Source organism: Trachurus japonicus, chromosome 18 (assembly GCF_045865225.1).
Source record: "Trachurus japonicus isolate A0001 chromosome 18, Traja_1.0".
Taxonomy (NCBI): domain Eukaryota; kingdom Metazoa; phylum Chordata; class Actinopteri; order Carangiformes; family Carangidae; genus Trachurus; species Trachurus japonicus.
Genome location: NC_140924.1, coordinates 591,190 through 712,993, shown reverse-complemented (window position 1 = coordinate 712,993; position 121,804 = coordinate 591,190). Strand labels below are relative to the sequence as shown.

At 45.1% G+C, this 121,804-nt stretch overlaps 4 protein-coding genes across 6 annotated transcripts in view; 1 reads left to right on the top strand and 3 right to left on the bottom strand.

Moving 5' to 3' along the window:
- Nucleotides 1-14,759, bottom strand: part of tfr2 (transferrin receptor 2) — a 47,979-nt gene extending 33,220 nt beyond the window's left edge. Inside the window, exons 1-9 of one of the 2 annotated variants that reach the window (XM_085759031.1) lie at nucleotides 14,726-14,759; nucleotides 11,874-11,908; nucleotides 11,586-11,787; nucleotides 11,260-11,449; nucleotides 9,694-9,834; nucleotides 9,080-9,188; nucleotides 7,365-7,607; nucleotides 6,871-7,010; nucleotides 5,495-5,670 (exon numbers count right to left, since the gene is read on the bottom strand). In XM_085759031.1, the coding sequence (XP_085615157.1) occupies nucleotides 5,495-5,670; nucleotides 6,871-7,010; nucleotides 7,365-7,607; nucleotides 9,080-9,188; nucleotides 9,694-9,834; nucleotides 11,260-11,449; nucleotides 11,586-11,787; nucleotides 11,874-11,903 (1,231 nt within the window). In that variant the 5' untranslated portion in view covers nucleotides 11,904-11,908; nucleotides 14,726-14,759. The remainder of the gene's footprint in view (nucleotides 1-5,494; nucleotides 5,671-6,870; nucleotides 7,011-7,364; nucleotides 7,608-9,079; nucleotides 9,189-9,693; nucleotides 9,835-11,259; nucleotides 11,450-11,585; nucleotides 11,788-11,873; nucleotides 11,909-14,725) is intronic. The other variant, XM_085759030.1, reaches the window with a different exon arrangement.
- Nucleotides 14,760-22,621: 7,862 nt separating this feature from the next.
- On the bottom strand, nucleotides 22,622-28,170 carry LOC146968230 (uncharacterized). The gene is made up of 4 exons (XM_085760300.1): nucleotides 27,998-28,170; nucleotides 26,588-26,629; nucleotides 24,735-25,127; nucleotides 22,622-22,905 (listed from the first exon to the last, which is right to left on the bottom strand). Exons 1-4 carry the CDS (start codon nucleotides 28,161-28,163, stop codon nucleotides 22,622-22,624), a joined length of 885 nt encoding a protein of 294 aa, XP_085616426.1. The 5' UTR covers nucleotides 28,164-28,170.
- A 23,926-nt stretch (nucleotides 28,171-52,096) lies between these two features.
- Nucleotides 52,097-67,799, bottom strand: hmgb2b (high mobility group box 2b). Of its 2 annotated transcripts, XR_015034186.1 has the most exons (6): nucleotides 67,663-67,799; nucleotides 64,767-64,925; nucleotides 60,607-60,758; nucleotides 55,370-55,544; nucleotides 53,063-53,779; nucleotides 52,097-52,695 (listed from the first exon to the last, which is right to left on the bottom strand). XR_015034186.1 is itself a non-coding variant. In XM_085758949.1 (5 exons), exons 2-5 carry the CDS (start codon nucleotides 64,914-64,916, stop codon nucleotides 53,654-53,656), a joined length of 603 nt encoding a protein of 200 aa, XP_085615075.1. In that variant the 5' UTR covers nucleotides 64,917-64,925; nucleotides 67,663-67,799; the 3' UTR covers nucleotides 52,097-53,653. The 2 variants fall into 2 exon arrangements, 1 of the variants encoding a protein (XP_085615075.1); XM_085758949.1 differs by having other exon boundaries at nucleotides 52,097-53,779.
- Nucleotides 67,800-71,849: 4,050 nt separating this feature from the next.
- ctc1 (CTS telomere maintenance complex component 1) lies at nucleotides 71,850-121,563 on the top strand. The gene is made up of 25 exons (XM_085806437.1): nucleotides 71,850-72,006; nucleotides 73,980-74,082; nucleotides 75,685-75,781; nucleotides 76,646-76,868; nucleotides 77,693-77,985; nucleotides 78,399-78,528; nucleotides 79,649-79,951; nucleotides 80,363-80,485; nucleotides 81,351-81,580; nucleotides 84,090-84,249; nucleotides 85,150-85,352; nucleotides 90,375-90,541; nucleotides 91,377-91,491; nucleotides 92,894-93,230; nucleotides 96,875-96,961; nucleotides 97,955-98,083; nucleotides 99,358-99,404; nucleotides 99,493-99,578; nucleotides 101,751-101,886; nucleotides 104,228-104,287; nucleotides 104,365-104,527; nucleotides 117,303-117,358; nucleotides 118,454-118,610; nucleotides 118,704-118,824; nucleotides 121,430-121,563. The coding sequence occupies exons 1-25, from the start codon at nucleotides 71,956-71,958 to the stop codon at nucleotides 121,522-121,524; spliced, it is 3,672 nt and encodes a 1,223-aa protein (XP_085662563.1). The 5' UTR covers nucleotides 71,850-71,955; the 3' UTR covers nucleotides 121,525-121,563.
- Nucleotides 121,564-121,804: the final 241 nt, after the last annotated feature.

Below are 121,804 nucleotides of genomic sequence, written 5' to 3'. Positions count from 1 at the left end.
CAACAATTTCTTCAGCTCATTCAGCATTGCTTCAGCAACAGCGTTCAGCTGCTTTCAGCATTCACACGCATTTTCTGCAGGAAATGCTATCTTTTTCTAGTTATTATTCTTACTTCTTTCACCCTTTTTCAGCAGTTTTCTGCTCCTTCATACTTTGTGCTATTTCAACAATTCATATATCAAAACGTGCAGCTTTTTCAGGACAATATTGCTATTATTTTTCTCTTTCATACTATTTATACTTTTTAAAATATTTAACTTTTTGTGCAATTTTTCTCTCATAGGAAATACATTGAAACAGTCTTCAAACTCTTCAAATCTTCTGCTTCATTCAGCCTCTAATAGCTTCAGCATACTTTCAGCTACAGACTTCATTCAACTTTTAAACTGTTCACAAACCTTTCAACTATTCAGCTATATCTCAGCTTATTGATATCTTCAACAGTTTCAGATATATGTATAGTTTTAAAATCATTAAAATTTCTGACAAAATTCAGATTTAACATGAAAGTCAATGGGACGGAATGTTCGGACGTTGGCAGTTGGCAGAGTGACAGAGGGTCTAAAAATCCTCTCACATTTTTCTCTCTATCCTGTCAGTACGGCCACAGATTACACTCTACACACATAATTTCGGGCATGCTTGTAGACAAGCTCATCCTTGATCTCTTCATGTGCTCAAAAAACCAGAGAGACGAACACAATTTGAACTGGGAGCCTCCGAGTGCGGCCAGTTCCCTCCCTTCCTCTCATTGACTCCCATTCAAAAGTAGGCGCTGATTTTCTAAACGTCCCAAAGTTTCCAACCTGCGACACAATCAACAATTTTTACTCTAGAAACACCAAAGTGACACGGACGCGTTCAGCAAGGTCTTATGGTTCGGAAAATGTAAACCTTTTGCTCGTACTAAGTACAGATTTGTCGTACATTAGATCTGTTTGAGGGTGTCACAGAGCAGTTAAAGCCTATGGTTAAAGCTGCCACCATGCCTTAAAGCCACCAGCCAACAGTTACATGGTAACCTCAACATGGCAACCTCACCATGGTAACCTCACCATGGCAACGTCACCATGGCAACGCACACACATTCTCTCTGTCTGACTGTCTGTCGGTCATACACACACACACACACACACAAATGGACACACACTAACTACCACACACACACACACATCCAACACACACACACACACACACACACACACAAATGGACACACACACACACACACACACACACACACACAAATGGACACACACTCACCATACACACACATCCAACACACACACAAATGGACACACACTCACCATGCATACACATCCAACACACACACACAAATGGACACACACTAACTACTACTACACACACACACACACACACACACACACACACACACACACACACACACACACACACACACCATACACACACACGCACACACACAAATGGACACACACACACAAATGGACACACACTCACCATACACACACATCCAACACACACACACACACACACACAAATGGACACACACTAACTACCACACACACACAAACACACACACACACACACACACACACACACACACACACACACACACACACACACACACACACACACCCAACAAACATACAACCACTTACCAAACACATACACAATTTACACAATTACACACAAACAGACAAACATGCACACACAACAAACACACACACAAATGGACACACACTAACCATACACAAACAGACACACACGTCCAACACACACATTTCATACAGTTGTCAGGTCAGAACTTTATGTATATCTTCCTCACACACACACACACACACACACGCACGCACACACACACACACACACACACACACACACACACACACACACACACACACACACACACACACACACACACACACACACACACACACACACACACACACACACACCACACACACACACACACACACACACACACACTTTTCCTACAGTTGTCTGACTGTTTTGTATGTACCTCTCTATCTTCCTGTTGTAGTTAATGGACTCGTTGCTGTTAATTTTGTTCTTTAGCTATTTAAACTGAAAATACACATTTCCCCATTTTGGTCATGTTGAACACATTGTTTTACACGTATCCTAAACTACTGAGGCTCTTCTCAACCATTTCACACCATTAAACCCGCTGTTTACATGTTCTACTTCTCAGCTAATGCTCGATCTATATTCTTCAACAATGTTCTTCTGCTGTCAGTTTACAATGTATTTCAGTAGGCATTAACTTTTTTCCAAATTCAGGAATTTTTCAAACTCTTCTTTGACAATTCAAGTAATTTCCAGCCATTTCATACAAAGTCTCACATCTTCTACTTTTAAATATATTCTCAGCCATTGCTTCGGCTATGTTAGTGCTGGTTCATCAGTTGTCCTTCCTGTTAGGTTAGCTGCAGATTTCAACTATTTAACCATTACATTTAAACATGCAGAATTTCAATGTTTTCTTCTCCCTTTAGCATTTCTACTGCTTTTTACCTTTAAAAAGGCATTCATCTCACACTACAAGTTATATGTTTCAGCTTTTTCCCTCCTAGGGATGAATAAAGTATTCCTCTACTCTCTACTCTACTCTACTCTAGCATTAGTCTTTTCAACATTGCTTTAGCAGTTTCGTCAACTAATTTAGCATTGATTCAACAATTTCTTCAGCTCATTCAGCATTGCTTCAGCAACAGCGTTCAGCTGCTTTCAGCATTCACACGCATTTTCTGCAGGAAATGCTATCTTTTTCTAGTTATTTTTCCACTTCCGGCCGACTTTCGGTTCGCATCTAGTCCTGCAACTCGAAGAGTTGCAGGACATATTATATATCAAAACGTGCGGCTTGATCGGGATCGCTGTGCTATTACTTTTCTCAACAGTGTACGAATTTTTCGCGACGTAAGTCGCGATTTACTGCGCAAAATTTTTGCATGTAAGTCAATGGGACGGGCGGAAAAAAAAGACCAATCATTGGAGTTTAACAAATGTCTACTGCTCAGGCATACTTTCACCTAGAGACTCCATTTAAACTTTAAACAGTAGACACAAGTCTTGTGTATTGTCGTATTACTCCACGTTTTGATAGGTCATATAGTTTTTGATCAATCCCTGATCAATGACCATGATCATTTTTGGAGAAATTATGAGATTATAATGGGTGTGTATTGGACAGAATGTTCGTGTCAGAGTGCGTGACATCATCGGTTAGAGTGGGAGAGAGTGAAGAAACATTCTGTATTTTTTCTGGATAAACTGTGACCACGGCCACAATTTACACTCTACAGACATAATTTTTTCAGAATTTGTAAGACAAACTTGTTATCTCTCATGTCATGTGCTCAAAATATCAGAGAGACTTACAGAATTGACAGAATCAGCCTCTGTGTGCGGCCACGTCTGTCTCTGCTCCTCATTGAGTCCAATACAAATATTTTCTGAGAGGAGCAGAACGGCCTGATGTTTTAAAACTGCCAGCGTCGCCAAAATATTTACTGTAGAAACACCAAATCGTACCGAAATTTTCAGTAAGTCCTTAGAGCAACGTTGATCTGTGTTTTGTTCTGATAGGAGTTACCGTTTTGTCATGCTAGGCCTAATTGTGAGACCGGTTTAGAGGCAGAAAATGGCTCTTTTTCTCCACGTTTCTGTCTGTCTCAGCCTGCGGGGGCCCCTATCGCCGTGGTAACCTCTTTGATCCTCAGGCCAGAGCTCGTTAACTTCATAAACAATCCACCTGGCGCTCGTTTAAATGTTTATAAACACAGACACAGCTAAATCAGACTGACACAGGATGCAGCTACTAACTAACTATGTGACAAGTCAGTCACACACACACACACACAGACTCTAGAGCCAGCTTCATGTGATTACAGTCACACACACACACACACACACACACACACACACACACACACACACACACACACACACACACACACACACACACACACACACACAGACTCTAGAGCCAGCTTCATGTGATTACAGTCACACACACACAAACACACACACACCTTCATGTGATTAAAACACAGTTAACGTGCAACAGAATTTAAACTTAAACCATGATTTAATCTGGTTTTAAAGTTAAACCTTGTTGGTGTCACACACACACACACACAAACACACACGCACACACACACACACACACACACACACACACACACACACACACACACACACACACAGGTAACCTAATGTGGTTACAGCTCCTCCATATCAGTGCTTATAGAAAGATGATCATGTGTCTGTCTGATCAGCTCTGTCTTGACCTTAAGATCGTGGGTTTGATTCCCATGTTGACAGAGATGGCACAACCCGCAGTAGCTCCCGTGGCCCATTCAAAATTTCCCGAGAGGAAATTTTCTAGTTTTGTTATTATTAGTGGTGGTGGAAATGCTGGGCGAGCCGACCAGCGTTTCTTTACTTTCGGTTTCGTGGCGAGTCATGAGAATAACGCCGCCGTATGAATCTCCGTTTATGGTGGGAACTACGACGGTATGTGATCGTCTTCCAACCTCTGACTTTAATTCTTGATGAATGAAAACATGAGTCTGTCTTGCACCGGTCAAAGAATTTCACGGTGCGGAGGCTCATAAATGTAGTGAGGAAACACTTCACTTTAACAAAACTCCTTGTTGTCCCTTTAATTGTCTCTTTTTGTAGTTTTATTGTCTGTTGGTTTCTGTTTGGATACGTTCTATTTTGTGTGCTGATTTCCTGTGTTTCCTGTTTGTATGAATTATGTTCCCTATGTCCTTGTTGTTCATTTTAATGGCTTTTAACACCTTGCCAGGAGGACTACAGTCGAAAACTAGCCTTTGGCTAACACTGGCACCTTTATAGTTATGTTTATTAATATGCACTGTCCTCCTTAAATAAATAAAAAATAAAAAAATGTGATGAAGAAATCTGTTTTGTTCAGAGCCATCCTAGAGTGGAATTTGTTGCCACTTTATATTGTGTGAGAAAGGTATAAATTCTTGCTCAAACAGTTTCTTCTAATGTTGCAGCTGCAGTAGTTGAATTGTGCACATGAGGGAGTTGGTATATGCTATGTAATATAGTGCCTTTCTCTTCCCTGCCCTGTGAGATTACTATTTTGGTTTTTGTTTGTTGTGCTATATTGTTTTCACCTTGTATGTATATATTTACTGATTTTTAATTGTATAGTACAAGTGGTGTATTGTGTCTTGTGTTATACGTATGTCTGTGTCTGCTGTGTGATTGTTTTTGTTTCTTGATGGACTTGGAAGAATATAATAGTCAATTTCGACTTAATGTTTGGACTCCAGGAAGAATAGTGCTAATGCTAATGTGCTGGTGCTAATGGAGATCCAATAAAGGAAATGAAATGAACAGGTGACAGGTGGTAACAGGTGTGTAGGTGTGTAGGTGTGTAAGTGTGTAGGTGTGTAGGTGTGTAGGTGTGTAGGTGTGTAGGTGTGTAGGTGTGTAGGTAGGTGTAGCACCTGGCTCGACCCGCCCCTCCAGGGAGGAGAAGACGTTGTTGAGCAGCACCGGAGTCATCACGTTGTGGACGGAGAGTCTGAGCTGCCGGCCGGCGCTGAGCTGAGGCCCCACCACACAGGACACGTAGGGGAGGCGTCCTCTCCAGGGGGGGGGGCAGGGCCGGCCCGACACCTGGCTGAGACAAGAGAGAGGGAGGGGGGGGGGGGGTAACTGTGTGGAGGAACTGGACCAGAACTAGAAGAACAGGCTCTAACCCTCAGCTGAGCAGGTGGGCTGATGGGCGAGGCTTAAAGGGATATTAAGTTTAACCCATGGTTACGCACCGTAACACTGAGTTAGACCCCCCCTCGAGAGATGAAGTCTGCTAACCGCTAGCTTCTCTAGCTGTAGCAACTTTAGCAATGACCGCACCATAACAAACAGCGCAGTATACGGATCCACTATCCACCGATCAAAAAGCCACTTACAGCCACAAATAATGCTCAGAACAGCACCAAACGTCATCAACAGTACAAACAGGGTCCCATCCCATAATACGAGGCATCAAACATCTGTTAGCTTAGCCTGATTTCTATTGAAAACAGACGAAAACAACTCACCCACTCTCCTCCAGTTATACGCTACGCAGCAACTTTCCGTGTTGTGCTGAAACCAGATGTCTGTGCTGAAACCAGATGTCTGTGCTGAAACCAGATGTCTGTGCTGAAACCAGATGTTTGTGCTGAAACCAGATGTTTGTGCTGAAACCAGATGTTTGTGCTGAAACCAGATGTCTGTGCTGAAACCAGATGATTGTGCTGAAACCAGATGTTTGTGCTGAAACCAGATGTCTGTGCTGAAACCAGATGTTTGTGCTGAAACCAGATGTTTGTGCTGAAACCAGATGTTTGTGCTGAAACCAGATGTCTGTGCTGAAACCAGATGTTTGTGCTGAAACCAGATGTTTGTGCTGCCAGTCGGCCTCAGTCGTGTGTTGTCAGTGCCTGGACTCTGTGCTGGACACGGAAAGTTGCTGCATAGTGTATAACTGGAGCAGAGTGGGTGAGTTGTTTTCGTCTCTTTTCAATAGAAACCAGGCTAAGCTAACAGATGTTTGATGCCTCGTATTATGGGATGGGACCCTGTTTGATTGGTGGCTAGTGGATCTGTATACTGCGCTGTTTGTTATGGTGCGGTCATTGCTAAAGTTGCTACAACTGGAGAAGCTAGCGGTTAGCAGACTTCATCTCTCAAGGGGGGGGTCTAACTCGGTGTTACGGTGCGTTGGACCATGGCTTAAACTTATACCGGAATATCCCTTTAGCCTGAGGGGGGGTTGTTACCTGAGTAGCTTGGCGGCTGCAGTGGGGGGGGTTACCTGAGGGGGGGTTGTTACCTGAGTAGCTTGGCGGCGGTGGAGGCGGTGATGGGCAGAGCAGGGATGAGAGGAAGACCAGAGGACTGGATGGGAGGAAACTGGGTGTGGTTGAAGGACGGGAACCCTGGAGTGAAGGGGTCACCTGACCCCAGGTGGACCTGGGGGGGGGGGGGGCAGGGGGGAGGGGTTAGAGAGAGAGGAGTGACTATAGACTGTAAACAGAATGGATGTAGCACCATGACATCACCCATTGGTTTGGGGGGGTCTGTTTTGTGCTCCTACTACAGCATTTGAACGGGAGCGTATCTGTGTTCCCAAGACGGCGCCATCTTGGATTTTAGTGTGATACAGTAACTTGTGGCACAAAGAAATCTGATCAATGAGCATCTGTCCTGTCTGTCTGAGTGACAGCAGGAACGGCCAATCCCACGTTAGCAAGAAACGGCAGAGCCAATCGATGAGCTTGTGGGCGGTCTAAAGGGTTAGTGTGTATCTCAGTGTGTGTGTATTACGTGCTCAGACACAGCGGTGTGTGTGTTCAGCCCCAGGCGGCGGGGGTCCTGGGGCAGGTCTGCGGGGTCGGGGTAGATCAAGGCCCCGCCCCCTCCGCTCCTCTCGGCCAACCAGACCTTCTCGGCGAAGCTGACCCCGCCCCCCACGCGCATCACCACCAGGCGGCCAATCACGGACACGCCCACGCTGCTGAGCCAGCTGAAGTCCTCGGGACGCCCGTAGTTAGCATAGACCACGCCCCCCTGACCAGAGAGAGAGAGAGAGGGGACAGGTGAGACTTTACCTGGTTGCCATGGTGACAGGAGGAGCGATATTTCTTTTCGTAGGATAGGTCCGGGAAAGTCCCGCCTTTCCTGCCTCTGATTGGCTAGAAGAGCTCTCGCCTGATTGGTTGTTTGTTTTGGCTGTGAAACGCAGGCTGTCGGCAATCTAGTGTGATAAACTGCATGATAATTTAATACATCCATGGTGATAAGTGCACAGATCTACGGACTCTCTGGACTCACACTTCTCACTCAGATGTAAACGTGGACTCTCTCTACACTCTGGTCTTTTTACTAAACTTAAAGGACAATTCCAGGCGAATTCAACTCAGGGGTGTATTTTCATATCATTTCAGGTCTAACAGAAGGAATCTGAAGATTTTCAGTTTAATCGCTCCTGTTTTGCGGTAGTTGTGTCTGTCCCCGCATCGCCACGGCAGCAATGAATGGGAGTGGATGTAAGTTCTGCTGTTTAGGCTGTTTCCAGCCCTCAAAGCCACAGACAGCGTCAGATGGAGACTCAAACATGCAGCCAGAAGTTTATTTACTTCAACAAGCCGACATGTTTGTAAAACTAGATCTAATTCAAAGTCTCCCGGAGTCTCGCGCGAGACCCAGTTGCCGTGCTCGGTGTGTTCAGGAGCAGTGGGAAAAGCTACCGTTTGTGTCATAAACACAGGAATATCAACTCTTTACTTGCTTCAAGTAAAAAAAACTTCTCGGCGCATCTTTGAGTAGCCACCTGACGCTGTCTGTGGAAAAAAATGTACACTTCAAGCAAGTAAAGAGTTGATATTCCTGTGTTTATGACACAAGCGGTAGCTCCGACTGCGCCTGAACACACCAGCACTGCAACTTCGGGCTCGCGCGAGACTCCGGGAGACTTTGAATTAGATCTAGTTTTACAAACATGTCGGCTTGTTGAAGTAAATAAACTTCTGGGTGCATGTTTGAGTCTCCATCTGACGCTGTCTGTGGCTTTGAGGGCTGGAAACAGCCTAAGCAGCAGAACTTACATCCACTCCCATTCATTGCTGCTGTGGCGACGCGGGGACAGACACAACTACCGCAAAACAGGAGACATTAAACTGAAAACCTTCAGATTCCTTCTTGTAGACCTAAAATGATATGAAAATACACCCCTGAGTTGAATTCGCCTGGAATTGTCCTTTAACCAACATCTTTCTTCATTGCCTAAACCCAACCAATGGCACAATTACACTTCTCACTCTAACTCAAAATGTAAACTTGGAAAATAAATTTAAAAACTAAATTTTTCGGAATGTGAAACTTCAGTTAGTGATATTTTAGTTTACTGCAGTACTGTTGTGAGATGACGTTGGACGGCCAAATCGAATAACCAATCGGAGGAGAGCTCATCTAGCCAATCAGAGGCGGGGAAGGCGGGACTTTCCCGGACCTTTCCTACGAAAAAAGTCGGCCAGTCTCACCGTGGTCGTTCCCGTGGCGCTGTACGGACAGAAGTCTGACGGAGGGACGAAGATCTGGTCCAGAACCGAACCAGAGGCGTCCAGCAGAGACACGGAGCTACGCACCGACCTGCAACACACACACACACACACACACTGCTGACTCCGCCCCCTCTAACCCTCGTCCAATCACAGAGCAGCGCTGCCCTGGAGGGTAGAGCTGGGACGATATGCTTTTCTCCCGATTTGATTCTTCTACGATTTTTTTGGATGGCGATTCTACGATATTGTCGATTCTCGAAGATTTTTTGTGCATTTTTAACATTTATCTGCACACAAGCACTGTAGAAGCCTATAAATGAACATACTCCATTATAAAGTGAACTTAAACCCTTTTCAAAACCTGGACTCTCTGGATGTAAAAAAGGCGAACAAATGCACATTGCACAATATTTTAAAAAAAATTCGATTTAAAAATCGTCAAAAAAGATATCACGATATTTATGTGAATCGATTTTTTCTCCCACCCCCTACTGGAGGGGGCGGGGCCTGTGTCTGATAAGGGGGAGGGGCCTGTAGCCGTGAAGGGGGCGGGGCCTGTAGCCGTGAAGGGGGCGGGGCCTTAGTGGTCCTACCTGTGGGGGAACTGCAGCGTGGCGAACAGAGACTCGGTCCAGGTGTGGTCCATCTTCAGCTTAGAGAACCGAGCCAGAACCTCCGAGGCCAGAGACGTTCCCTCAGCAGAACCAGGAGGGTGGGACGCCCTGCTCACACGGCTGGAGAACCAGAATATATGAATATATACGGTATATATATATATATATATATATATATATATATATTAGGGCTGTCAAACGATAAATTTTTCTAATCGCGATTAATCGCATTTTTTCCACAGTTAACTCGCGATTAATCTCTATTAAAAATATTATATATGGCGCTTTGGACTTTCAACACTCCAAAGTGTTATAATCTCTAGACAAACAACTTTTAGACCAGACCTAGCAGGCCTAGTACCTAATCATAACACATGATGCATGAAACTCACACAGAATTGAAACGAATCTGCATCCAGTGGAAATTGCCCTTTACTTTGCTACGCCTCTGCCTGGCCATGTGCATTTGTTGACAACAAAGCCGTCAAAAAATCAATGGATGGAGCTGTGGATATATGTTAGACTGTGTATATTTGTGTAGTCATAAACAAAAGAATGCAGATTACGTAGGGAGTTTGTGTCACGGTGCTGCCACCTACTGGACTGGAGGTCCCACACTCCAGTCCTCCAGTCCAGCAGACAGAGGACAAAATGGGCCGCGATTAACAGCAATTAAAAAAATTTAACGCGTTTTTTTATTTTTATTAATTGCATCGCGATTAACGCGTTAACTCTGACAGCCCTAATATATATATATATATATAAATACACTCACACGGCTAGAGAACCAGAACCACAACCAGAAACGGGTCAGGACCAGAATATATACATAAACAGCTCTGTAAAAAATAAAGAGACCACTACTACTTAATAAACCAGCTTCTCTACATGTGGCAGCCATTGGTTCCAGTGTCTATTGAACTCCAACAAAAGCACCTCACTCTACTGAGCCGATCACCTGAACCAAACCAGATTTAATGAGGAAGAAAGATTATAAATAAATAAAAATGGGATTATCCCACCAATTTTGATTTCTAAATTCTTCCTAAATTTAAAAAGTTGTGTTGTGTTGTTTTAAAATGAATATGAACTTGTTTTCTTTGCATTATACGCTACAAGGTCTGAAAACACCAGAACTTTTTTTGTTATTTTGACCTGTTGCCATTTTCTGCAAATAAATAAATGCTCTAAATGACAATATTTTTATTTCCAATTTGGGAGAAATGTTGTCAGTAGGTTATAGAATGAAACCAAAGTGTTCATTTTACTCAAACACATGAAGAGTAAAACCAGAGGCCACAGTTTGAAGTGTCTCTTCATTTTTTCCAGAGCTTGTATGTATAGGTATATATGATTATTATTAGTTTAGTATGTTGTGTTGTGTTGTGTTGTGTTGTGTTGTGTTGTGTTGTGTTGTGTTGTGTTGTGTTGTGGTAGTAACCTGACAGTGTGGTAGACGTCCTCCTCCTGCAGCAGTCTGAGTATTGTGTTGTGTTGTGTTGTGTTGTGTTGTGTTGTGTTGTGTTGTTGTGTAGTGGTAGTAACCTGACGGTGTGGTAGACGTCCTCCTCCTGCAGCAGCGTCTTCATCATGTCTCTCAGCTCCCCCAGGTAAAGCTCCGCCCCCCCCTCTGCAGGTGATGTAGCTCCGCCCCCCTGGCTCTCAGGCTCCGCCCCCTCTCCATCTGGGGAGCAGAGGCCCCGCCCCCCGAACACGGCGTAGGCCAATAGGAACGCTGCAGAGACAGGACACGCCCCCTCTGGTCACATGATCAGAGTGTGTGTGTGTGTCTGTGTGTGTGTGTGTGTGTGTGTGTGTGTGTGTGTGTGTGTGTGTGTGTGTGTGTGTGTGTGTGTGTGTGTGTGTGTTACCGGTGGTGAAGACGACGAGTCCACACACACACAGCAGCGTCCCAGCTCTGCGGTAACCATGGTTTCTCCTCAGCACCAGGGCTGTGATGTCATCGATAAGCCCCGCCCCCGTCTCCTCTGATGTCACAAACGTCATCACCTCCCTCGTAGCTCCGCCCACTTCCTCCTCCTCCTCCTCCTCCTCCTCCTCCTCTGCTGCAGCCTGAGAGAGAGGGGGGGGAGGGGCCGTCACCATGGTAACAGGTCACAGGGGGAGGGGCCACAGGGAGGGGGCGGGGCCAGACTCACCTGTGTCAGCTGAGTCCTGATGGCGTCCATGATGATGAACCTTCAGAGAGACGAGACGAGGACAGAGAATCAGTCGTATTGATCCAGATGTGGAGTTATTACACTGGTTGTTTTCCTCTCCATGGGTCAAAGAGGCAGACACTCTAACTACATTTAAGTAGGTACAAGGTACAGTATGTAATAAATCTAAAGCAACTGGCCGTAAAATCCTCCTAATATGTGACAGAGACTCAGGAATAATGTTCATATAGACTGATTCGGCGACGTCACCGGAAATCGAACGGCCGCCATTACTGCGGTGACAACTCACACAGTCAGGCAGCTGTTGGCTCTGTGCGCGAAGCGGGCATTTGAATGCAAGTGGACCTTTTCTCTTCCCTTTCTCTTCTGCGAACATGTCCAGGAAGGCTGGGAGGACATGTGCCGTCCTCGACTGCTCTAATATCAGCAAAACACAGCCCCTTACTTCAGGAGGAGTGTCCGTGTTTAGACCGTAACGTTACGTACAGCGTGTCAGCAGCAGCAGCAGCAGCAGCAGCCAGCGACGCAGTCACAGCTGACCTGTACAACCTGGCTACCCTCCCTTCTCACCGTTACCTTCACATCGTGTGGACAGTCTGTGAATGTCTCACTGATCCCTTCAATATGATGTGATCATGGTCGTCTAAAAGCCGGTGTAAAATATGTCCGACCCATCCGGAGCTCAGGTCATTTTGACCGTAAATCAGAGACCTGTAATTGACGTTTTTTCTGATCATCGGAGGCCAGCTGATCAATAAAATATTCTTGAATATCTAAAACAAAGCAAAAGTTGTTGTTTTTATAATCTTATTCATGTAGCCTGTCCACATGATTAAATATCCCGCTGCTGGCTTGCTATCGTCAGCACGCATAACGTACCGGTATGTTATATCGTTTATGATACAGTCTCTTATCTCCCTGTGACTCTAATCTTTCCTGCTAATCGCTCAAACAAATGATTAATTACTAAATGAATATTGGTATTCATGTAAGAAACCTTAATCAGTTACTGGGGGGCACTAAACATCACAAATGCAGCCTATTTATGATGCTGTCATAGAGAATCAGTTTACTATGACTGACACATGTCACCGCAGCAATGGCGCCGCCGCAAGATGGCGGCATACACAAAACGTTCTCCGAATTCGTCTATAACATGATGAACTCACCAACAACAATAGCACAGCCAGAGTATTCACATTAAAAATCTGTTTTTGCAGACTGCAAATCATCCCTATACTGACCCTGCTGCTTCCACTGAGCTGCTGCTACGAAAAACCAGATCGCTGTGTTTTGAATTTGACTGCAGTGACCGTTTTTGGCCACATTCTTACATATTGCACCTTTAAGACCTTTTTAGTTATTGTTTATTGTGGAAAGATCAACGTTTCGATCCCTGTGGATCTTTGTCAGGATGCTGACGTCAAGATCCTGACGAAGATCCACAGGGATTGAAACGTTGATCTTTCCACAATAAACAATAGAGGAGCTTGATACAGAGTGCGGACTCCACTTCTTTTTTTTTTTTTATATACAAATAAAATTGCCTTGCTTTGCCTTGCCTCACTAGTTCTGGTTTTCATGTCACACTCATTCATCTGCAGATGGATACGAGAGCAGAGAGGGAGCGTGACAGAGAGGAACAGCAGGTTTCATGTTTCCTGAACCAAACTAATTAGAAACCAAGAGAAACAAACATCTGTAAACATCTGTGTCCAATGTCTCTGATAATCTGACAACAGGTTTCACTCCACAAAGACACTTCACTGACTTTATTTCGAAAGAACTGGACGTTTACTTAGTAAACAGTGACGTGCTAATAGAAACTCTGACTCAGCTTCCTGTATTATTATTATAACGTGACCTAATAAATCTCAAATCACTATTTCCTCTTTATCTTCAGGTAGTTTCAGGTGTAAAAGCAGAACTCAGTCAGATCTGAGTCACTTCTGATGTAAACAGACGGATCAGAAGAATCAGACCGAGTAAAGACCGACTCGGACTCTTCTCAGGCTCTAGAGATGTTTCTACTCACGCTGCCACGTCTACAAATCACTGTAGAGCATGAAACTGATATATTTGACCCTGTGGTAAAGCCACTGTGCTTCACCAGCAAGTCTCTGCCGTTCAGAAAGAACATTAGTTTGGAAACTTTTTCACTAATAACTTCTCGTAGAGAGCAACATTGCCTCTTGTTTATTTATAAAGTATTGATTGGGAAGCTCCCAACCTACTTAACATCTTTGTTAGACTTCAGTCTACCAAGCCCCACCCACTCAGCATCATTTATTAGGTTAGATATTCCACGTGTAAATACTGAGGGAGGAAAGAAAGCTTTTAGCTTCTTTGCCCTGGACAAGTGGAATAAATGACAGGACTCACTCAAACTGAAACAGTTTATTCCAGTGGAGTCCTTCAGAAGTCTCTTAGACTTTGTCTTTTACACTGAGTGTACTTGTCTTCCATGAAGCTGTGACCCTAAATGTACATGCTGTTCTCCTTGTGTCTGCTCAGTGTATCTCTGATTCTGACACTTAATGATCAAAGTGTGTGCGTTGCTTACAATTGTGTTGTTTTAGTTTTTTATCTCTGTAATCAGGGCGTCACTGAGAAAGAGAGCCTGCTCTCAGTTGGCCCCCATGAATAAATAAAGGTTTGAAATGAAATGAAATGAAAAATAACGGTGTGTAAGTTTGTAACCAGGAGGAGGGTCGGGGGCTCTAACAGCTTAACACACACACACACACACACACACACACACACACACACACACACACACACACACACACACACACACACAGCCTCTTGAAGCAGCTGAATCGTGTCGTCGTACCTGTGAAGTCAAAAGCAGCTGGAAGCGTCCGTCCTCGGTCTCCGTCCTGTTGAAACTCTCTCTGGACTTTGAAACCTCTGAACCAACGAACTGTTTTCACTGCAAACACACACACACACACACACACACACACACACACACACACACACACACGTGTCAGCATGGAGACACACACAGACGTCACAATATGTAACTATATATTAACTGTAATATAACTATTTATTATGTATGTATTTAGGAACAGTTAGTGTGTGTTTGTGTTCTACACTATGTGGTACAATATTTTATTCCATTGTTGTTCTTTTTTTTTTTTTGTCATTTACTTTTTATTGGTTTTTGATTTTACATGTAAACGAACAAACAGGCAAACAATCTACATGAAGACCTATAGATCAGGGCTTCTCCACTAGTTTCACTCTGGGCTCCACATCTTCCCATGGTCATTAAGTCACGACCCACTTTCATAGAATTCAAACCAAGATTTATTTTTTTAAGCTTTTAAAAACTCATTTATCTCTTTATTGAGCAAAGTGTATTTCAGAGCACATGAATGAAACTGAGGAGTTACCATGACAACTGCATGTACGGAAGTGAATAAAAAAACATCAAACTGCACAAAATGGAGACCAACAAAACGATATATTTGACTTCTAATGCATCTCTGCATTCAGAGCATGTTCACAAAAGTGAATAAATATCAAACTGCACAAAATAAAGACCCACAAAACAAAACCAGATTCACTGCATCAGGCCACATTAATAAGAAACTGAGATCTTTGCATTCAGAGCAAATGGAGCAAATAATCAGAAAGTGAGGAGGAGCATTACAACTGCATGTGTTCACGTGTCTCCTGCCTTTCAAAATAAGTTATTTTTCAAAATAAAAGACATGTCCAACATCAGATGTGCATTAAAGGGACAACCAGGAGTTTCTATCTGGTTATAAAAAGTCTGATATTAATGTGGATGAATCTACGTTACCACTTGTTAATGGTCCATTTTAGATAAATCTATGGTTTTGTCTCTATGGTTATTTTGTTATTATTAGTGGTGGTGGAAATGCTGGGCGAGCCGACCAGCGTTTCTTTACTTTCGGTTTCGTGGCGAGTCATGAGAATAACGCCGCCGTATGAATCTCCGTTTATGGTGGGAACTACGACGGTATGTGATCGTCTTCCAACCTCTGACTTTAATTCTTGATGAATGAAAACATGAGTCTGTCTTGACCCGGTCAAAGAATTTCACGGTGCGGAGGCTCATAAATGTAGTGTGAAAACACTTCACTTTAACAAAACTCCTCGTTGTCCCTTTAAATATTATTTACTTTTTTGACCAGCTGTCCTCGACCCATCCAGAACGGGTCTAGACCCACTTCTGGGTCCCGACCCACCAGTTGAGAACCACTGGTCTAGTGGACCATAGTGGACCCTAGTGGACCCAACTGGTCCAGGTGTCCAGGTGTTCTGGTCTCTGTGGAAACCAACAGAAGAGGAAGAGGACGTGAAACAGAGAAGTGTCCCACTGAGACTCACATCACTAAAATAAAACTGTGGCTGAAAACGACTCAGAGGTTTCTGTCTGTGAGACTGAGGACAGACAGAGAGGACGGAGAGACACACTGCAAAAACTCTACATCTCACCAAGAATGTTTGTCCTGTTTCTAGTCAAAACAAATCTAATTCTACTTAAAATCAGACTCATCACATAAAAAGCAGCTTGTTTTTAGACACTTTTTACTTCTTTCAAGCTGATTTTCACTTGAAATAAGTAGAAAAATCTGATAGTGGAGCAAGTTTTTCTTTCTTATTACAAACACAAAAAACTTGTTTTCACTGGCAGATTTTTCTACTTACTTCAAGTGAAAATTAGTTTGAAACAAGTGAAAATGATCTAAAAACAAGTTCATTTTTAGGTGATGAGTCTTATTTTAGTTGTGTGACATCATCAGGGGGCGTGTCTTATGCTGCGTTCAAGACAACTCGGAAGTCGGAAAAAAACGAGCTCCGAGTTGTAAAAAATGAATTGAACGGCGTCGAACTCTGAAATTACAGGTCAGAAACTCAGGTATCATATCAGAGCTCCGACTTTCTGACTTGACGTCACGACAACATCAAAACATGGCGGCCCTCGTCTTAAACGGTTAGAATTTAGACATTTGAAGTTATTTCCTTGAGGTTTGAATGCATATTTGTTTGTGTAATATTGCAGTAGCCGATATGAAATATGTTTATAATAAGCTGTGATTGTTGTATGGTGTGAAATTGTGTTTCCTCGTATGTGACGAAATAACCTTTAACTGTTATCAAGGCTGTAACATTATATGTGCACTCATCTGCAGCGTCTCCTCTCCTCCAGAATAAACATCATTTACTGCTGCAGTGATTTTTACTATTCAGCTCTGAGCCACAATACGACAAACTTCCTTCAGGTATCCATGGTTTTATTCTCCAGAGTTCCTGCAGCGTGAACACAATGATGTCGGAAGTCGGAAATTTCCAAGTTGGGAATTCTGACCTCCGAGTTGTTTTGAACGCAGCATTAGGGCCCATTCACATGGAGCGTCTTTTGCGCGAGCGTTTCCATTGTTTTCAATGTAACCACGCGCCTTGCGCGCGCAAAATCCGAAGCGACGCCGACGCGCCTTTTTTTCCGTGCGCGTCCGAGGCGCACCGAGATGAAAATATCTCAACTTTTTCGAATGCCGCACGCGCACCGCGTGTCATGTGATCAGAATCAGCTGCACGGACCTGCTTCACCAGCAGCAACAAGCAGCCGGCTCTCAGTGCTTGCTGCTTTCAGCAGCTCCCTCTCCCCCTCCCACTCCATAGCTGCCGCCTGCCGTAGCAGCAGTGTGATACCAGAACATTTAACCGCATTTTTAACTTTTATTAGACACAAGGTGGTGAGTTCAGGTCTGGCCTGCCTCCCTCCTCTCCACACGGCGCTGAGTCCTCCGTTCACACTGACAGATGGAGCAGTGAAGCTGCTTGAACTCTGATCAGCTCTGTGTTTACTCTGTTCCTGGTTAAATGACAGAAGCGTCACCACTAAATGTAAGAATGTGACAGGCGCTTTTGGTTGCTTAGTAACGGCAGACGCGACCATAGACGCGAGCTCAGAAGCGCTTTGAAATTCTAGTTGTGTGACATCATCATCAGGGGGCGTGTCTTATTCTAGTTATGTGACATCATCATCAGGGGGCGTGTCTTATTCTAGTTATGTGACATCACCAGGGGGCGTGTCTTATTCTAGTTGTGTGACATCATCATCAGGGGGCGTGTCTTAGGCCTAGTCCACATTAACACGGGTATTTTTGAAACCGAACTTTTCTGGACCCCGGTTAAAAAAAAATTCGCGTCCACACCACCGGTGTGATAAAAAATAACTCCGTCCACATGAAACCGCAAATCCGTCTTCATGTGCATTCCAAAGCAGTAGGTGGTGATATCACTCCTAACAGGAAAGCAGCTGTAACTTGTACAGAGAGAGTGGAGGCTCAAACAGCTCAAACTGACCGGCACCGCGAGTCCGCGCTACTAACACACCCCGCCCGGAATCTCTTGTTTATGACAGATACGAAAATACACAAATACACACATCGTAACGATAATCCATCGATCCACTGATTGATTCTGAAAGGCTTCATTTAAAACAAATGTACAGGACGGAAGGAAGCAACACAGTGGGGAAGTGACCGCAATTTACAATTTGATAAAAGCCTATTTTAGCCATATCAGCATGGTGGGGTCCGCCCGCTATTCCGACATGTCTCTATTTAGACATCCCGCTATTAGACGACATCCCTCTATCTAGACATGCCGGTAGTCCGACACTTTTTGATACCGCTATTCCGATTTTTTTTTTTTTTTTTTACAGCTGCGATACCCAGGCGCGTCTCTCTCTCTTTTCTTTTCAGCATGCCTGTCACCGGTTTGATGAGGGAGTGATGTTCTTAATTTCAACAACTCAACTATCAAGTCGCAAACAAAACTAACACACATGATAAACAAACAGAACTATGCTGCAGTTTGTTTGTCAAGTTAACCTGTGACCTTCAGCACCACGGACAGCGCTGCGGATGAGCCGCGGAGCTGCATCTGTGAGCGTCTGGGCTCTGGGCTCAGGGCCTGGGGCCTCATTTATCAAAACTAAGTAAGCAGTGTAAAACTGCTGCTACTAAATGTTTTGCTTAGGCCTACGGAGAAAAGACACCCAAAATATTTACACCTTTTTCAGATCTATCAAACTGTGCATGCACAACTCTACGCAATTTCTCTTTGATAAATCAAACTGGTTACAAGAATGGTGTGCAGTTGTGCACGTGAACACACCTCTGCCCCCGGAATGCCTAGACACAACCATATATGGTCAGCACGTGCATATTAATTAGCCATGTGCTCTCTGTGGAGCAGCAACAAAGTTATTCTCTCTTCAGCTGACTTCAGTGACAGAATAATAACAGTCTCAGTAGCTGCAGATCAGGGGTGCTGCTGCCGGTGTGTTTTTAAACTTGGAGGGTTTGTTTTTTCTTCTCTCTTATAGGCCTATGTATTTGTGTATGAGAAACAGTGTCTCAGATGAAGAAAAAAAATCAGGACAGGTCTGACTATAACGTAGCCTAATCAATCAATGTCGGAAAAGCGGAATGTTTGAAAAATAGTAAAGTGCCCCTACTCCGACAATGAAAAAAAGAATCTCGGACTAGTGGGACGCTTGAAAAATAAAATTAGAAGTCAATGTCGAAATAGCGGCATGTCGGAATAGCAGCATGTAACCACATATGGTGACCACGCGGTTTTGTATTAGTGTCCGAATGTTTAGTGATTATTGATATTCACAGGAGCGTCTGAGTGGTCAGCGCATGGTCAGCGTCGAGAACTTGACGTGCTAGCAACAGTAACTAGGGAGGGCAGGGATTTCTGAAAAATGTCCGGTTTTCCTGTCCACACGTGAAGCTGAAACCGGAGTTTTCGAAAAAGTTCACCCTGGACTCCGGTTACAAAAAACTCCGGTTTCAGGAGCCCAGTTCTGCGGTTACGTGTGGACGAAAGGCCAAACCGTGTAGAGAAACACACGGTTTCAAAAATACCCGGGTTCGTATGGACGGGGCCTTATTCTAGTTGTGTGACATCATCATCAGGGGGCGTGTCTTGTTGGATATCGTTTCTGGTGTCAAACCTTTTACAACGCTCCGTGTCTGTTTTCCAAAAAACTGTGATTTTGCCCCCTGGGTGTGGATCAAACGTCTGGGGGCAGAAACGCGACAAACAGACGACGGAAACACAACGTAAACAGTTTGTCTCATCAGGCCGATCCGTTTATTGAACACAGATACAAACTGAAACACTGGTTACAGCAGAAACAGGAAGTAAGATGACGGTGTGAACACGTCGGCTCACAGCTCCGTGGTGACGTCAGCGATGAGGTCATCGTACTCGTGGTCGGACTGGGCCGTCTCCGTAGAGACGACGACGGCGGTGGGTCTGCGTCCCCCCCTCCCCCTCCTCCTCCTGCGGCGGCAGAGCGTCACCATGACGACGGTGCAGACGCAGTAGAGGCATGCGACCAGCAGGAGGCAGGAGAGTCTGGGCAGCGACACGGGGAGGGGGGGGGGCCGGGGGGAGAGGGGGAGGGGGGGCGGGGTCTGTGGAGACAGAGACAGGAAGTGATGTCATGTGTCTGCAGACCAATCAGACCCCTTGGTTTGTTGCTAATGGATACAGATATGACAGATACCAAATATGGACAACATGGATGTCAGTAGGAACGCGAGTATCGACCTTAATACGTTTACTACGATGGTCTTATACAGTAATATATATAATATTGATCTTTTTGGAAGTTCGCTTGGCCGGGACGTTTTGTTTAAAGGTATAGTACGTAGGAATTCCCCCCATCTAGCGGTGCGGTTGCATATCTGAACGTATTCTTGATGTTGCATTCAGGTGAAACCGGGCAGACGTCAGACAGACAACAGACGCTGCATGTAACAGGATAAACAAGTGGTCCGTGACAACATGTTGTCATGGTGATGTGGTATTGTTTTACCCAGAGTGCGAATTATACAATGACAATTGGGGGGGTCAACATTTTACACAGCGCGCAGTACAGCGCAGACGCGTGCTTGAGTTAACAGAAGTCTTACAGTATCTTGCTTGTTCAATGAAATGTCTACAGTCTGTAGATGATGATAAACCAAATTTTACACAATTTTACAGTTCATGCGGCACATAATGTACCACACAGACAACTTTTGTAGTCACCAACAAAATATTCTAGATCTAAACTGCCGAAATTCAGACCCATGCACACACACCCTAGCAAAGACAATGAAATGGTTTAGTCCACTAGGGGTGTCTGAAATTTTACTACAAGCATCTTCCTGGCATGACTATGGAAATACTGTATATTGTAGTATTTATGATTACTAATAAGAAAGATACATGTTTCAACCCCCCCTATCTGTTATTTGTACCTCTTTTAGGGGGGTTGAAGTCGTAATTAGGGGGGTCAAACCCCCCCAAACCCCCCTGTAATTCGCACTATGGTTTTACTGTCTTTCTCTGGTGGAGTAAAATGACATCCGGTTGGTTTGCCGAGTCGACGGCCGTCTGCCTGACTGCACCTGAATGCAACACCGGTGCCTCCGTCCTTCCTCACACTACACAGTGGTGACGGTTTTAACAGGCCGTTTCCGTGGTTACCTACGGTCACGATGCAACATGGCCGCCTCGGTTCGGTGCGTCGCCCACTTATGTATTTGTAACGACTTGTAACGACTCATTCTAAGGAACCAGAAAGCTTTACTTTGGATGCAGCTGTGATTCACCTTCAGTCAAATACGGATTTATGAAAGACAGGTTTGATTTTTGATCATGAAAAAAAACGTTGGCCCACACCGTCAGACACATTTTCAACAAAAACTTTTATGACATTAAATGAACAATGTGATTCAACTTCGATACTCACGTTCCTACTGCCGTCCATACTGTCCATGTTTGGTATCTGTCAGCATCATTTTATAGGTTATTAAAAACCCTCCTGTTGTCCTCCTGGGTCAAAGAAGGAAGGATGAAGGGAAAGAAGGAAGGAAGGAAGGAAGGAAGGAAGGAAGGAAGGATGAAGGGAAAAAAGGAAGGAAGGAAGGAAGGATGAAGGGAAAAAAGGAAGGAAGGAAGGAAGGATGAAGGGAAAAAAGGAAGGAAGGAAGGAAGGAAGGAAGGATGAAGGGAAAAAGGAAGGAAGGAAGGTAGGCAGGAAGGATGAAGGGAAAAAGGAAGGAAGGAAGGTAGGCAGGAAGGATGAAGGGGAAAAGGAAGGAAGGAAGGATGAAGGGAAAAAGGAAGGAAGGATGAAGGGAAAAAAGGAAGGAAGGATGGAAGGAAGGAAGGATGAAGGGAAAAAGGAAGGAAGGAAGGTAGGCAGAAAGGATGAAGGGAAAAAGGAAGGAAGGAAGGTAGGCAGGAAGGATGAAGGGGAAAAGGAAGGAAGGAAGGATGAAGGGAAAAAGGAAGGAAGGATGAAGGGAAAAAAGGAAGGAAGGCAGGCAGGCAGGAAGGACGAAGGGAAAGAAGAAAGGAAGGATGAAGGGAAAAAGGAAGAAAGGATGGAAGGAAGGTAGGCAGGAAGGACGAAGGGAAAGAAGAAAGGAAGGATGAAGGGAAAGAAGAAAGGAAGGAAGGAAGGAAGGATGAAGGGAAAGAAGAAAGGAAGGAAGGCAGGAAGCACGAAGGAAGGAAGGAAGGAAGGAAGGGAAAGGGAAGGAAAGAAAGATGGAGGGAGGGAACAGATTGGGCCAATTGGATCAAAAGAGGAAGGAAGAGGAAGTCAGCCACTAGGCGGCGTTAAGGGGTCTGAATGTGCAGCAGCCAGATACTACTGACAGGAAGTGATGTCATGGTGATGTCATGGTGATGTCACTGTGCTGACCTGTGACCCTGAGCCAGCTTTGAGCCGACGGTCCGAACACGTCGGTGGAGCAGGAGTAGAAACCTTCGTCGGTCGGCCGGACTCGTCTGATGGAGAGCTCTGGGACCGCCGTCCTGTTCCCCGCGTGGACGCCGTTCCTCAGGAAGTACGCCGCGCGGGCGCCGCCGCCGCCTCTGCTCCGGCAGCGCAGAGTGATGTCACTTCCTGTCGCCACAGGGAGCGCAGGGATCTCCAGGATCAAAGGTCCGTCTGCAAAGCAAACAGGAAAACTAGAGACTTCTTTACATCCAGGACCCGGAATAGAAACTAGACCACCGAGCTGTTGGACAAACACACAGGTAACTGGTCTGAGACTGAACAACGCTACTGTCATTCATTCATTCATTCATTCATTCATTCATTCATTCATTTATTTCAGACCCAAGGGGATACATATCAAAAATAATAAATGGACGTCAATGGACGTTCACATTAGGGTCAATGGCCTGAATTTTTTTTTTTTTTAATTAGAGAAATTTCTGGAAGAAAGTGGTAACATTTCTCAAAAGTTTAAAAACATTTCTAGGAAAAAAAGGTATAAAAGGTCGGGGACCCCTTGAACCCTCTCAAGGACCCCTGACCACACTTTTGGCGCTTTTCCACTATCACGGCTCGGCACGGCCCACTTTTTCTGCTTTTCCACTAGCCCTAGTACCTGGTACCAGGAACTATTTTAGTTCCTCCTCCTGGTTCCAAGCAGCCGAAGCCGAAGCGATACTATAACGTGACGTCAGCGGACTGCTTTCCACTGATTGGACAGAGCGTCGCCACTAGTTGTGTTTCCATCCACCTTTTTTTATTCGCATTTTCAAAAATTGCGAATAAATACTTGAATGGAAACGCCAGAAATTCGAATAAAGGCAGTAAATGCGCATAAAAGTTTATATGCTTGGAGGGGGGGATTTGTCAGCGTATCGATTAAAGGAAATGCGAGTTTTTGTGATGGAAACAGATGATGTGAATTGAGGCAGAGTTTGTGGGTGAAGCTGCTGGACTTCACCCAGCGACGCCCCGGTGTCCCAGCTCTTCTCTCTGCACCCCGCGACACAAACGCTCCGTAACCCATAATGTTTTGTTTATGACGGTTAAGACGACACAAACACACGCCGTAACATCGTTATGTAACTTAGTGATTTTTCACCGGCTTCGTATGTAAACAGATGCACATGGAGGAGAGGAGCATAACCAAAACAGCGGAAAAGCGAGCGGACTTGGACAGTTCCCTACTGTCTTTCTGTGTAAATATCTCATGTTACAACATGAAAACCTGACGCTTATATTCCAGTGCAGCCTATGTACAGTATTTTCTTTTAAAATGTAGCTGGTGCGGATTATACAGGTGCGTCTATAGTCTGGAAAGTACGTAAATTGTCCATGATGTTGAGTGTCAGCTGAGTGTCAACTGTTGTCATGGATACATTCACGCTCTCTTATGACGTAATCTCACGGCGCACTCCTCCTCCTCTCCCAATAATCGCTAAACAATAATGAATGGAAACGGTCATAAATTCGCATTTGCTTTTTGCGCATTTCCACAAAATCCGCTTTTAAATTCGATACGACTTGGATGGAAACCCAGCTACTGGAAGAACGGCGAGCGCTACGTCCCACATGAGAATCAAACAGAATCAAAAATTTCAAAAACACAGCGGCAACAGAGACTGTTGTTATTCCTTCACCTGAGTTAAATGTTGCTGTGTGTAAAACCACTGAGGTCTGTTAACGAGCTGCAGACCAGTGAGTTTGGAGCTGACGAGACGAGAGAAACAAGAGAGACGGACAACGCCCCCGCTGAGGAGGAACTAGAAGAACTCAGCTGTAGTGGAAAAGCACCTTTACCGAGCCGTGCTGAGCCGTGACTGTGTAGTGGAGTTTTCCCTCAGTGGATGTGAGGGTCTAAGGACAGAGGATGTTGTTATGATGGGATGTAAAGCCCTTTGAGACAAACTGGTGGTAAAACGAGCTATACTAATAAAATTGCCTTGCCTTGCCTAGTGGAGCGCCCTTAGAGAAGCACAAGTTCTGAAGAGCTACTGTACCCTTAAGAGACACGGTGATGTCGACCTGGAGGCTCCTCTGTCCTGAACTGGTCTCACACCAGTAAACTCCAGAGTCTGACTGGGAGAGAGATGAGATGGAGCAGGAAGAACTATTAAAGACCCCAAATCCTCCTGAACCACCACACTGCTCCACCTGTCCTCCTCTGGTCCTGTTGAGTCTCAGTCCTCCTGTCTGTCCTCCTGTCTGTCCTCCAGTCTGTCCTCCTGTCTGTCCTCCTGTCTGTCCTCCTGTCTGTCCTCCTGTCTGTCCTCCTGTCTGTCCTCCTGTCTGTCCTCTGGTCCTCTTCACTGTCTGTTGATCATCATCACAGCTCAGAGACACGTTCTCTCCAGAGAAGAACTGCTGGAGGTTTGGACGGACGTCTAGAGACACTGAGGACAGAGAGAGAAAGAGTCAGATAGACACTGAGACACCTCACCAGTCAGACCCAACCAGATTACTAAACAGCTGAAACAAGGCTACATCACTTTTTTTTTTTTCAAAGGAGGTTAAATGGAAAGCAACTGGACTTAGTTATTTGTCTGTCCCAGTCCCAGCCTGGTCAGATGCTACATGAACTGATGAAGCCTCTTGGATGAAGGTGAAACGTCTTCCTAGACAAATAACTAAGTCCAGTTGCTTTCCATTTAACCTCCTTTGAAATACTATGACCTGGACAAATGAGAATATGCACCGGCTACATCACTTATTGGCAAACACAAACAGAAACACAGAGCAGAATGCAGTGCTATCTGGCCCTAAACTGACAGTTACTACACCACAGCAGATGATCTGAGCATGGTGACTGAGTGAACACAGCCTCGGCTCCCTGCAGAGCAGAGGCTACTGTCACTGCAGCCTTAACCAACCAGAAACACAGTTACACTTCCTCACCACATGGGAAAAATATACTGTAAGTATTAGAGAAACATATTTCCCAACATTTGAATCAATAAAAGGTTTTTTTAAACTATCAGATGAGGACAAACTGTCCATCCTGTTGGGGGAAGAACCAACGACTAATAAACTAATAGCAGTCTATGTTTCTGCTGCCACAGACTGAGGGACAGGGAGAGACACTCGTCAGCTGACACACACATTTGTTGTTTGGTTCTTTGTATTTAGACTAGGGCTGTCAAACGATTAATTTTTCTAATCGCGATTAATCGCATTTTTTCCATAGTTAACTCGCGATTAATCTCTATTAAAAATATTATATATGGCGCTTTGGACTTTCAACACTCCAAAGTGTTATAATCTCTAGACAAACAACTTTTAGACCAGACCTAGCAGGCCTAGTACCTAATCATAACACATGATGCATGAAACTCACACAGAATTGAAACGAATTGCATCCAGTGGAAATTGCCCTTTACTTTGCTACGCCTCTGCCTGGCCATGTGCATTTGTTGACAACAAAGCCGTCAAAAAACCAATGGTTTTGGAGCTGTGGACTGTGTATATTTGTGTAGCAACCAACTTGAAGGTGCCTTACCGCCACCTACTGGACTGGAGGTCCCACACTCCAGTCCTCCAGTCCAGCAGACAGAGGACAAAATGGGACGCGATTAACCGCGATTAAATTTTTTAATCGCGGTTAATTTTTTTAATTAATCTCATTGCGATTAACACGTTAACTCTGACAGCCCTAATTTATACATTGTCTATACATTTATTTCTACAGTAATCACAACACTATACTGTAGATGTTGTTTTCCTTAATTGTTATGATCATTATTTTTAATTCCAAACGCTTTGGCAATATGGTATGTACAATGTATGTCATGCCAATAAAGCTATTTGAATTGAATTGACAGATACACAGAGAGACAGCACCAGTTTTCTCTCTCACCTTCAGAACCAGTCGGTCCAGACAGCAGCAGCACACACACACCTGGAACAGGAGCTCAGAGGTCAAAATGTACTCCGGTACAAGTAAAAGTAACTCAGTCAACATGTTACTCCAGTAAGAGTAAAAAAGTACTTGCTTTTAAAGGTACTTAAGTATCCAAAAGTACATGTTTCATCCTCCCTTCCTTGACCCAGGAAGACAGCAGGAGGGTTAAATGAAACAGAAATAAAATGATAGGCTGTGTGTGTGTGTGTGGGCCAACGTGTTCATAAAATATAAAATGTCACGTTGGCCCACACTGTCAGACACATTTTCAACAAAAACTTTTATGACATTAAATGAACAATGTGATTCACGTTCGATCCTCACGTTCCTACTGACATCCATGTTGTCCATGTTTGGTATCTGTCATATCTGTAACCATTAGCAACAAAAACAATATGCAATAGAACATTTAAAAGCATTTTATTTCATTATAGGCTATTTAAAAAAGTTTAAAAGTGTTCCAAGCTTCACAAACAAAATGATCTGTGCAGTTGCAGTTTTACAGTCGACCACTAGGTGGCGTTAAGGGGTCTCTTACTCTGACTCTTAGAAAAGTCAGAGTCAGAGTAAAAGTCTTATTCTTCACATCAATGAATGACTCTAATAGTTTGTAAATGAATGTAAGGAGCTTTTAACTCTGAACTCTTTGCTGCTCAGCTGCACTGATGTGCTGCTTTTAGGGGTCAGGGTTTCCTTCACAGACAAACACAGCTTGTGTCCACACTGCAAAAATTCAAAATCTTACCAAGAATATTTGTCTTATTTCTAGTCAAAATAAATCTAATTCTACTTAAAATCAGACTCATAACATTAAAAGTAGTTTGTTTTTAGACACTTTTTACTTCTTTCAAGCAGATTTTCACTTGAAATAAGTAGAAAAATCTGATGGTGGAGCAAGTTTTTCTTTCTTATTACAAGCACAAAAAACTAGCTTTCACTGGCAGATTTTTCTACTTATTTCAAGTGAAAATTAGTTTGAAACAAGTGAAAATGATCTAAAAACAAGTTAATTTTTAGGTGATGAGTCTTATTTAAAGTGGAAAGAGTTTAGTTTTGACTAGAAATGAGACATTTTGACAAGAAATAAGACAAATATTCTTGGAAAGATTTAGAGTTTTTGCAGTGCAATAGGATTTTAGAAAAAGACCTGAAAGTAACCAGTACTTTTCAGCCTTCCTACTAATTAACTCCAGTAAAAGTACTAATATTTGTCTTGGAAATGTATTCAAGTAAGAGTAATAAGTACCAAAGAAATCTAATACTCAAGTAGAGTACAAATCCTCTGAATATGTACTCAAGTAAATGTACTCTGTTACTGTCCACCGCTGGTCAGAGGTCAGAGGTCAGAGGTCAGAGGTCACTCACCCAGCAGCAGAGACACAGCTGGACCCTTCATGTTGTCGTGGTAACGGCTGTCTGTCTGTCTGAGCTTCAGTCGGAGCGTCGACTTCAGGCTCACCACTTCCTGTTTGATGGTCTCAGCTCCTGATTGGCTGAGCTTCACGTGACCTCGCTGCTGCTCTGATGACATCACGCTGACCACCTGACCACACACACCTGCAGGACCTGAACCTGAACTAAAATAACAACCTGGACCAACAACCTGAACCTAAAATAAAAAATAAAACCTGCAGGACCTGAACCTGAACTAAAATAACAACCTGGACCAACAACCTGAACCTAAAATAAAAAATAAAACCTGCAGGACCTGAACCTGAACTAAAATAACAACCTGGACCAACAACCTGACCTCTGGAGGTTTCACAGTCTGTTTCTGTTCCTCTGAAACACAGACCAGAACCAGGACAAGGACCAGGACCAGGACCAGGACCAGGACCAGAACCAGAACCAGAACCAGAACCAGGACCAGGACCAGAACCAGAACCAGGACCAGGACCAGGACCAGGACCAGGACCAGGACCAGGACCAGGACCAGAACCAGAACCAGAACCAGAACCAGGACCAGGACCAGGACCAGGACCAGGACCAGGACCAGAACCAGGACCAGGACCAGGACCAGGACCAGAACCAGGACCAGGACCAGGACCAGGACCAGGACCAGGACCAGGACCAGGACCAGGACCAGAACCAGGACCAGGACCAGGACCAGGACCAGGACCAGGACCAGGACCAGGACCAGGACCAGGACCAGGACCAGGACCAGGACCAGGACCAGAACCAGAACCAGGACCAGGACCAGGACCAGAACCAGAACCAGAACCAGAACCAGGACCAGGACCAGGACCAGGACCAGGACCAGGACCAGAACCAGAACCAGGGCTCAGCCTCAGACCACTGAACCAGAACCAGGACCAGAACCAGAACCAGAACCAGGACCAGGACCAGAACCAGAACCAGGACCAGGACCAGGACCAGAACCAGAACCAGGGCTCAGCCTCAGACCACTGAACCAGAACCAGGACCAGGACCAGAACCAGAACCAGAACCAGGACCAGGACCAGAACCAGAACCAGAACCAGAACCAGGACCAGGACCAGGACCAGGACCAGGACCAGGACCAGGACCAGGACCAGGACCAGAACCAGAACCAGGGCTCAGCCTCAGACCACTGAACCAGAACCAGGACCAGAACCAGAACCAGGACCAGAACCAGGACCAGAACCAGAACCAGGACCAGGACCAGGACCAGGACCAGGACCAGGACCAGGACCAGGACCAGAACCAGAACCAGGGCTCAGCCTCAGACCACTGAACCAGGACCAGGACCAGAACCAGAACCAGAACCAGAACCAGGACCAGGACCAGGACCAGAACCAGGACCAGGACCAGGACCAGGACCAGGACCAGGACCAGAACCAGGACCAGGACCAGGACCAGGACCAGAACCAGGACCAGGACCAGGACCAGAACCAGGACCAGGACCAGGACCAGGACCAGGACCAGGGCTCAGCCTCAGACCACTGAACCAGAACCAGAACCAGGACCAGAACCAGAACCAGAACCAGGACCAGGACCAGGACCAGGACCAGGACCAGGACTAGAGACCAGGACCAGGACCAGGACCAGGACCAGAACCAGGACCAGGACCAGGACCAGGACCAGGACCAGAACCAGGACCAGGACCAGGACCAGGACCAGGACCAGGACCAGAACCAGGACCAGGACCAGGACCAGGACCAGGACCAGGACCAGGACCAGGACCAGGACCAGGACCAGGACCAGGACTAGAGACCAGGACCAGGACCAGGACCAGAACCAGAACCAGAACCAGGACCAGGACCAGGACCAGGACCAGGACCAGGACCAGGACCAGAACCAGGACCAGGACCAGGACCAGGACCAGGACCAGGACCAGGACCAGAACCAGGACCAGGACCAGGACCAGGACCAGGACCAGAACCAGGACCAGGACCAGGACCAGGACCAGGACCAGGACCAGAACCAGAACCAGGACCAGGGCTCAGCCTCAGACCACTGAACCAGGACCAGGACCAGAACCAGAACCAGAACCAGGACCAGGACCAGGACCAGAACCAGGACCAGGACCAGGACCAGGACCAGGACCAGGACCAGGACCAGAACCAGGACCAGGACCAGGACCAGGACCAGGACCAGAACCAGGACCAGGACCAGGACCAGGACCAGGACCAGAGCTCAGCCTCAGACCACTGAACCAGGACCAGGACCAGAACCAGAACCAGGACCAGGACCAGAGCTCAGCCTCAGACCACTGAACCAGGACCAGAACCAGAACCAGAACCAGGACCAGGGCTCAGCCTCAGACCACTGAACCAGGACCAGGACCAGAACCAGAACCAGAACCAGAACCAGGACCAGGACCAGGACCAGAACCAGGACCAGGACCAGGACCAGGACCAGGACCAGGACCAGAACCAGGACCAGGACCAGGACCAGGACCAGGACCAGAACCAGGACCAGGACCAGGACCAGGACCAGGACCAGAGCTCAGCCTCAGACCACTGAACCAGAACCAGGACCAGAACCAGAACCAGAACCAGAACCAGAACCAGGACCAGGGCTCAGCCTCAGACCACTGAACCAGGACCAGGACCAGGACCAGAACCAGAACCAGGACCAGAACCAGAACCAGAACCAGGACCAGGGCTCAGCCTCAGACCACTGAACCAGGACCAGGACCAGAACCAGAACCAGAACCAGAACCAGGACCAGGACCAGGACCAGAACCAGGACCAGGACCAGGACCAGGACCAGGACCAGGACCAGGACCAGAACCAGGACCAGGACCAGGACCAGGACCAGGACCAGAACCAGGACCAGGACCAGGACCAGGACCAGGACCAGAGCTCAGCCTCAGACCACTGAACCAGAACCAGGACCAGAACCAGGACCAGGATCAGAACCAGGACCAGGATCAGAACCAGGACCAGGGCTCAGCCTCAGACCACTGAACCAGAACCAGGACCAGAACCAGGACCAGGATCAGGACCAGGACCAGGGCTCAGCCTCAGACCACTGAACCAGAACCAGAACCAGGACCAGGACCAGGACCAGGACCAGGACCAGGGCTCAGCCTCAGACCACTGAACCAGGACCAGGACCAGAACCAGAACCAGAACCAGAACCAGAACCAGGACCAGGGCTCAGCCTCAGACCACTGAACCAGAACCAGGACCAGGATCAGAACCAGGACCAGGGCTCAGCCTCAGACCACTGAACCAGGACCAGGACCAGAACCAGAACCAGAACCAGAACCAGAACCAGAACCAGGACCAGGGCTCAGCCTCAGACCACTGAACCAGAACCAGGACCAGGATCAGAACCAGGACCAGGGCTCAGCCTCAGACCACTGAACCAGAACCAGAACCAGGATCAGAACCAGGACCAGGACCAGAACCAGGACCAGGACCAGAACCAGGACCAGGACCAGGACAAGGACCAGGACCAGGACCAGAACCAGGACCAGGACCAGAACCAGGGCTCAGCCTCAGACCACTGAACCAGAACCAGAACCAGGACCAGGACCAGGACCAGGACCAGGACCAGAACCAGAACCAGGACCAGGACCAGGACCAGGACCAGGACCAGAACCAGGACCAGAACCAGGACCAGGACCAGGACCAGGACCAGGACCAGGACCAGGGCTCAGCCTCAGACCACTGAACCAGAACCAGAACCAGGACCAGGACCAGGACCAGGACCAGGACCAGGACCAGGACCAGAACCAGGACCAGGACCAGGACCAGGACCAGAACCAGGACCAGAACCAGGACCAGAACCAGGACCAGGACCAGGACCAGGACCAGGACCAGAACCAGGGCTCAGCCTCAGACCACTGAACCAGAACCAGAACCAGGACCAGGACCAGGACCAGAACCAGGACCAGGACCAGGACCAGGACCAGAACCAGGGCTCAGCCTCAGACCACTGAACCAGAACCAGAACCAGGACCAGGACCAGAACCAGGACCAGGACCAGGACCAGAACCAGGACCAGGACCAGGACCAGGACCAGAACCAGAACCAGGACCAGGACCAGAACCAGGACCAGAACCAGGACCAGGACCAGGACCAGGACCAGGACCAGAACCAGGACCAGGACCAGGACCAGGACCAGGACCAGAACCAGAACCAGGACCAGGACCAGGACCAGAACCAGGACCAGAACCAGGACCAGGACCAGGACCAGAACCAGGACCAGAACCAGGACCAGGACCAGGACCAGAACCAGGACCAGAACCAGGACCAGGACCAGGGCTCAGCCTCAGACCACTGAACCAGAACCAGAACCAGGACCAGAACCAGGACCAGAACCAGAACCAGGACCAGAACCAGGACCAGGACCAGAGCTCAGCCTCAGACCACTGAACCAGAACCAGAACCAGGACCAGGACCAGGACCAGGACCAGGACCAGAACCAGAACCAGGACCAGGACCAGAACCAGGACCAGGACCAGAACCAGGACCAGGACCAGGACCAGGACCAGGACCAGAACCAGGACCAGGACCAGAACCAGGACCAGGACCAGGGCTCAGCCTCAGACCACTGAACCAGAACCAGGACCAGGACCAGGACCAGGACCAGGGCTCAGCCTCAGACCACTGAACCAGGACCAGGACCAGAACCAGAACCAGAACCAGAACCAGAACCAGGACCAGGGCTCAGCCTCAGACCACTGAACCAGAACCAGGACCAGGATCAGAACCAGGACCAGGGCTCAGCCTCAGACCACTGAACCAGGACCAGGACCAGAACCAGAACCAGAACCAGAACCAGAACCAGGACCAGGGCTCAGCCTCAGACCACTGAACCAGAACCAGGACCAGGATCAGAACCAGGACCAGGGCTCAGCCTCAGACCACTGAACCAGGACCAGGACCAGAACCAGAACCAGAACCAGAACCAGAACCAGGACCAGGGCTCAGCCTCAGACCACTGAACCAGAACCAGGACCAGGATCAGAACCAGGACCAGGGCTCAGCCTCAGACCACTGAACCAGGACCAGAACCAGGATCAGAACCAGGACCAGGGCTCAGCCTCAGACCACTGAACCAGAACCAGAACCAGGATCAGAACCAGGACCAGGACAAGGACCAGGACCAGGACCAGAACCAGGACCAGGACCAGAACCAGGGCTCAGCCTCAGACCACTGAACCAGAACCAGAACCAGGACCAGGACCAGGACCAGGACCAGGACCAGGACCAGAACCAGGACCAGGACCAGGACCAGGACCAGGACCAGGACCAGAACCAGGACCAGGACCAGGACCAGGACCAGGACCAGAACCAGAACCAGGACCAGGACCAGGACCAGGACCAGAACCAGGACCAGAACCAGGACCAGAACCAGGACCAGGACCAGGACCAGGACCAGGACCAGAACCAGGGCTCAGCCTCAGACCACTGAACCAGAACCAGAACCAGGACCAGGACCAGGACCAGAACCAGGACCAGGACCAGGACCAGGACCAGAACCAGGGCTCAGCCTCAGACCACTGAACCAGAACCAGAACCAGGACCAGGACCAGGACCAGGACCAGGACCAGAACCAGAACCAGGACCAGGACCAGGACCAGGACCAGAACCAGGACCAGGACCAGAACCAGGACCAGGACCAGGACCAGGACCAGAACCAGAACCAGGACCAGGACCAGAACCAGGACCAGGACCAGGACCAGGACCAGGACCAGAACCAGGACCAGGACCAGAACCAGAACCAGGACCAGGACCAGGACCAGGACCAGGACCAGGACCAGAACCAGAACCAGGACCAGGACCAGGACCAGGACCAGAACCAGGACCAGGACCAGAACCAGGACCAGGACCAGGACCAGGACCAGGACCAGGACCAGGACCAGAACCAGAACCAGAACCAGGACCAGGACCAGGACCAGAACCAGGACCAGGACCAGAACCAGGACCAGAACCAGGACCAGGACCAGGACCAGAACCAGGACCAGAACCAGGACCAGGACCAGGGCTCAGCCTCAGACCACTGAACCAGAACCAGAACCAGGACCAGAACCAGGACCAGAACCAGAACCAGGACCAGAACCAGGACCAGGACCAGAGCTCAGCCTCAGACCACTGAACCAGAACCAGAACCAGGACCAGGACCAGGACCAGGACCAGGACCAGAACCAGAACCAGGACCAGGACCAGAACCAGGACCAGGACCAGAACCAGGACCAGAACCAGGACCAGGACCAGGACCAGAACCAGGACCAGGACCAGAACCAGGACCAGGACCAGGGCCAGGACCAGGACCAGGACCAGGGCTCAGCCTCAGACCACTGAACCAGAACCAGGACCAGGACCAGAACCAGGACCAGAACCAGGACCAGGACCAGAACCAGAACCAGGACCAGGACCAGAACCAGGGCTCAGCCTCAGACCACTGAACCAGAACCAGAACCAGGACCAGGACCAGGACCAGGACCAGGACCAGGACCAGGACCAGAACCAGGACCAGGACCAGAACCAGGACCAGGACCAGGACCAGGACCAGGACCAGGACCAGAACCAGGACCAGAACCAGAACCAGGACCAGGACCAGGACCAGGACCAGGACCAGGACCAGAACCAGGACCAGGACCAGGACCAGGACCAGGACCAGGACCAGGACCAGGACCAGAACCAGGACCAGGACCAGGACCAGGACCAGGACCAGAACCAGAACCAGAACCAGGACCAGAACCAGGACCAGGACCAGGACTAGGACCAGAACCAGGACCAGAACCAGGACCAGGACCAGGACCAGAACCAGGACCAGGACCAGGACCAGAGACCAGGACTAGGACCAGAACCAGGACCAGAACCAGGACCAGGACCAGAACCAGGACCAGAACCAGGACCAGGACCAGGACCAGAACCAGGACCAGAACCAGGACCAGGACCAGAACCAGGACCAGAACCAGGACCAGGACCAGAACCAGGACCAGAACCAGGACCAGGACCAGAACCAGGACCAGAACCAGGACCAGGACCAGAACCAGGACCAGAACCAGGACCAGGACCAGAACCAGGACCAGAACCAGAACCAGGACCAGGGCTCAGCCTCAGACCACTGAACCAGGACCAGGACCAGAACCAGGACCAGGGCTCAGCCTCAGACCACTGAACCAGGACCAGAACCAGGACCAGGACCAGGACCAGGACCAGGACCAGGACCAGAACCAGGACCAGGACCAGGACCAGGACCAGAACCAGAACCAGAACCAGAACCAGGACCAGGGCTCAGCCTCAGACCACTGAACCAGAACCAGAACCAGGACCAGGACCAGGACCAGGACCAGGACCAGGACCAGAACCAGAACCAGGACCAGAACCAGGACCAGGACCAGAACCAGGACCAGGACAAGGACCAGGACCAGGGCTCAGCCTCAGACCACTGAACCAGAACCAGGACCAGAACCAGGACCAGGACCAGAACCAGGACCAGGACCAGGACTAGGACCAGAACCAGAACCAGGACCAGAACCAGGACCAGAACCAGAACCAGGACCAGAACCAGAACCAGGACCAGAACCAGGACCAGGACCAGGACTAGGACCAGAACCAGGACCAGAACCAGGACCAGGACCAGGACCAGAACCAGGACCAGGACCAGAACCAGGACCAGAACCAGGACCAGGACCAGGACCAGAACCAGGACCAGAACCAGGACCAGGACCAGAACCAGGACCAGAACCAGGACCAGAACCAGGACCAGGACCAGAACCAGGACCAGAACCAGGACCAGGACCAGGGCTCAGCCTCAGACCACCGACTGGGACTAACCCAGAACCAGGACCAGAACCAGGACCAGAACCAGAACCAGGACCAGGGCTCAGCCTCAGACCACTGAACCAGGACCAGGACCAGAACCAGGACCAGGACCAGGACCAGGACCAGGACCAGGACCAGAACCAGGACCAGGACCAGGACTAGGACCAGAACCAGGACCAGGACCAGGGCCAGGGCTCAGCCTCAGACCACTGAACCAGAACCAGAACCAGGATCAGAACCAGGACCAGGGCTCAGCCTCAGACCACTGAACCAGAACCAGGACCAGGGCTCAGCCTCAGAGCACCGACTGGGACTGACCCAGAACCAGAACTAGGACCAGGTCTGAGCCTCAGACCACTGACTGGGACCAGCTCGGTGGAAAAGGGGTATGAGTGGGTTAGGGCCAGAACCAGAACCAGGTCTGAGCCTTAAGCCGTGTTTCCACTACATGCTACCGGCTTGACTCGACTCGACTCGACTCTACTCGGCCTTTTTGCGTTTCCACTACGTAAAAGTACCTGGAATCTGGTAATCTAGTACCTGCTCGGCCGCGGTTCCAAAACAGGTGAAGCGGCACTAAAATGTACTAAAATGTGACGTGTAAACATTGCAGACCGCTGATTGATTGGTCAGAGAGTCGTCACCAGCGGCCGCGGGTCATCAGATATCACCACATTTCAATTAATAAATGTTTTAAAATGAACAACCCCCCCCCCACCGTCTGGCCATGTGGATTTGTTCACAACGAAGCCGGCGAAAAATCAATACGCATCTAAACCATTCAGCTGCTGCTCTGCTACTCGTTCATAGAGGCTGTTCATAGTTGAATTTTTTTTTCTTTGTAATAATTGATGACCGGTTGTGACTCTGATTTATTTATTTTAGTTTGAAACTATTAAAGGCTGTCAACTTTAATGGCATTTTGTCATTTTGTAATGGGGGGGGGGGGGGGCTCTCCAGATAAAATCCTGCCTCAGGCCCCAGTTTGGCCAGGGGCGGCCCTGCATCTGACCCAGGATCATTTCTCATTATCAGCAAGAAGTCTTTCTAATCAAACATAGATTTTGGAACATTTTATTTTTAAAAGTGTAACTGAACACCGTCAGTGGGATGGCGCTCTCTCTCTCTCACACACACAGAGAGAGAGAGAGAGAGAGAGAGAGAGAGAGAGAGAGAGAGAGAGAGAGAGAGAGAGAGAGAGAGAGAGAGAGAGAGAGAGAGAGAGAGAGAGAGAGAGCGAGAGAGAGGGAGAGAGCAGAGAGCATGAGGGCGCAGCAGCAGCTTTATTGTGAAGGAGCTGCTCTGCTCAACAGGTGTTGTCCTACCTGTCCTGTACCTGTGATGACTTCCTGTAGAAAACGAAAGTTACCGGGTGTTTCCCGCGGGGACAGAGAGAGAGAGAGAGAGAGAGAGAGGGAGAGAGAGACGCTGCTGCTGTTGTTGTAGTTGTTGTGTGTCTGTTAGTGTGAGTCAGTTACTGTCGGGTCTGGAGGAGAGGACAGAGGACAGAGAAGACGCTTCACCGCCATGTGAGCGGCTCTGGTTCAACACAAGAGGAAAAAGAAGATGAAGATGAAGACGGAGATGTCCGCGGTGGTTGTGTTGATCCTGCTCGGTAAGAAAACCAGACACAAAGACACAAAGTCCCGGTTATCAACAGGAGATAAAGAGCGCGACTCAGGAGGAGGGGAGTGGGGGGGGTTAAACACACGGACGGACTGGAAAGAACGGGGGATAATAACGATTAATAGATAGAAATATATAGGTGAGTTATAGTTGGTAAATATATAGGTGAGTTATAGTTGGGAGGAGTTGCGTCATGTTACAGGTGAACTGAACCAATGGAAGAATGACACTGAGGATGATGTCATCAGAGTCAGAATACTTTATTCATCCCTGAGGGGAAATTCCTTTGTGTTACAATAACAACATTACAACTCAAAGTGTACAAGTTAAAAGAGCAAGTAGTCAAGAAATATACATATATATAAAAAAAAAAAAAGGAAAAAAAAGGAATATATGTTGCAACACTTTTTGCATTTGGCTCTCTTACTCAGAGACGGTTTGGATTAGACAAACCACATTTGTATACAATAAACTTACATTTGTTTGTTAATAGTCAACACAATTAATAGATGATTACAGAATCCACATTCTTCACAATTTGCATTTGAGTGTAAGGAGTCAGATGTTGCAACATGTTACAAATACAATATATTTCATGTCTAGTCAAAGGATTATTATCAAAAATGTAAGTTCTATAGTGTTATTTATTCATCAGCTTTGATCAGATGGTAATTACAGTACAGATTTGTCTAGATGAGGAGGAATTACTGTATGTGCAGATGTCAAATATTCAAATTGAAAAAAAAAAAGACTTTCAGTGACATAGGATGAATGGAACAATTTGTGAGGGAATAACTTTTATATTGCCATTGTCATTTATTCTCTCATCATTTTAATATTAGCAATACAACAGTAAAAACTGTTTTGTGGTCTGTTTTTATATTCATTGTCCGGTCAGCCATGATGAAACCCCATGTGCTAGCTCAACAAAGTGCTCTTGATACATGCTAATCATATAATCTTAAAGTTAACATATCACTCCTTTAAACCATAGCCTATAAGTTTGAGCAGAATCACAAAAAGAGTGACAACAATTTTAACAAAAACAAAGCTCAAGAAAAAAATACTTTCATACCTCAAAAACTGTTTTTTTGCAATAAAACCTGGAGCATCTTTTGAATTCAACTGATTTTTCTCTGCAAGGGCGGGAATCCAACTGAGCATGTGCAGTGTGAGTATCATCACTCTAGCTTGTTCATGATTGGAGAAAAATGACATGTTGCAACCATCCCCTGTTGCTACTGTCCCCGGTAAATCTGCATTTTGCTATGATGCCCCTGTACTGCCTCCTGGAACGATCTTCAACTCACACTTAAAATCAATGCTCCTCCACCCTATGCACATTATAAAAATATCATCTCAAACCTCTTTACCAAAGTCTGTCACTGTTTTTACATTTTGAAATGAATCAGATGTATTTAACTTTTGTAACTGTGTTTTATCCTAACTATATGTGGCTTGTGCTGTGCGTTGTGTTTCGCTTTGAATATCGCTGTGATCTCGACGACAATGCAAATGAGGGTAAAACCTCAATGACCAGAACCGACCAGTTCTCTACTGATAGTTTCCACCTCCGTGAACACTGTAGGGGCGTGATTTGTTTTGCCACCACAACCTTTTAGTGTTGTTTTAGTCTGGGGCCGTTGACACGCTGTTTTGGTAAGCAACCGAATCCAGGGCGAGAGAGACAGGCCGTTCCGTCAAAATAAAAGCACCAAGATAATAAAATGCGGTGAAACTCTTTAATTTAAGAAATTTAATTTACAAGAAAGTCCCTGAGCCATTGAGTTAACCTTTTCTTTTATTGTATTACAAGTCAATGTCTATTTTATAAGTTTTATGTTGGTTGGTCTGGATCCGCTAGAAGACGGGAACCAGAATGCAGACAGAATCTGGAGTTACCAGACACCAGGCTCTTCTCCTCTCTGAAGAGCCAAGGATAGTATTGTTTAGGCTTAAAATAATGGGGGCGTGGTTACGTTGAGTGACAGGTCCATAGACAGAACCGATCGTTAGCTGGTTGCTAAAGCATCTGCTGGGCTAGGCTACATCCCAGAGGCCCGCGGCTACATCTCATACCCCTTTCCCACTGGTCAAAAAACCCGTTTAGACCCGCTAACAATCGGCTTCTGATGGCAGTGGGAAAGGTGCACCGAGCCAAACGACTTGGCGACGTGGGTCGCCTTTAATCGGCTCGGCTCTGCTCGGCTTGCAGTGGGAACGCCAGACCCGCGTCAACCCGCTAATTTAATTGTTTTCTTGTCTGTAACAACATCTATTGCACGTCTGTCCGTCCTGGGTGAGGGATCCCTCCTCTGTTGCTCACCCTGAGGTTTCTCCTGTTTTCTATGGAGTTTTTCCTCAGTCGATGTGAGGGTCTAAGGACAGAGGATGTTGTTACGATGCCATGTAAAGCCCTTTGAGACAAACTGTTTGTAAAAACGGGCTATACAAATAAAATTGCCTTGCCTTGCCTTACGTGATGACACTGAGCGTTACGTGACGCCACGTCATCGCGCCGGTCGCGTCTCATATCGCGTACCAAAACAAAGCTCTGCTCCGCTCTGCTCTCATTCAGACTGGGATCAAAAGATCAGACAACACAGACCAAAAACGATCGAAAGAAAAGAAGCGACCGTCTGTTTAACTGACGTGTTGTTGTGCTGCAGACGTCCGTCATCCGGCCGCGGGAGACTGGCTGTCCAGACCGCGGTCCTGGTGCTCCGCAGGTCGGCCAGTCTGCCTCGTCCGACGGACACTGTGTTTCTTGCACCGCGGATGAGAGCGGGGCGACTGGTTTATGCTCAGTCGGCTCATTCTGGTCAGTGGGAAAGGGGCAAAATGCCGATTGTTAGCGAGTCGACCCGCGTTTAAAAAACCCGCGTTGACCCGCTAATTTTTTTTTTTAAACAATATATTTATTAACATTTTCTTACATACACATACACTTGTATTACATAAGCAGTTATATCAATATGTAGATCTGTGCTCCATTAATGAAGGCACCTGTTATGGTACAAGTGTTGTAGAAAGAACAAAACCGAACAAACAAACATTACATACACATCACAAACATCCACTTCTCAGCCATAATACATTTTGTACACAATTCAAGGGCTCAATACAATTGCTGGTATTTGAACTCATTAATTCTGTCACAAGGTTTACATGACTACTTATTCCTCTTCATTGTCATTTAATAAATCGATACCATTAACAAACACATTAAACGGTTTCCATATCTCTTCAAATATGCCTTGCCTTCCTTTTCGTATGTATGTCACTCTCTCCAAAGGAAAGGTTTTGACCCGCTAATTTTAGTGGGAAACGGCTATAGACTGTATAAAGCAGGGTTGGACTTGGGGCTGACCGCTGTGTAGCTGCTGCTTAGCTGGTTAGCCTAGCGCTCAGTAGGCGGGTTCTGGGCAAGCTGACCCGTAGAGTTACCGCCTCTCCTCCAAATATGGAAAGTACACCACTCTCCCACTGAAATCCAAGATGGCGCAGTTCAAATTATATTATATTATATTAATTATACTGTCTTTGGTTTGTATTTGTGTCCTCAGTTTCCCAGCATGCCTTGGGTGTAGAGGTGTCTGAGGGGGCGGAGTCTGTGACCCTGCCCTGTAATGTCAGTGGCCCGGTCCCTGAAGGCTCCACTGTGGTCTGGGGGCTTAAAGACTGGCCGGGTTTGATGGTCCATGCACGAAAGCAGAGTGGAGACGTCCTGGAAGACCAGATCAAGAACTACGTCAACAGAACATCAATGAGGCCTGACGCTCTGAAGACTGGAAACCTCAGTCTGATCCTGAGGAACCCCACTGCCAGAGACAGTAACAACTACACCTGCGTCATCAGAGAGGGTGGAGACGATATTAAGCCGCCGAAGGCTGAAGTTCCACTGACAGTCAGAGCTGGAGGTAAAGGTCAGAGGTCAAACATCAGAGTAGAAGTGATGTCAGTTTGTGTTTTATCTTAATTTTTTAGCAGTGCATGTCCATATAACGGTTGCTAATGGATACCAACTGTCTTCGTAACAAAAAGACACACCAAAAAACATCCAAATACCTCCATGCTGCTCGTATGTAATGTCTGTCTTGTATTGAAACCCCGACATGAGAAATTGTTCCAAAAAAATTAAATGAGCAGCCCCCCCGGGAAATGCCTCTCTTTTTTGGTCCTGACCCGTTTGCATCCCTGGTTTTTGTACAGCACTATGGTCCACTGGGTTTTTAAAGGGCTTTATAAATAAAGTTGGTATTGTGTGGTATATTGTAAGTTTATGTTCTTGTTTTTTTTTACAGGAGAATCTCCTCCTCCTCCTTCACACTGGCCGGCGGGTGTAGTCGTCGTGGTCATTTTGGTGTGTGTAGCTAGTGGGTGTTTCATCTGGTACAAGTGGAGGAAGGAAGGAGAAGGTACGTAGAGACTCTGAAATTCTCCACCTACTTCCTTTCCACCTGTTGTGATCTGATCTGTGACATGCTGTTTCTTTACCCTTCAGTCCCTTTAGCTCCACCCCCCCTTATTTCAGGACATGAACAAAACAAACATAACCTTTTCCCCATTGTCTCACATCGTCACGGGCTGGTTACCAGTTTCAAGGTTTACAGTGGTTTGAAAATATCAGGGTTTCAAAACCACAAACATTTTCCATCAGACCCTTCTTACAGTTTGAGCTGGTCCCCCTCAAATGTAAACGATTGGTCAAAGACAGGAAGTGTAGGAGTCTCTTAGCTGATGTGTAGAGTAGGGCTGACCCAAACAAATCAAAGCTTTGTTCGTTGCTATGGTAATCGATCATGAAGTCTGTGATCGATTTTTTTTTTTCCCCCTATTTGACACCGGTTCTCATCGGCAGTTGTTACATTGAAATGAGTAGGCTAATTGGCATCCTGGAAACCTGCCTCATAGAGAGCCGAAGCGGAAGCAGGAAGTAACGTCGCAATGGGTCCTCAATTCGGAAAAACTCTCCATACAAATGAACGGGAGTGAAAGTTTTATTTCGTGATCCGTTTGAATTGTGCCATGAGAAAAAAATATGACCTCTAGCATCATCACACAAAATACATTCTTCCATTGCCGTTTTACAACAAACTGCTGATTTCTCGGCATGAAACGTGATGTTTTAAACAGGTAGAGGACGGATTTTTTTCTCATGGCACAATTCAATCGGATCACGAAATAAAACTTTAACTCCCGTTCACTTGCATGGAGAGTTTTTCCGAATTAAGGTCCCATGGCGCCGTTACTTCCTGCTTCCGCTTCGGCACTCTATAAGTTTTGGAGACATGCAGTGTTTGTTTACCATACATTCATTATGTCTGCCATGACCTCCCTCCTCTCTCCCTCTTTCTTTTATTGTTCCTCTGGTTCAGGTTCTGTCCTTCAGGTTCCTCTACAGCTTTGTGGTCCTCCACTAAAGAGATTAAACTCCGCTGCTGCTGTCTGATCTCATCTTCATGTGGTTTGTTGTCTCTCAGTCCAACAGGTGGAGGTGGACGAAGGGGAGGAGTCTGTCCTGCTGTCCTTCAAGTGGACTGACAGGTGGTGGGTGAGGATGAAGATGTGTCGTACCAGAGGTGACCTGTCTGAAGACGTCAGAGTGGAGTGGACGGACCGAGACGACAGGAAGGTCCATGTGTATCAGAACGGTTCTGACCAGCCTGAAGAGCAGGAGCAGGTTTACAGAGGCAGAACAGAGATGAATGAAGACCTGAAGACTGGAGACTACAGTCTGATCTTGAAAGACCCCAGAGTCCCAGACTCAGGAAGATACACCTGTAGAGTCTACAACAAGGACAGAGACTTACTGAGAGAGAAACAAGTGACTCTGCTGGTCCCAGGTGAGAGTTGACAACAAGTCCTGCTTCCTCCTTCCTCTGTCTCCATCTCCAGCAGGTTATCAATCTGTACTGCCTCCTCCTCCTTCTGTCTTGTAGTCCAGATATCAGCTGTTTATAGAGGTTGGTGTCAGGTTCAGGTTCTGTTCAGCTCTGCTCAGAACCAACTCAACACTGCAGGAACCAGACGCAGCATCAGCTTCTACATCTGTCCACTCTTCCTCTTCTTCTGATTCTGGTTATTTCCTTCAAGTTTCTTCACTGAGGAGATTAATCAGTCCCTCCAGGATTTCGCGGGCTTTTTTTGTGATTGTTGCGGCCTAAGATGCCTGATTTTGCGGCCACATTTTGAAAAAATTGCGGTGCATGTTGCGATGTTTTAAGCGCTTTTGTTGCGATTAAATTGCGGGAGACAGCGAAAGTTGCAAAAAAAAAGTTGCAGTTTTGTTCTGAATAATTAAAAATCAAAGAAAAATTTAAAATTTTGAAATGTCACAAAATAATGTGGGGTCCTGTTATACCAGCAATTTTCCACTTGTTAAGAAAGGCACAGGAAAATTATATAGAGTTGAAAGTTGTTTTACTAAATTGTCTGTTTAAAAATCGTGGTAAAAGAACTGTTTTAAAATGCCATTAAAACAGTCCAGTCTTTGAATAAAAAGGGGAGGGTGGCTACTCAAGTCCAGGTCCAGGGCCTTAGGATGGGGGAAGGGGCACCTGGCCGCCGGCTGCTCTGCTCCGGCCCTGCAGTGGCGCACTCACTGGATTCCCCCTCGGCAAGTGCTGCGGGGGGGGGACACAGCCTTGAGTGGTCAACCAGGACAACTCACACACTCAACACGTTCAACTCAGCTTGTGTTCCTTTATTTATCACTTTGTGCACGTTGTATCAAGTTTCTTGCCGTCAGCCCAGCCACGCTGTTCCTCCATGGACTCACTTTCAACCACCGCTCCGTCCAGACTCGCACTCTCTGCTGTGTAACTTGCGGAAAGCACCGACAATTGGTCCAATTTGCGGAAAAGTTGCGGTGATTGTACAAAATTGCAAGATCGCAAAAATTTGCGGGGATTGGCTGAATTTGCGTTAATTGTTGCGATCGCAACATCGCGAATTCCTGGAGGGACTGATTAAAACCCGTTGCTGCTATGTGATGACATCATCATGTGTTTGTTGTCTCTCAGTCCAACAGGTGGAGGAGGTGGAGTCAGGGGAGGAGTCTGTCCTGCTGTCCTTCAAGACCACACCTGACCCGTCTGAATACGTCAGAGTGGAGTGGACGGACCATCACCACAAGAAGGTCCACGTGTATCGGAACGGTTCTGACCAGCCTGAACAACAGGACCAGGTTTACAGAGGCAGAACAGAGATGAAGAAAGACCTGATGAAGACTGGAGACTTCAGTCTGATCCTGAAACACCCCATCGTCAGAGACTCAGGAGAATACTACTGCAGAGTCTACAACAAGGACGGAAACATCTTGAGAAAGAAACGGCTATTACTCTCGGTCAAAGGTCAGAGTCAACTTCATGTCCTCTTTCCTCTGCCTTCATTTTCAGCAGTTTGTCAATCTGTTGTTGCCTCCACCTCCTTCTGTTCTGTAGCCAAGACCTCGACTGACTTATTTGTTCTCTCTCAGTCCAAAAGGTGAAGGTGGAGTCAGGAGCAGAGTCTGTCCAGCTGCCCTTCAAGACCACACGTGGACTACCTGGAGACGTCAGAGTGGAGTGGACGGACAAAGCTAACAAGAAGGTCCATGTGTATGAGAATGGTTCTGACCGGCCTGAACAACAGGACCAGGTTTACAGAGACCGAACAGAGATGGATGAAGACCCGATGAGGACTGGAGACGTCAGTCTGATCCTGAAACACATCACAGAGAGAGACAAGGACACCTTCACCTTCACCTGCACCGTCTCCAGCAGGAGTGAAGGCATCCTGATGAAGGAACCGGTGGAGCTTCTGGTAACAGGTGAGAGCTGACATGTCCTCCTTCTGTCTTGTAGTCCAGATATCAGCTGTTTCTAGAGGTTGGTGTCAGGTTCAGGTTCTGTTCAGCTCTGCTCAGTACCAACCATAGACTGTAAAAAGAATGGCCGTAGCACCGTGACGTCACCCATTGGTTTTGGGGAGTCTGTTTTGTGCCGCTACTACGGGGGTTTGAACCGCGCCATGTTGGATTCTACTTTCCATATTTGGAGCGGTGCGGCGGTTAACCGGCCGAGAACCCACCCACTGGCCTTGTAGCAGCGGTCCCCGGACCTGTCACTCAACGTTTCCACGCCCTAATTGGCCAGAATTTTAAACCTAATAACAGTAAAACGGTAGAGTTTTAAAAAAATTCACCCCCTCAGAGTGTGTGCGGGGGTAGAAACTATCCAAAAAACATAATGGTACCAGGCTTTGAACATGTTTATTGAGGACGTAAAGTGGGTGATTTTAACATGGGGGTCTATGGAGAATGCTCCCTTCTGGTACCAGCCCCCAAAGGAAGCCGGGGGGATTGCAGTTTTTTGAACGCGGAAGTGAGCTTCACTTCTCAGACCGACAACTGCCCCCTTGGTACCAACTCACTCCTACCCTCAACACTGCAGGAACCAGACTCAGACTGTTCCTCTGGTTCTGCTTCTGTCCTTCAGGTTCCTCTACAGCTTTGTGGTCCTTCACTGAACAGATTAAACTCTATTGCTGCTGCTGTCTGATGACATCATCATGTGTTTGTTGTCTCTCAGACCAACAGGTGGAGGTGCAGGAGGGGGAGGGGTCTGTCCTGCTGTCCTATACGACCACACCTGACCTGCCTGAAGACATCGTTGTGAGGTGGTGGAACAAAGTCCACAGGATGGTCCATGAGTATCAGAACGGTTCTGTAGAACGGGGCGATCATTACAGTGGCCGAACAGAGATGAATGAAGACCTGAAGACTGGAGACCTCAGTCTGATCCTGAAACACCCCACAGTCACAGACAGAGGAGAATACACCTGTATAGTCTTCAAGAAGGACGGAGTCTTTCTGAGAGGGAAAACGCTGAATCTCCTGGTCAAAGGTCAGAGCTGTTTGTTTGTCTCAAGTTGTTTGTTTGAATCCATCTCACTGTCTTCTGTCTCCACAGAGAAACCTCCAGAGATGAACCGGTCAACGTGTGGAACAGAAGAAGAAGATCCCCTGATGGGTGATCAATTAGTCTGATTGGTCTGTTGATCAATCTCGAGTTACTGAAAGGAGCTGACAGACACACTCTTCCTCTTCCTCAAGCTCTACACACTGTTTTCCCCGTAGCGTGATGTAAATGGTAAATGGACTATAGCGCTTTTCTAGTCTCTTGGACCACTTTACTTTACACTAGGGCTGTTCCGATTATCATACTTTGATAATTGAATATTCGATCGTAGCGGAAATAATGAAAGTAATGGCAAACAAACACTGCATATCTCCAAAATCAGGCAGGTTTCCAGGATACCAAGTAGCGTGCTCATTTTAATGTAACAATTGCCGATGAGAACCGGTGTCAAAAAGGAAAAAAAAAAGATTGATTACCATGGCAACGAACAAAGCTTCAAAGCTTCTAATTTTTTGGGTCAGCCCTACTTTACACACATTCTACAGTGCAGGAAACTAACCATTCACATACATTCATACACCCAATGGGCGGGCAAGTGTGGGATCACTTTCCTTGGATCTTAGGATCTTTTAAATTCCTTTATTTTTTACCAAGCAAAGCTTCTGTCCTTTTTTACTTTACACTTCTCTCTTTTAGAACTGATAATGCTGCTATGGTTCTGATGCTGTGCAGTGCTGCTTTTTATGTCTATTGCCCGTATCTCTGTCACTGTACTTATTGTATTGTTGCTATACGGCTCTATGCAAACTTTTGCCCATGACAAATTTACCCTTTTGGTGAAACATAAAGTTTATCTAATCTAATCAGTGTCTTACCCAAGGACACTTCGAAATGTTGACTGGAGGAGCCTGGTTAGGGAATGACATGTTCTTGTAGTTTTCCTGAGCTGTGGCAGAAATGAAAGAAGAAACACACCTGACCTCAACCTCCAAACCTCAAGTACATGGACTGTGAAGTAATACTGCAACACTAATGTTACAGTGCTGAAAGAAACTAACATCAGCATTTCCTGAAGAAAATGAATGTGAATGCTTGCATGATAGTTGGAAAACCACTTGAATCTTTGATTAGTATGAAAAAAACCCATTGAAGTCTAGATTTCTCAAATATATTAATATATATAATAAACCAACAGCCTGATAACATTGTTGAACAGATATTAATAAAGATGACGCAATATCTTAAGAGTAAAGGTAGAACTTGTAAGCAGGAGGCTAGTGATGTGCGGATTGACGCTCAAGTATCGATACTTGTGTGATACCATTTGTGCCCGTTTTAGTATGGGTATTCATAATAAAGTGTCGATACTATCGCCGGTGTGCCCTCATTTGGGGTGAACCGCTATTTTCCTCACGGTAGACAGTTATTTTGCTAAAAGGACCTTTTTCCGCACTGTTTGGAAGGGACTACACCTGTTCTGCCTCCGAGGCGACCTATGGTTGTGTAAATCTATGTGCCCCTTCCACACACACTCAGCTGAACTCATAGACCTAATGAGGATCACAGTTTGGATGTTATTGAGACAAGTATTTCTAATTAAAGAACAAGAAAGGTAATCTGTGAACTATTCACTGCTATCTCAGAGAAATGCAGATTATTCCTTTAAAAGCGAATTTGAATGGTCAAAATCATCAAGATTGTGTTACAAATTAGCAAATTTGCTTTGCATAACTATAATTTGAAACTGTTTTTTGTTTCCCTCTTCACACATGAAGCTGTTGTAAAATGTACTGCAATACCACCTTCAGTGGGTAAAAGTTCTTTCTACTGCAATAGTACTGTAAAAATACTGTAATAGTAATTTAACAGTACTCTGATGGCACTGTATTAGTACTGTAACATGAAGGTAAAAGTTCTTTCTACTGCAATAGTACTGTAAAAATACTGTAATAGTAATTTAACAGTACTCTGATGGCACTGTATTAGTACTGTAACATGAAGGTAAAAGTTCTTTCTACTGCAATAGTACTGTAAAAATACTGTAATAGTAATTTAACAGTACTCTGATGGCACTGTATTAGTACTGTAACATGAAGGTAAAAGTTCTTTCTACTGCAATAGTACTGTAAAAATACTGTAATAGTAATCTAACACTACTGTGATAGCACTATATTAGTAATGTAACATTAATTTAACAGCACCTACCTGACTGCTGGCCCTGGCCGATAGTAAATGATTGATAACAAATGTCCCTGACACTTGATGAAGTTTTAATAAATGGAAATGAACCTTATGAAAGTAGTTTTGTGTCTTGAGTTCATGGAGAGAAAAAGACTGAACTCAGCTCATTCATCCAGAGAATCACAACAACAACAGGAGTTTCCTCCTTAACACCATGCAAGAGGCTTTTATTGTGAAGGGTGCGACCACCAGGACGACTTCCTGTCAGGTCAGCGGGAACACAGGAACAAGACGTCTTCTTCGGTGTTTGAGACGTCTTCGGTGAGGAGCTGGAGGTGAAAGACGTCCGGACGGAGACTCAGTCTGAACCAGGCCTGTAGCGATGCACCAAAGTCACGATTCGATTCGTATCTCGATTTCTGACCCATGGTTCGATTCAATTCTAAGTTTTTAAGGTTAAAAAAAGAAGAGATTTTGGTAGCAAAATAGTCGACCAAGCACTGGTCGACCAAAAAAACATAAGCCGACCATTCACATTGATCGATTGGTCGCAGGAAAAAACCCAAACAAACAGCCAGCCCTAATTACAACAATAATAAATTAAAAACAAAGAAATTATTCTCTTTTCTCAAACAAAATGCTGTTAAAAAATAAACAGAACTTAACTCCATTGTGGAGACTAGTTAAAGGGACAACAAGGAGTTTCTATTTGGTTATAAAAAGTCTGATATTAATGTGGATGAATCTCCGTTACCACTTGTTAATGGTCCATTTTAGATAAATCTATGGTTTTGTCTCTATGGTTATTTTGTTATTATTAGTGGTGGTGGAAATGCTGGGCGAGCCGACCAGCGTTTCTTTACTTTCGGTTTCGTGGCGAGTCATGAGAATAACGCCGCCGTATGAATCTCCGTTTATGGTGGGAACTACGACGGTATGTGATCGTCTTCCAACCTCTGACTTTAATTCTTGATGAATGAAAACATGAGTCTGTCTTGCACCGGTCAAAGAATTTCACGGTGCAGAGGCTCATAAATGTAGTGTGGGAGAGAGCCCAGAGTCTTAGACTCTTCGCTTTTACAAAACTCCTCGTTGTCCCTTTAAGTTTGCCGTCTGTGCCATCCCAGGGGGCAAAGCAAAAAAATTAAAATAAAAAAATAGACATGGAGCGTTGGAATGGGTGTGTCCCAGAACCAGAACCCGGTGTAGGTACCAGATGTGTCCGAGGCGGCGACTGGTGATGACGTGGCACATGGTGATTGGTCGTGGTGGTGTAATGCGTTACTTTAGATGCTACCGCGGATGTTAGCCAAGTTAGTCACTTGGTCCCGTAGTAAATACTGGACTCATCTGTCACAAGACACATCTCTTCTCAACAGTTTGACATGAAAATGAAACAACTTTCAGACGGACAATTCAGGAGAAAATGAACTTAGTTCCACACACTCCCGTCAGATTTGGCTCAGATCTCCATGGCAACGCTAAACAAACGCTAATTACAGTATTTTAATCATTTTCGTCTCTGTTAGTTGTGTAAATGTTTAATGTTATCATTAGAAAATATAAATAGCTCACTTTTGTCCACCTAGGCAAGGCAAGGCATCTTTATTTATACAGCACATTTCATACCTAGGCAACTCAATGTGCTTTACGTAACAGGGTATATACAGGAATCTTGAAGTAAATTTTAATACCTTTTTAAGACTTTTTCAAGACCTTCTCAATACCTCACTGCTACGTCAAGCTGTAACCATTTACATCAGTCACACTTTTAACTTAACAGTTTGTGATAAAGACTATAGACCACTATGATACAACAGAATTCAAAATAGGCTGGGATAATAAATCAAAGGCAAAGTTTATCAAAAAAACAACAACATTGCTCTACTCTCAAAAAAACAAAAACAACAATCTTCTTTCCTTCTTTATGTACCGGTTCATCTTTGCTTTTTAATAAAATTAATAAATTCACACACTTTCACAATGTTTTTTAGGACTCAAACTCTTGGACAGCTAATTCAGAAAAAAATACCTTCAAAAATTAAGACTTTATAAAGTCCTGAAAAGACATTTAAAGTCCCTGGAAAGTGAAATTGGAGTTTTGTTTCAAAATATATTAAAAGTGTTCAAAATGTATTGATAAAAACATGCAAAAAGACCCATTTCTGTGCAGTGCTTAATTTTAGAGGTTAGGGTTTCACAGTTTCACTCTGCTTCAGTGGTCTTTGTTTTTAAGGGCAGGCTTACAGAGGGGGCGCCGTGACGCACTGGCATCCCTACTTTCATAACTCCTTCCATGTGCACAGTAATATTATAAATACTTCAAGAATGCCAATGAGCGTCTGCTGCCACTACCCCTGGAGCTACTAGCGCCGCCGGAGCTACCAGTCCACTAGCTTGGTCTCTGTCTTAATAAAATGTAATGCAGACTTATCAGGTCATTGTAAAACATTTATTTATTGATGTATATGTGGTGTTATTTGAACCTAGTCTATACAGATCCCAGAGGCAGCGCTGCTCTTATGTGAAACATGAAGCTCCACTTTTAATTCAAACAAACTAATGAGACTGCCACCGTGGGACCAGCCGGCGCTCGGCGGCAAAACTCTAAAAGCTAAAACAGCCACAGTCCAGGTGAACCTCTGCAGCGTCCGTCCCACAGCTCACCGACACAGCAACGGCTACACCGGCAACAACACTGAGGGCCGCCGCCGTCAGCAGACCAATCTCCGCTTGCCCTGATAGCATTAGCTCGGCGGCTAGCGCTAGGCCCGTCGTCCTGTGCTGACGGTGGCGGCCCTCATTGTTGTTGTGGTGTAGCCTTCAAGGCTCCCGCTGCTGTGGCGGTGAGCCGTGGGTCCGATGCTGCAGTGGCTCGGGACCATGGAGGCTCGGGGTGAACGAACGGGGCTAGCCGCCGAGCTAACGGTTAGCGCTGGGCTAGTCGAGCTAACGCGTTAGCGCCGGGCTATTAGCGTTACGCTATCAGGGTAGCGGAGATCCGTGTGCCCCCAGCATATTTCCCTCACTGCTCAGTGTGTATCCGAGACATTCAGATAAGAGCTGGACTCAGGCTCAAGCCCGTAGCTGCTCGGGTACGATGTGACAGTTAGCAGTAGGCCATTTGATTGACAGTTGAAACTTGACCAAGCTCAGCAAGTGGGTGGGGCTTCTGTGCCTGCAGCAGACATCCAGAGCTGCGAGAACTGCCTCATTTAGTCATGATTTTAAAACCTAATTTCACCTACTAAACAAATTTTTCTAGCATCCAAAATTGGCAGGATGGTTAATAGGACATATGTCTGGGATGTGATTAACTCAGAAAACGAATCCAGTGTCACTTTCCAGGGACTTTAATACCTTTTAAGGGTCTTAATTTTCCCCAAATTGATTTATCACCTTTTAATACTTTTCAAGACCCCGCGGATACCCTGCATAAAGACAAAACATTAAAAAAAGAACTTTTATAAATCCTCAGGACCAATCACGATGCGCCAGAACCTGCAGGACCTGTATAGCGGAGAAGAAAGCAGCGGACTCGTGGGTTTTTTTTCCCTCAGTTGGTCGTTTTATTATAAAAGTTGAAGTTTCTACTCTGACAGTGAACAAGGAACTGAAAAAACTCCAATAAACCTCCAGTAAGAAAATAAAAAAAAAACATGATGATGATGAGCAGGGAGGAAGGGAGGGGAGGAGGAAGAGGAGGTGGGGGGGGTCAGGTTTCCATGGTAACACACAGGGTCGATGACGGGGAAGGAGGAGGGGAGGGTGGAAGGGTGCGGGGGTAACCATGGTAACAGTGAGGAGGAGGTGGGGGAGCGGGAGTGGGAGTGGGGGGGTTCTCTACTATCCTCTGGTGTCGGACAGTTTAACATCTGATGACCGCCAACACACACACACACACACACACACACACACACACACACACACGAACACACATACACACGTTACAGAAAGGCAACAGACACACACATACAGTACACACACACACACACACACTCTGTGGTCTGTGTGTGTGTGTTTCAGAGCTGCTTCAACCTGTGAGTCAGCACTGAGGTAAAAACTGACCGCTGATACTTCCTGTCTCTCTCCTCACCTGTCCATCGACCTACGGCGTATCCATGGAGACGACCTGTCCATCAACCTACGGCGTATCCATGGAGACGGACAGACAGGAGCAGCTGATAACTTCCAAACTCAATATCTCACCAAGAATATTTGTCTTATTTCTAGTCGAAGTAAAATTAGACTCATCACATTAAAAAGCAGCTTGTTTTTAGACACTTTTTACTTCTTTCAAGCAGATTTTTCTACTTATTTCAAGTGAAAATTAGTTTAAAACAAATGAAAATGATCTAAAAACAAGTTCATTTTTAGGTGATGAGTCTTGTTTTAAGTGAAAAGAGTTTAGTTTTGACTAGAAATGAGACATTTTGACAAGAAATAAGACAAATATTCTTGGAAAGGTTTTGAGTTTTTGCAGTGCTCTCTCTCCTCACCTGTCCATCAACCTACGGCGTATCCATGGAGACGGACAGGAGCAGCTGATAACTTCCTGTCTCACTGCAAAAACTCAAAATCTTACCAAGAATATTATTTGTCTTATTTCTAGTCAAAGTAAAATAAGACTCATCACATTAAAAAGCAGCTTGTTTTTAGACACTTTTTACTTCTTTCGAGCAGATTTTCACTTGAAATAAGTAGAAAAATCTGATGATTTTCTACTTATTTCAAGTGAAAATTAGTTTAAAACAAATGAAAATGATCTTTTTTTAGGTGATGAGTCTTATTTTAAGTGAAAAGAGTTTAGTTTTGACTAGAAATGAGACATTTTGACAAGAAATAAGACAAATCTTCTTGGACAGATGTTGAGTTTTTGCAGCGCTCTCTCTCCTCACCTGTCCATCAACCTACGGCGTATCCATGGAGACGGACAGAAGGCAGCAGCTGGATTCCCTCTCCTCTCCCCCTCCCCCTCCTGTTTAAAACCGTCTGACCTCTGAAACACACACACCCACCTGTCTTTCTCTCTCTCTCGTTAACACACACTCTCTCTCATCCAGCTGCAGTTTGTCGTCATCTCTTCGTCGCCGTCGTCTCGTCTACTCGTCGTCGTCCTCCTCGTCGTCGTCGTCCTCTCCGTCGTCGTCCTCCTCCTCCTCTCCTCCCTGAGCTGAAGAGCCGGGGTTCCTGGCGTACGTGCCGCCGCCGCGGTACGCCACCATGTCCTAAAATAAAACAGGGAGGGAATCGAACAGGGTGTTGAGATGATGCAACCAAAAACAACGGCATCGCTGTCTAATCTGTGTCTACGTGTGTCTCTGTTATTAAAGTTCAGAGTTTCTTCTCAGGTGGCTTTCACACCTGAAAGTCCGAACCACGGTCCGGACCAGAGGGAAGAGATGAGACTTTGTTGCAGTTAAGTTTTGGTTTGGTCTGTGTTCACACTGTCCCTTGTCAACACGCAGCTTCTTTGTAAACAAATGACACGTGGTCTAACAGGTCGTTCAGCTATTGGTCAGAACATTTGTGAGGGAAAATCACTTTCTGTCATTTTTTGGGGAGCAGCAGCTTTGACAGTTCTCTGTGGCAGCTTTCACCGCGCCCTGCTGTCCTGCATGCTCTCTCTCTCTCTCTCTCTCTGTGTGTGTGTGATCGGCAATAACGGAGAAAGAGTGCTATGCGGACATGAATGAATGAAACGATGGGTTGGTCGAGCCAAAAGACCAAAAAACTATTCGTGGTTGAGGAAATTTATTATGGGAAACTCTGCTGTTTTGGTTTGCTTCCTGTATTAAAAGTCAGATTACGTTCTCACCTGAAGCGAACCGGACCATGGTTCACTTCCAACCGGACCGAGTCCTGACTTTTTTTGGGGGACCATGGTCCGCTTGTTTGGTCCGACAAAAGTCCGGACCGCGGTCCGGGGGAGGGTTCACACCTGAAATTTTGGTTCGGACCAAACTGAAAAGTCCTAAAGTCCGGACCAAAACGAGGCTAGTGTCAAAGCGACCTCAGAGTTTTACTTTTACAATCTGGACTCGTGTAAACATGACATATGCATAGTTTCTGGTCAGTCGTCATGGAAACACGACGCTCTGCCAGAGTGAAAACAAACGTGTACGAGCTGAAAAAAACTATATATCACTGTATCTATCTATATACGTATATATTTGAGCTGCAACAATGAATCCATTATTAAATCAATCAATCAACTATTCTGATAATCTAATCATCAGTTTGAGTCATTTTTTAAAGAAAGTCCAAATTCTCTGAATGTGAATATTTCTGGTTTCTTTGTTCCTTTATGACAATAAACTAAGTCTCTCTTAGACATTTGAGGACTTCGTCTGGTGGTTTAAGAAACACTGATTGATGTTTTTAACATTTTATTGACCAAACGACTAATCAATTAAAAATTTAAATAATCAACAGATTCATCGTTAATGAAAATAATTGTTAGTTGCAGCTCTAAATCATGTTTAATTTTACTATCTCTCAGCAGCCAGTAAAAGGCCTGCAGGTTTTTCATGAGTGGGGTCAAGTATTTTATTTTATTTTGTGCATTGTTGGAACGTCAATGCTAAATAAATATTTTCATAACTTTGTAACCGGTTTCTTTGAAGCATGAATAATAATTTATGCAACTGCAAAGCCTTGATTTTAGTGAGGTGAGTACACAGTCACTAGAAGTTGTCAGAATGATTTCTCTCAGTGGTTTTCAGCCCAAACTTTTCATTTTGGTGCGTCCCTAATAATGATAATAATAACGATATGAAGCATGAGTGTCAGTCTAATAATAATAATGTGTCTCTTACCCGGTCGTATTTCTCTCGTAGCTTCTGGGCCTTCTCCTCGTACGGCAGCTTCTCGGACTGGGACAGTTTGCTCCACATCTCTCCCAGCTTCTTGGCACAGTCGCCTATAGACAGACCGGGGTACTGCTGCTTCACGCTGGGACGGTACTCGCTGCAGAACACGAAGAACGCAGACCTGAGGGGACACGGGACACGAGACACAGATTAAACATTACATCTCTGAAGGGACACGGGACACGGGTCAAACATTACACAGGGTTCCTACAGCTTAAGCCAAGTTAAATTTAAGACTTTTTAAGACTTTTTTAAAGCCACTTGAAATGAAATTTAAGACCGACTTCAAAATAAACACAAATGCAGAAACAAGAAAAAAACCACCACATCAATTACATAGGGTTAGGGACAATTTGACCCACTTTCCTGTGTGATCCAAGAAAAAGTGACTGCTACATGAACATTGGATTGTGTCTCTTTCCAGCTGTCCTTTCTAAATAAATGCAGAAAAAGTCTGAAAAAAACAAACACTGACTCTGGAGCTGGAGGCGGTGAGAAATTTAGCGTTGACGGCCGCCACTAACTTCTCTATGTCAGAAAGTTACCAATTATTTTGAGATTTGAGACTAATTATAATCATAAAATCCCATTTACCAAGTGTTAACATTTTTAAGACTTTTGAAAAATTGATTTAAGACATTTTAATGCCAATTAAGGCCTTGTTTTTAGATTAATGAATTCAATGCCTTTTAAGACTTTTTAAGGATCTGTAAGAACCCTGTAAACATTACATCTCTGAAGGGACACGGGACATTTACTTCAGAACGTCTTGATTCTCCCTCTACACCAGTGAAGTGAACCAGTAGCCACATCTCCATGTGCATTTTCTCTACAATCTCATTATAATCATTCTGGTTAGAAGTTCACACTACGCTGTTTATATGGACACAAAATAAAACCATCTGATTAAATGCTTGATGCATGAACACACATGTTTTTAATCTGAATAAATTCACTGTAACATATTGACTGATTAGTATAAACCAGTAGAAAAAGCAAAAGAGCGTTGGGAACATTGGGGTTTCAGCTTTTAGTAAACTTAATTGAGGTGAGTTTCAGCTGTTAGTAAACTTACGGGCGTCTTTTGGGAGCGTTGGGGTTTCAGCTGTTAACTTACGGAGGTCTTTTGGGAGCGTTGGGGTTTCAGCTGTTAACTTACGGGCGTCTTTTGGGAGCGTTGGGGTTTCAGCTGTTAGTAAACTTACAGGGGTCTTTTGGGAGCGTTGGGGTTTCAGCTGTTAGTAAACTTACAGGGGTCTTTTGGGAGCGTTGGGGTTTCAGCTGTTAGTAAACTTACAGGGGTCTTTTGGGAGCGTTGGGGTCAGTTTCAGCTGTTAGTAAACTTACAGGCGTCTTTTGGGAGCGTTGGGGTCAGTTTCAGCTGTTAGTAAACTTACAGGGGTCTTTTGGGAGCGTTGGGGTTTCAGCTGTTAGTAAACTTACGGGGGTCTTTTGGGAGCGTTGGGGTTTCAGCTGTTGGTAAACTTACGGGGGTCTTTTGGGAGCGTTGGGGTTTCAGCTGTTAGTAAACTTACAGGCATCTTTTGGGAGCGTTGGGGTTTCAGCTGTTAGTAAACTTACGGGCGTCTTTTGGGAGCGTTGGGGTTTCAGCTGTTAGTAAACTTACAGGGGTCTTTTGGGAGCGTTGGGGTTTCAGCTGTTAGTAAACTTACAGGGGTCTTTTGGGAGCGTTGGGGTTTCAGCTGTTAGTAAACTTACAGGGGTCTTTTGGGAGCGTTGGGGTAGGTTTCAGCTGTTAGTAAACTTACAGGGGTCTTTTGGGAGCGTTGGGGTTTCAGCTGTTAGTAAACTTACAGGGGTCTTTTGGGAGCGTTGGGGTTTCAGCTGTTAGTTAACTTACAGGGGTCTTTTGGGAGCGTTGGGGTTTCAGCTGTTAGTAAACTTACAGGGGTCTTTTGGGAGCGTTGGGGTTTCAGCTGTTAGTAAACTTACAGGGGTCTTTTGGGAGCGTTGGGGTCAGTTTCAGCTGTTAGTAAACTTACAGGGGTCTTTTGGGAGCGTTGGGGTTTCAGCTGTTAGTAAACTTACAGGGGTCTTTTGGGAGCGTTGGGGTTTCATTGGTAGTAAACTTACAGGGTCTTTTGGGAGCGTTGGGGTTTCAGCTGTTAGTAAACTTACAGGGGTCTTTTGGGAGCGTTGGGGTCAGTTTCAGCTGTTAGTAAACTTACAGGGGTCTTTTGGGAGCGTTGGGGTTTCAGCTGTTAGTAAACTTACGGGGGTCTTTTGGGAACGTTGGGGTTTCAGCTGGTAGTAAACTTACAGGGGTCTTTTGGGAGCGTTGGGGTTTCAGCTGTTAGTAAACTTACAGGCGTCTTTTGGGAGCGTTGGGGTTTCAGCTGTTAGTAAACTTACAGGCGTCTTTTGGGAGCGTTGGGGTTTCAGCTGTTAGTAAACTTACAGGGGTCTTTTGGGAGCGTTGGGGTCAGTTTCAGCTGTTAGTAAACTTACAGGGGTCTTTTGGGAGCGTTGGGGTTTCAGCTGTTAGTAAACTTACAGGCGTCTTTTGGGAGCGTTGGGGTTTCAGCTGTTAGTAAACTTACAGGCGTCTTTTGGGAACGTTGGGGTTTCAGCTGTTAGTAAACTTACAGGGGTCTTTTGGGAACGTTGGGGTTTCAGCTGTTAGTAAACTTACGGGGTCTTTTGGGAGCGTTGGGGTTTCAGCTGTTAGTAAACTTACAGGGGTCTTTTGGGAGCGTTGGGGTTTCAGCTGTTAGTAAACTTACAGGCGTCTTTTGGGAGCGTTGGGGTTTCAGCTGTTAGTAAACTTACAGGCGTCTTTTGGGAACGTTGGGGTTTCAGCTGTTAGTAAACTTACGGGCGTCTTTTGGGAGCGTTGGGGTTTCAGCTGTTAGTAAACTTACGGGGGTCTTTTGGGAGCGTTGGGGTTTCAGCTGGTAGTAAACTTACAGGGGTCTTTTGGGAGCGTTGGGGTTTCAGCTGGTAGTAAACTTACGGGGGTCTTTTGGGAGCGTTGGGGTTTCAGCTGTTAGTAAACTTACAGGGGTCTTTTGGGAGCGTTGGGGTTTCAGCTGTTAGTAAACTTACGGGGGTCTTTTGGGAGCGTTGGGGTTTCAGCTGGTAGTAAACTTACGGGGGTCTTTTGGGAGCGTTGGGGTTTCAGCTGGTAGTAAACTTACAGGGGTCTTTTGGGAGCGTTGGGGTTTCAGCTGTTAGTAAACTTACAGGGGTCTTTTGGGAGCGTTGGGGTTTCAGCTGTTAGTAAACTTACAGGGGTCTTTTGGGAGCGTTGGGGTTTCAGCTTTTAACTTACAGGGGTCTTTTGGGAGCGTTGGGGTTTCAGCTGTTAGTAAACTTACGGGGGTCTTTTGGGAGCGTTGGGGTTTCAGCTGGTAGTAAACTTACGGGGGTCTTTTGGGAGCGTTGGGGTTTCAGCTGGTAGTAAACTTACAGGGGTCTTTTGGGAGCGTTGGGGTTTCAGCTGTTAGTAAACTTACAGGGGTCTTTTGGGAGCGTTGGGGTTTCAGCTGTTAGTAAACTTACGGGGTCTTTTGGGAGCGTTGGGGTTTCAGCTGTTAGTAAACTTACAGGGGTCTTTTTGGAGCGTTGGGGTTTCAGCTGTTAGTAAACTTACAGGGGTCTTTTGGGAGCGTTGGGGTTTCAGCTGTTAGTTAACTTACAGGGGTCTTTTGGGAGCGTTGGGGTTTCAGCTGTTAGTAAACTTACAGGCGTCTTTTGGGAGCGTTGGGGTTTCAGCTGTTAGTAAACTTACAGGGGTCTTTTGGGAGCGTTGGGGTTTCAGCTGTTAGTAAACTTACAGGGGTCTTTTGGGAGCGTTGGGGTCAGTTTCAGCTGTTAGTAAACTTACAGGGTTCTTTTGGGAGCGTTGGGGTTTCAGCTGTTAGTAAACTTACAGGGGTCTTTTGGGAGCGTTGGGGTCAGTTTCAGCTGTTAGTAAACTTAGGGGGGTCTTTTGGGAGCGTTGGGGTTTCAGCTGTTAGTAAACTTACGGGGTCTTTTGGGAGCGTTGGGGTTTCAGCTGTTAGTAAACTTACAGGCGTCTTTTGGGAGCGTTGGGGTTTCAGCTGTTAGTAAACTTACAGGGTCTTTTGGGAGCGTTGGGGTTTCAGCTGTTAGTAAACTTACGGGGTCTTTTGGGAGCGTTGGGGTTTCAGCTGTTAGTAAACTTACAGGGGTCTTTTTGGAGCGTTGGGGTTTCAGCTGTTAGTAAACTTACAGGGGTCTTTTGGGAGCGTTGGGGTTTCAGCTGTTAGTAAACTTACAGGCGTCTTTTGGGAGCGTTGGGGTTTCAGCTGTTAGTAAACTTACAGGGGTCTTTTGGGAGCGTTGGGGTCAGTTTCAGCTGTTAGTAAACTTACAGGGTTCTTTTGGGAGCGTTGGGGTTTCAGCTGTTAGTAAACTTACAGGGGTCTTTTGGGAGTGTTGGGGTTTCAGCTGTTAGTAAACTTACAGGGGTCTTTTGGGAGCGTTGGGGTTTCAGCTGTTAGTAAACTTACAGGGGTCTTTTGGGAGTGTTGGGGTTTCAGCTGTTAGTAAACTTACAGGGGTCTTTTGGGAGCGTTGGGGTTTCAGCTGTTAGTAAACTTACAGGGGTCTTTTGGGAGTGTTGGGGTTTCAGCTGTTAGTAAACTTACAGGGGTCTTTTGGGAGCGTTGGGGTTTCAGCTGTTAGTAAACTTACAGGGGTCTTTTGGGAGTGTTGGGGTTTCAGCTGTTAGTAAACTTACAGGGGTCTTTTGGGAGCGTTGGGGTTTCAGCTGTTAGTAAACTTACAGGCGTCTTTTGGGAGCGTTGGGGTTTCAGCTGTTAGTAAACTTACAGGGGTCTTTTGGGAGCGTTGGGGTTTCAGCTGTTAGTAAACTTACAGGGGTCTTTTGGGAGCGTTGGGGTTTCAGCTGTTAGTTAACTTACAGGGGTCTTTTGGGAGCGTTGGGGTTTCAGCTGTTAGTTAACTTACAGGGGTCTTTTGGGAACGTTGGGGTTTCAGCTGTCAGTAAACTTACAGGGGTCTTTTGGGAACGTTGGGGTTTCAGCTGTTAGTTAACTTACAGGGGTCTTTTGGGAACGTTGGGGTTTCAGCTGTTAGTAAACTTACGGGGTCTTTTGGGAGCGTTGGGGTTTCAGCTGTTTTAATAAACTTACAGGCGTCTTTTGGGAACGTTGGGGTTTCAGCTGTTAACTTACGGAGGTCTTTTGGGAGCGTTGGGGTCTTTCCTCTTGCGGCCCCTCTTTCCGAAGCCCTTGGGTGGGACGTAGTCTCTCATCTCCCTGTTGTAACGCACTTTGTCGGCCTTTGCCATGTCTTCAAAGCACTTCTTATCACTGGGAGTCAGACCCTGCACACACAACAACACAGGCTTTTATTCTGAAGGAACTGGGACAAAGAGCCTAACAACACACAGACTTTTATTCTGAAGGAACTGGGACAAAGAGCCTAACAACACACAGACTTTTATTCTGAAGGAACTGGGACAAAGAGCCTAACAACACACAGGCTTTTATTCTGAAGGAACTGGGACAAAGAGCCTAACAACACACAGGCTTTTATTCTGAAGGAACTGGGACAAAGAGCCTAACAACACACAGGCTTTTATTCTGAAGGAACTGGGAGATGGGACCTGCACACACAACAAGACACAGGCTTTTATTCTGAAGGAACAGGGAGAGAGAATCTGCACACACACACAACACACAGGCTTTTATTCTGAAGGAACAGGGAGAGAGAATCTGCACACACATGCTTTTATTCTGAAGGAACTGGGAGAGAGAATCTGCACACACACACAACACACAGGCTTTTATTCTGAAGGAACTGGGAGAGAGAATCTGCACACACATGCTTTTATTCTGAAGGAACTGGGAGAGAGAATCTGCACACACACACAACACACAGGCTTTTATTCTGAAGGAACTGGGAGAGAGAATCTGCACACACATGCTTTTATTCTGAAGGAACTGGGAGAGAGAATCTGCACACACACACACACATGCTTTTATTCTGAAGGAACTGGGAGAGAGAATCTGCACACACAACAAGACACAGGCTTTTATTCTGAAGGAATTTCAGAACTTCCGATTCATATTAAACTCAATTTGAAAGATCTAATATAATATTGATTCATGAAATCCTTAGATCGACCTTTTAATGTTCAAGACTGCACTGTTTACTTCAGGAGTGCGTTACGGTCAATTTAATGTAAACATGAATATTTTCAATAAAACACTCGTTACATTAGTTTAGTGAAAATCTCTTTCATAACCAAGCAGATTGGTATTGAACCTTAAGTAGTGACAGTGCAGTAATTAACAACCCTGGTGACATTCATCATCATCACTGAGGCAGATGAATCTTCTAATTGAGTGTTTAATAAACTATTATAAATAAAGGTTATTGGTGCTGACTGGTGGTATGAGTGAGTGGCTCCCTCTGCTGGAACTAAAGGGGAACTGCAGCCATGACCATGACATAAATATATAAATATCAACATCCACATTTGTCTTCCTATAACAGGGCTCCACTGCCCCAACATGGAGGCATTCTGCCCCTAAAATTTGAGACAGTGCAAGTTAATTTTTCATCTACTTGCACATGTGCAACCAGTAAATTTACCTTTCACCGGTGAAATGTGAAAGTGGCGACTCAAAGGATCTGCTATCTGAGATTACAGGTGTCAGGTCAATTGCAACTGTATAGATTTATATTTTTATATTTAAATGAATCATGTCAAGCACAACTGTATATATATTTTTATATTTCAATGAATCATGTTAACCGCAGCTATATAGATTATATATATTTGGTAACACTTTACAATAAGGGTCCCTTAATTAACGTTTGTTAGTACATTATTAAGCATTAATTAATATATTAACAATCATTATTATGTATTACTTAGGATTAGGAAACACATTAATGTAGCCTATTAGTAAGCAGTTGATTAATGTTTACTACTCAAAGTTAGTTAATACATTTAAAAGTTGAATAATGTAATGAGTTATCATTATGTATGCATTACTCAGCATTAATTAACACATTAGTTTATATATTAATGCTTGATAATGTCCTAACTAAGGTTAATTAAGGGACCCTTATTGTAAAGTGTTACCATATATTTTTTACAATTCAAAGAATCATGTCCAACCCTGTGGAAATGTAAATGTACCTTTTCTGTTATCTACCGGTCCTCCGTCTTTATGGACTTTTTATGTTAATTGTTGTATTGTTTTGGGGACTACGGATGTAATTTAACACATGTGCTAAATCCGGTGTATTTACTGTGGTACTCTAGTACTCACTGTCCATTAATATGCACTGTCCCGACTAAATAAAGTAAAGTAAAGCAATGTGTGTGTGAGGATCATGGATGAAAAGGAAATGTTGAAAGTTGATTTATGCCCCTAAATTCTCTAAAAGCACCGTGCTCCTCGTAAAAACTGTTAGTCTGGAGTAGGGATGTCACAACTATAGATTTTCTTTGTACGATTATTGTCAGAGAAATAATCACGGTGTTACGATTATCACGATTATTACGCATTAGCCTAATTAATTTCACAACATATGAATGTGTAAAATCAAACGCAGTCAAAATATAATTACATTACAAATCTTTACACTAAATATTTTAAGTATCTACTATTCATATGTAACCAATTATTAATCCTCCAGGGGAAGTGTTTTAAATATTCAAATCATTGTCATCTATACCAAATGTTTAAGTTTATTTTAATTGTTTTTTTTTATCACAAATGAGACGCTAACATTTAAATTTCTACCATGTTACGTTAATAAATGTTCCAGTATTTCTTACATTTATCTTAACTTTTGTGCACGTCTGCCTCTGTGTTTCCAACATAATCGTTTTTTTTCTTATTTCTAGTGAAAATGTAATTTCTAGTCAAAACAAATCTCATTATACTTAAAATAAGACTCATCACCTAACAATGAACTTGTTTTTAGATCATTTTCACTTGTTTCAAACTAATTTTCACTTGAAATAAGTAGAAAAATCTGATAGTGGAGCAAGTTTCTCTTCCTTTTTACGAGCACAAACAACTTGCTTTCACTGGCAGATTTTTCTACTTATTTCAAGTGAAAATTAGTTTGAAACAAGTGAAAATGATCTAAAAACAAGTTCATTTTTAGGTGATGAGTCTTATTTTAAGTGGAAAGAGATTAGTTTTGACTAGAAATGAGACATTTGGACAAGAAATAAGACAAATATTCTTGGAAAGATTTTGAGTTTTTGCAGTGTATTTCAGACAGACAACTCATGCTGCACCAATCCTGATCAGCTGAAAGTGACGGTATTTAAGAATCTTTTACGATTAATTAATTGTGGCGTTTAATACCGCGATTAATTGTGAAAACAAGTAATTGTGACATCCCTAGTCTGGAGCGCTGTGTAATCTGTCCATCTACAGGTCCAAGTCTCAGTCTGTCTCTCTCTTTCTGTCCTACCAATAGGGACAGCAGAGTTAAAACAAATACATAGATAGTTAATTATCTTAAAAATCTCTCTCTCTCTGTCCAGGGTTCCTACACATTTAAAATGTCCAAATTCCATACTTTTTCCAGACCCTAATTTCCGGACTTCCACTGCAAAAAACTCTAAATCTTACCAAGAATATTTGTCTTATTTCTAGTCAAAACAAATCTCATTCTACTTACAATAAGACTCATTACATTAAAAAGCAGCTTGTTTTTAGACACTTTTTACTTCTTTCAAGCTGATTTTTCGCTTGAAATAAGTAAAAAAAATCTGACAGTGGAGCAAGTTTTTTCTTTCTATTACGAGCACAAAAATCTTGCTTTCAACTGGCAGATTTTTCTACTTATTTCGAGTGAAAATCTGTTTGAAACGAGTGCAAATTATCTAAAAACAAGTTTATTTTTAGGTGATGAGTCTTATTTTAAGTGAAAAGAGATTCGTTTTGACTAGAAATTAGACATTTTGACAAGAAATAAGACAAATATTCTTGGAAAGATGTAGAGTTTTTGCAGTGTCTCAGTAAAAAGAAAAATTAAATAATTTGTGACATTTGAGTAAGTAGATCATGTTAATAAATCATGCAATTAATAATTTGTTTTCATTATTCTTAATTTGTATGCCATTATGAAACCAAATCATTTCCAAGAGATTGTAGCTAGGTAGCCTACAATAGGGCATACAAAATGTGAATAAGACTGAATAAGTATTAAGATAAATATATTTCCATACAATAGTTTCCATTTTCCATACTTTTCAAGACCTGGAAATGTATAAAATCAAATTCCATATTATTCCATACTTTCCATACTTGCGTAGGAACCCTGTCTGTCCCACCCGTCTGTCTTTCTGTCTTACCTTCCATCTCTCGGAGCATTTCTTGGAGAACTCGGCGAAGTTGACCGACTGCTCGGGGTTTTTCTTCCGGTGTTCCTCTCTACACGTCTGGACGAAGAAGGCGTACGCCGACGTCTTCCCCTTCGGCTTGTTGACGTCTTTTCGCATCATATTGGCGGCCTGCGGCGAGAAGAAGGAAGGAAATCATGGTCTGTCCAACTAAGAAAAGTATTTTCCTTTCATTATTATTATTATTAGTAATAATGATGTTGATGTTGGAGACAATAACTCAGATATTGATCAACCTTTACTAAGAGGTACAGGTTATAGAGGTTATAGATGAGGTCAGTGAAGAGACGTGATCTCAGCTCAGGTTTCTCACTAGGGCTGCAACAACCAATCGATAAAAATCAATTATTAAAAGCATTTAGTTATTTTTTTCTTTAATTATTCTTAAAATATTACTTTGACACATAATGTTCAAGCAGAAACCTGTCATTTGTGCACTTTTCTGCACCGTCAATTTAAAATAATGTTCTATTTCTGAATAGAGATGGAAAATAAATGTTTTTATAAATCAGATTAATCAGTTAATTGAAAAAATAATCGACCAATTAATCGATTATTAAAATAGTCGTTAGTTGCAGCCCTATTCCTTACATGTTTACTCTGATCAAACAGCTCTGAGCTGCAGCTGTCATGTCTTCTTAGTGTCTTGTCATTGTCTCATATAGGCCTAATCATTATTATAAAAACCATTATATCATTATATAAAACCGTAACAGAGGCATCACAGGTCAAGGCAGTGGGACACGTTTGGCTGGAATAAACCTTTAAATACAAATTTTCATTTTTGTTCATTATTGGAAATACATTTTTTTTAAATAAATAAATAAAAAAATCTCTAAAATGTGATGTGTTTTTATTCAGAATGACAGATGGAGGAGGAGAACTTTCTCCATCCTTGATGTGAAAGTGTTTGATGAATGATCAGACTGAGCTGGATGTTCTTTGTTATTCCCAGAGTGGGATTCATCTTATAAACCAGGGGGAGGAGGAGGCCCCTCAGACCCGGCTGGACCCTCTCCGAGCCGGCTGCAGCACCGGGCTGGGATGCACCCGGCCGGGGCCTCGGTCCTCTCTCCCGGCCTGGGAGTGGAGGGAAGGGGAAGGAAAACTGGTTCTGGCTGCATCTGCATCGTCTCTGCTGTGTCTCTACAGTGTCTTCTCATGTCATTAATGATTATAAAACAGTCTCAGATCATCTGTCCATGAAGCTTCACAGGTCCAGGAGACAGTGGGATGTCGAGTTAGTGGTTCATTATGTCTGGAAACATGTTTGAACCCGACACCACCCACTGAACACACACATCTGACATTTAACCTTTATTGTGCTCAAACTCCCTAAATTCTCCCCTTTACACACTAGTAAAGCTTTGAACACGTTTGGCTGGAATAAACCTTTAAATAAAACATACAATATTGTTTTTTTCATTAGTAAGGGGGAAAAAATGTTGTTTTTTTTTATTTAATTTTTTTTTAATCTCTAAAATGCAAAATGTGTTTAATTCAGAGTGCCATCTGATGATGGAGGAGGAGAACTTTCTCCATCCTCCATGTGAAAGTGTCTGGAGAGTGAAAACGGCCCCCTGAACACACACATCTGACATTTAACCTTTATTGTGCTCAAACCCCCTAAATTCTCCCTTTTACACACTAGTAAAGCTTTGAACACGTTTGGCTGGAATAAACCTTTAAAATAAATCAATGTTTCTTTTTTTTCATTAGTAAAAAAGAAAAATTTGATTTTTTTTTTTTTATAATAATTAAAAAATCTCTAAAATGTAAAAAGTGTTTTATTCAGAGTGCCATCTGATGCTGATGGAGGAGGAGGAGAACTTTCTCCATCCATCCTCCATGTGAAAGTGTGTGCAGAGTGAAAACGGCCCATCCGAGCTGATTTGGGAATAACAAAGAACAGAGAGTGGGATCCATTTTATAAAAACCAGGGGGGAAAAGGAGGCCCTCTGAGCCGGGCTGGACCCCTCTCTCTGCGGGCTGCAGCCGACCGCAGCACCGCGACACCCGGCCGGAGCTCCGCGCCTCTCCCCGCCGGCCAGCGGAGCCTCCTGAGCGGCCACGGTGAAGGAAAACGGCCGCTAGCCGAGCTGCGTCGCGGCGTCTATGTATGACTATGAGTGGTGCAGTTAGCCTAGCCGTGCTAACGGTGCTAACAGAACAATGAGCCACCATTTGCTTCCCGCCCTCTGCGGAGCTAACGGCCCATCCCCCTCCGCTAGCTAGCAACTAGCAGGGCTAACGGGACAAATATTAAATATATTAAAATAAATATATATGTTTAATGTAATAATTAAATGTATATCTTTGAAACGGCGCGGTTATTTTTAGTTTTTAGGTGTTTTTCCCCAGTCCGCAATGGAAATAATGGAGTCGATAGAGCAGCTACGCATTTTCAACGCAGGGCTCAGGTTATGCGCCGGAGAGGTCACCATAGCAGCGTTGTGTGGACGGGGGGGATCGGACTATTTCCTGGCGTTGCTACTCTCCAAAATGGGCGTTTCGTGTTTACAACAACAACACGTCTCTCTCTCCATCAGTGTAACGTTAACACACACAGGGACAGAGAGACAGAGGCTCAGTGATGCGAACACGGTTCTTCACCACCACCGACACTCTGCTCGTCAAAGCGGCCATTTTATCCCACTTTTCCAGCCTCATTCACGGAGCTTTTTTTTTTTTTTTTTTTTTTTTTTTTTCATACACGGAGCTCCTGCACGTCAGTTAAAGAAAAAAACCCAAAACCCTAACCGGCAGATAAATCAAAGCCAGCTCATTGTCACTTATGTGGTTGACCTAATGGATGTAAGCCAAGCCGGAGCTCGGTAACGGTACTCACTCTGGATGAGGGCCGGGCTGCAGACGTCTTGGACCGGGCTTCTGGGTCTGGGTTTCTGGGTCTTGTTATTGTTGTTTGGAGGCTGAAGCTGAAGCAGCGACTGAAACCGTTGGTTCACTTTCAAACTGGGTCGAGCTGCGGCTTGGCCCCGCCCCCCAGCACCGCCCCCGTTGGTGCTCTCTGTCCGGGGGGGCGGGGCCAAGCCGGCCGCGGGGGGCGGGGCCGAGGGGAATGCTGCGCTCTGATTGGCTGTTGGGAACGCCCCTCAATCCCCTCCGTTGCTACGCAGCTCCGCCCGCTCGCCCGCCGCTGTTTGCCCAGTGACGCGGCGTAGCCACACGGCGGCCATCTTGGTAAGGGCAACTCTCTCCCCCAGAGCATTGAGCCTGTGGTGCGTGTTCTGCTGTAATGACCATAACTTGCTCAGTTTTGGTCCGATTTCCAAACGGATTGATTTTTTATGAACGTTTATTTAGTTTAGTTTAGTTTAGTTTAAGTTTATTTCGGACATGTTAAAAGAAATAAAACATAATACAGAAATGGACAGACATAACATATAAAAACTTTGCAAAGACAACATATGAACAAAAAATATATAGACCTTTTCAGAGAGTATAAACAAATACAGGTGTTACCAAGGATACTAATTAAGGCTCCATTCCATTTAGTGTACCAGAGCGTTTTCTAATGAGCCACACCTGTCTTTGTTTATACTCTCTGAAAAGGTCTAGCTATATAAAAAAAGTAAAATAAAATAATTGAAAATAAAGGTAATTTGATATTTTTTTGTTTTGTTTGTTTGTTTCATATCCGAAAAGGAGTGGGAAGAAGTAAAACTGATGAAAAATGATGCAGCATACTTAAAATCACGGATACTTTTAATCATGTACTTTTATTGTAAAAATAACATTATGCAAATAGTTAAAGTAATGTTTTATTTTTTTATTTAGCCTTTATTTAAGCAGGTAAAAAGACCCGTTGAGATCGAGATCTCATTTTCAAGGGCGACCTGGCCAAGAGGGCAGCAGGCAGCACACGTCGTCAGCATTACCATAAAATACAAAATACATTACAATATTACATTATAATAAATAAATAGGGCAATAGTACAATAGAGGTTAAAACTAAAGTGCAAGGAGCAAGGTTGTCATGGTGACAAGGTTGGTCAGCAGAGGCACCGCTCAATTGATTTTTGTTGTCGGACCTTTAGGAAGTGATGAAACACATTAAAAGATACGAGTTCAGACATTTTCAGTTCAGCCTGGAGGTTGTTCCATGTTGATGGAGCGGCAAAACTAAACACTTTCTTCCCTACAGCTAGCAATAGTAATAGCTACATACTGATTCATTTTTCAGAGTTATGAATAGTTTTCTTAGTGCAGAGGAACTAAAGCAACTGTCTGTTCCAATATGGCCGACTGTGAGCTACGCCTGCGTGGAGTCGACCCGCCCCCTTGGCTCCGCCCCCCTCAGCGACGCCACCAGGGCGGGAACTCCACGCTGACGACGGGGTGGGGCGAGCTGGTATCCCTGCGTCTGATTGGCCAGAATCAGTGTACGTCAAACCGACAGGCCAATCAGAGGAGGGGATGGAGGATGGAGGAGGGGCGGTGCAGCGGTGCCGGGGATGAAGATGGAGAATCTAAAAATACACAGTTATGGTTGTATTTCTGTTTACGCTCGTCCATTTTAATCAGCTAATCAATAAATAATCAGTCAATAGAGAAGTGATCAGTGATAACCAGTAGAGTGTTTCACTAATAACACAAATATGAAGTTTGTCAGACATGACAGTGGATTTCTCTCCTCTGAGCCATTTACTCAACAAGATAACAGTTACCCACCTTGACCGTGTAATTACACACACACACTGTGACACACACACACACACAGACACACACACACTGCTGTGTTCATCCACATCAACAAGACTATATCATCAATCTTATTATACAGTTAGCCAAATGGCACATTCATAAATGTCGTTACACTAATAAAAAACTACCTTTTCTTATTTTTGAAAATGAAGCCAAACAATAGAGTCTATTAAAGGGACAACCAGGAGTTTCTATTTGGTTATAAAAAAGTCTGATATTAATGTGGATGAATCTACGTTACCACTTGTTAATGGCTCCATTTTAGATAAATCTATGGTTTTGTCTCATTTTGTTATTATTAGTGGTGGTGGAAATGCTGGGCGAGCCGACCAGCGTTTCTTTACTTTCAGTTTCGTGGCGAGTCATGAGAATAACGCCGCCGTATGAATCTCCGTTTATGGTGGGAACTACGACGGTATGTGATCGTCTTCCAACCTCTGACTTTAATTCTTGATGAATGAAAACATGAGTCTGTCTTGCACCGGTCAAAGAATTTCACTGTAAAACTCCTCATTGTCCCTTTAAGTCTATTAAAAAAATCTATCAACATGAAAGCTATAAAAACTTTGAATTTATGTAGCTACACTTTACAATGTTTCTGTATGAAAGCTTCAGCTTGTCTCTGCATTGTATTGTCTGTATTGAAACCCCCTGGTGATGCTCTGTTGGTGTATTGAATTGTATTGCACCATGTTGACTTAATAAAGTTTCTAAAAAAGAAAAAAGAAAAAAGGTCCAGGTGTACCAAAGACGGTTTGGGTGTACTGTGTGGTCTGTCATGTATGAAGCCATACAACATGGTGACATCACAGGTGTAGCTAGTGACATCACAGCTGCTGCAGATGTTATATAGCGTCCATGAAATTATGTCATTCCCCCTCACAAACCCATAATATGGAATAATAAATAAAGATAAAAACACTGTCAGGAAAACACCCATGTTGAAACACAAATGGATTGACAAGAATATTATTTCTGTATGTGACGTTTTTGGTTGTAATGGTAGCCTATAATAATGCTGAGTTACCAACGTTTCCTTCTCATTAAACCCTTCCCTGTTATTGTGTAACTAAAGCGATTCCTGATGGCATCTCATCTGTATCAAGAAGAAACACTAATAAAACCCTTCTATGATAAATTAACTTGATGTATTGGATTCAAAGTGCAACATCGAACATACTAGGCTATGTAATACTTTTTATGAAAAGAGGAGAATATCTCCTATAACATGTTTATGCACACTGACTGGAAGAAGGCTGGATATTGTATTTCCAATTAAATTAAAGAAGTCCACATCAACATTTTACACACTATTTATCCAACAAATGTATATTTTTCTACATTTTATTCTACTACTGAGCTCAATCAGTTTCTGGATTCAACCTGAGCGCTATATAGCCTACTAGTGTGTAAAATATATAGGCTACTAACATGTCAATTGACTGTAAAGTGTTATAATGTGCTTTGACCATTGGAAACATGACATTACTTACATCACACATCTATTTGTTTTGCACGGCAGATTCCATAAACACAAATGTAAACCAAAGTCTCAGCCAACTTCAGGAGTTTTTATGGTGATTTAAGGAATATATTAAAACCTTAACACTTACTGATACTAAACAAAGCACCACTAATACAAATCTATATGAAAATATTTTCAAAGAGGAGTTTAGTTTAGTTTAGTTTAGTTTATTTATTTATTTCATTCATTTGTCAAGCATAAAAACAAAAAATAAAATAAACAGTGACAATACTGTAACTCTTGAATGAAAGGGGGTAGAAATAAAGTAATAGGCCTATGTGTCTTTTCTTCTTATCCCCATGTCATTTTATCTATTTACCCTTTCTTTTTAATTATCATTATTTATTTAATATTGTGAACATCCCTGTGTGTAATATATTATTATACATTGAGTGTTATTTTTCTCTGATCAGATGAATGTGACATCACATGGAGGCCTGTCTGTCTGCTCTCCTCTGTTCATCTGTTTGTAGCTACAAACGCTTTTCAATAAAGTTCAGTGAAAAAAAAGAAAAAGCAGATGTTGCAGCAGCTGTTGTGCCTCCTCCAGGACCAGTCTGTAGCCCCGCCCCCTTCTACTGATTGATCAACTGACTGATCGATCAGTTTGATTGACTGACTGACTGACTGACTGACTGACTGATCGATCAGTTTGATTGACTGACTGATTGATTACCAGTCGCAGCTCATCGCAGCTCGTCGCTTCGCGCTGGTCTGAGTCAGACCGTCTGTCCCTCCGCAGCCTCCGTAGCGGAGCAGGAAGTAGTTTGAGGCTTTTGGCGGCAGCGGAGAGTTGTTGACAGTAGAAACTGAGCTGGTTCTGGTCGGTTCTGGTCTGTTTGGACCCAGAGAGCAGAGCAGAGGACTGGGTTAGGGACCAGCGGGACCATCATGGACCCGGAGCAGCGGCTCCTGGACCGGTTCAAGCCCCACAGCGACGCGGTCAGTGTCGGTGTCACAAGCAGTAGTGGAGAGTAACGGAGTACATTTACTTGAGTACTGTACTTTACTTGAGTATACCCAGGGGACAAAACAAAACACCAGACAGGGAGAAGAAGAGCGTTGTAGAAGGTTTGACAGCAGAAGTTGAAGGATTAAAACCTGGGTGGACAACCTGGTCAACTAGCTGCTGGAAAGATACAGGGGCCAAAACCCCTTTCTGGGGTCATTCTGCTGGAGAAATGATGTAAATGTAAATATTTAGGTACTACAATGGTATAAATAGTGCAGAGAGTATCTTGACACATAGGGGGAGGCAGGAAAATGAATGAAAATTCTCATGAAAATGATTATTTTTCAGCACTTTATGGAGAATATCTATGCCTAACATGTATATAGAAAACTTCCTTAATTCACAAGCTTCCATTTGAGTCCCAGATAGCCTTTCTACTAGCTACTGGAAAGCTACAGGCTGTCTCCAAACAATGCAACACCTATTGTGAAAAACTACATGATCAGAAACCTTCTATTTCTGGTTCTGGTTTTGTTTCTGGTTCTGGTTCTGGTTCTGGTTCTGGTCCTGATCTGCAGCTCAGACTAGTGCAGTGTTTACTGTGTTAACTGAGACCGTCTACCTGTGACCCGTTTCAACACTTTAACACCTGAGTGAAGTTAGTTTCAGTTGGATGTTGGACAGAGTCATGAGCCTCTCCAACATCTCTAGTTCACCCAAATACTGAATATTCAGAGGTTCAACATGTAAAAACCAGAGCCAGTGTAGTAGTAGCTACTATGATCCAACACATGTTGAGTCAACTGATCACATGACCTGGAAGCTGTCGAGCTAAAATGATAATATTTACAGATACAAATGAATACAGAATCCCTCCATCCCAGCTGATCCCATCTGTATTACAGTCACATGAAGGAAACAGAATCAGCTCTGTTACTGGAGTTCTTCTGTTTCTTCTCTTCTATGTGAATAAATGAGCAGCAGCTGTGATGTAGAGTTGATCCTGCAGAGCTGCTCTGAGACCGGTCTTCACTTTTTATTCTGATTGTTTGCAAAAAAAGAAACAAAATACCAACATTTACTAAACCCAACAGAAGTAAAATGTAGAGAAATAGTATAAAATTCCATGTATGATCAATACAATATTCTGTCTGTTGTAAAGCAGCAGCTGTGACTCATGTGTCACTCAGGTTGTGTTGTTGCAGCAGTTGTCAGTGTTTATGACTAGATGTTTGTGTTGAAGACGACATGTGTAGGTCTGTTGGTAGATGGTGAATTGTGTTAGTGTGTTGTTATATGTAGTAAATGTGTGATTGTGTCTCTTCAGGAGTCATGTGTTAAAGCAGATATCAGTGGAATGTTTTTGTTAATATAAGTCCTAAATAGTCCTATTTTCCGTCAGCAATCACTTACATGAAGTATTTCAGCCTAAACACGAGTCTCTCCGTCACTCTGCTCTGCTGTAACCCGAGGAGAAAATTTTCCTTGTGGGATACAAGTGTTATCCAATGAGGGGAGAGAACGGCATGAAGGGCTGTGTGTGCAGCCAAGGGATGCGCGTGAATGTGGTGACGTAGCACGAGGACCAATTGATGCCTGACAAGGGCGGGGGCTGCTAACTCATGGTGCGTTCAAGGAAACTCATACTTTGTGTTTTTCCTTCCTGTGAAGTCATACCAGTTCGATCTGGTACGAGTTCACGGGTCGGAAGTTACGAGTGGCCGTTATAGGGAACTTTCACAGACAACAGGACGGTAAAAACACGAGCTACGGGTTACCTGGAACGCTACCAAGTCGTAGTTGTGACTTGAAGCTGTAACTTACGGTTTCAAAAGCCTGCCTTGAACACAGCATTAGCCGAAACGGCCGTGAAGCTGATATCTGCTTTAATGTGTTGTTGGTAGATTTAGTGAGTTGTGTTAGTGTTGTTATATGTAGTAAAAGTGTGTCTGTGTCTCTTCAGGAGGCGTCGTGGCTCAGAGAAGTCTTCTCCTTCATCAGACAGCAGGTGTGTCCCGTCCTCTCTGGCTCCGCCCCCCTCGCTGCTGAGGACCAGACTCACACAGGTGTGTGACACACAACACCAACCTCTACTACACACACACACACACACTGGGTCTCCTTCATGAACCGTATCTATCACTCAGTACGTTTACATGACACTTGAAAAAACCGAATTATTGTCTTAATCCGACTAGAACTGGACGACTGAAGTGCAGGTAAACACCTTAGTCCGACTGAAATCACCCAGATAATGTGATTGGAATTAGATTTTCTCCGTCATGTATAGGCTACGCCTTAGTCGGAGTAGAACTGGACAACGCATGTGCGCTGCTCCACAACAGTAAAGTAAAGAAAAAAACCCAACGTCAGCGCCGAGTCAATGCATTTCACACAGCGCCACCAGCAAGAGGGTTTTATTAAAAAGAGAGAGAGAGAGGAAAAAAGGAAAAAAGGAAGCCTGTATCCTATTCTCCGTGAATCCGGTCCAGACTGACGCGTCTGGTCAGGAACTGCAGTTGAGAATTTATTATTAAGCTTATAAGTTGTTTATATTCTGTTTTTTAGGCAGAAAAGTCAACAGGACAGGCGGCGTATTAACCTGCTGAAACAACAGGTGACACCATGAGGGGGCGATGGACCCGTCAGTTATTACATTTTCTCAGTTGCATGTAAACTGAGACAAGGGCTGTGTTCGAAATCATCCACCCACTCACTCCCTCCCTCTCCACTACATCATGTACACGATGTAGGGAACGACGGGAGGAGAATTCAGACACTAGACGGTCATTTTCTGGACGTGGTTGCGTCAGCTGATGCGCCAGGTGTTAGCGTGTTAGCGTGTTAGCATGTTAGCCTACTGCTGTGACGTAGCAGATGCGCCGAGAATCATGTAAACAAACCATGGATGTATGAAACAAACCGGACACATAAAAAATAAAATAAGAAAAACCGGACACTTGCGGGAACATTTTAGGATGTGATTCTGTGTGGTTGTGTTACTCGGACAATAAACTGTTGAAATATCGTTAGTTTGGTTTGGTAAACTACTGTTGTGTGTCCCGACCGTGAGCCGTTAGCGGCTCTGTGGCTATTAGCTTAGCTGGTTAGCTGTGGCTATTAGCTTAGCTCGTCAGATCGTATTTACTACATATTCTACTACAGTTTCTTAATTAGATTGATTTAATGCTGCCTGTTAATGTTGGGATGCTGCTGCCCAACTCCTGCTGCTCAGGCAAACGGAGCCAAGGCAAATACGTCTGAGGAGTTTTTTTGGTAAATTGCCTAAAGAAATCGTAGCTAACATGCTAATTAGCTTCCTCTTCTTCTCTGGCAAAACACGACTGCATTGCATTGTGGGATACATACGGGAGTAGAAAGTAGTGTACATCGCTTGTTCACTCAATTTCGCGGTGCATTGTGGGTGTTTTGTCATCCACTACATAGTGGATGAAATTAATCGCGGAGAATTCGAACAACACTACCACTACAAAATGGCGAACACACTATATAGTGCACTACATCCGTGATAGGGGGTGATTTACAACACAGCCAAGGACAGAATCCGACTTGACGCCAAAACAGAATTTTGAGCTGAGCTGGATGAAGCTCTGAGTCAGTCAGTCAGCTGCTTCCAGATGTTGTCTATGTGTGTGTTACAGGTGGAGGTGTGTGTCCTGAGGTGTGTGTGTCTGTGACTGAGTGTGTGGTGAAGACGCTGCAGGAGAACATGACGGCCACACACACCTTACCTGTCAGCTACAGGTAGGAACACACACACACACACACACACACACACACACACACACACACACACACACAGCCCTGACCTCTGACCTCTGACCTCTGACTAGTGAAACTGAAGCTTTCTGAGTCCCTGTTGTTTACACGACAACGCTCGCGGATGAAAACGGCTAAATATTTCACGGGATGTGCCTTTAGTTTAGACGATGTTTCGGGGCTTGAAAACACAGAAAAGTGAAACCACCTCCAGAGTGGAAACCTTCAAAACACTCCACTGTTGTGTCTCGGTGTAAAGGATGAAAACACTAAACGTCTGCTCTGATCGCTGCGACCTGAGGAGGCAGCGGGGTGGGGGCAGCGAGGGGGGGGGGGCAGCGCTACGACGGCCGCCTTACTCACTTACTCATTTACTCACTTACTCATTTATTTATTCATTTATTTATTCTCGACTTCAATGTTGTGTAGAGTTTGTGTGAATGTGCTCTATGTGTTCTGTGTTTTTTTTTTTACCTTTCTGCAGCATGAATTTCCCTTTGGGGACAATAAAGTTTAATGTTGAAGTTGAAGTTGAGCATAACATCACTACCTCTGCCCCCTCCCTGACCCCTGACCTCTGACTTCCCCCAAGCCACCAGACTATTAAACAAATCAACCCAACAATAAATCCAAATGGACAGAGAACTCTGGCTGTGGCCTTTTTAACTTCCCTTTAATCCTTTTAAACATTTTAGGTTTTTAGGTGTTAGTATCGTAATTTATTTATTGTCTCTTTTTATTTATTGTGCTTATTGTGGAGCGTCCACCCAACCCAAGCTTCTCACAATGTGTGTACCTGTACATCTATGTGACAATAAACCTTCTTGACCTCTGACCTCTGACCTTTAGGCCGGTGTGTGTCTCTGAGCTGCTCTCCCAGCAGCACCTGGCCTGCGTGAGCCACCTGGGCTGGAGCACCAATCAGCAGAGAGCCTGGGCCAAGGAGGCGGAGCTCTCGCTGCCCGGCAACAAGGCTCTGCCCCGGCTCAACCTGCTGCTGATTGGCTGTCTGAGGAGGGGGCGGGGCCAAGACCTGAGGCTGACGGACAGCAGCGGCAGCGTGAGGTGTGAGGTGAGAAAATACAGAGACTGTAACATCAGTATCCTGAGAGGCCACGGGGGGTTTTTTTTACCTTTTCCTAAGCCACATCTCAACCCAGAGAAGTGTCTGCTCTGGATAAAGTTATGCAGTAGACCACAACACCAACTAAACCTGGATAAACTTAACAAGGATGTCTACATCTGTTCTAAGTTAAGTCAACAACGTATTTGAGGCAACATGTTGTCAGAGATGTTTAGATGTTAGCCAGTATCACAACTAAGCATAAAGTCCGCTAGCTTAATGCTAACGTAGAATGTAAAACTCCATAGACAGGCTAACAGAAATTAGCCCGTCGCTATCGGCGTTTCGCCATAGCAGTAAAGCTAAGTGAAGTTTTGGTGACTTCCAGATGATATTTAATCTTTCTGTCTCCAGTGAAATGTCTCTACTGTGACAGCTGTTGCCATAGCAACTGTCACCGAACGTTGACTGTTTGTCCGAGTGAGTGGAGGGGGCGGGGCTTAGCCAGAGGTCAATTAATCAACCCAACCGGCGGGCAAAAGGAAAAAGAAAATCAGCGGCAACACTGTTACTAGCACTAACTGCTGCTTAGCATGTAGCTACTTACAGGCTGTTGCTCCGGAAACGCCCCCGGAGGTAATTGAAACTTCACAACTTTATTCAAATTATTGTTGACACCACTACTGTCTGTCTCACCTGTCAGTCTACCTACCTGTCTCACCCCTCCACCTGTCTGTCCCTCTAGTGCCTGTCTCACCTGTCTGTCTCACCTGTCTGTCTCACCTGTCTGTCTCACCTGTCTCACCTCTCCACCTGTCTGTCTGTCTCTCCAGTGCCTGTCTCCCTCTCCCCTGTGGCTGGACCGCCTCGTCTTCCTCCCTCACTGGAACTACATCCCCCATGATGCCTCGGGGCAGGACGAGGGCTGGGTGGAGCTGATTGGTTCTCCTGTGCTGCTGCGTCCCAGCGCTGAGCAGGGATTGGCTGCTGGGGGAGGGGCGTGGCCTGAGCCGGGATTGGCTGCTGAGGGAGGGGCGTGGCCTGAGCCGGGATTGGCTGCTGGGGGAGGGGCGTGGCCTGGTCGACCAATGGGAGTGAGAGAAGCTGCAGCTGTCATCAGCACCAGGTGAGTTCCCTTCTATAGAAACACATATATGGTTCATAAACTCTTCCTGAGTTAAAATATTCTAATAAATACGAACATGTTTTCTTTGCATTATTATTATTATTCAAGGTCTAAAAGACTTGATATTTTGTTATTTAGACTAGTTTAGTCATTTTCAGCCAATAAAAGCTCTAAATGACAATATTTTTATTTAAACTTTGGGGGAAATGTTGTCAGTAGTTGATTTGACTCAAACACATCCCTATAAGTAGTAAAACCAGAGGAACTGATCATTCTTGGAGGGGTCTCTTCACTGTTTCCAGAGCTGTATATGGTAATGATGGATGTTATCTAAGGTAACTCTATATAGAAACATACATTATGGTATTGATGGATGTTATCTAAGGTAAACTCCCCCCCCCCCCCCCCCCCAGGGTGAAGGGACAGCGTGTGTCGGTCTGTGGACGTGTGGGCTCCGTCCTCCCTCAGCTGGACGTCTCGGGGTCGACCTTCTTCTGCTTCACGCTGACCCAGGACACACTGACACTTCCTGTCCTGGTCCAGGTGTGATGTCACTTCCTGTCACACTCACGCTCATGTGTTGCTGTCTTTATGCTGCGTTCACACCGCACACAAAGCAGGTTTCACCTCGCTGCACTCACACGGGTTTGACCGCGGGAGTATTTGTGTTCACTCGTTGCACACTTGTACAAATACGCAAGTATAAACCCTAACCCCCTAAACACTTCTTATTGGTTGAAAAGTCCACGCTGCTTCCTGTTGACAAGCTAGTTAGAATAGAATAGAATGCCCTAAAGGGACAACCAGGAGTTTTAGAAAAGCAAAGTGTTTCCACACTACATTTATGAGCCTCCGCACCGTGAAATTCTTTGACCGGGTCAAGACAGACTCATGTTTTCATTCATCAAGAATTAAAGTCAGAGGTTGGAAGACGATCACATACCGTCGTAGTTCCCACCATAAACGGAGATTCATACGGCGGCGTTATTCTCATGACTCGCCACGAAACCGAAAGTAAAGAAACGCTGGTCGGCTCGCCCAGCATTTCCACCACCACTAATAATAACAAAATAACCATAGAGACAAAACCATAGATTTATCTAAAATGGACCATTAACAAGTGGTAACGGAGATTCATCCACATTAATATTAGACTTTTTATAACCAAATAGAAACTCCTCATTGTCCCTTTAATAAGGGAGATTCATCTATACACTCTGTCACTGATCAACATACGACACTGAGCCACATGCATACATAACCAGAAACAGAAACATCCCCAACACTGAGTAACATGTAAAGCCAAAAACGCCAAGCAACATATACTTGTACACACACCAGACAACCAAACATGCAACACACTCAGGAGGACTGGTGGCAGAGAGAGGAGAATAGGAGAGAAATACAATTAAAAAACACTCCAAGATGTGAAAAACAGCAACCAGGAAATGTCAGGAATCTAAAAATAGCGCCAGAAGTTTGTTTACGTCCCTCGATAATTTGATTGGTCTGGATTCTGAACCAATAGAATATACTCGCCACAAAATGGTCACGCTGCACATCTTTACATTGACGTAATCTCGTCGCACGAAAAAATCACTTTGTGTCCGGTGTGAACGCAGCGTTTGTTTCAGACCCTGTGTGTGTGTGTGTGTGCGTGCAGGACGGCAGCAGGCTGTGGTGGTCCCAGTGTGTGTGTGTGGGTCAGAGTGTGTGTGTGACGGCGCTGCGTGTGTGTGTGCTGCGAGGCTGGAGAGGAAACAACGTCCTGTGTGTGACCGACCAGTCTGAGATACACACCGACTACACACCAACCACACACACACCTGGCGACAACACACAGGACACACAGGACACGCCCCCAATGATGACATCAGAGCACGACGATGGAGAGGGGGCGGAGTCTGAGAGGGAGGAGGACCAATCAGGTGTGAGGATGAAACGGTCTCGAGTCATCAGCTACCAGGTGAGCTCTGGTGTAGTATGGAAAGTATGGAATTTGATTTTATACATTTCCAGGTCTGGGAAAGTCTGGGAAATGGAAACTACTGTATGGAAATGATTTTATTTATCTTATCTTGGTTTGGTCTCACCTGTTTGGGTTCATTGGGTTAACAATCTCCTGGTAATTATTTGGTGGCATAATGGCATACCCATTCAGAATAATGAAAACAAATGATACATTTCATGCTTCTTTAATGTTATGCACATCTATTTACTTAAATATCACTAATTATTAGATTTTTTTTTGAGAAGTCTGGAGATTAGGGTCTGGGAAAAGTCTGGGATTTGGACATTTCAAATGTGTAGGAACCCTGTTTACAGTGCTGTAGGTACTACCTGTGTGACTCTAAGCCCCGCCCCTCTCCTCCCATAGGGCACGGTGACCCAGGTGGTGAGTGAGGGGGCGGGGCTCTACGTGTTGGACAGGACGGTGGGTCTGTGTCTGGCCCATCAGCCGAGGCTACGGAGGAGACTGAGACCTGGAGACACCGTGGAGGTGAGAGGACGGGAGGACAGGTGAACAGGTAGACAGGTGGACAGGTGGACAGGGGGACAAGGTGTCTGTTGTTAAGTATGGAATAACCGTGTGTGCACACCAAACGCAATGGACATTTACATTGACTTTGAATGGAAACTTGTGGCGTTCATCACGTCCATCGCGTTTGGTGTGAACGCACGGTAAGAGTTTGCAAACTCTACATTATCCCATTTATTACACGGTTTACGAGTGAAATAATTCATCTGAGACATCATTTTGATCAAAATACGACTTTAATCGATTTATAAATTGCATCATTTAGAGCAGTGGTTCTCAGACTTCTTTACATCAAGGACCCTGAATTGACAAATTAGACCACGGACCCCCATTGGACCACAACAAACACCAGAAATACACAAATCTTTGTTCTGAGACTGAAGAACGTTTAGTTATTTTTTTAGTAAATATACGATGTTTAAATTAGGACTGGTACAAGAGCGGTACAACTTCTCCAAAAAAATCATTTCTAGAAAAAAGTGGGAAAAAATTCTCCCAAAAAAAGTTTTTTTAAAAATCTAGAAAAAGTGGTAACATTAATAATAAAAATAATAATAATACGTAAAAAAAAAAATTAAAAAAAGTTTAAAATTCTAGAAAAAAGTGGTAAAATTTCCAGAAAAACAATGTGAATCTGTAAGTCCGGTCACTTCTCTGGTCGTGTGCGTCTGTTTTGAACGAAGTCTTTGATAACCAATCAGCTGATCGATGGATCTTCATCAATGTGTTGCCATGTGTGTGTATTTTGTGTATCTGTGTCGTCAACAAGAGACTAATAAAGTTTCATCAACAAGAGACTAATAAAGTTTTGTTCTTTCTCCTGCAGCTGCACCACGTCCACTTCCTGTACCGGCCGTGCCCCGACCTTCCTCCCAGCATGCTTTGCAGCTGCCTGCGCTCCAGCCTCAGGGTGACCGGCTTCAGCAGAGTGGGGGGGGCGCCGCCCGACGCCGGTTGTCCCGGTGACGGGGCGTTGCCACGGTTACTGGTGGAGAAGAACATGAGCGTGTCCGAGTACCTGTGGACGTGTCACCTGAGCTCCCAGCTGGCTCGCAGGTGGTTCCACTTCCTGTCTGATTTCACTTCCTGTTTGACTCTACTTCTTTATTTTTAGAAACTTTGTTAAAGGACAATTCCGGGTAAATTCACCTCAGGCTGTATGTTCTTAACATTTTAGGTCTAACAGAAGGAATCTGTAGGTTTTCAGTTTAATGCCTCCTGTTTTGTGGTAGTTGTGTCTGTCCCCGCGTCGCCACGGCAACGATGAATGGGAGCGGATTGAAGTTCTGCTGCTTAGGCTGTTTCCATCCCTCAAAGCCACAGACAGCGTCAGATGGAGACTCAAACATGCAGCCAGAAGTTTATTTACTTCAACAAGTCCAGAGTTGATGTGTTCACTGCAAAAACTCAACATTTTTCCAAGAATATTTGTCTTATTTCTTGTCAAAATGTCTCATTTCTAGTCAAAACTAATCTCTCTTCACTTAAAATAAGACTCATCACCTAAAAATTAACTTGTTTTTAGATCATTTTCACTTGTTTCAAACTAATTTTCACTTGAAATAAGTACAAGAATCTGAAAGTAAGTTTTTTGTGTTTGTAATAAGGAAGAAAAACTTGCTCCACTATCAGATTTTTCTACTTATTTCAAGTGAAAATCTGCTTGAAAGAAGTAAAAAGTGTCTAAAAACAAGCTGCTTTTTAATGTGATGAGTCTGATTTTAAGTAGAATGAGATTTGTTTTGACTAGAAATGAGACAAATATTCTTGGTAAGATTTAGAGTTTTTGCAGTGTTTCTGACACAAACGGGAGCTTCCCACTGCACCTGAACACACCGAGCGTCAACTTGGGTCTCGACTCCGCCAGACTTCGAATTAGATCTAGTTTTACAAACATGTCGGCTTGTTGAAGTAAATAAACTTCTGGCTGCATGTTTGAGTCGCTCCCCTTTAGTTGTCCGGATCGATCCATAAAACTGCCTCAACACCGCGTTCAGCTCGGTCTTCTTCATCGACTGAAAGTTGAGCTGGATATCTTTTAGATTCATCCAGGTCTGAAGGCAGTTCAGAGCCCAGGTTGTCTGCCTCACAGTGTTAGCTTCATTCTTGCTCTTCTCTAAGTTGTCGATGTCGGCTGATGTCCTATCAGCACACCTGGTCTGTGCTGATGTATCCAGGCCTCTTTCCTTCCCTTCGTCCTCCTCCGAGTCTGATGATGACCGTTCATAGTTCAAATCAAATGTTATTTGTGGAAATATGTCCATCTTTACCGTGCAAAGTTTGCCACAATCTAAGATATTTAACAGCTGATGTAACGTTAATAAACGGTTATTAGAACGCCCGTACAGCGGAGTGATAACGTCTGTGAAAAGTAGGGCTGGGCACCGAACTTCGGTTCTTTTGTGGCACCGACCGAAATGCTTCGGTAGTACCGAGTATCAAAACATGCCTCGTTTTTCGGTGCCAAGTTTCGGTACCCAGAGGTTAATCACGTGATCAAGATCTGATAATGCTGCCGGTGATCAGCTGTAACATTACGTGGTTGGAGCATGCAGGGTGAACGTCCTCTTTTACCCGCACATGTCTTTTACGTCCTGTCCAGGGCGTCCGAGTTTTGAAAAAAAAATTTTTTAATATAAATTCATGAAAACGTCCGGTTTTCATTGTTTTTCACGTGCTTAAATTGACTGGCGCTTTGCACAGAATGCTCCGGTATTTCGTTGCGTCTCTCTGTGCGGCTCCGCGACGCGCACATACAGATTATGATTCGGCTATTTCATGTTATCAGTCCCTCCTGCCTCTTTCTGTCGCCTCTGTATGTGCGCGTCGCGGAGCCGCACATACAGAGGGAGCAGACGTCGGAGCAGCGTTGCCTCTCCTCGCAAAATGCTGGAGCGCAAGTGTAGCTGTAACAGGGGCGGACTGGACATCTCTGTGTTCTGGAGGATCACAACACGGCCGGCGGCCACCACGTCACAGTTCTTTTTGTTTTGTTTTTTACATAGGCCTACCTGACAGCAATGTTTAGAGGAGAGCAGGGACAGTTGTAACACGTTTTGCATTTTCCCTCAACAAATCAGAAACCCTTAACCTATTTAAAAAATATGTCAACTACAAAAAGTATGTATGAAAGTGGGTTTAAGTAATATTTTCAGGTTGCAAAATTCATGTAAATATAGTGACTGCAATGATCTACCTGTTGACCCTTAGAAAAGCTGCTGGTTGAAATAGAAAAATACAGCTCAAGATTTGTACCGTAATGTGAAATGTAATTTTTATTTTTTTAGAACTGATATAATAAAATTGGTATCGAAAAAAGTATCGTTCAGGAAGGTATCGGTATCGGTACCGGTATCGAAAAATTTTGATTGATACCCAGCCCTAGTGAAAAGTCCCAGTGCTGTTATACTGTATATCAGCACTATGGAACGTCTCTTGTCCAATCAGATTGCTCGATTGGGACCGGTCGGAACTAACTGTTGTATAATCTGAAATAAAGAGCCTATATTACGGTTACTATCATGTTTGATCTACTTCCTGTCTGTCCCTTCCTGTCTGTCCTCAGCCTCGTCCCCAGCGTGTTGAGACAGCAGCAGTGTGTGTGTGTGTTGTCATGGAAACTGATGGAGTTGCTGTGGAGACGAGGAGGACGAGGAGGAGGAGGAGGACGGAGGGACATCTACTCAGAGATGCTGGACGAGCCTCACACCTGTCCCCTCACACAGGTAGACACACTGGGCCTCGTTCACGAACCGTTCTTAAATCCTACTTACGACGTTTTTAGGAAGATTGTGGCATTCATGATTGTTTTCTTATCTAGAATGTGTTCTTAACTCAGAACAAAATCTAGGGACAGTCAGGAGTATACTTACGCACTTTTAGGTGCTGAGACTGAAACCAATTATAGTGTTTTCTTCTGTTCTGCAGTTGTATGATATTATATGATTTGAATAAGAATTTTTCTTATCTTTTATGATGTTTTTAATAATCATATATTTTAAAGCAGAAGTAAGCGATCCGGTGGTTTTGGCTAATGCTGCGTTCCAGGCAGGCTTTTGAAATCGTAAATTACAGCTTCAAGTCACAACTTACGACTTTGTAGCGTTCCAGGCAACCCACTCGTGTTTCTCCGACCTGTTTTACCTGTGAAAGTCACTATAACGGCCACTCGTAACTTCTGACCCGTGAACTCGTACCAGATCGAACTGGTACCACTTCACGGTCGGAAAAATACGAGTTTCCTTGAACGCACCATAACAGTCCTCGTCCCTACGTCGCCACATTCACGGCGTTCCTTGGCTGCACACACAGCCCTGCATGCCGTTCTCTCTCCTCATTGGATAAAAACTGTAGGATACGATAAATGTTTTCTCCTCGGCTCAGAGCAGAGCAGAGGGACTGAGAGACCCGTGTTTCAGTCCAAACACTCTATAGAAGTGATTGCTGTCGGAAGATACAACTATTTAAGACTTATATTAACACAAATATATCACTTACTTCTGCTTTAATAATAATAATTGACAAATCATTGCAGTCTCTTAAAAAACATTATAGACACTCAGTGTCTCTATCTCTGTCTCTACAGTGTCTCTGTCTCTACAGTGTCTCTATCTCTGTCTCTACAGTACAGTGTGGACCCTGCTGTCCCCCAGCTGCTCAGTGTCTCGGAGCTCCGTGTGTCCCTCCAGGAAGACAGCTGGTCCTCCGTGTCCCTCCGGTCTCTGCTGTCCTCTGATGGACCCAGTCTGTCCCGGTCTGAGATCAACTCTGCTCTGTCCTGGTCCTTCAGGACGCTGTCCTCTGTCCCCCAGTCTGGACTGACAGACAGGTACGTAGTGTCCTCCGCCTCCTGCTGCTGGTCTATACTGGTCTATACTGGTCCATACTGGTCTATACTGGTCCATACTGGTCTATACTGGTCTATAGGGCTGTCACTTTTAATTCGACATTCGAACATTCGTTTGAACGTGGGGTGAAGAGTTCATATTGGAGCGGTACTGAGCTGTTCGATGTGTCGGCTGCAGCAGAGATTCTCTATGAATCTGTTGTCTCTGGCTGCAGCCCAGTGGCTGCACAGCGCCGCCGAACGGCCACCGGACACGGAAGAGCCGAGAAGAGCCGAGAAGAGTCGAGAAGAGCCGAGAAGAGCCGAGAAGAGCCGAGAAGAGCAGAGAAGAGCAGCGAAGAGCCGAGAAGAGCCGAGAAGAGCCGAGAAGAGCAGAGAAGAGCAGAGAAGAGCAGAGAAGAGCAGCGAAGAGCCGCAAAGAGCAGAGAAGAGCCGAGAAGAGCCGAGAAGAGCCACGAAGAGCCACGAAGAGCCACGAAGACCCGAGAAGAGCAGAGAAGAGTCACGAAGAGCCGAGAAGAGCCACGAAGAGCCGAGAAGAGCAGAGAAGAGACACGAAGAGCCGAGAAGAGCCACGAAGAGCCGAGAAGAGCAGAGAAGAGCCGAGAAGAGCAGAGAAGAGCCGCAAAGAGCAGAGAAGAGCCGAGAAGAGAAGAGCCGCAAAGAGCCGAGAAGAGCCACGAAGAGCCGAGAAGAGCCGAGAAGAGCAGAGAAGAGTCACGAAGAGCCGAGAAGAGCCACGAAGAGCCGAGAAGAGCAGAGAAGAGTCACGAAGAGCCGAGAAGAGCCACGAAGAGCCGAGAAGAGCCGAGAAGAGCCGAGAAGAGCAGAGAAGAGCAGAGAAGAGCCGAGAAGAGTTGAGAAGAGCCGAGAAGAGCAGCGAAGAGCCGCAAAGAGCCGCGAAGAGCCGAGAAGAGCCGAGAAGAGCCGCGAAGAGCCGAGAAGAGCCACGAAGAGCCGAGAAGAGCAGAGAAGAGTCACGAAGAGCCGAGAAGAGCCACGAAGAGCCGAGAAGAGCAGAGAAGAGCCGAGAAGAGCAGAGAAGAGCCGCAAAGAGCAGAGAAGAGCCGAGAAGAGCCGAGAAGAGCCGAGAAGAGCCGCAAAGAGCCGAGAAGAGCCACGAAGAGCCGAGAAGAGCCGAGAAGAGCCGAGAAGAGCCGAGAAGAGCCGAGAAGAGCAGAGAAGAGCCGCAAAGAGCAGAGAAGAGCCGAGAAGAGCCGAGAAGAGCCGCGAAGAGTCGAGAAGAGTCGAGAAGAGCCGCGAAGAGCCGCGAAGAGTCGAGAAGAGTCGAGAAGAGCCGAGAAGAGTCACGAAGAGTCACGAAGAGTCACGAAGAGCCGAGAAGAGCCGAGAAGAGTCGAGAAGAGTCACGAAGAGCAGAGAAGAGCCGAGAAGAGTCACGAAGAGCCGAGAAGAGCCGAGAAGAGTCACCAAGAGCCGAGAAGAGCCGAGAAGAGCCGAGAAGAGTCACCAAGAGCCGAGAAGAGCCGAGAAGAGCCGCGAAGAGCCGAGAAGAGCAGAGAAGAGCAGAGAAGAATCACGAAGAGTCACGAAGAGCCGAGAAGAGCAGAGAAGAGTCACGAAGAGTCACGAAGAGCCGAGAAGAGCAGAGAAGAGTCACGAAGAGCCGAGAAGAGGCGAGAAGAGTCGCGAAGAATCACGAAGAGCCGAGAAGAATCACAAAGCCGAGAAGAGGCGAGAAGAGTCACGAAGAGCCGAGAAGCGGCAAGAAGAGCCGAGAAGAATCACGAAGAGCCGAGAAGAATCACAAAGCCGAGAAGAGCCGAGAAGAGTCACGAAGAGCCGAGAAGAGCCGAGAAGAATCACGAAGAGCCGAGAAGAGTCACGAAGAGCCGAGAAGAATCACGAAGAGCCGAGAAGAGTCACGAAGAGCCGAGAAGAGTCACGAAGAGCCGAGAAGCGGCGAGAAGAGCCGAGAAGAATCACGAAGAGCCGAGAAGCAGCGAGAAGAGCCGAGAAGAATCACGAAGAGCCGAGAAGAGTCACGAAGAGCCGAGAAGCGGCGAGAAGAGCCGAGAAGCGGAGCCAGTTTCCTGTCTGTGCCCATATTAACCGCTGGTGGTGTGGCGGCGTGCAGCTCCGCGGCTGGCCTAGCGCCCTGCAGCGGTCGTTTCGGTGTCTGGTCTATTTTGTGCGAGAGCCGCGAGCGACCGCGTCAAGCTGGACAGGAAGTCACACATGAAACAACAAGAGAATCCGGTCAATTTTCAAAATAAAACACCGCGACTGTGTGTGCTGCTGCTGCTGCGGCGCGGGGTCGGGGGGGGGGGGGGGGGGGGGTCATTCGATATTCGTTTGAACCTAATTTTTCTAAAAACTGACAGCCCTAGTCCATAGTGGTCTACACCAGTCTTTACTGGTCTCTAACTGGTCCTCTAGGCTCCGCCCCCTGCTGCTGGTTGGTCTACTGGAGCTCCCCTCTACGTCTGAACACACACACACACACTCTGCTGCTGGTCTATAGTGGTCTATACTGGTCTATAGTGGTCTATACTGGTCTATACTGGTCTATAGAGGTCTATACTGGTCTATAGTGGTCTATAGTGGTCTATACTGGTCTATACTGGTCTCTAACTGGTCTCTCCTGGTCCTGGTCTAGGCCCCGCCCCCTGCTGCTGGTGGGTCTACTGGAGCTCCCCTCTACGTCTGAACACACACACACTCTGCTGCTGGTCTATAGTGGTCTATACTGGTCTATACTGGTCTATAGTGGTCTATAGTGGTCTATAGTGGTCTATACTGGTCTATAGTGGTCTATAGTGGTCTATACTGGTCTATAGTGGTCTATACTGGTCTATACTGGTCTATACTGGTCTATAGTGGTCTATACTGGTCTATAGTGGTCTATAGTGGTCTATACTGGTCTATACTGGTCTCTAACTGGTCTCTCCTGGTCCTGGTCTAGGCCCCGCCCCCTGCTGCTGGTGGGTCTACTGGAGCTCCCCTCTACGTCTGAACACACACACACTCTGCTGCTGGTCTATACTGGTCTATACTGGTCTATACTGGTCTATAGTGGTCTATAGTGGTCTATAGTGGTCTATACTGGTCTATAGTGGTCTATAGTGGTCTATACTGGTCTATAGTGGTCTATACTGGTCTATACTGGTCTATACTGGTCTATAGTGGTCTATACTGGTCTATAGTGGTCTATAGTGGTCTATAGTGGTCTCTAACTGGTCAATACTAGTCTATAGTGGTCTATACTGGTCTATAGTGGTCTATAGTGGTCTATAGTGGTCTCTAACTGGTCAATACTAGTCTATAGTGGTCTATACTGGTCTATACTGGTCTATAGTGGTCTATAGTGGTCTATAGTGGTCTATACTGGTCTATACTGGTCTATACTGGTCTCTAACTGGTCTATAGTGGTCTATAGTGGTCAATACTGGTCTATACTGGTCTATACTGGTCTATAGTGGTCTATAGTGGTCTATAGTGGTCTATACTGGTCTATACTGGTCTATACTGGTCTATAGTGGTCTATACTGGTCTATAGTGGTCTATAGTGGTCTATAGTGGTCTCTAACTGGTCAATACTAGTCTATAGTGGTCTATACTGGTCTATAGTGGTCTATAGTGGTCTATAGTGGTCTCTAACTGGTCAATACTAGTCTATAGTGGTCTATACTGGTCTATACTGGTCTATAGTGGTCTATAGTGGTCTATAGTGGTCTATACTGGTCTATACTGGTCTATACTGGTCTCTAACTGGTCTATAGTGGTCTATAGTGGTCTATACTGGTCTATAGTGGTCTCTAACTGGTCAATACTAGTCTATAGTGGTCTATACTGGTCTATAGTGGTCTATAGTGGTCTATAGTGGTCTCTAACTGGTCAATACTAGTCTATAGTGGTCTATACTGGTCTATAGTGGTCTATAGTGGTCTCTAACTGGTCAATACTGGTCTATAGTGGTCTATAGTGGTCTCTAACTGGTCAATACTGGTCTATAGTGGTCAATACTGGTCTATAGTGGTCTATAGTGGTCTCTAACTGGTCAATACTGGTCAATACTGGTCTATAGTGGTCTATACTGGTCTATAGTGGTCTATAGTGGTCTATAGTGGTCTATACTGGTCTATACTGGTCTATAGTGGTCTATAGTGGTCTATACTGGTCTATAGTGGTCTATACTGGTCTCTAACTGGTCTATAGTGGTCTATACTGGTCTATAGTGGTCTATAGTGGTCTATAGTGGTCTCTAACTGGTCAATACTAGTCTATAGTGGTCTATACTGGTCTATAGTGGTCTATACTGGTCTCTAACTGGTCTATAGTGGTCTATAGTGGTCTATAGTGGTCTATACTGGTCTATAGTGGTCTATACTGGTCTATACTGGTCTCTAACTGGTCTATAGTGGTCTATAGTGGTCTATACTGGTCTATAGTGGTCTATAGTGGTCTCTATACTGGTCTATAGTGGTCTATAGTGGTCTATAGTGGTCTATACTGGTCTCTAACTGGTCTATAGTGGTCTATAGTGGTCTATAGTGGTCTATAGTCGTCTATAGTGGTCTATACTGGTCTATAGTGGTCTATAGTGGTCTATAGTGGTCTATACTGGTCTATACTGGTCTATAGTGGTCTATAGTGGTCTATACTGGTCTCTAACTGGTCTATAGTGGTCTATAGTGGTCTATAGTCGTCTATAGTGGTCTATACTGGTCTATAGTGGTCTATAGTGGTCTATAGTGGTCTATAGTGGTCGCTAACTGGTCAATACTGGTCTATAGTGGTCTATAGTGGTCTCTAACTGGTCAATACTGGTCTATAGTGGTCAATACTGGTCTATAGTGGTCTATAGTGGTCTCTAACTGGTCAATACTGGTCAATACTGGTCTATAGTGGTCTATACTGGTCTATAGTGGTCTATAGTGGTCTATAGAGGTCTATACTGGTCTGTACTGGTCTATACTGGTCTATACTGGTCTATACTGGTCTATACTGGTCTCTAACTGGTCTCTCCTGGTCCTGGTCTAGGCCCCGCCCCCTGCTGCTGGTGGGTCTACTGGAACTCCCCTCTACGTCTGAACACACACACACTCTGCAGCTCAGAGACGGGACCGGCGCCATCCCCTGTGTCGTCACGGAAACCAGCCAGGAGGAGGAGGGGGGTCAGAGGGCCGAGTCCAACACCGCCTGGATAGGTGAGAAAGAGCAGCAGCAGTGATCATGTCTTGTTGTGCTGTTAGTTAAAACTATAAACTGTTTTCTTGTCTGTAACAACATCTCTGTCCTGGGTGATGATCCCTCCTCTGTTGCTCACCCTGAGCTTTCTCCTGGTTTTCCCTGTTAAAAGGGTTTTCCATGGAGTTTTTCCTCAGTGGATGTGAGGGTCTAAGGACAGAGGATGTTGTTATGATGGGATGTAAAGCCCTTTGACACAAACTGTTTGTAAAAACGGGCTATACAAATAAAATTGCCTTGCCTTGCCTTGCCTTGCCTTAGTTGCACTAATCGTTTAGATAAAAATAACAAAACGCTCCAGTTTTACAGAACACCGTCAACTCACAGCCCTTTTAATGCAACAAGAGAGAAACTAGAACATTGTAGATTAATGTGGAGCAACATAACATGTTAGATACGTTGGTCTGAATGGTGGTGAAGCTAAATGCTCACAGGCACAGCTGGAGAACTGCAGACAATGAGTTGTGAAATGTTTACTACGACAGTGACTGAAGACGAGGTCACATACTAATGGAAAGCAAGCTGAGATTAATTAACGTTGAGCTATGAACTGTGGGTAATTCCTTTACCATAAGTCAGCATCGGTGCTGACTGACGGTAAAGGGGCAGTATGGACTTGATGATCTGACAGTGGAACAGCCCTCACACACTCACAGACTTCCCGTGAACGCGCCTCTAAGTCGGTGAGTCCGTGAGGGGTCGGAGTGGAACTGGGCCTTCGTTTTCAGCTCTGAACTCAGGGGTCAAAGGTCACACACTGCAGGCTGAATGTGTGTGTGTGTGTGTGTGTTGCAGGTTGTCTGGTGTGTGTCCATCAGTTCACCATGGTAACGGAGAGGTTCCTCCAGTCAGATTTCCCCTCGTACCAACACCTGGACCAGGACCAGTTCATCACACACACACACTACAGGTAATAACACACACTACAGGTAATAACACACACACACACACACACTACAGGTAGATACACACTACAGATACACACACTAACACACACACACTACAGGTAATAACACACACACTAACACACACTGTAGATAGATACACACACATACTACAGGTACACACTGTAGATCAGTGGTTCTCAACCTTTTTGGGGTCCGGGACCCCCTGCATATTTTTGATCGACCCTGAGGACCCCCCCCGCCCCAATTTGCAATGTGATAGAAACATGGGGGAAAAAAGCACTTTAAATTGCGTTATGGCATTTATTTACTCGTTGAGGCAAATATAAGCTTTCAGTTGTAACTTCCACAACAAAAAATCATTATGCAGTGGCTGCAGACACCTTGAGGGCCGGACATTCAAATAGGCCTGATTGAAACTGAATTAACCTTTTTCCCTAATAATTTGGTTGTTTAGATTTTATATTTTTATTTTTACAGTACCTGTGCACATCATTTTCAATTATACACATCTTTGGTGTTTTGTATCATATAAAATGAAAAATCTTGACATAGCCTATCATCATTTATCATCATCATTTTGCTGACCATCAGGTCTGTTGTGATGATACGTGTGTTTCTCTTCTATAACACACATCGTACATCTCGGAGGCGACGTCTCTCCTCTTTTTTTCAACTTGAAAGTTGCAACAACAACAAACAATTCAGTCATTCCAGCTCACGTGACAGGCGACGTCTTTCCACACACGGGCTTCCTTCACCTTTCAGACGAGGCAGAGCTCAGTGGGAAACAGTAGGAGAGACACAGGCCGAAGGCAGCGGGACACAACACCGGGGGAGAAGCAGGTCCGTGCGTGCAGCTGTGCGATGTGGACGTGCACGGAAACACAACCGCTACGGCTTTTGAGTTGGGAGCGTGCATGGCGCGCGTCCACATTGAATGGGTTTGAGCGCGTGCAAAAGACGCTTCATCTGAACGGCCCCCCATGCATGATGCACAGTGCACACTCAGTTGAACCAAGGCGGCGGCCAGAGTCACCCACGGCCTTTGCAGACAGGGAAAACCCTGCGAGTCGAGTCCAGCCGGCGGTACCAGAGCGTTTCCTTATCCCAGTGCTGGGGCTGACAGGCACACACAAACACTTTGAGCGTGTTTTCATGTCCCAGCGCATTGACTTACAGGCGCACACAGACGGAGAAATACAGTACACAAACTATTAAAACTCGTGGGCCGGATTGGAAGGTCCGGCGGATATTTTCACGGACCCCTTGCAATTACACCACGGACCACTAGGGGTCCACGGACCCCTGGTTGAGAACCACTGCTGTAGATAGATACACACACTCTCACACAGAGGGTTTAATGTGTGTGTGTGTGTGTGTGTGTGTGTGTGTGTGTGTGTGTAGTGTGTACCTGCAGGTCTCCTCCCACCACCTCCACGTCCTCAGTCCGTCTGCTGCCATGGCAACGTACCTGAGGCAGAAGGGGGCGGGGCCGTGTGGTGATGATGATGTCACAGACAGGGGGGGGAGGGAGGGGAGCTGCGTCTCCATGGTGATCAGGGTGGAGCAGAAAGAGGGCGTGGCCTGGAGGAACGCGGGGGCGGGGCCAGCGGAGGGGGCGGGGCTTGTGCTGCACTTCTCCCTACGGGCCGCCGTGATTGGTCCGGTGGTCAGCTGGAGGCGGGACCCCAGGAACCGACCAATCAGTGACGAGGAGAGGCAGGGGGAGGAGCTACAGCAGGTGAGACAGACACACACACACACACAGTAGGGCTGCCACGATTAGTCGACTAGTCACGACTACGTCGACTATTAAAATCGTCGACAACTAATTTAATAGTCGATGCGTCGTCGTTTGTTTTTTTTTTAATTTTGTTTTTCTCTCAAAACTGCTGCGGCACCTTCCACACACGCACCCGCCGCTGCAGCCGCCCACCACACACACACATGCACTCACTCACTCAGTACACACAGGTGTTCTCTCTCTTTTCTCTCTCTACCTGTCTTGTCCCTCATCAAGCGGCACCGGTGTAACCGCCCGCCCCCTTGAGTCTTTCTATGTTTCTCCTTCTGTGACAGTAAAAAGGCACATTTACATTTTTTCAGACAAGACGATTGTCTTATAAACTATTCGATTTTTTTTAACAGAACGACTATTATTTACACTGAGCAAGTTATATTTGAATGATAGGCCTACCAAAACTTTATTATTGTGAATAATTCCTTAGTTTCAGGTGTCTACCTCATTTTATTTAAATGTAGCTGTTTAATGCCAGAGACAAATGAAGGAAAGACAAAAAACCTTTAAAGGGATAGTTCAACATTTTGGCAAATTGGCCCATTGCCATAATCGCTATAGTCATAGCAGTAGGTTCATTACCTTTAATTGTAGGTGTAAGCTATTTTCAGTACGGCGGAGCGCAGCAGCTGGCTGCTCAGAGCTACGCTATGGAGGCTAAGGGAATTTCTTGGTTTCCCTCATTAAACTCATCAAATTCAACATCCCAAAACTCCACAGCGCTTTTGTAGACAAGTTGTGACCTGCACAACCACCACGCTATGAGATAATGACGGAACGATACGAAACGGAGCCGTTTTCGAGGTAAATACAGGGTAAATACGGAGACTGCTTGCTGAAAAACTGTCCCTGAACACAACGCGCATCAGCGGTTTTGTATGAATTTACCTCGAAAACGGCTCCGTTTCGTATCGTTCCGTCATTATCTCATAGCGTGGTGGTTGTGCAGGTCACAACTTGTCTACAAAAGCGCTGTGGAGTTTTGGGATTTTGTATTTGATGAGTTTAATGAGGGAAACCAAGAAATTCCCTTAGCCTCCATAGCGTAGCTCTGAGCAGCCAGCTGCTGCGCTCCGCTGTACTAAAAATAGCTTACACCTACAATTAAAGGTAACGAACCTACTGCTATGACTATAGCAATTATGGCAATGGGCCAATTTGCCAAAATGTTGAACTATCCCTTTAAGTATTTATTTTGGTGTTGTTTAGGCCAGTGCCTTATCTTTATTTTACTCAGCTGTTTGCACTTTATGCTACAGTTAAAGCTGCATATTTCATTAAAAGTTGAATGAACTATCATCTTAATTGTCTTTATTTTTAGTTAGCATATACCTTAAACACTTCAAGCTGAAAGCTAATGATGGTATATAAGAGCAGCTGCTGGTGCGATAAGCTGTATGTTTTACATTCAATTTACGTATGATCCGATTAGTCGACTAATCGAAAAAAATAGTCGGTGACTAGTCGACTATCAAAATAATCGTTTGTGGCAGCCCTAACACACACACACACACACACACACAGTGTAGTAACCTCACTGAGATTTAAAACCTCTTCTCCAACAGTGACCTGGCCCAGACGGCAGCTACACAACAGCTCAGTTGCACATCACACAGGACTCAAATAAAACACAATCACACATTCAGGAAAACATGATTAAACAATGTCACACAGTCCTGAGCTCAGTTCTCTGTCTGTTATAACTGACCTGAATTCACCCAGAGTTACAAGATGAGTCAGTTTCAAGCAGCGTTTCCGCTAGAAAAGAATGTCACTGGACAACGTGACCGGCAGGTTTTCAATTTACCGGACAAATGTTTGAATTTCCGGTCATTATTAATGAAGCAATATTACCCGAGAGGGTGTGCTGAAAACAAATCCCTTGACAAGTTCTCTTTTTTTCTTTTACTTTTTACGCATTTTCGCATGTGTGAAATGTGCTGCAGCTGTTTTCAAATCTAATGTGCAGTGTCTCGGCGCAGCTTGAAAGGAGCATCAGTCTTGAGACTTTGCTCTCCGCCAGGCGACTTCACTGCTGTTCTGGTGTGATTCTGCAGAGTGAAGCCTCTCTCCACTCAGGGTAGATGTCGCTGAAATCTCTGATTTCGTTTTTGTTTGTTTTTTTAAATAAAATTCAAATTGTGCTCGGACTCGGGGGGAATATTTTCACTGGACATTTTGACCGGCGGAGTTAGAAAATTCCGGCCAATTGTCACAATGTGACAATTTTACCGGCCAATTACCGGACAACGGAAACCCTGGTTTCTAGTCCTTCTGCACATCGTTCCAGGTCGACGGGGCTGAACATTTAAAAGCCTTTTTACCCCGTTCCGTTTTTACTCTCAGGACCTGCATCTGTATAACGTCCTGAGAACACACACCACATCAGCTGAGGTTTCTACACATGTGGACACACACATATGTAGGCAGAAGTCAAAGAACAGATTTATAAATGAAAGTCAGCCAGTGAGAGAGTCTCCTGCAGGGGTAGGAAACCTCTGTGACATGACAAGTGCCGATTTGAAATGTTCTTGATCTTGTTCTTGATGATTAATAACCCACATCTAATCATATTTTGAAGATATTTTCCCGTTATTCACATATAACACAGCTTTTCAGAAGCGTGGCCTATTAAAACATGTTGCAGTGGGAGGAAGATGCTGCAACACAGAGAAACACACGACGGTGAATCCAGAATATCAGTCAGAATCTGAGGCTGTGCAGCGCTGCTTTGTCTCTATGTCTGTCACTGTACTGATTGTATTGCTGCTCTATGTTGCTATATGTTGCTATATGTTGCTATGTGGCTCTATGCACTCTGCCCAAGACACATTAACCCTTTGGGAGACAATAGAGTTTATCTAATGCCTATAATAACTATGACTGTAGTCACTCTTTGTTTTGACTATTTCTTTAAAACATTTACAAGTGAAGAAACTTCTCCACACTTTTACTATATCGACACGGAGCAGAAAGAACAGAACCAGAACCAGAACCAGATAACATTCAGTTTCACCGTTTACTTGATGTCATTTTACTTTCTAATGGTTTAAGTCAGGGGTGTCAAACTCATTTTAGTTCAGGGGCCACAAACAGCGCAATATGATCTCAAGTGGGCCCGACCAGTAAAATAGTAGCATGATAACCTATAAATAAAAAGAACCTTTTGTTTTAGTTCATTATTAAGATGTTTACAGTTCATGAACTCTCCTTTTACAAAACATATTATGAACAACTTGAAATCTCTTGATGAAATTTCAACAATATTATGCCTCTTCTGTCTTCTATGTCATTTTCACAATTGGCAAATTCAACCAACGGGCCGGATTAGACCCTCTACCGGGCCGGTTTTGGCCCACGGGCCGCACGTTTGACACCCCTGGTTTAAGTAAAGGGTTATTCCACCTCTCTGAAAACCAATGAAATGTGGTTGGGTTTGGGCTGTTTATTCTCATTGAGCTGTTTCTGTGGGGTAGTTTTGTTCAGTTTGGGCTTTGAAACCAAATAAAACTGGAATATTTGTGTCCATGTAAACCTGTGTGTGTCTCTGTGTGTGTGTGTGTGTGTCTCTCTGTCCCTGTGTGTAGGTGGTGCTGGTGTTCTCCGGTGTGTGTACCAGGTGGTTTCCTCTGCTCCAGTCCAGATGTTTCTACAGACTGGTGGCTCGCTCTCAGGTCAGTTCACCTGGCAATAGAGAGCTGAAGCAGAAGCAGGAAGTAACGGTCGCCATGGGAACTCAATTCTGAAAAAGTCTCCATACAAATGAACGGGACTGAAAGTTTTATTTCGTGATCCGATTGAATTGCGCCATGAGAACAAACTCTGTCCTCTACCTGTTTAAAACATCACGTTTCATGAAGAGAAACCAGCAGTTTATCATAAAACGGCAACAGAAGAATGTATTTAGTGTGACGACGCTCTACGGACTACAGATCTGTTGTCACGGGAAAGGAAGGACGCCATGTGGTCGCCATGGTGACGTCACCTATGCCACCTGGAGTCTTTCTGGTTACGGATTCTTTGGAGTTTTATTCTACAATAGTTTTACAACAAACTGCTGGTTTCTCTTCATGAACCGTGATGTTTTAAACAGGTAGAGGTCAGAGTTTTTTATCATCACACTGTTCACTCACATTAGAAATAAAACTTTAACTCTCGTTCATTTACATGGAGACTTTTTTTGAATTAAGGACCCACGGCCTCGTTACTTCCTGCTTCCGCTTCGGCTCTCTATATCCACAAGTTTCCGAACGTCATCTATAGTTAAAACCAGAAGCCGGTTTTGCCGGTTTGGTGGAATTGTACCTTTACGTTTCCATGGTTTTCAGTTGTTGTCATAGTTACGGTAAACGCATGGATCTATTAACGCTGGCTTTTAACACGGATGTCAGTCTGTGTGATATCCACTGTTAAAAGCTGCTGTGATGATGCATTTTACAGATTTTAATTGAAAAAATAAATAAATAAATCCATGCATTTACCGCAACTACCGAAACCATGGAAACGTAAACATAACATTCCACCGGAAGAGCAAAACCGGCAAAACAGGCTACGTTTTAGACGTTCGGAAAAAGGTGGATATAACTGGAACTACAGCTGTGATGTCACCAGCTGTGATGTCATCAGCTGTGATGTCACCATCAACTGTCACTCTGTCCGTCCGTCAGGATCCCAGTGTTCTGATTGGCTGCAGCCTTCCTGGGCGGAGGGGGGCGGAGCTTCACACTGACTCCACCCTACAGGTCCAAGCTGATTGGAGGTTTCACTCTGTGACACACACGGCACTGCTGCTGAAGGTAACACACAGAGATACACACACACACACACACACACACACACACACAGACACACAGAGACACACAGCAGCAGCTCTTCACTGTGTCTTCACCACTACAACACCATAGGGTCTTGACCTTCATCCATCACTGATTTGAAGCAGTGAAGTTAATTTTCCTCCTTTCTGTTAAATAAGAAGTAGCTTCATAAAAACACTTTGACATTTACACTTCATGGGGACGGTTGTTCATTTCACTGTTGCTTTACACTATTTCATCATCAATCAAAAACGTTTTTCCTCTCACACACACACACACACACGTGGTGTTGACTGAGGCTGATTAGCTGGTAGCAGCTGCCTGCAGAAACCCTGTTGCTGTGTCAGGTCCATACAGAACTGTCCACATGTAGACTCTTCATGCACATTGTAGAGGTTTAGTTTTTACTGCATTTTAACACATTTCCTCCTCTTCTCTTGGGCCATGGTCGGCAGGATAGGTAGGCTACTTGTCAAGCAACCGGACAGCGGCGTGAACGTTGAGCACGGCACTAAACAGCTGTTGTCTATTGGGGGGTATAAATGACCCCTTGGCGGTTCTGGGTATAAATGGTTGTTTTTATCTCACAGACTTCAACATTCACTAGACACAGATTAATGAAGTCATTTTAGGAAAAGTCATGAACTGAGAGAAGTAACAGAGTTCCACAGAGTTAAAAACACCAGGGGGGTAAAAATGACCCCTCGGCGGTTCTAGTGTTAAAGATCCCATATTAGACTCTTTTTACTCAGTTTCACTCAGCTGTCAGACGTCCAACTCAACTGTATTGTAAATGTGTCGTCCCAAACTGATCCCTGGTCCTGAATGTCGGCTGTCTACAAGTGGCTCCAATGAGCTCTGCTGAGAACAAGCTGTTTCTGTGTCTGCACCTTTAAGTAACATGGTGACTGTACACGGCAAAGATCATTACCACTTTATCACTTCAAACTGGTCGGTATTTCATCAACTTAGCTCAGGAGTCGATGCAGTTAGAGACCAGGAAAAACCTGTTTTTCATAATATAGGAGCTGTAGTGGTTGTGACAGGTGTGATCCAGGAGGTCAGAGTAGAGAGGTAGATGGTAACTACCTTCTACTACTGTAAAGATCATCATGATACCAGAGTAAAGAGGAGGAGAAGACTTGTCCTCTCATCATTAGGACACAGCTACACTGACTCAAAACATCCTGACGTGTTGCAACTCACTGAATCTAATAGAAACTAATGAATAAAAAGTCTCTCTGTCTCCGTCTCAGGCTGTCCCTCCCCCGGTGCTGTCTGTCTCTCAGGTGTTGGACTGCAGGTAACTGATGGAGCTCAGTGCTGCCCCCACAGGCTGCTGACTGAACTACACCATGTAACTCTAACTGTCTCTCTCTGTGTCTCTCCAGCTCAGAGCTGGTGTCTCTCCAGGCCGTGGTGTCAGACAGGACCAGTCTGACTGACAGGACCACTGAGTCTCCACAGACACACACAGGTCAGTGGAGACAGGTGAAGACAGGTGGAGACAGGTGAAGACAGGTGTGAACTAGGGCTGCTGGATTAAATAAGTAAGGGATAATGCCCTTCGAGGTGTCCATTATCAGAAATTAATGGACAACGCGGAGGCGTGAACGGTTGCTTCCGTGAAGTCCATTAATCTCTGATAATCAGACACCTGGAAGGGCATTATCCTGCTGATACCATGGTCACTTACCAGATAAATACATATTAAATCAATTACTTATGATTTAATGTTGTTTTTACCGTTAAAATGTGGTTTTTACCGTTAAAGTCATACGTCTTTAAGAGGCTGAGCCGAGCGGACTATTTAATAACTCTCGTCGGCGATAAAAGAAAAACAAGAGGGACCGGCTGTGACGGCAGCGTGTTGCCATGGTGACTCTGCCACAGCCTGATGGTTGATCAGTGAAGGGAGGTGAGGTGACGGCTTAAATGTTACGTGACACAAAGTTTTACTTCTTACCGCTGGTGTGTTTACAGACTCCAGTGCCGTGATGCGCTGAAAAAAAGTTGTTTTGGTCCGAATGACCGTTGCCGTGGTTACCAACAAGCGTTTGAGCCAGCGCAGTAATATTTAGAACGTAATCAGGCTATTTGACCGGAACATCTTTATGGGTGTCCATTATCACACCCCGCAGCCAATCAGAATCGAGGATTCACCCAGACCATGGTGTAAGCCAGATTATTTACAGAACCATGTGTTACTGCATGTTGCCACCAAACTGGACCTGGTTTAGTCTAAGGCTGTGTCTAGAACTCACTTAGTATAATGTTCACTCCAAACTTAGTATTCACTCCAACACTTCCTAGTTCTGCTTCCTTCAGGGCCTGTTATTATGTTTGGCCTGTCTCTGGTGGTGTGTCTCTCCCTCTCTCCCCCTTTTCCTTTGCCTTTTTTCCTTCTTCTTGCGCTTCAGCCCCCACCTGCATCTTACCCTGAGCTTAACCGCTCACGGCATCATGCCTAACCCTTCATAACCCTTCATAACCCATCATAACCCTTCATAACCCATCATAACCCTTCATAACCCTTCATAACCCTTCATAACCCATCATAACCCTTCATAACCCTTCATAACCCATCATAACCCTTCATAACCCTTCATAACCCATCATAACCCATCATAACCCTTCATAACCCTTCATAACCCATCATAACCCATCATAACCCTTCATAACCCATCATAACCCATCATAACCCTTCATAACCCTTCATAACCCATCATAACCCTTCATAACCCATCATAACCCTTCATAACCCATCATAACCCTTCATAACCCTTCATAACCCTTCATAACCCATCATAACCCATCATAACCCTTCATAACCCTTCATAACCCATCATAACCCTTCATAACCCTTCATAACCCTTCATAACCCATCATAACCCTTCATAACCCTTCATAACCCTTCATAACCCATCATAACCCTTCATAACCCTTCATAACCCATCATAACCCTTCATAACCCTTCATAACCCATCATAACCCATCATAACCCTTCATAACCCTTCATAACCCATCATAACCCATCATAACCCTTCATAACCCATCATAACCCATCATAACCCTTCATAACCCTTCATAACCCATCATAACCCTTCATAACCCATCATAACCCTTCATAACCCTTCATAACCCATCATAACCCTTCATAACCCTTCATAACCCATCATAACCCATCATAACCCTTCATAACCCTTCATAACCCATCATAACCCTTCATAACCCTTCATAACCCATCATAACCCTTCATAACCCTTCATAACCCTTCATAACCCTTCATAACCCTTCATAACCCATCATAACCCTTCATAACCCTTCATAACCCATCATAACCCTTCATAACCCTTCATAACCCTTCATAACCCTTCATAACCCTTCATAACCCATCATAACCCTTCATAACCCTTCATAACCCATCATAACCCTTCATAACCCTTCATAACCCTTCATAACCCTTCATAACCCTTCATAACCCATCATAACCCTTCATAACCCTTCATAACCCTTCATAACCCTTCATAACCCATCATAACCCTAACCAGCTGCTGTGTTCTTATCGACCCTCCAGGTGTGTAACTCTGTGTTAACGACCCTCCAGGTGTGTAACTCTAACCACCAGGTGTTCTTATCGACCCTCCAGGTGTGCGTCTCACCATGTCCGATCAGAGTGGGCGGAGCCTCCAGGTTTACCTGGACTTAAGCCACACCCCCTACCCACCTGGCCTGTTGCCAGGCAACACGCTGCTGCTGTCTGCTTTCCAGAGGAGGGTGTCCAGGTAACACACTGTAGTTTGTGATGAAAAAGGAAAAATCCGCACACACCAGCAAAAAGCTCCAGAGCAATAAATCATTTATTATCACCCAAAGGGAGTAACGTTTCAGGCTCAAAGACCCTTCCTCAGACTTAACATACTGTAGTTTATCTGGAGTTTACCTGGAGTTTATCTGGAGTTTATCTGGAGTTTACCTGGAGTTTATCTGGAGTTTATCTGGAGTTTACCTGGAGTTTATCTGGAGTTTATCTGGAGTTTATCTGGAGTTTACCTGGAGTTTACCTGGAGTTTATCTGGAGTTTACCTGGAGTTTATCTGGAGTTTACCTAGAGTTTACCTGTAGTTTACCCGTAGTTTATCTAGAGTTTACCCGTAGTTTATCTGTAGTTTATCAAGAGTTTACCTGTAGTTTATCTAGAGTTTACCCGTAGTTTACCTGTAGTTTATCTAGAGTTTACCCGTAGTTTATCTAGAGTTTACCCGTAGTTTATCTGTAGTTTATCAAGAGTTTACCTGTAGTTTATCTAGAGTTTACCCGTAGTTTATCTGTAGTTTATCTAGAGTTTACCCGTAGTTTACCTGTAGTTTACCTGGAGTTTACCTGGAGTTTATCTGTAGTTTAGGTTTAGTTTCAGGAGGGGGGGGCCGTACTGCAGCAGTCTACCTGTAGTTTCCTGTAGTTTACCTGTAGTTTACCTGTGTTTCAGGAGGGGGGGGGCGTACTGCAGCAGTCTACCTGTAGTTTACCTGTAGTTTACCTGTGTTTCAGGAGGGGGGGCCGTACTGCAGCAGTTTACCTGTAGTTTACCTGTAGTTTACCTGTAGTTTACCTGTGTTTCAGGAGGGGGGGGCCGTACTGCAGCAGTTTACCTGTAGTTTACCTGTAGTTTACCTGTAGTTTACCTGTGTTTCAGGAGGGGGGGGCCGTACTGCAGCAGTTTACCTGTAGTTTACCTGTGTTTCGTGGGGGGGGGGGCCGTACTGCAGCAGTCTACCTGTAGTTTACCTGTAGTTTACCTGTGTTTCAGGAGGGGGGGCCGTACTGCAGCAGTCTACCTGTAGTTTACCTGTGTTTCAGGAGGGGGGGCCGTACTGCAGCAGTTTACCTGTAGTTTACCTGTAGTTTCAGGAGGGGGGGGCCGTACTGCAGCAGTCTACCTGTAGTTTTAGTTACCTGTAGTTTACCTGTGTTTCAGGAGGGGGGGGGCGTACTGCAGCAGTCTACCTGTAGTTTACCTGTAGTTTACCTGTGTTTCAGGAGGGAGGGGCCGTACTGCAGCAGTCTACCTGTAGTTTACCTGTAGTTTACCTGTGTTTCAGGAGGGGGGGGGCCGTACTGCAGCAGTCTACCTGTAGTTTACCTGTAGTTTACCTGTGTTTCAGGAGGGGGGGGCCGTACTGCAGCAGTTTACCTGTAGTTTACCTGTGTTTCAGCCTATTGCAGCAGTCTACCTGTAGTTTACCTGTGTTTCAGGAGGGGGGGCATACTGCAGCAGTCTACGTGTAGTTTACCTGTGTTTCAGGAGGGGGGGGCCGTACTGCAGCAGTTTACCTGTAGTTTACCTGTTGTCTACCTGTGTTTCAGGAGGGGGGGGCCGTACTGCAGCAGTCTACCTGTAGTTTACCTGTAGTTTACCTGTGTTTCAGGAGGGGGGGGGGCCGTACTGCAGCAGTCTACCTGTAGTTTACCTGTAGTTTACCTGTGTTTCAGGAGGGGGGGGCCGTACTGCAGCAGTCTACCTGTAGTTTACCTGTAGTTTACCTGTAGTTGACCTGTAGTTTACCTGTGTTTCAGGAGGGGGGGGGGGCGTACTGCAGCAGTCTACCTGTAGTTTACCTGTAGTTTACCTGTGTTTCAGGAGGGGGGGCCGTACTGCAGCAGTTTACCTGTAGTTTACCTGTAGTCTACCTGTGTTTCAGGAGGGGGGGGCCGTACTGCAGCAGTCTACCTGTAGTTTACCTGTAGTTTACCTGTGTTTCAGGAGGGGGGGGGCCGTACTGCAGCAGTCTACCTGTAGTTTACCTGTGTTTCAGGAGGGAGGGGCCGTACTGCAGCAGTTTACCTGTAGTTTACCTGTAGTTTACCTGTAGTTTACCTGTGTTTCAGGAGGGAGGGGCCGTACTGCAGCAGTCTACCTGTAGTTTACCTGTAGTTTACCTGTGTTTCAGGAGGGAGGGGCCGTACTGCAGCAGTCTACCTGTAGTTTACCTGTAGTTTACCTGTGTTTCAGGAGGGGGGGGCCGTACTGCAGCAGTCTACCTGTAGTTTACCTGTGTTTCAGGAGGGGGGGGCCGTACTGCAGCAGTCTACCTGTAGTTTACCTGTAGTTTACCTGTGTTTCAGGAGGGGGGGGCCGTACTGCAGCAGTCTACCCATCAGCTGCGTCACCGTCGTCTCCACCAGGTAAACAGGAAGCTGACTGTGATTGGTTGTTAAGGTTTTATTGGTTTATTATTGATTGTGTGTTGCTCCCCCCTCAGCTCGGCCCGCCCCCCCCCTCCTCCCATGATGCACCTGGGCCCGTGGGCTGTTGGCGGGGGGGGCCAGGGGTGCACCGTGGGCCAGGTCAGAGGTCACCTGGTGTGTTTCCTGCTGCTGGAGCTGCAGTGGAGCTGCTCGCTGTGTGGCAGCGTCTTCACACAGGTGAGGAGCAACACTAAGGAACGTTTGTGTTTCTCTGTTGTAGGAGTAAGAACATGGATGAACAGTTAAAATAATGCATTAAAGCAGATATCAGTGGAATGTTTTTGTTAATATAAGTCCTAAATAGTCCTATTTTCCGTCAGCAATCACTTACATGAAGTATTTCAGCCTAAACACGAGTCTCTCCGTCACTCTGCTCTGCTGTAACCCGAGGAGAAAATTTTCCTTGTGGGATACAAGTGTTATCCAATGAGGGGAGAGAACGGCATGAAGGGCTGTGTGTGCAGCCAAGGGATGCGCGTGAATGTGGTGACGTAGCACGAGGACCAATTAATGCCTGACAAGGGCGGGGGCTGCTAACTCATGGTGCGTTCAAGGAAACTCGTACTTTGCGTTTTTCCTTCCTGTGAAGTCATACCAGTTCGATCTGGTACGAGTTCACGGGTCGGAAGTTACGAGTGGCCGTTATAGGGAACTTTCACAGACAACAGGACGGTAAAAACACGAGCTACGGGTTACCTGGAACGCTACCAAGTCGTAGTTGTGACTTGAAGCTGTAACTTACGGTTTCAAAAGCCTGCCTTGAACGCAGCATTAGCCGAAACGGCCGTGCCGATGATATCTGCTTTAATATAAATCAATTCAAACATATACCGTACTTTCTGGACTATAAGCCGCAACATTTTCCCCGCCCCGGTGTCCCAGCTCTCGTCTCTGCTGCACCGCAACACAAACGCGCTCTGGTTAAGACCACACAAACACACACGGCGTAACATCGTATATGTTATGTAACGTTATACCATGGTCTGGGTGAATCCTCGATTCTGATAGGCTGCGGGGTGTCTGATAACATTCTAAATATTGCTGCGCTGCCTCAAACGCTTGTTAGTAACCACGGCAACGGACACTCGGACCAAAACAACTTTTTTTCCAGCGCATCACGGCACTGGAGTCTGTAAACACACAAGCGGTAAGAAGTGCACTGGGCCTCTGAAAAACTTTGTGTCACGTAACATTTAAGCCGTCACCTCACCTCCCTTCACTGATCAACTACCAGGCTGTGGCAGAGTCACCATGGCAACACGCTGCCGTCACAGCGGGTCCCTCTTTTTTTTCTCTTTCATCGCCAACGAGAGTTATTAAATAGTCCACTCGGCTCAGCCGCTTAACGACGTATGATTTTAACGGTAAAAACAACATTAAATTATAAGTAATTGATTTAATATGTATTTAACACAATAGATGAGATGTAAACACATAGATGTAAACACATAGATGAGATGTAAACACATAGATGTAAACACATAGAGGAGATGTAAACACATAGATGAGATGTAAACACATAGATGAGATGTAAACACATAGAGGAGATGTAAACACATAGATGAGATGTAAACACATAGATGAGATGTAAACACATAGATGTAAACACATAGATGAGATGAGATGTAAACACATAGATGAGATGTAAACTCATAGAGGAGATGTAAACACATAGATGAGATGTAAACACATAGAGGAGAATTCAAATCAGGAATTCAAGCAGAAACTTAACAATAAATGATGCAGAAATTGAATTTGTACCTGAAACCAAATTTCTTGGAGCTATCATTGATGATAAATTAAATTGGAAATCACACATAAATTATGTCAAATCCAAAATGTCAAAATTCATTGCAATTCTTTATAAAGCCCAAGCTTTCCTCTCTCAACAATCACTAGTCACATTATATTATTCATTAATTGCCCCTTATATGACATATTGCATTGAGGTCTGGGGAAACACATACAGAACAAATACAAATTCTATTTTTTATTGCAAAAAAAGGCTATAAGAATCATCAGTAATAAACCTTTCCGTGAGCCAACCAACCCACTGTTTAGTCGCCTGAACATTTAGAAATTCAGGGACTTAGTTGATTGCATTACAATACAAAACATGTACAAAGCAAAAAATAAACTTCTTCCTCAAGATATTATATGGATTAAACAGGAGTTTAAGTGCAACAATGCCACCTGGATGAAACAGGAGTTAAAGTGCAACAATGCCATCCTGGAACAGGAGTTAAAGTGCAACAATGCCATCCTGTAACAGGAGTTAAAGTGCAACAATGACATCCTGTAACAGGAGTAAAAGTGCAACAATGCCACCTGGATTAAACAGGAGTTAAAGTGCAACAATACCATCCTGTAACAGGAGTTAAAGTGCAACAATGACATCCTGTAACAGGAGTAAAAGTGCAACAATGCCACCTGGATTAAACAGGAGTTAAATTGCAACAATGCCACCTGGATTAAACAGGAGTTAAAGTGCAACAATGCCATCCTGGATGAAACAGGAGTTAAAGTGCAACAATGCCACCTGGATTAAACAGGAGTTAAAGTGCAACAATGCCATCCTGGATGAAACAGGAGTTAAAGTGCAACAATGCCACCTGGATTAAACAGGAGTTAAAGTGCAACAATGCCACCTGGATTAAACAGGAGTTAAAGTGCAACAATGCCATCCTGGAACAGGAGTTAAAGTGCAACAATGCCATCCTGTAACAGGAGTTAAAGTGCAACAATGACATCCTGTAACAGGAGTAAAAGTGCAACAATGACATCCTGTAACAGGAGTAAAAGTGCAACAATGCCACCTGGATTAAACAGGAGTTAAATTGCAACAATGCCACCTGGATTAAACAGGAGTTAAAGTGCAACAATGCCATCCTGGATGAAACAGGAGTTAAAGTGCAACAATGCCACCTGGATTAAACAGGAGTTAAAGTGCAACAATGCCATCCTGGATGAAACAGGAGTTAAAGTGCAACAATGCCACCTGGATTAAACAGGAGTTAAAGTGCAACAATGCCACCTGGATTAAACAGGAGTTAAAGTGCAACAATGCCATCCTGGATTAAACAGGAGGTAAAGTGCAACAATGCCACCTGGATTAAACAGGAGTTAAAGTGCAACAATGCCATCCTGGAACAGGAGTTAAAGTGCAACAATGCCACCTGGATGAAACAGGAGTTAAAGTGCAACAATGCCATCTGGATGAAACAGGAGTTAAAGTGCAACAATGCCATCCTGTACCAGGAGTTAAAGTGCAACAATGCCACCTGGATGAAACAGGAGTTAAAGTGCAACAATGCCACCTGGTTGAAACAGGAGTTAAAGTGCAACAATACCATCCTGTACCAGGAGTTAAAGTGCAACAATGCCATCCTGGATGAAACAGGAGTTAAAGTGCAACAATGCCACCTGGATGAAACAGGAGTTAAAGTGCAACAATACCATCCTTTAACAGGAGTTAAAGTGCAACAATGCCACCTGGATGAAACAGGAGTTAAAGTGCTACAATGTCATCCTGGATGAAACAGGAGTTAAAGTGCAACAATGCCATCCTGGATGAAACAGGAGTTAAAGTGCAACAATGCCACCTGGATGAAACAGGAGTTAAAGTGCAACAATGCCACCTGGATGAAACAGGAGTTAAAGTGCTACAATGCCATCCTGGATCAGGAGTTAAAGTGCAACAATGCCATCCCGGAACAGGAGTTAAAGTGCAACAATGCCACCTGGATGAAACAGGAGTTAAAGTGCAACAATGCCACCTGGATGAAACAGGAGTTAAAGTGCAACAATGCCATCCTGGAACAGGAGTTAAAGTGCTACAATGTCATCCTGGATGAAACAGGAGTTAAAGTGCAACAATGCCATCCTGGATGAAACAGGAGTTAAAGTGCAACAATGCCACCTGGATGAAACAGGAGTTAAAGTGCTACAATGCCATCCTGGATCAGGAGTTAAAGTGCAACAATGCCATCCTGGATGAAACAGGAGTTAAAGTGCAACAATGCCATCCTGGAACAGGAGTTAAAGTGCAACAATGCCACCTGGATGAAACAGGAGTAAAAGTGCAACAATGCCACCTGGATGAAACAGGAGGTAAAGTGCAACAATGCCATCCTGGAACAGGAGTTAAAGTGCAACAATGCCATCCTGGGGGGAGTCACGTGGGACCGTCGGGGAAGATGGCGGCACACTAAGAGAGCTCCTGACAACCATCAGCTAATTACTCGATTTAAGAAACATACACCCCGTTTTTTAACGTAATATTAGTGGCCTCTACTTCAACAAGTCCATTGCTTGCTGTGAACCGACGGTGTGCAACTATACGGCAAGATGGCAAACAACAACAGAGCAAACTTTTTCCAAGGTGCGTCGACTAGAAGCAAGCAAGCTGCGAAAAGCAACCCGCTACCACCTTGGAACACCTCGCCGACGACGGCCACTGTTGCACCGGCTGCGCCAGATAACAGAAGCCCGCCGAAAAAAACAAACGACCAGAGCGCTGGAAAAAACATAGATGAAGACATGTTTGAAGAAATACGAAAAATGAGCGCTACTTTGCAAAGAGTGGCGGGGGATGTGGTCGCAATTAAGGAGACAACAAAAGAACTAAAAGACTCGGTGGACAACATTCAGGAACGGCTGGGAGAAGCTGAACAACGTATTTCGGACATGGAGGACATACAAGCAGGGATGGAGAAAAACATTGAGAAATGTGATGGAAGACTGGAAACACTGTGGGCACGTGTGGAAGACCTCGAAAATCGAAGCCGGAGGAACAATGTCAGGATGGTGGGACTGGCAGAAGGTAAAGAGGAGACGGGCAAAGTGGCGGAATATGTGGAAAAGATTCTGTCTGAGGGGCTCGGTCTCGCGGGCCCTGGCTTCGAGATAGAACGCGCGCATCGGTCACTCGCCCCCATGCCTGACCCAGACCGACCACCACGGACCATCATGATGCGCTTCCTACGTTCATCGGCGCGAGACAAAGTGCTACAGGTGGCAAGGGAGAAACGTGGAATCGAATGGGAAAACTGCAAGCTGTCTTTCTTTGAAGACCTGACGAAGGAGCTCGTGGATAAAAGAAAAGCCTTCAGCACGGTGAAGAAACGCCTGCACGAGCTTAATGTGAGACACCGGCTGGTGTACCCTGCAACACTCATCTTTACATGGAAGGGAGAAAAGAAGACGTTCCGAGACAGCAGGGAAGCAGAGAGGTTTATGCGGAATCCAAACTAGAGGACCACAACACTTTAATGAGAGCATGACGAGGGGTGTGTGTGAATTCATGGAAATAAGGTAACTTTTTTGATGGGTTTGTCGGGGCTGACGGTCGGGTTGCCTAGGAAACCGCGCCCCACGGACCAAGTCAGGTTTTTCTTTTTTTTTGTTTTTGTTTTTTTTTGTTTTCCCCCCTTGAGTCCAGTCCATGTTCAATCAGGACGGGAGGGGGCTGCTTAGCAACCGTGAGTTCCGAGTTGCTTTGCGTGAGGGTTTGTTGTTGTTTGTGTTTGTTAAGACAGTGTATTGCCCTAGTAATGCTCAGATCAGTTTAAAGATGTGTTTTGTGAAAACTACAACCAAGATAGATAAATGGCAGTCACAGTCCTACTATTACAAACCTAAAAATGACTACTAACAGGTATATTAATGTCATATCATGGAATATAAATGGCTGTGGGAGTTATATTAAAAGAAAAAAGGTTCTGACATATTTAAAATCCAAAAATACAGATATAGCATTTATTCAAGAGTCGCATATAATGAAGGAGGAAGAAGCAGTGAAATTTAAAAGAGACTGGGTGGGGAAGATTTATCACAGCTCCTATTCAACCAAAAGGAATGGTGTGATGATTCTCATTAATAAAAACCTGAGCTTTGTCATGTTAAAGCAACACAATGACATGGAAGGACGACTTATCTGTATTGAAGCTTTGATTAATGGGATTAAGACAATATTATGTAATATTTACGCTCCAAACAAGGAGGAACCCGATTTTTTCCATGAAGTCAATACAGTGATAGGACAAATGGAGGGTCAGGTTATAATGGCAGGTGATTTCAATCAGGTAATGGATGGTATGATTGACAGGAGCAGACCAAGTGGTAAATCTACACCAAAAGACAGAGCTGCAATTAAGATGTTGGCAGAAGATCTTAATTTGGTAGATATATGGAGGTTAGTGAACCCACGTGAGAGAGAATACACCTTTTACTCTCATTGCCACAAATCACATTCGAGGATTGATTTTTTTCTGGTATCAAACACGTTAGTAGACTCAATTGTGAATTGTGAGATAGGTGCTATTGCCCTCAGTGATCATAGCGCAGTGGAGTTGCATGTTGACCTAAATACAGATAATATAAGAAGAGGTCGTTGGAGACTCAATACCACGTTATTGAAAGACAAATCTTTCAGTGACACATTAGCAGAGGACCTCAAATTTTTCTTCGAAACAAATATTGGGTCCACGGGAAAAATATCCTCTGTTTGGGAAGCATCTAAAGCATTCATAAGAGGGAAATTAATTGCCCACTCTTCAAAATTGAAAAAAGAAAATAGAAGGAAAGAAGAAAAATTAGACCAAGAGATACGTAATTTGGAGAAGGACCTGGCAAAACATTATTCTGATCAATTATACCAAAACATATGTAATTTGAAATATCAGTTACATGACATATACAATAAAAAAGCTGAATACGCCTTATTCAGACTTAAATCCAATTTTTATGAAGGGGGCGAAAAGAATGGTAAACTGTTAGCACGGCAATTGAAACAACAGGACAACTCTAACAACATCCCGATGATTAAAAAGGGCAATGGGATAGTGACTTCATCCAAAGACATTAATGAGACCTTTGAAAAGTTTTATAAAGATCTCTATACATCCAGCTGCACACCTGATGCAGAAGAAATGGAGGCATTCTTCACCATGCCCACCATCTCAAATGAACAAAAAGAACAATTGGATGCTCCCATAACAGAGGAAGAGATTAGAGCTACTATCCGGTCCATGAAAACTGGGAAGTCACCAGGAATGGATGGCTTCCCAGTTGAATACTATAAGAAGTATATTGATATTTTAGCCCCTATTTTACTTGAAGTGTATCGGGAAGCGTTTGAGACAGGCAGTCTACCTAATTCATTTAATGATGCATTAATTACTCTAATACCTAAAAAGGACAGAGATACATCAGAACCATCTAATTTCAGACCCGTAAGCCTTCTAGGTGTAGATTTTAAAATTCTGACAAAGACACTGGCATCACGTGTAGAGAAGATACTACCAGACATTATAAATGGTGATCAAGTGGGATTTATTAAAAATAGGTCCTCCGCTGATAATATGCGAAGACTCATACATCTCATGCATATGAACCGCTCTAGTTCGATACCGGTCGCAGCCCTCTCACTTGACGCCGAGAAGGCGTTCGACCGCGTGGAGTGGAGGTTTCTTATGTTAGCTCTCTCCAAGTTTGGATGCGGGGCTGATTTCTGTAAATGGGTGAAGATACTTTATTCCAACCCGAGAGCAGCTGTCATCACAAATGGGTTGATCTCAAATTTGTTTTGTCTTTCCAGAGGGACCAGACAGGGATGTGCTCTCTCCCCGCTACTTTTCACAATAGTATTGGAACCGTTGGCCTTAGCAATCAGAGCTAATATGAGAATTAAAGGTGTGTATGCGGGGGGAAGAGAACACAAGCTTTTTATGTATGCTGATGATATCTTAGCAGTGATAGCAGACCCTGCTAGTTCTCTACCGGTATTATTGGAAATGTATCAACAAATACTCCAAATTATCAGGCTATAAGATAAATTGGCACAAATCAGAGGCTATGCCTCTATCAAACACATGTCATTCTAGTAGTGTTAAATCATTCAATTTCAAATGGATACCTTCAGGTATGAAATACTTGGGCATCCAATTAAATCCAAAGCTGGATGAAATAATGATGTCCAATATGGAACCACTACTTCAAAAGATAAAACTGAACCTGGACAAATGGGAAAAACTGAAACTTAGTTTATGGGGAAAAATAAATGTGATTAAAATGGTGGTTGCACCACAGTTTAATTATGTTTCCATGATGTTACCTGTTTGTATAACACCTCAACTCTATAAGCAATATGACAAAATTATCAAAGACTTTTTATGGGACAAGAAGAGACCAAGGATTAACATAAAGAAGATGTGGTCACCAAGGAGCATAGGAGGAATGGCTCTACCCAATGTCAGACTATATAACCTATCGTTTGAAATGTCCAGACTGGCTAAACATTGGGGGAGAACTGACTCTGAGCTGAGCTGGATCAAAATTGAGCAGGAACTGACAAACCCCTACAAGCCTTTGGACGTTTTCTCACATGGACCAACCTCTGATGGACAGGACTACTTCTCAAACCCGGTGCTAGCACATTCTAAGACTGTTTGGAGAGAAGTGCATAGAATGTGTGGCACATCACATCTAAGACAATCATATGCATCTATATGGCACAACCCTGCAATACGTGTTGGGAAAAAGACTGTTCACTGGAATCAATGGCTTATGAAAGGAATATGTAATGTGGGTGACCTGTACTCTGGTAGAGTGTTTATTTCTTTTTCTGAACTTAAGCAAAAATACAACTTGGAAGATAAAGGGAATTTTTGGAAGTTTTTACAAATCAGAGACAGTATAACTAAGGGTCAATTCTCACAAGACAAGAATCCGGTGGTGGCATTTCTGGACCAACCTGACACAACCCGCAGGGCAGCTGTGTTTTACAGAATCTTTAATGGGTTAAAGGAAAATATCTGTCAAAATCTGAGATGTATCTGGCAGAAAGACATAGGGTGTGAATTGAATGATGAAACTTGGCTGAGAATATTAGCAAACTCAGGAAAACATATAAAGGAGGCCAGAGGGAAATTTACCCAGTACAAATTAATACACAGGTATTATTTCACTCCATCTAAACTCTACAGAATGGGGTTGTTGGCTAATAATTTATGTTGGAAATGTCAAGAAGAGACCGGAACATATCTACATGCTGTTTGGGAGTGTAAACACATTAAACTGTTCTGGGAAAAAGTAACTGAATACATAGGGAAGTGGGTAGGGTCAATAATACCAGTATCACCAAGAGTGTGCCTGCTGGGAGACCAAACAGAGTTGCCTAACATACCAAAATGTCACCTTGTGGTGATAAAGTTAGGGGCTGTTACAGCTGCTCGAATAATTCTCAGAGTGTGGAAAAGCTCATCCTCTCCGGAGATCAAAAAATGGATCGACGTAATGTTAGAGGTTGTATCATACGAACACATGTTGGCCAGAATCAATGATGATGTTGATAATTTCAAGAGGTCATGGGACCGTTTTCTCACATGTAATGGTGTTACGACAGGGTGATGACTGCACTGATGTGAATGTAATTGAATGTTTAGGTTGGTTGTTTCAAACATGAGCATTTGTTATGGACTGTTATATGATTGAAAGTATACTGTCTGTTTATGTTTACATTTAAAAATAAAAATAAAAACTTGAATGATAAAAAAAAACAATGCCATCCTGGAACAGGAGTTAAAGTGCAACAATGCCATCCTGGATGAAACAGGAGTTAAAGTGCAACAATGCAATCCTGGATGAAACGGGAGTTAAAGTGCAACAATGCCACCTGGATGAAACAGGAGTTTAAGTGCAACAATGCCATCCTGGAACAGGAGTTAAAGTGCAACAATGCCATCCTGGATGAAACAGGAGTTAAAGTGCAACAATGCCATCCTGGAACAGGAGTTAAAGTGCAACAATGCCACCTAGATGAAACAGGAGTTAAAGTGCAACAATGCCATCCTGGAACAGGAGTTAAAGTGCAACAATGCCACCTAGATGAAACAGGAGTTAAAGTACAACAATGCCATCCTGGAACAGGAGTTAAAGTGCTACAATGCCACCTGGATGAAACAGGAGTTAAAGTGCAACAATGCCACCTGGATGAAACAGGAGTTAAAGTGCTACAATGCCATCCTGGATCAGGAGTTAAAGTGCAACAATGCCATCCTGGATGAAACAGGAGTTTAAGTGCAACAATGCCATCCTGGATGAAACAGGAGTTAAAGTGCAACAATGCCATCCTGGAACAGGAGTTAAAGTGCAACAATGCCACCTGGATGAAACAGGAGTAAAAGTGCAACAATGCCACCTGGATGAAACAGGAGGTAAAGTGCAACAATGCCATCCTGGAACAGGAGTTAAAGTGCAACAATGCCATCCTGGAACAGGAGTTAAAGTGCAACAATGCCATCCTGGATGAAACAGGAGTTAAAGTGCAACAATGCCATCCTGGATGAAACAGGAGTTAAAGTGCAACAATGCAATCCTGGATGAAACGGGAGTTAAAGTGCAACAATGCCACCTGGATGAAACAGGAGTTAAAGTGCAACAATGCCATCCTGGATTAAACAGGAGTTAAAGTGCAACAATGCCACCTGCATGAAACAGGAGTTAAAGTGCAACAATGCCATCCTGGATTAAACAGGAGTTAAAGTGCAACAATGCCACCTGCATGAAACAGGAGTTAAAGTGCAACAATGCCATCCTGGATGAAACAGGAGTCAAAGTGCAACAATGCCACCTGGATGAAACAGGAGTTAAAGTGCAACAATGCCACCTGGATGAAACAGGAGTTAAAGTGCAACAATGCCATCCTGGAACAGGAGTTAAAGTGCAACAATGCCACCTAGATGAAACAGGAGTTAAAGTACAACAATGCCATCCTGGAACAGGAGTTAAAGTGCTACAATGCCACCTGGATGAAACAGGAGTTAAAGTGCAACAATGCCATCCTGTAACAGGAGTTAAAGTGCAACAATGCCATCCTGTAACAGGAGTTAAAGTGCAACAATGCCATCCTGGATTAAACAGGAGTTGAAGTGCAACAATGCCACCTGGATGAAACAGGAGTTAAAGTGCAACAATGCCATCCTGGATGAAACAGGAGTTAAAGTGCAACAATGCCACCTGGATGAAACAGGAGTTAAAGTGCAACAATGCCACCTGGATGAAACAGGAGTTAAATGTGCAACAATGCCATCCTGGATTAAACAGGAGTTAAATGTGCAACAATGCCATCCTGTAACAGGAGTAAATGTGCAACAATGCCATCCTGGATTAAACAGGAGTTAAATGTGCAACAATGCCATCCTGTAACAGGAGTTAAAGTGCAACAATGCCATCCTGGATGAAACAGGAGTTAAAGTGCAACAATGCCATCCTGGATTAAACAGGAGTTAAATGTGCAACAATGCCATCCTGTAACAGGAGTTAAAGTGCAACAATGCCACCTGGATGAAACAGGAGTTAAATGTGCAACAATGCCATCCTGGATTAAACAGGAGTTAAATGTGCAACAATGCCATCCTGTAACAGGAGTAAATGTGCAACAATGCCATCCTGGATTAAACAGGAGTTAAATGTGCAACAATGCCATCCTGTAACAGGAGTTAAAGTGCAACAATGCCATCCTGGATGAAACAGGAGTTAAAGTGCAACAATGCCATCCTGGATGAAACAGGAGTTAAAGTGCAACAATGCCATCCTGGATTAAACAGGAGTTAAAGTGCAACAATGCCACCTGGATGAAACAGGAGTTAAAGTGCAACAATGCCATCCTGGAAAAGGAGTTAAAGTGCAACAATGCCATCCTGGATGAAACAGGAGTTAAAGTGCAACAATGCCACCTGGATGAAACAGGAGTTAAAGTGCAACAATGCCACCTGGATGAAACAGGAGTTAAAGTGCAACAATGCCATCCTGGATGAAACAGGAGTTAAAGTGCAACAATGCCACCTGGATGAAACAGGAGTTAAAGTGCAACAATGCCACCTGGATGAAACAGGAGTTAAAGTGCAACAATGCCATCCTGGATTAAACAGGAGTTAAATGTGCAACAATGCCATCCTGTAACAGGAGTTAAAGTGCAACAATGCCACCTGGATGAAACAGGAGTTAAATGTGCAACAATGCCATCCTGGATTAAACAGGAGTTAAATGTGCAACAATGCCATCCTGTAACAGGAGTAAATGTGCAACAATGCCATCCTGGATTAAACAGGAGTTAAAGTGCAACAATGCCATCCTGGATTAAACAGGAGTTAAATGTGCAACAATGCCATCCTGTAACAGGAGTTAAAGTGCAACAATGCCATCCTGGATGAAACAGGAGTTAAAGTGCAACAATGCCATCCTGTAACAGGAGTAAATGTGCAACAATGCCATCCTGGATGAAACAGGAGTTAAAGTGCAACAATGACATCCTGGATGAAACAGGAGTTAAAGTGCAACAATGCCATCCTGGATGAAACAGGAGTTAAAGTGGCCACAGTGCTGTCAATTGTTAAGAAGGCCAATGGCCACTGGAACCCATGAATCTTTAAATCTGTTGGTCCTGCATCTTGGCACATGAAATCTGCGTCTGGATGGGATCAGTTTAAATTCAGGTGCCAAGGGATGGCTAGGGTCAGTCAGGACGAGTTTGGCTTTATTCAGGGCCCTAGTTTTGTACAGCAAGGAAAGTGTCTTTTAGTGGAGCACCAACAATTTTACTGCACACTTACTAACCCTAAACCCTGACTATGCCCTGAAGGGAAGAGGTTGTATAAATTCCACCTGATGGTTATGGTTATAGGGTTGTGTGTTCCTTTCAACCTTATTTGTTATGTGCAGCATAGATACATTTCAGTTTGTTCTCTGTGTATGTAGGAGTAGGACTAAATGAGTCACTTCCTCCGACTCCGTCTCTGGCTTTTTTGTCGTTAGGAACTAAGTTGTCTGTGACTTTGTCCGTTGATTTGGTTTTCAGTTCATGTTGTCAAATGAAAAATGAAATGAAATCAATAAAGTTGAAGTTGTTGTTGTGACTTTAGCTGCTCATTGTCATTCTCTCTCTCTCTCTCAGTCTTGTTCCAGTTCTCAGTGTCGTTCGACCTCCTCAGTCTTCCACTCCAGAGCAAAGTAGGAATCCTCTTCCTCCTCTCTCCTCTTCCTCTCTCCTCTTCTCTCCTCCTCCTCCTCTCTCCTCCTCCTCTTCTCTCCTCCTCCTCTTCTCTCCTCTTCCTCTTCTCTCTTCCTCCTCCTCTCTCCTCTTCTCTCCTCTTCCTCTTCTCTCTTCCTCCTCTTCCTCTGCTCTCCTCCTCTTCTCTCCTCCTCCTCCTCTTCTCTCCTCCTCCTCTTCCTCCTCCTCCTCCTCTCTCGTCTTCCTTCTCCTTCCTCCTCTCCTCTTCCTCCTCCTCACCTCCTCCTCCTCCTCTTCTCTCCTCCTCCTCCTCTTCCTCTTCTCTCCTCCTCCTCCTCCTCCTCCTCCCCCCCCCCCCACCTCCTCATTGATCTGTATGTATTGATCATCAGGTTGGTGGTTGACGACGGGACCGGCGAGGCTCACCTCCTCTTCTCTCCCCCTCCTCCTCCTCTCCTCCTCCTCTTCCTCTTCTCTCCTCTTCCTCTGCTCTCCTCCTCCTCCTCTTCTCTCCTCCTCCTCCTCTTCCTCTTCTCTCCTCTTCCTCCTCCTCCTCTTCTCTCCTCTTCCTCGTCTCTCCTCCTCCTCCTCTCTCCTCCTCCTCTTCTCTCCTCCTCCTCCTCTTCCTCTTCTCTCCTCCTCCTCCTCTTTCCTCTTCTCTCCTCTTCCTCTGCTCTCCTCCTCCTCCTCTTCTCTCCTCTCTCCTCCTCTCTCCTCCTCCTCACCCCCTCTTCTCTCCTCCTCTTCCCCCCCCCCCCTCATTGATCAGTGTGTATTGATTATTGATCAGGTTGGTGGTTGACGACGGGACCGGCGAGGCTCACCTCCTCCTCCTCTTCCTCTTCTCTCCTCCTCCTCTTCTCTCCTCCTCCTCCTCCTCCTCCCCCCCCACCTCATTGATCAGTGTGTATTGATTATTGATCGATCAGGTTGGTGGTTGACGACGGGACCGGCGAGGCTCACCTCCTCTTCTCTCCTCTTCCTCTTCCTCCTCTGCTCTCCTCCTCTTCCTCTTCTCTCCTCCTCCTCCTCCCTCCTCCACCCCCCCTCCCCCCGCATTGATCAGTGTGTATTGATTATTGATTATTGATCAGGTTGGTGGTTGAGGACGGGACCGGCGAGGCTCACCTCTGGGTGTCCGGCGCTCTGGTCCGTCCTCTGCTGCGATTGGCCGAGGCTCAGTGGGCGGGGCTTCAGCGGGCCGTCAGGGTCAGAGGTCACGTCAGGGTCTACCCCCGCGGCCGCAGCCTGGTCAGTTCCCCGTCCAATCAGACGCCTTTCTGCCTGTGATGTCACTTCCTGTCTGTGGTGATGTGGTGATGTCACTTCCTGTGTGTGTCTCAGGTGTGTGACGGCGGCGACCGTGACGATGCGCTCCTCCACTTCCTGTTGTGTGTGTGCAGCAGCGAGGTGTGTGTGCCGCTCTCGCTCACCTGCAGGAGGACGAGCAAGCAGAGACCCGAGGGTAACACACACACACACACACACACACACACACGCACACACACACCTGTCAGCCAGTTACCACGGTTACCACGATGCTCTGTCGCACATTGATCAGCTTTACTCAAACACGTGCGGCGGCCTGGGAAAACCCGTCAGAAGTAGCTGACGTTCTGTTGTGGCAAACAGCCAAAACAGGTGGAAAAGTAGCTACTGTTTAGAAACTAAAGAAAAACTAAAGACCAAGTCTGAAACCTCTCAGATCTGACCTTCAACAGCCACATCAAATCAGTCACCAAATCAGCCTTTTATCAACTGAAGAACATATCCAGAATTAAAGCAGAAGTCAGGTGAATGTTTGTGTTAATCTAAGTCTTAAATAGTTGTATCTTCCGACAGCAATCACTTCTATAGAGTGTTTGGTCTGAAACACGGGTCTGTCAGTCACTCTGCTCTGCTCTGAGCCCAGGAGAAAACTTTCCTTGTATCCTACAACCTTTATCCAATGAGGAGAGAGAACGGCATAAAGGGGCAGTCCTCTCTGTGTGTGCAGCCAAGGGATGCGCCTGAATGTGGTGACGTAGGGACGAGGACTGTTATGGTGCGTTCAAGGAAACTCGTAACTCCTGTTTTTCCGACCTGTGAAGTGGTACCAGTTCGATCTGGTACGAGTTCACGGGTCAGAAGTTACGAGTGGCCGTTATAGTGACTTTCACAGGTAAAACAGGTCGGAGAAACACGAGTGGGTTGCCTGGAACGCTACAAAGTCGTAAGTTGTGACTTGAAGCTGTAATTTACGGTTTCAAAAGCCTGCCTGGAACGCAGCATTAGCGAAAACGACCCGACCACTTACTTCTGCTTTAAGGGTTTTATGTCCCAAACTGATCAGGAGAAGCTGATTCATGCTTTTATCTCCAGTAGACTTGACTACTGTAACGGTCTTCTGACTGGTCTCCCCCAAAAAGTCTCAAACAGCTGCAGCTCATTCAGAACGCTGCAGCTCCAGTTTTAACCAGAACAAAGAGATCAGATCACATCACCCCGGTTCTTAAGACCTTACATTGGCTCCCAGTCAGCTACAGAATAGATTTTAAAGTTCTGCTCCTGGTTTACAAATCACTGAATGGTTTAGGTCCAGAATACATGAAAGACATGTTAGTAGAGTCTAAACCCAGTCGAGCTCTGAGATCTACTGACTCAGGTCAGATAGTGGAGCTCAGAGTTCAGACCAGACATGGTGAAGCAGCATTTAGCTGTTTATGCTGCAACAACTGGAACAAACTACCAGCAGAACTGAAATCAGCCCCAACTGTCAGCACTTTTAAATCCAGGTTAAAAACATTTCTCTTTTCACGTGCCTATAGCTGAGAACTTAAAACTTTATCTATTTTCTTTTCTTTTACTTTTATTTGCTCTTGCTTTTAACTCTGTTTTTAGTGTTTTGTTTGTTTTTATTCTGTCTTATGCTTCTTTTTTAAAAATGTTTAGTCTTTATGTAAAGCACATTGAGTTGCCTTGGTATGAAATGCGCTGCTATATAAATAAAGATGCCTTGCCTTGCCTTACTATTTCCACGATTTTTATATTTTGTGTGATTCTGGTACTTTGAACTCCCTACTACATCGTGGTGGATAAATATTTTAAGAAAACAAAACGGAAAGTACTTATTTTAATGTTTTTGTGACGAATAGCATGCAGCGTTTCATTTCCAGCTGAGCAGCAGCAGCAGCAGCACTAGAGGAGACTTTTTTTTTTTAGTTTAGTTTATTATCACGGGACAGTGTAGCTACAATACCATTAATCAAGAACAGAGAAGAGATGGTTGTACCAGATTTAGCCACTAGGGCTAATTTCCATCTGTAGTCCCAACATAAAACTCACAATACAATCACAATAAAATACAGTTTGCAGAAAAATACAGATCACAGTAAAATACAGGAGAAACCCAAGACATAGAACGACACAGGTGAACTCTTGGACGGCACAGAGGCAACACACACACCGCCGCACAAGTAGCCACATGGACAACAGGGGGAGACAGGTCCGTTGTTACCGTAGATGTAACATTCAAGGACCCTCGGAAAGCAGAGAATCCCACGATTCAGAAGCTTTTTTACAGCTCGTCTTTATCATAAACTGTTCAGAAGTTGTTTGATGTTTTGTAAAACACTCGTCTTTCGAGGGTTAAACAGCAACGTTCTATTCAAAGCCAGTTTTTTCACTTTTCAGTTTTTTGGTCATAATAGATTAAAATGCCCATAACTTTTGATCTGAGAGGGATATCTCAGTTATTCAGACAGTTATGAATGGATGAAAACTTCTAGTTTATGGGAATATTAAAACATTAAAATGTCAAAATCCCACCATGTGAAGGGTTTCCCCAGGACACCACACATAGGACGGATGTTAATGACCAGTAGCAGCAACATCTGGTCACGTCATCAAAGGGTGTGTAATGATCAACGTGTGTGTGTGTGTGTGTGTGTGTGTGTGTGTGTGTGTGTGTGTGTGTGTGTGTGTGTGTGTGTGTGTGTGTGTGTGTGTGTGTGTGTGTGTGTGTGTGTGTGTGTGTGTGTGTGTGTGTGTGTGTGTGTGTGTGTGTGTGTGTGTGTGTGTGTGTGTGTCAGAGATGAGGAGGTTCAGTCGAGGAGACAGAGACTTCATGAGCAGGACGACTCCTCCTCTGCAGCTCACCTGTCTGCAGCTGGACACACCTGGATGAACACCTGGACCAACACACACACACCTGGATGAACATCTGGACCAACACACACATACACACACACACCTGGATGAACACCTGGACCAACACACACACACACCTGGATGAACACCTGGACCAACACACACACACACACTCACACACACACCTGGATGAACACCTGGACCAACACACACACACACACCTGGATGAACACCTGGACCAACACACACACACACACCTGGATGAACATCTGGACCAACACACACACACACACCTGGATGAACATCTGGACCAACAC

Bases quoted from the DNA above. Each gene is read 5' to 3' on its own strand.
- LOC146968230 (XM_085760300.1), bottom strand. From the start codon at position 28,163: ATGTCATCAGAGCAGCAGCGAGGTCACGTGAAGCTCAGCCAATCAGGA. The intron at 25,128-26,587 runs GTGAGAGAGAAA...CTCTGTCCTCAG, and splicing joins TGGACCGACTGGTTCTGAAG to TGTCTCTAGACGTCCGTCCA. The intron at 22,906-24,734 runs GTACAGTAGCTC...TTTGCTTTGCAG, and splicing joins CATCACCGTGTCTCTTAAGG to ACGGACCTTTGATCCTGGAG.
- hmgb2b (XM_085758949.1), bottom strand. From the start codon at position 64,916: ATGATGCGAAAAGACGTCAACAAGCCGAAGGGGAAGACGTCGGCGTAC. The intron at 55,545-60,606 runs GTAAGTTAACAG...GTGTCCCCTCAG, and splicing joins AACGCTCCCAAAAGACCTCC to GTCTGCGTTCTTCGTGTTCT. The intron at 53,780-55,369 runs GTAAGAGACACA...GTTTTATTTTAG, and splicing joins TACGAGAGAAATACGACCGG to GACATGGTGGCGTACCGCGG.
- ctc1 (XM_085806437.1), top strand. From the start codon at position 71,956: ATGGACCCGGAGCAGCGGCTCCTGGACCGGTTCAAGCCCCACAGCGAC. The intron at 75,782-76,645 runs GTAGGAACACAC...TCTGACCTTTAG, and splicing joins ACCTTACCTGTCAGCTACAG to GCCGGTGTGTGTCTCTGAGC. The intron at 101,887-104,227 runs GTAACACACTGT...CCTGTGTTTCAG, and splicing joins TTCCAGAGGAGGGTGTCCAG to GAGGGGGGGGCCGTACTGCA.